The sequence below is a fragment of the Aegilops tauschii genome, chromosome 7 (assembly GCF_002575655.3).
Source record: "Aegilops tauschii subsp. strangulata cultivar AL8/78 chromosome 7, Aet v6.0, whole genome shotgun sequence".
Classification (NCBI taxonomy): domain Eukaryota; kingdom Viridiplantae; phylum Streptophyta; class Magnoliopsida; order Poales; family Poaceae; genus Aegilops; species Aegilops tauschii.
In genome coordinates this window covers 619,492,026-619,636,204 of record NC_053041.3, presented here as the reverse complement: position 1 = coordinate 619,636,204, position 144,179 = coordinate 619,492,026, and the positions used below count along the sequence as shown (strand labels likewise).

Sequence of the window (144,179 nt, the reverse complement as noted above, 5' to 3'; positions counted from 1 at the left end):
TGGATCTTCCTATCTCCTCTTCACAAAGACATGCAAACACATGCTTCTAAATCCAGGGAACTTTTGAGTATAGATATACCAGAGCGAACATGGTATTTAAACCACAAAGATCATGCGCGAACATGCAATTGGTCGTCTGTATGCGTGATTCAAACCCTACACACGGCATGGAGATGTTTGGCATGTCATGGCATGGTTCACAATATTTGTGTTGTGTCCTATTTAGATTAATAATTTTGTACGTACCTGGCTAATTAACCAATCTCCCTGAAGGTATCTTGATACTTCTGGTTGTGCTGTGCGGACACATCCATTACGAAACAATCAGTGATTCAAAAGAATGAGCGCATATGGAGGAGTTGTGAGCTGACCTGCTAGCCTTCACCTGTAGCAGAGCGCTAGCCGTCGCCATCGTCAGATAGAGGGTTGCTGAGACACTTGAGTAGCGCTAGCCTTAGTTGTGCTCCCTCCAACTCAATCTCCATCACTCCATGATATACCCAGCACACCAGGGAAGTTTTGGAATCAAATCTCTGGAGAACACTCTCAAAGGGCACGATAAAAACTGATTGGGAACACATTGACAAAGATATAGCCGATTAGCCCTAGTTGTGCTCCCTCTGATCTACATGGCATATCCAAAGAGCATACCAGAGAAGATTTAGAATCGAATCCCTGCAGAGCACTCTCAAAGGACACGATAAAAAACTGACAGTGAACACAATGAAAAAGATACGGCCAATTCAATTACAAACAACTAAAAAAAGAACAATTTTAAGAAAAGTAATGATCGTAGACGAACCTGAACTACATGATAAATCCAGTGAGTAGACCAGATCTATGCTCCAACTCACTTGTTCCAATTTCAGAGGCAGATGGATTGATTTCCATGGGGGAAACCACATAGTTGATGGTGTATCCACAGCATAGCCGAAGAGAAGCAGCGGCGTGTTGAATCCCTGCAGGTATTTGACACACTGAGAGACCGGCAAGACTGAGAATGAGACGGAAATGCACCGTATCAAGACGTTGTTTGCATGGAACTCTGCGTTGGCTTTGATGAAGTACGTGGATCAGCTTGGATAGGGATGGTGGCACAGGCTCTAGAGAAGATGAGATTGCACCTCGCCTAGGAAAAAAACCGTGCACTTCAGGGCCGACGTACTGCATCACGACGACGTTCGGCTGAATCTCGTTAGGTTGTTCATGTATGCAGGTGGATCGGCTTGAACAACTATGGAGATCGCAGCCTTTGCCTAGGGCAGATTTAGTTTTAGCTGAGCCTATGGCAGATAAGAATCATAAGATCGTACGCTGCAGGCTACGATTGTATAGGTTTCTAGAGATCGTTACATTGTTTTCTTTTTCTTTTTAGAATCGAGAGATAGAATTGAGGGCCGTTTAGCTAGTTTTTTTCTAAGTGGAGAAAAGTTCTATAGGTAGATCTAAAACGTAATAATATGGACCCATCAGATTAACAGAATCGAGAGATAGAATTGCGGGCCGTTTAGCCAGGTTTTTTTTTTCTAAGTTGAGAAAATACTATACGTAGATCTAGACCATAATAATACAGACCCACCGGATTAACGGCTCCTAATTACTAATTAACATGGTAATTTCTTGGGAGACTGTAATTAGTATAGGTATAGATTAGTCAACATATTATTCAATATAATTTCAGCTTGATCAACAGTTCTTTCCCTGAAAACACAACCAGCACAACTATGCAGGTGGTCTCTGGAAGCATCAGTTAGTCCATTATAAAAGATATCAAGTATTTCATTTTTCTTGAGAGGATGATCAGGCAAAGCATTAAGTAATTGGAGAAGCCTCTCCCAAGCTTGTGGGAGACTCTCTTCTTCAATTTGCACAAAATTATATATATCTCTTAAAGCAGCTTGTTTCTTATGACTAGGGAAATATTTAACAGACAAGTAATAAATCATATCCTCGGGACTACGCACACAACCAGGATGAAGAGAATTAAACCAGGTCTTAGCATCACCCTTTAATGAGAACAAAAATATTTTAAGGATATAATAGTAGCGAGTTTTCTCATCATTAGTGAACAGGGTGGCTATGTTGTTTAATTTGGTAAGATATGCCACAACAGTTTCAGATTCATAGCCATAGAAAGGATCAGATTCAACCAAAGTAATTATATCAGGATCAACAGAGAATTCATAATCCTTATCAGTAACAAAGATAGGTGAAGTAGCGTAAGCAGGATCATATTTCATTCTAGCATTCAGAGATTTTTGTTTCAGCTTAGCTAGTAATTTCTTAAGATCACTTCTATCATTGCAAGCAAGAAAGTCTCTAGAAGTTTCTTCATCCATAACATAACCCTCAGGCACAACAGACAATTCATATCTAGGGGGAGAATCTTCATCATCACTTTCATCAATATTATCAGTTTCAATTATTTCATTCTCTCTAGCCCTAGCAAGTTGTTCATCAAGAAATTCACCAAGTGGCATAGTAGTATCAAGCATAGAAGTAGTTTCATCATAAGTATCATGCATAGCAGAAGTGCAATCATCAATAACATGCGACATATCAGAATTAATAGCAGAAGCAGGTTTAGGTGTCACAAGCTTACTCAAAACAGAAGGTGAATCAAGTGCAGAGCTAGATGGCAGTTCCTTACCTCCCCTTGTAGTTGAGGGATAAATTTTGGTTTTCTCGTCTTTCAAGTTCCTCATAGTGATTAGCAGATATAAATCCAAAGTGACTCAAAGAATAGAGCTATGCTCCCCGGCAACGGCGCCAGAAAATAGCCTTGATAACCCACAAGTATAGGGGATCGCAACAGTTTTCGAGGGTAGAGTATTCAACCCAAATTTATTGATTCGACACAAGGGGAGCCAAAGAATATTCTCAAGTATTAGCAGTTGAGTTGTCAATTCAACCACACCTGGATAACTTAATATCTGCAACAAAGTATTTAGTAGCGAAGTAGTATGGAAGTAATGGTAACGGTAGCAAAAGTAATATTTTTGGGTTTTGTAGTGATTGTAACAGTAGCAACGGAAAAGTAAATAAGCAAAGAACAATATGTGAAAAGCTCATAGGCATTGGATCGGTGATGGAGAATTATGCCGGATGTGGTTCATCATGTAACAGTCATAACATAGGGTGACATAGAACTAGCTCCAATTCATCAATGTAATGTAGGCATGTATTCCGAATATAGTCATATGTGCTTATGGAAAAGAACTTGCATGACATCTTTTGTCCTACCCTCCCGTGGCAGCGGGGTCCTATTGAAAACTAAGGGATATTATGGCCTCCTTTTAATAGAGTACCGGACCAAAGCATTAACACATAATGAATACATGAACTCCTCAAACTACGGTCATCACCAGGAGTGGTCCCGATTATTGTCACTTCGGGGTTGCCGGATCATAACACATAGTAGGTGACTATAGACTTGCAAGATAGGATGAAGAACTCACATATATTCATGAAAACATAATAGGTTCAGATCTGAAATCATGGCACTCGGGCCCTAGTGACAAGCATTAAGCATAGCAAAGTCATAGCAACATCAATCTCAAAAAATAGTGGATACTAGGGATCAATAGAAAACAAATGATTTTGGTTAAAAGAATTAATATGATACCCATGTTTTTCCCATATACTACATGCTAGAGCACCAGATGTTTGCATGTGAGATTTGCCCAAGATTTTCGTATTTATAAATTGATATACTACTAATTCAAAAGGCAGAGTTCAAAAGTAATGAATATCTTCCTTGCCCCGTTATGCTATATAGCACATACACAATAAGAATGGATTAGCGTAGTAACACGCAGGATGACAAAACGCAGTTGTCAAATCAGAGTATAAATTTATGCAATATGGTCATAAATAAGTGCAAATATCTTGGTGATATGAAACACGGAATAGAAAAGACCAGAAATATATGAACAGGAAAGATGGGCAACACAATCTTATTCCAAACCATATTTTGTACCTTGGCCATCAACTACAGTAAGCAAAATCCAGTTCAGGGGAATACATGAGATCATTTATGCTCTATCATTTGTTCATGGTGTCACAATATTGCAGTTTTACCAATTACCATCTCAGTGAAAAATCACTATTCTACAAAATTTCAGGTGACATGCGTTATTATATTCATATACATGAATTGCATTCTTTAGGATTTCTTTGGCTTCAAGCAATAATTAGCCAGTAGTTCGTCCAAATAGACCGGATCATGAAGAGAGAAGAAAACAAGGACACGCATCAAATAAAAAAATTAAGTTTAACGAGCTCAGTTATAAAAATATCTTGAGATTACATATTAGGATCTGGCTTAAGAAAATTAATTGTGGACCGCCATATAAATGCTAGGGTTCATACCAGTCAATAAAATAAAATGACAAGAAAATAATATAATGGCAGAAAACAACAATATTTATGGGGATACTAAAGCCATTTATATAATTGTACTTGTATACAGAGTAAGCATGGACGGAAGAGAGGTCATATATGTACCTGGCTACCACTTTCAGCATATGAATCTTCTATCCATATCCTCATTGTCATCGTCATCGTCCTCACCTTGCTATACAAAGACAAATAATTACATCTCAGTGTCAACACTGTTGTTTGTGTTTCATGTTTTTTCAGCGTGTACAATACTTACATTGACACTGTAGGATTCATCCAAACTCATATAGTTCTCCGCGGAATGTCTGTCCTCATTGAATGACAATGAGCCATCCTCGCTATTGATACATCTTCAACGTATCTATAATTTTTTATTGTTCCATGCTATTATATTATCTGTTTTGGATGTTTTATATGCATTAATATGCTATTTTATATTATTTTTGGGACTAACCTATTAACCTAGGGCCCAGTGCCTGTTCCTGTTTTTTTCTTTACTTTTGAGTTTTGTAGAAAAGAAATACCAAATGGAGTCAACCTTCACGGTGATTTTTCTTGGACCACGAGACAACCAGGAGACTTGGAGATGAAGTCGGAGGAGTCACCGGGCAGCCACAAGGACGGAGGGCGCGCCCCCACCCTTGTGGCCCCCCCGTGCCTCTCCTGACCTAATTATTTTGCCTATATATTCGCAAATATCCCCAAACCACCTGAGGCATTGATAACCCACAAGTATAGGGGATCGCAACAGTTTTCGAGGGTAGAGTATTCAACCCAAATTTATTGATTCGACACAAGGGGAGCCAAAGAATAGTCTCAAGTATTAGCAGTTGAGTTGTCAATTCAACCACACCTGGAAAACTTAATATCTGCAGCAAAGTATTTAATAGCAAAGTAGTATGGAAGTAACGGTAACGGTGGCAAAAGTAACAGTAGCAGCTTTGTAGTAATTGTAACAGTGGCAACGGTAAGGTAACTAAGCAAAGATCAATATGTGAAAAGCTCGTAGGCATTGGATCAATGATGGATAATTATGTCGGATGCGATTCCTCATGCAACAGTTATAACATAGGGTGACACAGAACTAGCTCCAATTCATCAATGTAATGTAGGCATGTATTCCGAATATAGTCATACGTGCTTATGGAAAAGAACTTGCATGACATCTTTTGTCCTACCCTCCCGTGGCAGCGGGGTCCTATTGGAAACTAAGGGATAATAAGGCCTCCTTTTAATAGAGTACCGGACCAAAGCATTAACACTTAGTGAATACAGAACTCCTCAAACTACGATCATCACCGGGAGTGGTCCTGATTATTATCACTTCGGGGTTACCGGATCATAACACATAGTAGGTGACTATTGACTTGCAAGATAGGATCAAGAACTCACATATATTCATGAAAACATAATAGGTTCAGATCTGAAATCATGGCACTCGGGCCCTAGTGACAAGCATTAAGCATAGCAAAGTCATAGCAACATCAATCTCAGAACATAGTGGATACTAGGGATCAAACCCTAACAAATCTAACTCGATTACATGATAAATCTCATCCAACCCATCACCTTCCAGCAAGCCTACAATAGAATTACTCACGCACGACGGTGAGCATCATGAAATTGGTGATGGAGGATGGTTGATGATGACGATGGTGACGGATTCCCCTCTCCAGAGCCCCGAGCTGACTCCAGATCAGCCCTCCCGAGAGAGATTAGGGCTTGGCGGCAGCTCCGTATCGTAAAACGCGATGAATCCTTCTCTCTGATTTTTTTCTCCCCGAGTGTGAATATATAGAGTTGGAGTTGAGGTCGGTGGAGCACCAGGAGGCCCACGAGGCAGGGGGGCGCGCCTCCCACCCTCGTGGACAGGGTCTGGGCCCCCTGGCCTTGATTCTTTCGCCAGTATTTTTTATTATTTCCAAAAATAATCTCCGTGAAGTTTCAGGTCATTCCGAGAACTTTTGTTTCTGCACAAAGATAACACCATGGCAATTCTGGTGAAAACAGCGTCAGTCCGGGTTAGTTCCATTCAAATCATGCAAGTTAGAGTCCAAAACAAGGGAAAAAGTGTTTGGAAAAGTAGATACGACGGAGACGTATCATGATGCAGTAAAGTCGCGTAAGTATTTCCCTCAGTTTCTGAGAACCAAGGTATCAATCCAGTAGGAGACCACGCTCGAGTCCCACACACATACACAAACAAATAAGAACCTCGCAACCAACGCGATAAAGGGGTTGTCAATCCCTTCACGGTCACTTACGAGAGTGAGATCTGATAGATATGATAGATAATATTTTTGGTACTTTTATGATAAAGACTAAAAGTAAAGAAAGCAAAATAAACGGCGCCAGAAATAGCTTGTTGACGGGAGATTAATATGATGGAAAATATACCCGGGGGGCATAGGTTTCACTAGTGGCTTCTCTCAAGATAGCATAAGCATTACGGTGGGTAAACGAATTACTGTCGAGCAATTGCTAGAATTGAGCATAAGTATGAGAATATCTAGGTATGATCATGTATATAGGCATCACGCCCACGACAACTAGACCGAAACGATTCTGCATCTACTACTATTACTCCACACATCGACCGCTATCCAGCATGCATCTAGAGTATTAAGTTCATAAGAACAGAGTAATGCTTTAAGCAAGATGACATGATGTAGAGGGATAAACTCATGCAATATGATATAAACCCATCTTTTTATCCTCGATGGCAACAATACAATACGTGTCGTTTCCCCTACTTTCACTGGGATCGAGCACCGCATGATTGAACCCAAAGCTAAGCACTTTTCCCATTGCAAGAAAGATCAATCTAGTAGGCCAAACCAAACTGATAATTCGAAGAGACTTGCAAAGATAACCAATCATACATAAGAGAATTCAGAGGAGATTCAAATATTGTTCATAGATAAACTTGATCATAAACCCACAATTCATCGGATCTCGACAAACACACCACAAAAGAAGAGTTACATCAAATAGATCTCCAAGAAGATCGAGGAGAACTTTGTATTGAGATCCAAAGAGAGAGAAGAAGCCATATAGCTAATAACTATGGACCCGAAGGTCTGAGGTAAACTACTCACACATCATCGGAGAGGCTAGGGTGTTGATGTAGAAGCCCTCCGTGATCAATGCCCTCTCCAGCGGAGCGCCGGAAAAGGCCCCAAGAAGGGATCTCACAGGTACAGAAGGTTGCGGCGGTGGAAATAGGGTTTTGGCTCCATATATGATGTTTCCATGGCATATGGGTATATATAGGAGGAAGAAGTACGTTGGTGGAGCAACGAGGGGCCCATGAGGGTGGAGGGCGCGCCTGGGGGAGGTGGGCGCCCCCCTACCTCATGCTCTCCTCGTTGATTGCTTTACGTAGACTCCAAGTCCTCTGGATCACGTTTGTTCCGAAAATCACATTCCCGAAGGTTTCATTCCGTTTGGACTCCGTTTGATATTCTTTTTCTGCGAAACACTGAAATAGGCAAAAAACAGCAATTTGGGTTGGGCCTCCGGTTAATAGGTTAGTCCCAAAAATAATATAAAAGTGTATAATAAATCCCATTAAACATCCAAAACAGAATATAATATAGCATGGAACAATCAAAAATTATAGATACGTTGGAGACGTATCAAGCATCCCCAAGCTTAATTCCTGCTCGTCCTCAAGTAGGTAAATGATAAAAACAGAATGTTTGATGTGGAATGCTACTTAGCATAATTTTCAATGTAATTCTCTTATTTGTGGTATGAATATTCAGATCCGAAAGATTCAAGATAAAAGTTTAATATTGACATAAACGTAATAGTACTTCGAGCATACTAACTAAACAATCATGTCTTCTCAAAATAACATGGCAAAGAAAGTTATCCCTACAGAATCATATAGTCTGGCTATGCTCTATCTTCATCACACAAAGTATTTAATCATGCACAAGCCCGATGATAAGCCAAGCAATTGTTTCATACTTTTGATGTTCTCAAACTTTTTCAATCTTCACGCAATACATGAGCGTGAGCCATGGACATAGCACTATATGTGGAAGAGAATGGTGGTTGTGGAGAAGACAAAAAAGGAGAAGATAATCTCACATCAACTAGGCATATCAATGGGCTATGGAGATGCCCATCAATAGATATCAATGTGAGTTAGTAGGGATTGCCATGCAACGGATGCACTAGAGCCATAAGTGTATGAAAGCTCAACAAAAGAAACTAAGTGGGTGTGCATCCAACTCGCTTGCTCACGAAGACCTAGGGCATTTTGAGGAAGCCCATCATTGGAATATATAAGCCAAGTTCTATAATGTAAAATTCCCACTAGTATATGAAAGTGACAACATAGGAGACTCTCTATCATTGAAGATCATGGTGCTACTTTGAAGCACAAGTGTGGTAAAAGGATAGTAACATTGTCCCTTCTCTCTTTTTCGCTCATTTCTTTATTTGGGCCTTTTCTCTCTTTTTTTATGGCCTCCTTTTTTTTTCGTCCGGAGTCTCATCCCCACTTGTGGGGGAATCATAGTCTCCATCATCCTTTCCTCACTTGGGACAATGCTCTAATAATGATGATCATCACACTTTTATTTACTTACAACTCAAAAATTACAACTCAATACTTAGAACAAAAATATGACTCTATGTGAATGCCTCCGGCGGAGTACCGGGATATGCAATGAATTAAGAGTGACATGTATATAAATTATGAACGGTGGCTTTGCCACAAATACGATGTCAACTACATGATCATGCAAAGCAATATGGCAATGATGAACGTGTCATAGCAAACGGAACGGTGGTAAGTTGCATGGCAATATATCTCGGATTGGCTATGGAAATGCCATAATAGGTAGGTATGGTGGCTGTTTTGAGGAAGGTATATGGTGGGTGTATGATACCGGCGAAAAGTGTGCGGTATTAGAGAGGCTAGCAATGGTGGAAGGGTGAGAGCGCGTATAATCCATGGACTCAACATTAGTCAGAAAGAACTCATATACTTGTTGCAAAAATCTATTAGTTATCTAAACAAAGTATTACGTGCATGCTCCTAGGGGGGTAGATTGGTAGGAAAAGACCATCACTCGTCCCCGACCGCCACTCATAAGGAAGACAATCAATAAATAAATCATGCTCCGACTTCATCACATAACGGTTCACCATACGTGCATGCTACGGGAATCACAAACTTTAACACAAGTATTTCTCAAATTCACAACTACTCAACTAGCATGACTCTAATATCACCATCTTCACATATCAAAACAATTATCAAGCATCAAACTTCTCATAGTATTCAACGCACTTATAAGAAAGTTTTTACTAATCTTGAATGCCTATCACTTTAGGACTAATTTCTCAATTTAAGCAAATTACCATGCTGTTTTGTAGGACTCTTAAAATAATATAAGTGAAGCATGAGAGAACAATAGTTTCTATTAAACAAAACCACCGCCGTGCTCTAAAAGATATAAGTGAAGCACTAGAGCAAAAACTATATAGCTCAAAAGATATAAGTGAAGTACATAGAGTATTCTAATAAATTCCGAATCATGTGTATCTCTCTCATAAGGGTGTGTACAGCAAGGATGATTGTGGTAAACTAAAAAGAAAGACTCAAATCATACAAGACGCTCCAAGCAAAACACTTATCATGTGGTGAATAAAAATATAGCTCCAAGTAAAGTTACCGACGGACGAAGATGAAAGAGGGGATGCCTTCCGGGGCATCCCCAAGATTTGGATTTTTGGTGTCCTTAGATTACCTTGGGGTGCCATGGGCATCCCCAAGCTTAGGCTCTTACCACTCCTTGTTCCATAATCCATCAAATCTTTACCCAAATCTTGAAAACTTCACAACACAAAACTCAACAGAAAATCTCGTGAGCTCCGTTAGCGAAAGAAAACAAAACACCACTTCAAGGTACTGTAATGAACTCATTCTTTATTTATATTGGTGCCAAACCTACTTTATTCCAACTTCTCTATGGTTTATAAACTATTTTACTAGCCATAGATTTATCAAAATAAGCAAACAACACACGAAAAACAGAATCTGTCAAAAACAGAACAGTCTGTAGTAATCTGTAACTAACGCAAACTTCTGGAACTCAGAAACATCCACAAAAATAGGAAGACATATATAATTTGTTTTTTGATCTACTGCAATTGGAATCAGTATTTTATCACGTTCTGGTGAATTTTAACAATTGTTTTCGTGAACAGAAAGTTTTTGGAATTTTCAGCAAGATCAAATAACTATCATCCAAGAAGATCCTATAGGTTTAAATTGGAACAAACACTAATTAAAACATAAAAACAAATCTAATCAGAGGCTAGATCAAATGTTTATTCCTAAACATAAGCAACAAGCAAAAAACTAAAATAAAATTGGGTTGCCTCCCAACAAGCGCTATCGTTTAACGCCCTTAGCTAGGCATAAAAGCAAGGATAGATCTAGTTATTGCCATCTTTGGTAGGCAATCCATAAGTGGCTCTCATAATAGATTCATAAGGTAATTTAATCTTCTTCCTAGGGAAGTGTTCCATGCCTTTCCTTAACGGAAATTGGAATCTAATATTCCCTTCCTTCATATCAATAATTGCACCAATCGTTCTAAGGAAAGATCTACCAAGAATAATAGGACATGGAGGATTGCAATCTATATCAAGAACAATTAAATCTACGGGCACATAGTTCCTATTTGCAACAATAAGAACATCATTAATTCTTCCCATAGGTTTCTTAATGGTGGAATCCACAAGGTGTAAGTTTAACGAGCAATCATCAAAATCACGGAAACCTAACAAATCACACAAAGTTTTTGGAATCGTGGAAACACTAGCACCCAAATCACACAAAGCATAGCATTCATGATCTTTAATTTTAATTTTAATAATAGGTTCCCACTCATCATAAAGTTTTCTAGGGACAGAAACTTCCAACTCAAGTTTTTCTTCATAAGATTGCATTATAGCATCAATGATATGTTTAGCAAAGCTTTATTTTGACTATAAGCATGGGGAGAATTTAGCACAGATTGCAACAAGGAAATACAATCTAACAAAGAGCAATTATCATAATTAAATTCCTTGAAATCCAAGTTAGTGGGTTCATTGATATCTAAATTTTTGACCTCTTCAATCCCACTTTTACCAATTTTTGCATCAAGATCTAAAAACTCCGAATTTTTGGGACGCCTTCTAACTAAAGTTGACTCATCTCCAGTCCCATCATTAAAAAGATTCATATTGCAAAAAAAAGATTTAATAGGGGTCACATCAATAACCTTTAGATCTTCATCTTTATTCTCATAAAAACTAGAAGAACACGCTTTCACAAAGCAATCTTTCTTAGCACGCATCCTAGAGGTTCTTTCTTTGCAATCATCAATGGAAATTCTCATGGCTTTGAGAGACTCATTGATATCATGCTTAGGTGGAATATATCTAAGTTTCAAAGAATCAACATCAAGAGAAATTCTATCAACGTACTTTGCCAACTCATCAACCTTAAGCAATTTTTCTTCAAGCAAAGCGTTGAAATTCTTTTGCGAATACATAAACTCCTTAACACTAGTCTCAAATTCAGAGGGCATCTTATTAAAATTTCCATAAGAATTGTTGTAGGAATTACCATAATTATTAGAGGAATTACTAGGGAACGGCCTAGGATTAAACTTTCCTCTATACGCGCTGTTACCAAAATTATTCCTACCAACAAAATTCACATCCATAGATTCATTATTATTCTCAATCAAAGTATACAAAGGCATATCATTAGGATCAGAAGAAACACTTTTAGTAGCAAATAATTTCATAAGTTCATCCATCTTTCCACTCAAAACATTAATTTCCTCTATCGCATGCACTTTTTTATTAGTAGATCTTTCGGCGTGCCATTGAGAATAATTAACCATAATATTATCTAGGAGTTTAGTAGCTTCTCCTAAAGTGATTTCCATAAAAGTGCCTCCCGCGGCCGAATTTAAAAGATTTCTAGAAGCAAAATTCAATCCGGCATAAAATTTTTGTATAATCATCCAAAGATTCAAACCATGTGTAGGGCAATTACGTATCATTAATTTCATCCTCTCCCAAGCTTGTGCAACATGCTGATGATCAAGTTGCTTAAAATTCATGATATCGTTTCTAAGAGAGATGATCTTAGCGGGACGAAAATACTTAGAGATAATAGCATCTTTGCACTTATTCCATGAATCAATACTATTTTTAGGCAAAGAGGAAAACCAAGCTTTAGCACAATCTCTAAGCGAAAAAGGAAATAGCTTCAATTGAACAATATCATTGTCCACATCTTTCTTCTTTTGCTTATCACACAAATCAACAAAGCTATTTATATGGGTAGCGGCATCTTCACTAGGAAGGCCGGCGAATTGATCTTTCGTGACAAGATTCAACAAAGCAGCATTAATTTCACAAGATTCAGCATCGGTAAGAGGAGCAATCGGAGTGCTAAGAAAATCATTGTTGTTGGTATTGGTAAAGTCACACAATTTAGTATTACCTTGAGCCATCGTGGCAAGCAAGCAATCCAACACACAAGCAAACAAGAAGCAAGCGAAAAAGAGGCGAACGGAAAAGAGAGGGTGAATAAAACGACAAGGGTGAAGTGGGGGAGAGGAAAGCGAGAGGCAAATGGCAAATAATGTAATGCGAGGGATAAGAGTTTGTGATGGGTACTTGGTATGTCTTGACTTGTGCGTAGACTCCCCGGCAACGGCGCCAGAAATCCTTCTTGCTACCTCTTGAGCACTGCGTTAGTTTTACCTTGAAGAGGAAAGGGTGATGCAGTAAAGTAGCGTAAGTATTTCCCTCAGTTTTTGAGAACCAAGGTATCAATCTAGTAGGATACCACGCTCGAGTCCCACGCACCTACACAAACAAATAAGAACCTCGCAACCAACGCGATAAAGGGGTTGTCAATCCCTTCACGGTCACTTACGAGAGTGATATCTGATAGATATGATAGATAATATTTTTGGTATTTTTATGATAAAGACTAGAAGTAAAGAAAGCAAAATAAATGGCACCAGAAATAGCTTGTTGACGGGAGATTACTATGATGGAAAATAGACCCGGGGGCCATAGGTTTCACTAGTGGCTTCTCTCAAGATAGCATAAGTATTACGGTGGGTAAACGAATTACTGTCGAGCAATTGATAGAATTGAGCATAGTTATGAGAATATCTAGGTATGGTCATGTATATAGGCATCACGTCCGCGACAAGTAGACCGAAACGATTCTTCATCTACTACTATTACTCCACACATCGACCGCTATCCAACATGCATGTAGAGTATTAAGTTCATAAGAACAGAGTAATGCTTTAAGCAAGATGACATGATGTAGAGGGATAAACTCATGCAATATGATATAAACCCCATCTTTTTATCCTCGATGGCAACAATACAATACGTGGCGTATCCCTTACTGTCACTGGGATCGAGCACAGCATGATTGAACCCAAAGCTAAGCACTTCTCCCATTGCAAGAAAGATCAATCTAGTAGGCCAAACCAAACTGATAATTCGAAGAGACTTGCAAAGATAATCAATCATACATAAAAGAATTCAGAGAAGATTCAAATATTGTTCATAGATAAACTTGATCATAAACCCACAAATCATCGGTTCTCGACAACCACACCGCAAAAGAAGAGTTACATCAAATAGATCTCCAAGAAGATCGAGGAGAACTTTGTATTGAGATCCAAAGAGAGAGAAGAAGCCATCTAGCTAATAACTATGGACCTGAAGGTCTGAGCTAAACTACTCACACATCATCGGAGAGGCTATGGTGTTGATGTAGAAGCCCTTCGTGATCAATGCCCCCTCCGGCGGAGCGCCGAAAAAGGCCCCAAGATGGGATCTCACGGGTACAGAAGGTTGCGGCGGTGGAAATAGGGTTTTGGCTCCGTATATGATGTTTCCAGGGTATATGGGTATATATAGGAGGAAGAAGTACGTCGGTGGAGCAACGAGGGGCCCACGAGGGTGGAGGGCGCACCTGGGGGAGGTGGGCGCGCCCCCTACCTCGTGCTCTCCTCGTTGATTGCTTTACATAGACTCCAAGTCCTCTGGATCACGTTTGTTCCGAAAATCACGTTCCCGAAGGTTTCATTCCATTTGGACTCCATTTGAGATTCTTTTTCTGCGAAACACTGAAATAGGCAAAAAAAGAGCAATTTGGGCTGGGCCTCCGGTTAATAGGTTAGTCCCAAAAATAATGTAAATTTGTATAATAAAGCCCATTAAACATTCAAAACAGAATATAATATAGCATGGAACAATAAAAAATTATAGATACGTTGGAGACTTAGCAATAATACCACAGAAAAGAATATAGTGAGAATAATTACAGGTAATGATCGATCAATGAGCACTAAATCTAGCTTGAGACTTAAATTACATAAAGAAATCACTTACAGACAATAGCAACTGACGAGAGATTTGTCGAGTGCATCTTGATTGAATAACTGAAATAGTTCTGAATACTCAACGGACAGAGCTAGCTTATGGAAGTAATGCTCTTCCTTGACTTCCACCATGAGGGACTCTCGATTGGAACTCTTGGTAATGTTCATGTATGCTACCTCTTGAGCACTGCGTTGGTTTTCCCTTGAAGAGGAAAGGGTGATGCAGCAAAGTAGCGTAAGTATTTCCCTCAGTTTTGAGAACCAAGGTATCAATCTAGTAGGAGGCTACGCGCGAGTGCCTCGCACCTACACAAAACAAATAAATCCTCGCAACCAACGCGATAAGGGGTTGTCAATCCCTTCACGGTCACTTACGAGAGTGAGATCTGATAGATATGATAGGATAATATTTTCGGTATTTTTGTGATAAAGATGCAAAGTAAAATAAAAGCAAAGTAAAAAAGCAAAGGCAATAACAAAGTGTTGGAAGATTAATATGATGAAGATAGACCCGGGGGCCATAGGTTTCACTAGTGGATTCTCTCAAGAGCATAAGTATTTTACAGTGGGTGAACGAATTACTGTTGAGCAATTGACAGAATTGAGCATAGTTATGAGAATATCTAGGTATGATCATGTATATAGGCATCACGTCCGAGAGAAGTAGACCGACTCCTGCCTGCATCTACTACTATTACTCCACTCATCGACCGCTATCCAGCATGCATCTAGAGTATTAAGTTCATGAAAACAGAGTAACGCCTTAAGCAAGATGACATGATGTAGATGGATAAATTCATGCAATACGATAAAAATCCCATCTTGTTATCCTCGATGGCAACAATACAATACGTGCCTTGCTGCCCCTACTGTCACTGGGAAAGGACACCGCAAGATTGAACCCAAAGCTAAGCACTTCTCCCATTGCAAGAAAGATCAATCTAGTAGGCCAAACTAAACTGATAATTCGAAGAGACTTGCAAAGATAACCAATCATACATAAAAGAATTCAGAGAAGATTCAAATATTGTTCATACATAAACTTGATCATAAACCCACAATTCATCGGTCTCAACAAACACACCACAAAAAGAAGATTACATCGAATAGATCTCCATGAGAGAGGGGGAGACCATTGTATTGAGATCCAAAAAGAGAGAAGGAGCCACCTAGCTACTAACTATGGACCCGAAGGTCTGAGGTAAACTACTCACACTTCATCGGAGAGGCTATGGTGTTGATGTAGAAGCCCTACGTGATGGATGCCCCCTCCGGCGGAGCTCCGGAACAGGCCCCAAGATGGGATCTCGTGGGTACAGAAGGATGCGGCGGTGGAATTAGGTTTTTGGCTCCATATCTGATCGTTTGGGGGTATGTAGGTATATATAGGAGGAAGAAGTACGTCGGTAGAGCAACGTGGGGCCCACGAGGGTGGAGGGCGCGCCCTGGGGGTGGGCGCGCCCCCCTATCTCGTGGTCTCCTGGAAGCTTCTCTTACGTAGGGTCCAAGTCTCCTGGATCATGTTCGTTCCAAAAATCACGCTCCCGAAGGTTTCATTCCGTTTGGACTCCGTTTGATATTCTTTTTCTACGAAACTCTAAAATAGGCAAAAAACAGCAATTCTGGGCTGGGCCTCCGGTTAATAGGTTAGTCCCAAAAATAATATAAAAGTGGATAATAAAGCCCAATATTGTCCAAAATAGTAGATAATATAGCATGGAGCAATCAAAAATTATAGACACGTTGGAGACGTATCAACCATCCCCAAGCTTAATTCCTGCTCGTCCTCGAGTAGGTAAATGATAAAAACAAAATTTTTGATGCGGAGTGCTACTTGGCATAATTTCAATGTAATTCTTCTTAATTGTGGTATGAATATTCAGATCCGAAAGATTCAAGATAAAAGTTCATATTGACATAAAAATTATAATACTTCAAGCATACTAACTAAGCAATTATGTCCTCTCAAAATAACATGGCCAAAGAAAGTTCATCCCTACAAAATCATATAGTTTAGTCATGCTCCATTTTCGTTACACAAGAATGCTCTCATCATGCACAACCCCGATGACAAGCCAAGCAATTGTTTCATACTTTAGTAATCTCAAACCTATAAACTTTCACGCAATATATGAGCGCGAGCCATGGACATAGCACTATGGGTGGAATAGAATATGATGATGGGGGTTATGTGGAGAAGAAAAAAAAGGAGAAAGTCTCACATCAACGAGGCTAATCAATGAGCTATGGAGATTCCCATCGATTGATGTTAATGCAAGGAGTAGGGATTTCCATGCAACGGATGCACTAGAGCTATAAATGTATGAAATTTCAACAAAAGAAACTAAGTGGGTGTGCATCCAACTTGCTTGCTCACGAAGACCTAGGGCACTTGAGGAGGGCCATTGTTGGAATATACAAGCCAAGTTCTATAATGAAAATTTCCCACTAGTATATGAAAGTGATAAAACAAGAGACTCTCTATCATGAAGATTATGGTGCTACTTTGAAGCACAAGTGTGGCAAAGGATAGTAGCATTGTCCCTTCTCTCTTTTTCTCTCATTTTTTTGGGCCTTCTTTCTTTTATGGCCTTTCTCTCTTTTTTTTATTCCTCACTTGGGACAATGCTCTAGAAAACGATGATCATCACACTTCTATTTATTTACAACTCAATGATTACAACTCGATACTAGAACAAAGTATGACTGTATATGAATGCCTCCGGTGGTGTACCGGGATATGCAATGAATCAAGAGTGACATGTATGAAAGAATTATGAACGGTGGCTTTGCCACAAATACTATGTCAACTACATGATCATGCTAAGCAATATGACAATGATGAATGTGTCATGATAAACGAAATGGTGGAAAGTTGCATGGCAATATATCTCGGAATGGCTATGGAAATGCCATAATAGGTAGGTATGGTGGCTGTTTTGAGGAAGATATAAGGATGTTTATGTGTGAAAGAGTGTATCATATCACGGGGTTTGGATGCACCAGCGAAGTTTGCACCAACTCTCAATGTGAGAAAGGGCAATGCACGGTACCGAAGAGGCTAGCAATGATGGAAGGGTGAGAGTGCGTATAATCCATGGACTCAACATTAGTCATAAATAACTCACATACTTATTGCAAAAATCTACAAGTCATCAAACCAAGCACTACGCGCATGCTCCTAGGGGGATAGATTGGTAGGAAAATACCATCGCTCGTCCCCGACCGCCACTCATAAGGCGGACAATCAAAGAACACCTCATGTTTCAAATTTGTTACATAACGTTTACCATACGTGCATGCTACGGGACTTGCAAACTTCAACACAAGCATTTCTCAAATTCACAACTACTCAACTAGCACGACTTTGATATTATTACCTCCATATCTCAAAACAATCATCAAGCATCAAACTTCTCTTAGTATTCAACGCACTCATAAGAAAGTTTTTACTAATCTTGAATACCTAGCATATTAGGATTAATTAAGAAAATTACCATGCTATTTAAGACTCTCAAAATAATCTAAGTGAAGCATGAGAGATCAATAGTTTCTATAAAACAAATCCACCACCGTGCTCTAAAAGATATAAGTGAAGTACTAGAGCAAAACTATATAACTCAAAAGATATATGTGAAGCACATAGAGTATTCTAATAATTTCCAAATCATGTATGGATCTCTCAAAAGGTGTGTACAACAAGGATGATTGTGGTAAACTAAAAAGCAAAGACTCGAATCATACAAGACGCTCCAAAGAAAACACATATCATGTGGTGAATAAAAATATAGCTCCAAGTAAAGTTACCGATGGAAGTAGACGAAAGAGGGGATGCCTTCCGGGGCATCCCCAAGCTTTGGCTTTTTGGTGTCCTTAGATTATATTGGGGGTGCCATGGGCATCCCCAAGCTTAGGTTATTGCCACTCCTTGTTCCATAATCCATCAAAATCTTTCACCCAAAACTTGAAAACTTCACAACACAAAACTCAACAGAAATCTCGTGAGCTCCATTAGCGAAAGAAAACAAAAGACCACTTCAAGGTACTGTAATTAACTCATTATTTATTTATATTGGTGTTAAACCTACTGTATTACAACTTCTCTATGGTTTATAAACTATTTTACTAGCCATAGATTCATCAAAATAAGCAAACAACACACGAAAAACAGAATCTGTCAAAAACAGAACAGTCTGTAGTAATCTGTAACTAACGCAAACTTCTGGAACTCCAAAAAATCAGCAAAAATAGGAAGACCTAGTAAATTTGTTTATTGATCAGCAGAAATTAGAATCAGTATTTTATCACGTTCTGGTGATTTTTAACAATTATTTTCGTGAACAGAATGTTTCTGGAAATTTCTGCAAGATCAAATAACTATCATCCAAGAAGATCCTATAGGTTTAACTTGGCACAAACACTAATTAAAACATAAAAACACATCTAACCAGAGGCTAGATCAAAGATTTATTCCTAAACAGAAGCAAAAAGCCAAAAACAAAAAATAAAATTGGGTTGCCTCCCAACAAGCTCTATCGTTTAACGCCCCTAGCTAGGCATAGATAATTTCGATGATGCTCACAAGAAAGACAAAAATTGAAGCGCAAAGAGAGCATCGTGAAACACGTGACAAACACATCTAAGTCTAGCATACTTCCTATGCATAGGCACCTTATAGGCAAACAAATTATCATAGCAAGCAAAAACTAGCATATGCAAGGAAGCGGAAAGAAACAATAGCAATCTCAACATAACGAGAGGTAATTTATTATCATGAAAATTTCTATAACTATATTTTCCTCTCTCATAATAATTACATGCGGGATCATAAGAAAATTCAACAAAATAGCTATCACATAAAACATTTTCAACACGATCCACATGCATGCAAAGTTGACCCTCTTCCAAAATAGTGGGATTATCATTAACTAGAGTCATGACCTCTCCAAACCCACTTTTATCAAAAATACCATAAGATTGAAAATTCTCCAAATATGTGGGATCTAAAGTTGACACACTTCCAAACCCACTTTCAATATTATTGCAAAAATTATTATCGATCTCATATTCATCATGGGGCTTAAATAAATTTTCAAGATCATAAGAAGAATCACCCCAATCATGATCATTGCAACAAGTAGTAGACATAGCAAAACTAGCATCCCCAAGCTTAGGGTTTTGCATATTATTAGCACAATTGACATCAAGAGAATTTATTGTAAAATCATTGCAATCATGCTTTTTATCAAAGGAACTACCAAGTATGGGTGCAATAGCAACGATCTCATGTTTAACATAAGGAACTATAGCAAATTCATCTTTATAAATATTGGCATCATGGCCACAAGAATAGCAAGCATCATGTTCATCAAGGGATATTTCAATCAAATCATTGGAATCATCATTATCTATAGATTCATGCATATCATTATTTTCTTCCAAAGCAACAGACATTCTCTCAATAAATTCTTTGACATAAACATTATGAGCATTGTTTTCATAGCAATATTTAAGTATGTCAAAATTTTCAGATTCGTAGAGAGTAATATCATACTTTTCAATCAAAGAAGCAACTTCATAAGCACCCTTAAAAGCAACAAATTCTTCAATTTGTTCAATATCATAGTAACTATAAACACCCTTTGCATAAGAAGATAAGATTTCATTATCATTAAACTCACATAGGTAGGGAAGGTGTTTTTTAGGGTTCTTAGAGAAACAAGTAAAATCACAAATTTCACAAAGATTCCAAGCATAACATAGCAATCTGTTTATTTGATTCCATAAGAGTTTCCCTTTTTCAGACAAACGGTGATGCACAAAATGAGCATGCTCATCTAAAGATTTCCCATCAACTAGGCTAGTTGGGGTCTCGGCACGAGCGCATAAGGATCGAAGATGATCCAAGTAGAACACTTTAAATGGATCCATATCAATAGATTTTTAGCAAGCAAAGATGCAAGAAAATAGAAGGCACACGGAAACACAAACAAAAGGACATACAGGAAGAAGGCGAAGAAAAGGCGAATAAAACGGCAAGGGTGAAGTGGGGGAGAGGAAAACGAGAGGCAAATGGCAAGTAATGTAATGCGGGAGATAAGGGATTGTGATGGGTACTTGGTATGTTGACTTTTGCGTAGACCTCCCCGGGAACGGCACCAGAAATCCTTCTTGCTACCTCTTGAGCACTGCGTTGGTTTTCCCTTGAAGAGGAAAGGGTGATGCAGCAAAGTAGCGTAAGTATTTCCCTCAGTTTTTGAGAACCAAGGTATCAATCCAGTAGGAGGCTACGCGCGAGTCCCTCGCACCTACACAAAACAAATAAATCCTCGCAACCAACGCGATAAGGGGTTGTCAATCCCTTCACGGTCACTTACGAGAGTGAGATCTGATAGATATGATAGGCAAAGTAAAATAAAAGCAAAGTACAAAGCAAAGGCAATAACAAAGTGTTGGAAGATTAATATGATGAAGATAGACCCGGGGGCCATAGGTTTCACTAGTGGCTTCTCTCAAGAGCATACGTATTTTACGGTGGGTGAACGAATTACTGTTGAGCAATTGACAGAATTGAGCATAGTTATGAGAATATCTAGGTATGATCATGTATATAGGCATCACGTCTGAGACAAGTAGACCGACTCCTGCCTGCATCTACTACTATTACTCCACTCATCGACCGCTATCCAGCATGCATCTAGAGTATTAAGTTCATGAAAACAGAGTAACACCTTAAGCAAGATGACATGATGTAGAGGGATAAATTCATGCAATATGATAAAAACCCCATCTTGTTATCCTCGATGGCAACAATACAATACGTGCCTTGCTGCCCCTACTGTCACTGGGAAAGGACGCTGCAAGATTGAACCCAAAGCTAAGCACTTCTCCCATTGCAAGAAAGATCAATCTAGTAGGCCAAACCAAACTGATAATTCGAAGAGACTTGCGAAGATAACCAATCATACATAAAAGAATTCAGAGAAGATTCAAATATTGTTCATAGATAAACTTGATCATAAACCCACAATTCATCGATCTCAACAGACACACCGCAAAAAGAAGATTACATCAAATAGATCTCCACGAGAGAGGGGGAGAACATTGTATTGAGATCCAAAAAGAGAGAAGAAGCCATCTAGCTACTAACTATGGACCCGAAGGTCTAAGGTAAACTACTCACACTTCATCGGAGAGGCTATGGTGTTGATGTAGAAGCCCTCCGTGATGGATGCCCCCTCCGACGGAGCTCCGGAACAGGCCCCAAGATGGGATCTCGTGGGTACAGAAGGTTGCGGCGGTGGAATTAGGTTTTTTGCTCCGTATCTGATCGTTTGGGGGTACGTAGGTATATATAGGAGGAAGAAGTACGTCGGTGGAGCAACATGGGGCCCACGAGAGTGGAGGGCGCGCCCTGGGGGGTGGGCGCACCCCCTACCTCGTGGCCTCCTGGAAGCTTCTCTTACGTAGGGTCCAAGTCTCCTGGATCATGTTCGTTCCAAAAATCACGCTCCCGAAGGTTTCATTCCGTTTGGACTCCGTTTGATATTCTTTTTCTATGAAACTCTGAAATAGGCAAAAAAACATCAATTCTGGGCTGGGCCTCCGGTTAATAGGTTAGTCCCAAAAATAATATAAAAGTGGATAATAAAGCCCAATACTGTCCAAAACAGTAGATAATATAGCATGGAGCAATCAAAAATTATAGATACGTTGGAGACGTATCAATGTACCACTGATGCAATTCATACATTCTCGTTGGGAGGTTCTTGACCTGCTCGGGCTCGACCAAAGGTTGGCCCCGGACATATTTCCGTTTTATTTCCTCCTCTCTAAGCGGAGACATGGGCTCGATCTCGAGGAGTTATCCAACACTGATGTTGAGCATTTTAGCCTTGCTTATATGCTCCTCAGTTATTACCAGATTGTTCAGCTGGGGAACGGTTTGCCCACAATAATATAGGGCGCGCGTACCCTCACGTGTTGTTGGCACAACAAGAGGGGGGATCGATTGTGTCGCCTGTTCTCCCATCTGGGGAACGGTTTTCCCGCATTTTTTGCCAGCTGCTTGTTGGCTCGAGCTCGCGCTTGCTTCCTTCTGTAGTCGTGCTCGATGTGCCTTCCTGATTTGGCGCTCATAGTCTGAGTCAACAAGCTTGGGAGCTGGTGGTGTAGCCATACGAATTAAGTGGTCAATCTTTTCCTCAGGCACTTTCTCCCTTGGCGGTGGGGCCGGTTTCGGTCCAAAATGGGCGTCCAGGTGGGCCTGCACTATGGCTGCGTTTTACTCCATGGTCATGTCGTAAGGCCTCCGAGGAAGAGGAGTGAGGCTTGGACCATATTTATATCGCTTGCCTCGGCCTGTACCTCCTGTACTACCTCGACTCGTACCGCTACGCACCATAGCTGTGGCGGCTCTCTTCTGCGATTGCTGAGGCGCCGGAGACGGCTGACGTGGCTGAGTTGGAGCAGGAGTCTGCTCACGCATTGTTGGACTTGGAGGAGCGGGAGTCTGCTGACACGGTGGTGGACTTCGAGGAGGAGTCGGCTCACGCGTTCGTGGACTTGGAGGAGCGGGAGTCTGCTGACTCGGTGGTGGACTTCGAGGAGGAGTCGGCTGACGCGGTGTCGGTGGCCTTCGAAAGATGATGCAATCCTTTCTCCATAGGATGATACGATGTATGGCCTCTCCTAGTGTGTGCTCGTCGTCACCTCCAGGAATGTCAAGCTCTAGCCCTGAATATTGGTCCACCACCTCATCAACCAAGACACGAGCATAGCCCCTGGAATTGGGTTGCAATGGAAGGTTGCTTCGGGGGTATTAGTAAAAGCAACAGCGTCCGCAACCTTCATGGATATGTTCTTCATTTTGAATTGTAGCTCACAGTTAGTGTTCTCTACAATGTCATCCACAGGGTATCTATCCAGCAGTGCATCGCCCGGGGCGGAACCAACGCTGCTTCTCGGCATGGATGGGAGGGTGCTATCCAATGCTGGATCATCCGCTAGCTGCTGCCGCTGCTGAGACCCCCCTTTCCTGGGTAAGTGAGTCGATCTGCTGCTGCTGCCGCTGGAATTTGAGTGCCAAGTCCGCGTGCCTTGCTTCTAGGCCTTGAAGTCGTTCTGCTTCCTGCTTCCTCTGCTCCTCCTCCAGCTTCCTCTTCTTCTCCTCCTCCATCTTCTTTCTTGCACGGCACCTGTAGTCGTCGTTCCATTTCAAAAAGCCCTCATACCAGGGAATAACGCCCTTGCCTCGTGTTCTTCCCGGGTGTTCGGGATTTCCCAGGGCGCGTGTAAGCTCGTCGTTCTCTCTGTTGGGCGTGAACACCCCCTTTCGAGCATCTTCTATTGCTTCAAGTAACTTTTGTTCGGTTTCTTTTAGACTTGCCTTCTTCAAAACCAGGCTTGTCTTTGGGTCCAACCCCCGCCCCCATGCGCATAGAACCAAGTTCTGCACCTAGGGGGCCAGCTCCTAGTAACTGGAGTGACCCCTGCATCCACCATCTCTTGCTCAGACTTATCCCACTTAGGCATTGCCACCGCGTAGCCACCTGGCCCCAGCCTATGGAACTGCGTCTTTTTTGCGGCATTGGACTTGTTTTTTCTCGACCGTTCCTTAGATAATTCTGATTCCTTGAATTTCACGAAAGCGGGCCAGTGTTCTCTTTGCTTCTCCAGTGTTCCCTTGAATTCTGGAGTCTTCCTTTCTGCAGCGACGTAGTTGGCCCATACAGTTTTCTTGTGGGTGTTGAATGCAACTGCCATCTTCCTAAGAGCAGCGTCCTTGACTTTCTGCACATCTGCATTAGTGAAATGATCTGGTAGGGTGAAATGTTCCATCAGAGATTCCCAAAGCGTTTTTTGCTCTGTCGTCGACCCAAGTAACATCTGGACGTTTATTTTTTGGCTCTTTCCATTCTTGAATGGAGATCGGGAGTTGGTCCTTCACAAGAACTCCGCACTGACGAACGAACTTGTTCGCAATGTTCTTAGGCATGAGGGGTTCGCCATTAGATTTGATGGAGTCGATGTTGTACTTTACACCCTCCTTCAACTTTTTGCCCGGGCCTCGCTTTGTCCTGCTGTCTGTAGAAGCAGATTTGTTCGATGCGGAGGGCTGAAAGAAGAAAGATCGATTCGTTAATATATCTTCAAATAAAAAAACATGTGATGATCACCAGATGCCTGCTTATATAAATATACCTCGCCGGTAGTATTTGTTATTTCAAGATCAACATTTTCTGCATCATCATAATCATAGTTTATGACTTCATCAGCTCGGTCGTCGAGATCGAATATCTTATCATCACCCTCCCCGGTATTGTTTAGATATTGGGAGCCGTCATCTACTTCATTCAGATCATCTGGCCTGCGAGGGCTGCATATGATCTCAAATAGGGCCTCTTCTCCCTCTCTGCCGGTATTGTCCGCCATAGCTTTTATTTAACTAATCCAGAAGAAATATAAAACAATTTAGTATTCAAATTACAATGCATGGATGCAATCAATAAGGAAAAACTGAATCATATAGTACATAATATGAATCGTCTCGCATAATATATAATCTCGAATACATCGTCTCGAATAATATATAATCTCGAATACATCGTCTCTAATAATATATAATCTCGAATACATCGTCTCTAATAATATATATAATCTTGAATACATCGTCTCGAATATTATATATCGAATACATCACTGGCTAGGTAGCTAATAAAGATCGAATACTACAGAAGAATCTAGGCCACTCGAGGTTCCTGGGGCGCGGGCGGTGGACACCCAAAGAGAAGGAACCATCACAGGATCATATCTCCGGTCATCTGCCCAAAGAACCTGCCAGGTATTGGAGAACCTGACGTCCATAGCAGCCATGTAGCGATGGACATGCTCGTCCTCCTCCCTGACACGGCGACACACCACCTCCGGCGGGGCCGGCTCCCTCTGCACTGAATGGGGCCCACGTGAACGCCACCAAAGGAGATCACAGTCGACGACGGGACCCGAGGCTGGGTTCCTCACCAAGCGGCGTGCCCCTGCAGGTAGCACCTCCCAGTGCCAGCCCGGCGGAGCCCAGTCCCGGACATGGGTCAGCCGGACGTCGTCGCGAACGGGTCGACGGCGAGGATGCGGGCTGGGCATCGTCGAGAACAAATACTATATGCCCGCAAAAAGTAACATTTTTTAAATGATTGGATTCTGATAACTAAAATTCTATATGCAAATTCTAAATTTTTCTAACAATTTGACATTAATCTAATTCATCTAGCTAAAACTAATTCTAAAATTGCTAACATTTCTATAAATATTTCTATAACTAAAAAATAGAAAATTTTATAACATTTCTATATAACTAACATTTCTAATATTTCTATAAGTAAAAAACAGAAAAATTTCTAACATTTCTATAAATATTTCTATAACTAAAAAACAGAAAAATTTCTATAACTAAAAAACTAAAAAACAATGTGTGTGTGTGTGGACATGGCGGCCGGGGCAGGAGCTCACCGGCGAGGCGAGGCAACGGGGGCGGCGACGGGCGGCGATGACGGGGATGGCGACGACGGGGATGGGGACGGGGCGGCGACGACGGGGACGAGGACGGGCCGGGCGGGGACGATGGGACGACGGGGCGGGGCGCGACGACCACGGGGACGGGGACGGGGCGGCGACGGGGATGACGGGGACGGGGACGGCCTGGGCGGCGACGACGGGGATGGGGCGGCGACGGGGGCGTTGACGAGGGGTGGCGACGGGGGCGGCGATAGGGGGCGGCAGGCGGCGGGGCAGAGGAGAAGAAGCAGATGAGAAACTGAAATTTTTTTTGAAGTGTTTTCTTATATAGGATTGGCCTTTAGTACCGGTTGGAGCCACCAACCGGTACTAAAGGTAAATTTTGGCCAGGCCAAGCGGCGGGAAGCGCCCACCTTTAGTACCGGGTGGTGGCTCCAACCGGTACTAAAGACCCCCCTTTAGTATCAGTTGGAGCCATCACCCGGTACTAAAGGGGGTGCGCTGGCGCAGGTGCGGTGCGGCATGTTTAGTCCCACCTCGCTAGCCGAGGGGCGTCCGCACTGGTTTATAAGCCCCAGTGCGGTAGCTCTCTCGAGCTCCTCTCCAAAGCAGGCCTACTGGGCCTAAATGTTCTGTGCTGCCCTGTGAGCCTACTGGGCCTTTGCGGGCCTGCATCCTGGCCCAACAACAAGTGGGGTGTCTAGTCGTATGCAGGCCGATGTGGCGCAGTAGGCGGGCTTTATTATTTTCTTTTTTTTTTGCTTTATTTATTTGTGTTTTATTTATTTTTGAGTCGTTTTTTGCTGTATTTAGAGTTTCTTTGTGAATATTTTTGCTTTAGGTACAAAAATTTACAAACTTTCTGTTAGTGCCAGTAGTTTTCAAACTTGAATAGTTTAAATTTTGAATTATTTGAAATTTGTGTGAATCACTAGTTTGTGAATAACTTAACTTTGAAAATCGATTTTTCAGTGATTCTTTTTTCTTATGTTTAATATTAGTGTGCTTTATCATTATATTCAATTTGGTAATGCTTAGGTTATTTAAAAAATGAAATGCCTTTGTAAAAGATGAGTTTTCGTCTGAAACCCTGATACTTCGAAAGAGATTGTCCATTTTGTACACGAAGTGCATCCAGTTTTTGCAGTAACCCTCTCTACTTTTTTGCACATGCTATGTGGGTGAAATTATGATACCATGCCAACTTTCAACCTTTTCTGAGTTCATTTGAAGTGCTTTTCAATTTCAGGGTCATTTAGCTCAAAAAAAATCAGTAAATGCATGAAAGAATTTGTTTGCACATAAAATTTCTTCACGTTTCAAATGCCAAAGCACATAACTACCCTAACTATTACAGAGATTCCCTCCTGGGTGTGAAACACAGAAGAAAGTGATGATAGTGAAGCCGATCACATCCCAGATCTTTGGGTGTGAAACTTTTTCTTCGCGCGTGTCCCTCTTTGCGCCGTAACCATGGAAAATCTTCATCATTTAACTGGATGTTCGGGTCAATATTCACTGTGAATGGAGCAATTGCATCAAACTTTTCATAATCTTCTGACATGTCTGTCTTGTCATCCACTCCCACGATGTTTCTCTTCCCAGAAAGAACTATGTGGCGCTTTGGCTCATCGTATGATGCATTCGCTTCCTTATCTTTTCTTTTTCTCGGCTTGGTAGACATGTCCTTCACATAGAAAACTTGTGCCACATCATTGGCTAGGACAAATGGTTCGTCTGCATATGAAAGATTGTTGAGATCCACTGTTGTCATTCCGTACTGCGGGTCTTCCGTTACCCCGCCTCGTGTCATATTGACCCATTTGCACTGAAACAAAGGGACCTTCAAACCACGTCCTTAGTCAAGTTCCCATATGTCCTCTATGTAACCATAATATGTTTCCTTTCCCGTCTTGGTTGCTGCATCAAAGCGGACACCACTGTTTTGGTTGGTGCTCTTCTTATCTTGGGCGATCATGTAAAATGTATTCCCATTTATCTAGTATCCTTTGAAAGTCATTATATTCGAAAATGGTAACTGGGACAGCGAGTACAGGTCGTCTTCAATAGAGGCGTCATGCATGGTACATGTCTGCAACCAGCCGGCGAAAGTCCTCGTTTGTTCACGTGTAATCCAGTCATCAGACCGCTCCGGGTGTTTGGAGCGTAGAAAATTCATGTGTTCGTCCATATACGGAGCCACCAAGGAGGAATTCTGTAGAACTGTGTACTGTGCTTCAGTGAGAGAATGTCCGTCCATACATATTATTTGATCCCCTCCTAGCGTGCCTATTCCATCCAGTCTGCCCTTATGCCGCGATTCAGGAACACCAATCGGCTTAAGATCAGGAATAAAGTCAATACAAAACTCAATGACCTCCTCATTTTCATGGCCCTTGGAGATGCTTTCTTCTGGCCTAGCACGGTTATGAACATATTTCTTTAAGACTCCCATGAACCTCTCAAAGAGGAACATATTGTGTAGAAATACATGACCCAAAACGTTAATCTCTTCGCATAGGTGAACTAGGACGTGCGTCATGATGTTAAAGAAGGACGGTGGGAACACCAACTCGAAACTTACAAGACATTGCACCAAATCATTCTCTAACCTTGGTATGATTTCTGGATCGATTACCTTCTGAGAGATTTGATAACCCACAAGTATAGGGGATCAATTGTAGCCTCTTTCGATAAGTAAGAGTGTCGAACCCAACGAGGAGCTAAAGGTAGAACAAATATTCCCTCAAGTTCTATCGACCACCGATACAACTCTACGCACGCTTGACGTTCGCTTTACCTAGAACAAGTATGAAACTAGAAGTACTTTGTAGGTGTTGTTGGATAGGTTTACAAGATAATAAAGAGAACGTAAATAAAAACTAGGGGCTGTTTAGATAAAAACGCAATAAAGTAAATATAGCGAGTGTGGAAAATTGGTGGTAGGAGTTGAGAAATTGTCCCTAAGCAACTGACTACTTTACTAGACCGATAGCAAGTTTTATGTGGGAGAGGCCACTGCTAGCATGTCATCCCTGACTTGGAATTCTATGCACTTATGATTGGAACTATTAGCAAGCGTACGCAACTACTAACGTTCATTAAGGTAAAACCCAACCATAGCATTACGATATAATTGTCCCCCTTCAATCCCATATGCATTAATTTCTATGCTAGGTAGAAGCTTCTGTCACTCTTGCCCTCCAATACATAGTCCTATCAACATTCAACTAACCCTATGGTGTGATCCACGCGCGCGCTCATATGATGGGCACCAAAGGACATCAACATAATTACAAGCAAATTAAATCAATCATAGAAATTCATCAACCACCAATTGGACAATGAAAATCTACTCAGACATTATAGGATGGCAACACATCATTGGATAATAATATTAAGCGTAAAGCACCATGTTCAAGTAGAGGGTACAGCGGGTTGCGGGAGAGTGGACCGCTGTAGATAGAGAGGGAAAGGTGATGGAGATGTTGGTGAAGATGGCGGAGGTGTTGGTGAAGATCGCGGTGATGATGATGGTAGCCACGACAGCGTTCCGGCGCCATCGGAAGAGAGGGGGAGAGGGGGCCCCTCCTTCTTCTTCTTCCTTGACCTCCTCCCTAGATGCGAGAAGGGTTTCCCCTCTGGTCCTTGGCCTCCCTGGCATGGGAGGGGCGAGAGCCCCTCCGAGATTGGATATGTCTTTTTGTCTCTCTCTGTTTCTGCGTTCTCATTTTCTGCCCTTTCACCGTTTCGTATATATATGGAGATCCGTAACTTCGATTGGATTGAAACCTTTGCCCAGATTTTTCTCCAAAAATTTGCTTTCTTGCGGCAAAAGAATAGCAGCAACCGCCTTACGAGGGGCCCACGAGGGGGGCAGGCGTGCCCCCTGCCTCGTGCCCCCCTCGGGCACCGTCTCGCGTTGATTCTTCTTCCCATATTCTCCAAATATTCCAAAAATATTCTCCGCCCGTTTTTGTCCCGTTTGGATTCCGTTTGATATGGGGTTTCTGCGAAACATAAGACATGCAACAAACAGGAAATGGCACTGGGCACTGGATCAATATGTTAGTCCCAAAAATAGTATAAAAAGTTGCCAAAAAGTATGAAAGTTGTATAATATTTGCATGGAACAATAAAAAATTATAGATATGACGGAGACGTATCAGCATCCCCAAGCTTAATTCCTGCTCGTCCTCGAGTAGGTAAATGATAAAAAAGATAATTTTTGATGTGGAATGCTACCTAGCATAATCTTGATCACATATCTAATCATGGCATGAATATTAAGACACGAGAGATTCAAAGCAATAGTCTATCATTTGACATAAAAACAATAATACTTCAAGCATACTAATAAAGCAATCATGTCTTTTCAAAATAACATGGCCAAAGAAAGTTATCCCTACAAAATCATATAGTCTGGCTATGCTCCATCCTCACCACACAAAATATTCAAATCATGCACAACCCCGATGACAAGCCAAGCAATTGTTTCATACTTTTGACGTTCTCAAACCTTTTCAACTTTCACGCAATACATGAGCGTGAGCCATGGACATAGCAGTATAGGTGGAATAGAATATGATGGTGGAGGTTGTTTGGAGAAGACAAAAAGGAGAAAGTCTAACATCGACGCGGCTAATCAACGGGCTATGGAGATGCCCATCAATTTATGTCAATGTGGGGAGTAGGGATTGCCATGCAACGGATGCACTGGAGCTATAAGTGTATGAAAGCTCAAACTGAAAACTAAATGGGTGTGCATCCAACTTTCTTGCTCATGAAGACCTCGGGCATTTGAGGAAGCCCATCATCGGAATATACAAGCCAAGTTCTATAATGAAAATTCCCACTAATATATGAAAGTGATAGCTCAAGAGACTCTCTGTATGAAGAACACGGTGCTACTCTGAAGCACAAGTGTGGTAAAAGGATAGTAACATTGCCCCTTCTCTCTTTTTCTCTCATTTTTTATTTTATTTTTTGGTGGGCTTCTTTGGCCTCTTTTTTTTATGAAGTCCGGAATCTCATCCCGACTTGTGGGGGAATCATAGTCTCCATCATCCTTTCCTCACTGGGGAAATGCTCTAATAATGATGATCATCACACTTTTATTTACTTACAACTCAATATTACAACTCGATATCTAGAACAAAGATATGACTCTATATGAATGCCTCTGGCGGTGTACCAGGATGTGCAATGATCTAGCGTAGCAATGACATCAAAAACGGACAAGCCATGAAAACATCATGCTAGCTATCTTACGATCATGCAAAGCAATATGACAATGAATGCTCAAGTCATGCATATGATGATGATGAAAGTTGCATGGCAATATATCTCGGAATGGCTATGGAAATGCCATGATAGCTAGGTATGGTCGCTGTTTTGAGGAAGATATAAGGAGGCTTATGTGTGACAGAGCGTATCGTATCACGGGGTTTGGATGCACCGGCGAAGTTTGCACCAACTCTCAAGGTGAGAAAGGGCAATGCACAGTACCGAAGAGGCTAGCAATGATGGAAGGGCGAGAGTGCGTACAATCCATGGACTCAACATTAGTCATAAAGAACTCACATACTTATTGCAAAAGTCTATTAGCTATCGAAACAAAGTACAACACGCATGCTCCTAGGGGGATAGATTGGTAGGAAAAGACCATCGCTCGTCCCCGACCGCCACTCATAAGGAAGACAATCAATAAATAAATCATGCTCCGACTTCATCACATAACGGTTCACCATACGTGCATGCTACGGGAATCACAAACTTCAACACAAGTATTTCTACAATCCACAACTACCCACTAGCATGACTCTAATATCACCATCTTTATATGGCAAAACTATTGCAAGGAATCAAACATATCATATTCAGTGATCTACAAGTTTTATGTAGGATTTTATGACTAACCATGTGAATGACCAGTTCCTGTCATCTCTCTAAATAGATATAAGTGAAGCAAGAGAGTTTAATTCTTTCTACAAAAGATGTGCCCACACGCTCTAACAAGTATAAGTGAAGCAAAAGAGCATTCTGCAAATAGCGGTTTTCTATGTAAAGAGAAACAGGCAATCCAAACTTCAAATGATATAAGTGAAGCACATGAAGCATTCTATAAAGCCATACTCAAAAGATATAAGTGAAGTGCATAGAGCATTCTATAAATAAACCAAGGACTATCTCATACCAGCATGGTGCATAAAAGAAAAGTGAAAACTAAATGCATGAACGAAACGAATCCGAAAACATACCGATACTTGTTGAAGAAAGAGGGGATGCCTTCCGGGGCATCCCCAAGCTTAGACACTTGAGTCTCCTTGAATATTTACTTGGGGTGCCTTGGGCATCCCCAAGCTTGAGCTCTTGCCTCTCCTCCTTTTCCTCATATCGAGACCTTCTCGATCATCGAACACTTCATCCACACAAAACTTCAACAGAAAAGTCGGTAAGATCCGTTAGTATAATAAAGCAAATCACTACTCTAAGTACTGTTTCAAACCAATTCATATTTTGTTTTTGCATTGTGTCTACTGTAATATAACTTTTTCATGGCTTAATCCACTGATAGAAATTGATAGTTTCATCAAAACAAGCAAACTATGCATCAAAAACAGAATCTGTCTAAAAAAGAACAGTCTGTAATAATCTGAACATTCACCATATTTATGATACTTGAAAAATTCTATGAAAATTAGGAAAATAAACAATTTTAATAGAAAGACAGTGCAAAAAGTTTAAGAACCATTTGACGTTCCAGTAAAAAATGTAAAATCGCGCACTACAGCCAAAGTTTCTATCCTGCACCGCACAAACCAACAAGCATTGTAAACATCCTAAAGGCAAACCTTGGCACATTATTTTTAAAATACAATGGAATTGTACATGGGGATAATTATTTTTGTTGAAAAGTTTCTGTAATTAAGATTCACAAAGTTTCCATGGGCATGAACAAAGTTCAAGGACGTCCCCCACTTTCACAATGCTCGTCTATCTCACTTTCACTTTTCTTTTTGAAAAGTTTTGGGTTCCCCTCTTTATTTTTTTGTTTTAAACTATATAAAAGCACTCAACAGAAATAAATGACTCTCTAAAACTTCCGGGTTGTCTCCCTGGCAGCGCTTTCTTTAAAGCCATTAAGCTAGGCATATAGTGCTAAAGTAATGGATCCACCCGGATCCCAAGGTATATCAAAGCCAGTTTTAAATAACAATGATTTGTAATTTAGTAGTGAGCACAAAGTAACATATATCATGTAATGAAGAAGTCTAACTCTCTTCCTATGCATCGGCATGTCATAAAAGAACAATTCATGCACACCTAGTAAAGGCCAATGCATAGTATAAGTAGTTTCTTGCAATTTTGTCATGTGGGAAACATAGAGAGGTGGAGATATAGTTCCTCTCTCATAATAATTGCAAGTAGGAGCAGCAAGCACATGCATATTATATTCATCAAAATCATCATGTGCAACGGTAAAAGGCAACCCATCAATATAATCCTTAATAAGTGCAAACTTCTCCGATATAGTGTAATTTGGAGAATTCAAAAAGATAATAGGACTATCATGTGTGGGTGCAATAGCAACAATTTCATGTTTAACATAAGGAACTATAGCAAGTTCATCTCCATAAGCATAATTCATATTGGCATCTTGGCCACAAGCATAGCAAGCATCATCAAAAAGGGATATTTAAAAAGAATCAACGGGATCATAACAATCATCATAGCAATCATCCTTCGGTAAGCATGAAGGGAAATTTAACAATGTATGAGTTGAAGAGTTACTCTCATTAGATGGTGGGCACGGGTAGCTAATCCGTTCTTCCTCCTTTTGTTCTTCGCTCTCCTCATCATCTTTTTCATCCAATGAGCTCACAGTTTATCAATTTCTTCTTCCATAGACTCCTGCAAAATATTAGTCTCTTCTTGGACAGCGGAGACTTTCTCAATAAATGCATCAATATCGGCATTATATTCATAATTCTCATAACAATATATAAGTATAGCAAGATTTTCAGATCTGTAAACAGCATCATAAAGATTTTCACACTCTTTGAATACAGTTTCAATTTCATAAGCACCCATAAAAGCAACAAATTCTTCTATTTGTTCCACATCATAGTAATCATATATACCTTTAGCATAAGAAGCCAAGGTTTCATTATCATTAAATTTGCATGAAAAGGGAAGGTGTGGAGCCTTCATCCTAGAGCAACAAGTATAATCATATCTCAAGCATAGTTGCCTAGCATACCACTTCAACATATGAATTTGATCCCATAATAGTTTCCCTTTTTGAGTCAAGCGATAATCCCTAAAGTATTAACGTTGATCCAACGTGTCTCCCATTACATAATTGAATGGGGTTTTCTCGGGATTATCGAAGTAGTACATAATATCTTTCACATAATGAGCATCGAGGGTTTTAGGAGGTTCCCCATCTCCATGAGTAGCAAGTACATCTAATTTTTTTGGTACTTCGTGTTCCATATCCATAACTAAAGATAAAGAACAACTAAGAACAGCAAATAAAAATTACTTAGAGATAAAGCAAACAAGCACATGAAGGAAATATGCCCTAGAGGCAATAATAAAGTTATTATTTATTTCCTTATATCATGGTAAATGTTTATTATTCATGCTAGAATTGTATTAACCGGAAACATGATACATGTGTGAATACATAAACAAACAGAGTGTCACTAGTATGCCTCTACTTGACTAGCTCGTTGATCAAAGATGGTTATGTTTCCTAGCCATAGACATGAGTTGTCATTTGATTAACGGGATCACATCATTAGGAGAATGATGTGATTGACTTGACCCATTTCGTTAGCTTAGCACTCGATCGTTTAGTATGTTGCTATTGCTTTCTTCATGACTTATACATGTTCCCATGACTATGAGATTATGCAACTCCCGTTTATCGGAGGAACACTTTATGTGCTACCAAACGTCACAACGTAACTGGGTGATTATAAAGGTGCTCTACAGGTGTCTCCGAAGGTATTTGTTGGGTTGGCGTATTTCGAGATTAGGATTTGTCACCCCGATTGTCGGAGAGGTATCTCTGGGCCCACTCGGTAATGCACATCACTATAAGCCTTGCAAGCATTGCAACTAATGAGTTAGTTGCGGGATGATGTATTACGGAATGAGTAAAGAGACTTGCCGATAACGAGATTGAACTAGGTATTGAGCTACCGACGATAGAATCTCGGCCAAGTAACATACCGATGACAAAGGGAACAACGTATGTTGTTATGCGGTTTGACCGATAAAGATCTTCGTAGAATATGTGGGAGCCAATATGAGCATCCAGGTTCCTCTATTGGTTATTGACCGGAGACGTGTCTCGGTCATGTCTACATAGTTCTCGAACCCGTAGGGTCCGCACGCTTAAAGTTAGATGACGGTTATATTATGCGTTTATATGTTTTGATGTACCGAAGGAGTTCGGAGTCACGGATGAGATCAGGGACTTGACGAGGAGTCTCGAAATGGTCGAGACGTAAAGATCGATATATTGGACGACCATATTCGGACATCGGAAAGGTTCCGAGTGATTCGGGTATTTTTTGGAGTACCGGAGAGTTACGGGAATTCGTATTGAGCCTTAATGGGCCATACGGGAAAGGAGAGAAAGGCCCCAAAGGGTGGCCGCACCCCTCCCCATGGACTAGTCGGAATTGGACTAGGGAGGGGGGGCGCCCCTTCCTTCCTTCTCCTTCTCCCTTCCCTTCTCCTACTCCAACAAGGAAAGGAGGAGTCCTACTCCCGGTGGGAGTAGGACTCCCCCCCTTGGCGCGCCCTCCTCCTAGGCCGTCCGCCTCCCCCTTGCTCCTTTATATACGGGGGCAGGGGTCACCCCAAAGACACAACAATTGATCTCTTGATCTCTTAGCCGTGTGCGGTGCCCCCCTCCACCATAATCCACCTCGATAATATCGTAGCGGTGCTTAGGCGAAGCCCTGCGTCGGTAGAACATCATCATCGTCACCACTCCGTCGTGCTGACGGAACTCTCCCTCAAAGCTCGGCTGGATTGGAGTTCGAGGGACGTCATCGAGCTGAACGTGTGCTAAACTCAGAGGTGCCGTACGTTCGGTACTTGGATCGGTCGGATCGTGAATACGTACGACTACATCAACCACGTTGTGCTAACGCTTCCGCTTTCGGTCTACGAGGGTACGTGGACAACACTCTCCCCTCTCGTTGCTATGCATCACCATGATCCTGTGTGTGCGTAGGAATTTTTTTAAAATTACTACGTTCCCCAATAGTGGCATCCGAGCCTGGTTTTATGCGTTGATGTTATATGCACAAGTAGAACGCAAGTGAGTTGTGGGTAATATAAGTCATACTGCTTACTAGCATGTCATACTTTGGTTCGGCGGTATTGTTGGATGAAGCGGCCCGGACCGACATTACGCGTACGCTTACGCGAGACTGGTTCTACCGACGTGCTTTGCACATAGGTGGCTGGCGGGTGTCAGTTTCTCCAACTTTAGTTGAACCGAGTGTGGCTACGCCCGGTCCTTGCGAAGGTTAAAACAGCACCAACTTGACAAACTATCATTGTGGTTTTGATGCGTAGGTAAGAACGGTTCTTGCTAAGCCCGTAGCAGCCACGTAAAACTTGCAACAACAAAGTAGGACATCTAACTTGTTTTTGCAGGGCATGTTGTCATGTGATATGGTCAAGACATGATGCTAAATTTTATTGTATGAGATGATCATGTTTTGTAACCGAGTTATCGGCAACTGGCAGGAGCCATATGGTTGTCGCTTTATTGTATGCAATGCAAATCGCCCTGTAATGCTTTACTTTATCACTAAGCGGTAGCAATAGTCGTAGAAGCATAAGATTGGCGAGACAACAACGATGCTACGATGGAGATCAAGGTGTCGCGCCGGTGACGATGGTGATCATGACGGTGCTTCGGAGATGGAGACCACAAGCACAAGATGATGATGATGGCCATATCATATCACTTATATTGATTGCATGTGATGTTTATCTTTTATGCATCTTATCTTCTTTTGATTGACGGTAGCATTATAAGATGATCTTTCACTAAATTATCAAGGTATAAGTGTTCTCCCTGAGTATGCACCGTTGCGAAAGTTCTTCGTGCTGAGACACCATGTGATGATCGGGTGTGATAGGCTCTACGTTCAAATACAACGGGTGCAAAACAGTTGCACACGCGGAATACTCAGGTTAAACTTGACGAGCCTAGCATATAACAGATATGGCCTCGGAACACTGAGCCCGAAAGGTCGAGCATGAATCATATAGTAGACATGATCAATAAAGTGATGTTCACCATTGAAACTACTCCATCTCACGTGATGATCGGGCATGGTTTAGTTGATTTGGATCACGTGATCACTTAGAGGATTAGAGGGATTTCTATCTAAGTGGGAGTTCTTAAGTAATATGATTAAATTGAACTTAAATTTATCATGAACTTAGTCCTGGTAGTATTAGCATATCTATGTTGTAGATCAATAGCTCGCGTTGTTGCTTCCCTATGTTTATTTTGATATGTTCCTAGAGAAAAATTATGTTGAAAGATGTTAGGAGCAATGATGCAGATTGGATCCGTGATCTGAGGATTATCCTCATTGCTGCACAGAAGAATTATGTCCTTGATGCACCGCTAGGTGACAGACCTATTGCAGGAGCAGATGCAGACATTATGAACGTTTGGCTAGCTCAATATGATGACTACTTGATAGTTTAGTGCACCATGCTTAACGGCTTAGAATCGGGACTTCAAAGATGTTTTGAACGTCACGGACCATATGACATGTTCCAGGAGTTGAAGTTAATATTTCAAGCAAATACCCGAGTTCAGAGATATGAAGTCTCCAACAAGTTCTATAGCTAAAACATGGAGGAGAATAGCTCAAGCAGTGAGCATGTGCTCAGATTGTCTGGGTATTACAATCGCTTGAATCAAGTGGGAGTTAATCTTCCAGATAAAATAGTGATTGACAGAATTCCCTAGTCACCATCACCAAGTTAGTAGAACTTCGTGATGAACTATAGTATGCAAGGGATGACGAAAGTAATTCCCGAGCTCTTCGCGATGCTGAAATCGACGAAGGTAGAAATCAAGAAAGAGCATCAAGTGTTGATGGTTAACAAGACCACTAGTTTCAAGAAAAGGGCAAAGGGATAGAAGGGGAACTTCAAGAAGAACGGCAAGCAAGGTGCTGCTCAAGTGAAGAAGCCCAAGTCTGGACCTAAGCCTGAGACTAAGTGCTTCTACTACAAAGGGACTGGTCACTGGAAGCGGAACTGCCCCAAGTATTTGGTGGATAAGAAGGATGGCAAAGTGAACAAAGGTATATTTGATATACAGATTATTGATGTGTATTTTACTAGTGTTCGTAGCAACCCCTCGGTATTTGATACAGGTTCAGTTGCTAAAGAGTAGTAACTTGAAACGGGAGTTGCATAATGAACAGAAACTAGTTAAGGATGAAGTGACGATGTGTATTGGAAGTGGTTCCAAGATTGATATGATCATCATCGCACACTCCCTATACTTTCGGGATTAGTGTTGAACCTAAATAAGTGTTATTTGGTGTTTGCATTGAGCATGAATATGATATGATCATGTTTATTGCAATACGTTTATTCATTTAAAGTCAGAGAATAATTGTTGTTCTGTTTACATGAATAGAACCTTCAATGGTCATAGACCCAATGAAAATGGTTTGTTTGATCTCGATCGTAGTGATACACATATTCATAATATTGAAGCCAAAAGATGCAAAGTTAATAATGACAGTGCAACTGATTTGTGGCACTGCCGTTTAGGTCATATTGGTGTAATGCGCATGAAGAAACTCCATGCTGATGGGCTTTTGGAATCACTTGATTATGAATCACTTGATGCTTGCGAACCATGCCTTATGGGCAAGATGACTAAGACTCCGTTCTCCGGAACAATGGAGCAAGCAACTGACTTATTGGAAATAATACATACTGATGTATGCGATCCGATGAGTGTTGAGGCTCACGGCGGGTATCATTATTTTCTGACCTTCACAGATGATTTGAGCAGATATGGGTATATCTAATTGATGAAACATAAGTCTGAAACATTTGAAAAGTTCAAAGAATTTTAGAGTGAAGTGGAAAATCATCGTGACAAGAAAATAAGGTTTCTACGATCTGATCACGGAGACAAATATTTGAGTTACAAGTTTGGTCTTCAATTAAAACAATGTGGAATAGTTTCACAAATTCGTGCCACCTGGAAACACCACAGCATAATGGTGTGTCCGAACGTCATAACCGTACTTTATTGGATATAGTGCAATCTATGATGTTTCTTACCGATTTACCACTATAATTTTGGGGTTATGCATTAGAGACAGCTGCATGCACGTAAAAAAAGGGCACCATCTAAATCCTTTTGAGACGACACCGTATGAACTGTGGTTTGGCAAGAAACCAAAGTTGTCGTTTCTTAAAGTTTGGGGTTGCGATGCTTATAAGAAAAAGTTTCATCCTGATAAGCTCAAACCCAAATCGAAGAAATGTGTCTTCATAGGATACCCAAAGGAGACAATTGGGTACACCTTCTATCACAGATCCGAAGGCAAGATATTCGTTGCTAAGAATGGATCCTTTCTAGAGAAGGAGTTTCTCTCGAAAGAAGTGAGTGGGAGGAAAGTAGAACTTGATGAGGTAACTGTACCTGTTCCCTTATTGGAAAGTAGTTCATCACAGAAATTTGTTCCTGTGACTCCTACACCAATTAGTGAGGAAGCTAATGATGATGATCATGTAACTTCAGATCAAGTTACTACCGAACCTCGTAGGTCAACCAGAGTGAGATCCGCACCAGAGTGGTACAGTAATCCTGTTCTGGAGGTCATGTTACTTGACCATGACGAACCTACGAACTATGAGGAAGCGATGATGAGCCCAGATTCCGCGAAATGGCTTGAGGCCATGAAATTTGAGATGAGGATCCATGTATGAGAACAAAGTATGGACTTTGATTGACTTGCCCAATGATCGGCGAGCCATTGAGATTAAATGGATCTTCAAGAGGAAGACGGACGCTGATAGTAGTGTTACTATCTACAAAGCTAGAATTGTCGCAAAAAGGTTTTTCGACAAGTTCAAGGTGTTGACTACGATGAGAGTTTCTCACTCGTATCTATGCTTAAGTCTGTCCGAATCATGTTAGCAATTGCCGCATTTTATGAAATCTGGCAAATGGATAAACAAAACTGCATTCCTTAATGGATTTATTAAAGAAGAGTTGTATATGATGCAACCAGAAGGTTTTGTCAATCCTAAAGGTGCTAACAAAATATGCAAGCTCCAGCGATCCATCTATGGACTGGTGCAAGCATCTCGGAGTTGGAATATACGCTTTGATAAGTTGATCAAAGGATATAGTTTTATACAGACTTGCGGTGAAGCCTGTATTTACAAGAAAGTGAGTGGGAGCACTACAGTATTTCTGATAAGTATATGTGAATTACATATTGTTGATCGAAAATAATGTAGAGTTATTCTGCAAAGCATAAAGGAGTGTTTGAAAGGAGTTTTTCAAAGAAAGACCTCAGTGAAGCTGCTTGCATATTGAGCATCAAGATCTGTAGAGATAGATCAAAACGCTTGATAAGTTTTTTCAATGAATACATACCTTGACAAGATTTTGAAGTAGTTCAAAATGGAACAGTCAAAGAAAGAGTTCTTGCCTGTGTTACAAGGTGTGAAATTGAGTAAGACTCAAAGCCCGACCATGGCAGAAGATAGAAAGAGAATGAAATTCATTCCCTATGCCTCAGCCATAGGTTCTATAAAGTATGCCATGCTATGTACCAGATCTATTGTATACCCTACCACTGAGTTTGGCAAGGGAGTACAATAGTGATCTAGGAGTAGATCACTGGACAGCGGTCAAAATTATCCTTAGTGGAATAAGGATATGTTTCTTGATTATGGAGGTGAAAAAAAGGTTCTTCGTAAAGGGTTACGTCGATGCAAGTTTTTGACACTGATCCAGATGACTCTAAGTCTCAATGTGGATACATATTGAAAGTGGGAGCTATTAGCTAGAGTAGCTCCGTGCAGAGCATTGTAGACATAGAATTTGCAAAATACTTACGGATCTGAATGTGACAGACCCGTTGACTAAAATTATCTCACAACCAAAGCATGATCACACCTTAGTACTCTTTGGGTGTTAATCACATAGCGATGTGAACTAGATTACTGACACTAGTAAACCCTTTGGGTGTTGGTCACATATCGATGTGAACTATGGGTGTTAACCACATAAAGATGTGAACTATTGATGTTAAATCACATGGCGATGTGAACTAGATTATTGACTCTAGTGCAAGTGGGAGACTGAAGGAAATATGCCCTAGAGGCAATAATAAAGTTATTATTTATTTCCTTATATCATGATAAATGTTTATTATTCATGCTAGAATTGTATTAACCGGAAACATGATACATGTGTGAATACATAGACAAACAGAGTGTCACTAGTATGCCTCTATTTGACTAGCTCGTTGATCAAAGATGGTTATGTTTCCTAGCCATAGACATGAGTTGTCATTTGATTAACGGGATCACATCATTAGGAGAATGATGTGATTGACTTGACCCATTCCGTTAGCTTAGCACTCGATCGTTTAGTATATTGCTATTGCTTTCTTCATGACTTATACATGTTCCTATGACTATGAGATTATGCAACTCCCGTTTATCGGAGGAACACTTTATGTGCAACCAAACGTCACAACGTAACTGGGTGATTATAAAGGTGCTCTACAGGTATCTCCGAAGGTACTTGTTGGGTTGGCGTATTTCGAGATTAGGATTTGTCACCCCGATTGTCGGAGAGGTATCTCTGGGCCCACTCGGTAATGCACATCACTATAAGCCTTGCAAGCATTGCAACTAATGAGCTAGTTGCGGGATGATGTATTACGGAACGAGTAAAGAGACTTGTCGGTAACGAGATTGAACTAGGTATTGAGATACCGACGATCGAATCTCGGGCAAGTAACATACCGATGACAAAGGGAACAACGTATGTTGTTATGCAGTTTGACCGATAAAGATCTTCGTAGAATATGTGGGAGCCAATATGAGCATCCAGGTTCCGCTATTGGTTATTGACCGGAGACGTGTCTCGGTCATGTCTACATAGTTCTCGAACCCGTAGGGTCCGCACGCTTAAAGTTAGATGACGGTTATATTATGAGTTTATGTGTTTTGATGTACCGAAGGAGTTCGAAGTCCCGGATGAGATCAGGGACTTGACGAGGAGTCTTGAAATGGTCGAGACGTAAAGATCGATATATTGGACGACTATACTCGGACATCGGAAAGGTTCCGAGTGATTCGGGTATTTTTTGGAGTACCGGAGAGTTTCGGGAATTCGTATTGGGCCTTAATGGGCCATACGGGAAAGGAGAGAAAGGTCCCAAAGGGTGACCGCACCCCTCCCCATGGACTAGTCCGAATTGGACTAGGGAGGGGGGGCGCCCCCTTCCTTCCTTCTCCTTCTCCCTTCCCTTCTCCTACTACAACAAGGAAAGGAGGAGTCCTACTTCCGGTGGGAGTAGGACTCCCCCCTTGGCGCGCCCTCCTCCTAGGCCGGCGGCCTCCCCCCTTGCTCCTTTATATACGGGGGCAGGGGGGCACCCCAAAGACACAACAATTGATCTCTTGATCTCTTAGCCATGTGCGGTGCCCCCCTCCACCATAATCCACCTCGATAATATCGTAGCGGTGCTTAGGCGAAGCCCTGCGTTGGTAGAACATCATCATCGTCACCACGCCGTCGTGCTGACGGAACTCTCCCTCAAAGCTCGGCTGGATCGGAGTTCGAGGGACGTCATCGAGCTGAACGTGTGCTAAACTCGGAGGTGTCGTACGTTCGGTACTTGGATCGGTCAGATCGTGAAGACGTACGACTACATCAACCGCGTTGTGCTAACGCTTCCGCTTTCGGTCTACGAGGGTACGTGGACAACACTCTCCCCTCTCGTTGCTATGCATCACCATGATCCTGTGTGTGCGTAGGAAATGTTTTGAAATTACTACGTTCCCCAACAGCACACACAAGAATATTCACCCCACGCTATGACTCCCCGGCAACGGCGCCAGAAAAAGGTCTTGATAACCCACAAGTATAGGGGATCAATTGTAGCCTCTTTAGATAAGTAAGAGTGTCGAACCCAACGAGGAGCTAAAGGTAGAACAAATATTCCCTCAAGTTCTATCGACCATCGATACAACTCTATGCACGCTTGATGTTCGCTTTAACTAGAACAAGTATGAAACTAGAAGTACTTTGTAGGTGTTGTTGGATAGGTTTGCAAGATAATAAAGAGAACGTAAGTAAAAACTAGGGGCTGTTTAGATAAAAAAAACAATAAAGTAAATATAGCGAGTGTGGAAAAGTGGTGGTAGGAGTTGCGAAATTGTCCCTAAGCAATTGACTACTTTACTAGACCGATAGCAAGTTTTATGTGGGAGAGGCCACTGCTAGCATGTCATCCCTGACTTGGAATTCTATGCACTTATGGTTGGAACTATTAGCAAGCGTCCGCAACTACTAACATTCATTAAGGTAAAACCCAACCATAGCATTACGATATAATGGTCCCCCTTCAATCCCATATGCATCAATTTCTATGCTAGGTAGAAGCTTCTGTCACTCTTGCCCTCCAATACATAGTCCTATCAACATACAACTAACCCTATGGTGTGATCCACGCGTGCACTCATCTGATGGGCACCAAAGGACAGCAACATAATTACAAGCAAATTAAATCAATCATAGCAATTCATCAACCACCAATAGGACAACGAAAATCTACTCAGACATCATAGGATGGCAACACATCATTGGATAATAATATGAAGCATAAAGCACCATGTTCAAGTAGAGGGTACAGCGGGCTGCGGGAGAGTGGACCGCTGTAGATAGAGGGGGGAAGGTGATGGAGATGTTGGTGAAGATGGCGGGGGTGTTGGTGAAGATCGCGGTGATGATGATGGTGGCCACGACAGCGTTCCGGTGCCACCAGAAGAGAGGGGGAGAGGGGGCCCCTTCTTCTTCTTCTTCCTTGACCTCCTCCCTAGATGGGAGAAGGGTTTCCCCTTTGGTCCTTGGCCTCCATGGCATGGGAGGGGCGAGAGCCCCTCCGAGATTGGATCTGTCTTTCTGTCTCTCTCTGTTTCTGTGTTCTCGTCTTCTGCCCTTTCACCGTTTCGTATATATATATATATGGAGATCCGTAACTCCGATTGGATTGAAACCTTCGCCCAGATTTTTCTCCGAAAATTAGCTTTCTTGCGGCAAAAGAATAGCAGCAACCGCCTTACGAGGGGCCCACGAGGGGGGCAGGCGCGCCCCCCTGCCTCGTGCCCCCCTCGGGCACCGTCTCGCGTTGATTCTTCTTCCCATATTCTCCAAATATTCCAAAAATATTCTCCGTCCGTTTTTGTCCCGTTTGGATTCCGTTTGATATGGGGTTTCTACGAAACTTAAAACATGCAACAAACAGGAACTGGCACTGGGCACTGGATCAATATGTTAGTCCCAAAAATAGTATAAAAAGTTGCCAAAAAGTATATGAAAGTTGTATAATATTGGCATGGAACAATCAAAAACTATAGATACGACGGAGACGTATCAAGATTGCATTGAGGAATGCACATAGCTTCACAATGGCTAATCGAACGTTTTCCGGTAGAAGCCCCCTCAATGTAACCGGAAGCAGTTGTGTCATAATCACGTGCAGTCATGAGACTTTAGGTTCTGGAACTTTTTCTCTGCCATATTTATTACTCCCTTTATATTCGACGAGAAGCCAGACGGTACCTTAATACTGAGCAGGCATTCAAAGAAGATTTCCTTCTCTTCTTTGGTAAGAGCGTAGCTGGCATGATCCTGATGTATGCCGTCTTTTCCGTGCATACGTTGTTGGTCCTCCCATGCCTCAGGTGTATCTTTTGTCTTCCCATACACGCCCAAGAGCCAAGTAGGATCACGCAAAGATTCTTCGTCACGTGCATCACGTCGATTGCGGAGCGAACCTTTAGGTCTTTCCAATAGGGCAGGTCCCAAAATATAGATTTCTTCTTCCACATGGGTGCACGTCCGTCAGCGTCATTCGGAACAGGTTGTCCGCCAGGACCCTTTCCAAAGACTACCTTCAAATCCTTGACCATATCATGTACATCAACACCAGTACGGCGGCGAGGCTTCGTCCGGTGATCCGCCTCACCTTTGAAATGCTTGCCTTTCTTTCTTGTGGGATGCCTGCTCGGAAGAAATTGACGATGTCCTAGGTACACATTCTTCCTACAATTATCCAAATATATACTGTCGGTATCATCCAAACAGTGCGTGCATGCGCGGTATCCCTTGTTTGTCTGTCCTGAAAGGTTACTGAGAGCAGGCCAATCATTGATGGTCACGAACAGCAATGCCTTTAGGTCAAATTCTTCCTGTCCGTGGTCATCCCACGCACGTACACATGTTCCATTCCACAGCTGTAAGAGTTCTTCAACTAATGGCCTTAGGTACACATCAATGTCGTTGCCGGGTTGCTTAGGGCCTTGGATGAGCACTGGCATCATAATGAACTTCCGCTTCATGCACAACCAAGGAGGAAGGTTATACAAACATATAGTCACAGGCCAGGTGCTATGGTTGCTGCTCTGCTCCCCAAAAGGATTAATGCCATCTGCGCTTAGACCAAACATAATGTTGGAGGCGCCGCCATGTCTCCCTGCTTTTTTTATTAGTTTTCAATTGCGATGTGAAAAAGACGACGGGGAACGACGCCCATCGACAGCTGTGCGGGCCTCAATCGAACGGCTAGGGCGCGACCGGCCCAAATTGCCGGCTAGGGTGCGCCGGCGCCTAGCGTTGGCCTAACTATTATTGCCAGCTCATGTTAGTTTTTCTATGGAGAATCGTATATATTATTTCCTATGACCAATCCAAGATAGCTTTACCAATATTACTTGTGAAAGTTAAAAAAGAAAAAGGACTTCTTCTGCTCCCTAAAACGACATATTTATTTATGGAGAGAGTAGTTCACTAGACTAATGGTGGAGATAATGATTTCACTGTTAATTATGTAGGTAACAAGGTTCCTCTTTGAGCCCATTATCACGGCAGAAACAATAGATGAGCAACCTGTTTCTATGTTGCATGAACTATGCCAGAAACATGGGAAGGATCTAGAATTTAAGCCTCGGCAGAAGGGTGGAACGACGGTTGTAGATGTAATTGTTGGTGGGGCACTTGTTGGGATGGGCTCCTCAAAGCATATGGGAATCGCTAAGCTCAATGCCACACGGGATGCATTAAGCAAGCTTCTTGGTGGAGGCAGTCAGCAAGTGTTGACAACTGGAGTTGGCCATGGAGAGGGGCTTGAGGTTGGAGAGCTTAGGGAATGCAAGCAGAAGCTTAATGAACAGTGCAGCAGGAAGCATTGGCCAAAACCCATCTTTAAGTAAGATCCTTAACTACCCTGTCATTTTTTAGTTTTATATATCATGTTCATTAGTTGAACTTTTCCTGGAACGATCCTCAGATCAAGCATCTTTTTGCCACGTTTATTTTGGGCTGTCACTTTGCGCCAATCCCTTTGGGCGAGTTGGCACGTCTGTTGTTCACTTCCTCGGTTACCGACACGCACCAACAGGTTTCTAGCACAAATGTGCCACATCAATGATCCATCAACACCATCCCAACACTAGTAGGAAAAGGGGCTTTACCCCGGTTTGTAAGGGCCTTTTGTCCCGGTTTTCGAACCGGGACTAAAGGGTCGTTACTAAAGCCCTAACCCTTTAGTCCCGGTTCTTACACGAACCGGGACAGAAGGTCCTCCACGTGGCCGCTGCTGCCAGCCCAGGCAGGGGGGCCTTTGGTCCCGGTTGGTGCCACCAACCGGGACCAATAGGCATCCACGCGTCAGCATTTCAGGGGCTAGGGTTTTTGTTTTTTCTTGAAGGGGGGGGGGGGGGGGGGGTTGGAGGGTTTTGGAGGGTTAATTTAGGTGTTTCATATATTGTGTTAGCTAGCTAATTAATAGAGAGAAGTGTCCTCTCTTATCTCCATGCTTGGTCGACGCTACGTACTATATACGTATGGAGAGGACTAGACACGCTAGCTAGTAAGCAAATGAAGGAAACATAAGATCGTCATGAACATATGCATACAGAGAGAAGTGATATCGACCACCTCTCCTTCTCCGAGAGATTGGTCGAACAACAAGTTCTCGTATATCTATCCGACACTACCGGCTACATATATACAATAATTATCCCTTACAATATAATCTCCTAATTAAATTGTAAGAACACAGGGTCCACATAGTATTCTCCGTTTTCAGCGATCACGTGGTCAAGGAAGAATGCCGCCAATTCCTCTTGAATTGCTCGCATACGATCTTCTGCTAGGAGTTCATCCCGCATCCGAAACATCTAATTTGAAGAAGGGGGTCAATACATATATATATATATATATATATATATATATATATATATATATATATATATATATATATATATATATATATATATATATATATGAATAAATGAAACTCGACACAAATGATGGTAATAAAATAAAATTGTGAATATTATTGCTTACGCACTTCATATTGTTCGTCAGAGTAGCCCCGCTCACAGGTCGTGTGGCGGATAGACTCGCAAACGTAGTATCCATAGAAATCATTCCCTTGTTCCTGTCACAACCACTTTACAAGAAATAGAGGTCAATCTAACTGATAAGCAAGCATGCTAAATGGTATTGATGAAACTAGCGCTTGAATCACTAGGAGATGTGCGGAACATGCTACTATAGTACTTACTTTCGGATGTCTAAATTGCAGCTTCTTCGGCAGTCCCGGAGCTTTTGTGGTGAATTTTCTCCAAACCCTACCAGACAAAGAAAACAATTACTTGATATCAAGAAATGAACAAAGTTGCTGATATGGTGGATAATGATCGATTTAACTTACTTCTCGAGCATTTGAGTCATGTCCGCATAGTCCTGGGGATCTTTTCATCTCGAGTCTAAGACGGTTACTACTCCTTGCTCAAGCTTAATCTCTAGGAGAATATAGTGGAAGCTGCGCATGCATGCATAAGTCGTCAATTACATTACCGTACCTGGACTAATAAGGGAAACCGAATATGCACAAGACAGTAACACTCACTTGAAGTTGTAAGGAAAGAGTATTATATCTTTGTTTTGATTTAATACCAACGATCGTAGCAAGTTGGCCTCGGCTTCTTTGGCATGTTTTTCAACCGTATATGCATCTATGAGATTTGTGTTAATGAACCCAATATCACCGATTTGTCTTTTCTTCAATTCGGCGATCTTCAATCTGCATAATATAGTGAGGATAATTATAAATACATGCAATGAAAGAGCTGACCTATATAAAGAGACTTAATGACAGAAGTAGTACTACTTACAGACAGTAGCAAGTGATCGTTGATTTATCGAGGGCCTTTTGATTGAAAAACTTGAAGAACTCCTCAAATGGAACATTCAGCAGTTCAATTTCAACGAGGTCATGCTCCGGTTTAACTCTCAGCGTCAAAGTATTCATCCCATCAGACTCTCTGCAGGTTTTCATGTACCAATCATGTAACCTTCGCATCATCGTTGTTAGAGATCTTTCATCTTTGACGAGAGGCTTCCCGTAATGGTATTTGTGTTCGTCCACCTCCATGATTTCATAATGTACATCGTCGGGCAGGTAATCTCCAAGATTGCTATAACCGGCCACCATCCTCGGATCATTAGCGACGATGTCTTTAGACACCTTGAGCGGGGGGCACGATTGGTTCGCTTGTTCGCCGAGATGGGCAATTTTTTCCCAGCTCGTCGTTCTTTTAACCTTTGATCACTGACAGTACTTCCCGACCGCTCCGCTTCGACAAATGTCTTTGCAATAATGCGCTCATATTTGCCTTTCGGCGGAGACTTTGGTGGTTTTGTCAGGGCATCCAGAGTGCGCTTCGCTTTCACCGGATCTACCTTCTCCTCCGAAGGTGGATGTTTCTTTGCTTTCACCCCTTCAAAGAAGTTCTTCACTTCGGCTCGCACGATCTTCGCGTTCTCCTTCTCGGTCCTCTCGTATGGTAACTTCTCTGGAGTCTTCAGAGAAGGACCGAATCTGTATTTCCTCCCCCCTCTAGCAGCTGTACTGCTAGACGCCGGCAGAGCAGACGGAGCGGTTGCGGCTGTCTTCTTTCCTTGCTTACGAGGCGGAAGAGAAGGACTATGACACGCCGGAGCAGCCGGAGCGGCGGCGGGTCTCTTCCGCCCTTGCTGACGAGGCGGAGAAGGAGGAGCCTGGCTGCTCTGGCACGCAGGCGCGGGCGGAGAAGGAGGCGGAGTGCCGCCACGCGCTGGAGAAGGAGGCTGATGAGTGCCCTGATCACTCGCCGGAGGAGGAGGCGGAGTGCCGCCACGCGCCGGAGAAGGAGGCTGAGTGCCCTGATCACTCGCCGGAGGAGGAGGCGGCGGCGGAGTGCCCTTACTCGCCGGAGGCGTCCAGTTCGGAAGGTTAATGAGCTCCTTCCGCCATAGGCACGGAGTCTTCAGAGCTAAACCCAGCCGAGTCTCCCCTTCACCGGTAGGGTGGTCAAGCTGGAGGTCCTCAAATCCCTCCGTTATTTCATCCACCATCACCCTAGCATATCCTTCTGGAATCGGCCGGTAGTGGTAGGTTGCGCCGGGTTCAGGAGGTAAAACAGAGCCAACAGCCACCTTGACTTTGAAGTTCTGCCATTCCGCCATAAGGTGGCAATGTTGAGACTCCATGATAGCATCCACGGGGTAGCTAGCAGGAGCCGTCAAGACATGCTCCGGCTGAAGCAGCTCGGTGGAAGCCACGCTGCTTCTCCGCTAAGATGGCGGTGTAGCTTCGGGGGTAGTTTCGGCATGTCGATTGCCGTCTCGTTCCTCTAGCGCTTGAACCCTTTCGTGCAGCTTCTGAATTTGGGTCTGCTCCATTTTTTTCCTCCTCTCCTGGCTTTTGTAACCGCCTGCGTCCGGAAAACCAGCCTTCCACGGAACGGAGCCTGGCATGCCTCGTGTCCTTCGGTTGACCCGCCTGTGAATTTAGGTCAAATTCCCTGTATAAGGGCATCTATTTTCACTTTGAGTGGAGCTCAACAAGGCAGAGAGGGACGGGCTTATAAACTGGTGTGAGCGCCCTTCGGTTGGCGAGGTGGGACTAAACACTGACCGCAACTAGGACCAGCCCTTTAGTCCCGGTTTGTGGTATGAACCGGGACTAAAGGGTGAGCCTCTGGTCCCGGTTCAAGCCACCAACCGGGACCAATGGTGGTGGGCTAGGAGCGAGGCCCATTGGTCCCGGTTTGTCCCACCAACCGGGACCAAAGGGGCCGGACGAACCGGGACTAATGCCCCCACGAGGCCCGGCAGGCCCCTAGCCGCACGAACCGGGACCAATGCTCACATTAGTCCCGGTTCATGACTGAACCGGGACTAATGTAAATATTGCCCTGTGACCAAAGCCCAGTTTTCTACTAGTGCAATAACGGTTTCGGTGCATTGCAGGGCTAGCCAATGGTCTTCACATCAACGTGGAGCTTCAACGGCCATCTGACCTCCACACCACCATCTCCTTCGCCAAGGCATATGAGCAGCGGCATTTCCCTCCAACAACATCACCACTCTAGCCTTTTGGGCCTACCTTCCCCGCCAACACCACTAGCACTTGTTTTTCTGTCGACCACTTTAGAGACAACCCCGCCAAGGCAGGTTCGCCTCCTCACTCCAGCTGAGTTAGCAGAGCGTCGTCGAGGCTGATGACTACGACCAAGATAGCTCCACAATTGGTAGCACCCAAGGTTCCCTGGGAGGCTACTGACAACCCACAACTTGTCAACAAGCTGATTTTCTTGGAAGGGAGAGATGTTATGTGGGCCAGCCCATCAAATGTGGAGTCTTGTCTCTTAATTGGAGTCCCTAGTTGATTAAGTGACTTTGTTAAGAAAGAGTTCAGTCAGTTCAGATATCGTATTAGAGTATGAATAGATTTACCAGCTTGTTGGTCAAGTCTTGTCTGCTATATAAAGGGGCGGCTCTCTCTCAATAAACCAGAGAAGAATGTTGTCGTTTACTTTTATGTACTTTATAGTACTTATGGTTATGTCACTAGAAGATTCTTCCATTGTATTATGGGTGGGGGCTGTGGTGGTCATCGTCCATGTTCTGCTTCTATCCAAACATATTTTGCCTTTTTTAGATGTCTGATGTTGCTTTTATTTTGAGCTGAGTTCTCTTAAGGTTTGATTTGAATGACATCACTGCTCTTGTAGTTATATGAAGCTGCTGATTAACCTCTAGCTTGTTATATTCACTTGACGATTTGTTAGGTTTCTTCATTTGAAAGTTGGAAACTAAGGTGCAATCTGTGGGAGTAAAAGTATCTCTTACTTTGGATTGTAATGCCATTACGTTTGGCTGGCGGGTTGAGAGTTATTTTAATGTAACTGATGGTTTCGGCACATTGGGAATTTGAATGCTTACCACTTGTTGCATTATCTAACTTGACATTTTGCCTAGATCAGCTCTAAACAGTTACTTCATATTTTTTTTCAGGTTAGAGAAGGAAGATGGCCCGGCACATGATAGGATATTTGTTTACTCCGTTCAGGTAGAAACCCCAGGTGGTAGTTGTGTGACTATAGGTGATCCGATGTCAAGAGTAAAGGACGCGGAGAATTCTGGCGCGCAGAAGATGTTGGAATATCTATCGAAATTGTGAGATCCCTATAATCATTTGGAAAGAACATATTTCTATCCCTTTGTGAACCATAGGCTGAGGTTGTGTCTAGCAAAAATAATAACAATACAGAAAGTATTACATCTCTTCACAAAAATGACGATTCAAACTTATATATGAAAGTGCCTTTGCAGGAGTTAGGGATGGATGATCTTGAATTCTGACGCTACATCCTGGTGGTGACTACTAGGAAGGAGGTCCTAGAAGCCCATATCATGGTGGTGACGCTTAGCTTGTAGGCGGGAGGTGAGCTCAAGAGAGAATAGAGGGAAACCGTCGTGAAGAGAGAGCCAGAGAGGTGAAGGAGGATGAAGATGATGCACTGGGATTTTCTGATGCAGGTTCATCCTGTCCACACCGAGGAAACCATATAGTTTTAAAAGCACTACTATGAGTTTTTCATCGCAAAAAAAAAAGCGGTGGGACAGAAGTTAGCTTTCCTATTTATCTATGCACTTCGATGGTCGAGATGCGTTCACAATGTTAATCTCATAATTTTTAGCCGAACATATACTTTCTAAAGCCTATATGTATCATCTTAGAAATCAGTGTTAGACCTGAAAAAAAAAATTATATCACATAGAAAATTGAAAGGATGAGAAATAAATTTCCACACGTACATATAATAAAATCAGAAAGTAACTATGAATAAATAAGATGAATTAACAGATTATACATATACTATGATTAGGAGATACTTTATTTTATATAATATTTCTACAACCATGGGATTGATAGTTATAAAATTTAAATATTTTTTTGAGAGCTTAGATCAAAAGAACCTCACCTAACTCATGTTTTTTTGTGGTATAGATTTGCTTATCTTTTCCGGTTCAAGAAATTGTCTGGTTTGTGGTATGGATTTGCTTATCTTTTCCGGTTCAATATAGCAGGTGACTTATACAATATGCGATCAGGGTGGTCTTTCTGATGAATCTGTTTCGTGGCGTGGCAATTCATGTTGTCTTTGTAGGTGCATCTCAAATATTACCTGCGGCAGGATAGAAAGGCGTAGACCAATTTGTGGGTAAAACAAACTCATAAAGATCTAACCTTTTCATATTCTATTATGTCTGAAAATCATGAAGCAAAGCACGGTTGAAATCAAAATTACCAATCCCCACTTTCCTTGTTCAACATTCAACATGTCTGATATGTGTTATACTGCCGCCCTCTACCGTGGTGTAGATGCTCACTTCACATATTGCCGGCAATCAAACCTCTTACCTCTATAAAGTGATTGTAATCGGGTAGCCACAATCACGCGTGTGCACGCCATGTGTCCTATTGTGCCTCACACACATGCCCCTTTCCCACTCCTTTTACGCTTATCTCTTTGCACACCGGCCCGTGGTGGCATCCCCAATTCGCCACTCTCCTCTTCTTCCTTCCATCGCTGGCTACTTCCTACTCCCAAACCACTATGAATTCCCGTGCGCGACTAATGTTGTGAGAGGCTCCCAACACACACACACACACACACACACACACACAAGACACGAGGACTACCGCGGTGTTGCGTAGGTGGGCATCGACGCTTTGAGGAGAAGCCTCCATTATTGCAGGAAACCATTGTCCTACAAAGCATTGCCTCCCAGCGCCCTACGACAAAGACTATGGAGTGAATGGGCTGTCGGTGGCTACAACCACTGATGCTGCAACCGGCAAGGCGCGAGTACGAATGGCTGCGCGAGATGCTGTGACCAGCGGTCGCTGATGCTGCAAGCGACCACAACCAGTTGGCGATGGTGCAACCGGCGAGGCGCGGTGACTGGGACTGGGGGATGTGCATTGTTGATGCTGCCGCGGCGACGATACAAGGGAACCCAGGGGCCAGCGACAGCGAGAGGCAAATGGAAACAATAAGTCGGCAAGCTGTAATAGTGACCATGACGAGCTGTGACCGGCAAGTCAGAGAGCTGCAATCGGCAAAGCGGCAAGCTACAAGAGTGACCGTAGGATGCTGGGATGGTAGGATCTGTGGCGACTAGCAAGTCGCCGCCGCCGGATGCGAGGAGCCGGCGGAGAGTTGGCGTTGTGGGGGCGGGGAGGGGGCGGTGCCCGTTCCTGCTGGCTCTATACCCTACAATTTTGGTGTGAGCGAAACAACGACAAGGGAGGCGAGATCTAATAACCAAGAGGGTTGCGACTCTACAACTCACGAGGAGACCTATCTATTATTCAGTACGGTTACTAGCTATGTAAAATCTACCCAAATGGCAAACGTGCCATATTTTGAAGTAATTGGGTAAGAAAAGGTTAAATGTGCCGAACTACCCATTAGGGGATAAATGTGCCATAGGCGTCACGTTTACTTAAGGTGTCACATTTAAGCGTGGGTCGGGCCATGCCGACTCAAATGGCCAGGTATGGATCCGATGCCATAGGAGGGTGGAGCTAGCCGTATTGCTATGAATGCTCTGCCCCGGTCACTCGGGAACGTCACCTAGGCGCTAGCACAGGCGCAACAAATGTTTGCTCTGCCCGGTCGCTCGGAATGGGTCACCTTCGTCGTGCTAGCCGTTTGATTGTGAATCTGGTCGTTTTGCTGTCAACAAAGTGCCCTCACCACTTCATCGACATGCTCACACTGAACTAGTACGCCAAAAAAGAATACGCCTGGAGGGGAAATACCATCATGTCTCTTCCTAGTTCCTATACATTGTCACACCGCCGTCTTGCTAATCGCTATCATGCGTGCCATAGCAGCGCCCAGCAACCGTCAAGGCTAGATGTGCCGGCTAGGCCCGGCGGCAGTGAGGGAGAAGAGGGACATGCCTTGCACAACCTCCCAACGAGCCTGAACCAACCCTCGGTGTGACGTGCCTCAGATCCTCTTGATCCAGCAATTAACCTCACTGCTCCTCATCCATGTCTTCCCCTCTCCATCGCTCTTCTCCCTCCAGGCTTCGGGAAGGAGGAGTAGATGAAAATGGACCAACAAAATGAGAAAAGACTGGAGAAAACGGGCACGGAATCCGAACAAGTTACCAAACAAACGCGACAAAGGACATGAGACACTTGTGCCAACACGAATCAAGGAGACATATCATGTGATAAAAACTTCGACCGAGCACAAATTAGAAATCAGTTGACTGAAAATTAATAAAAATGTTTTCTTAACGTTTTGATTACTGCAATTGCTTTGCAGCTCCCATGGAGCTCGCTGTGAGAGCCGCGGCGGCTTCCTGCTCCTCCTCCTCCACGTCGCTCCATCCCCCACGCGTCCCCTGCCGCCTTGGCCGCAACCTAGTCCTGCCGCTGCTGGCTCGCCGGGTGGCCGTAGCCGCGGCGGCCATCGCCCTCGACCCGGTATGTACCTACGCCACTAGCTGATTCTCATCTCAGGGAAGGCAAGGGAACGCGTTGTGTGTGTGCGCCTGCTAACAAAGGGGGGAACGATTGTCGCACACCAAGTGTTTGTTGTTATGCCTAGGCGGGGCTTTGGCAGGAACCAGGCTTGTATTTAGTAGAGTAATCGATCGAGAGCTAGGCGAAAGTTTAGCAGATATTTTCAGTTTGGGGAGATGATGTGTGAGTCATGGCCTGCACTGCTGATATTTGGCTATCAGATGCAAAGATTGAACCTCGCATGGTAGATTAGTGACTGAGCTAAATGGTTATATTGCTGCTGGTATCGTATTTATGCTGCCTTACATGCATAGGTTAATCTGGTTTCCACTATTTAACTCTGATGAGCTAATCTTGCTAGCAAGCGATTGTGTATGCTTCGGAAAAGAAGTAGCCTGTTTAAGTAGCATAGTTTACAGTCGCGTTAAGTGCTAGCCTTTGATGTTATGCCAAGGTTGGACATTATTCATACTGTGTGAAACTGACGCTCACTAAGCGAACAGTTTCAGGAGGTCAAAACCAAGCTGAATGATGTCTCAAAAACTGAGGTGTTCGCACGCCCTGTTTGCTATGAACCTCTGATAAGGAAAGGGCCGTCAGGCATGAATCTGTATGTCCAAAGTCCATGAGTTACGTTCATCTCATGCAATTCTGTTGGCTGGGTTAGGATTTCTGTTGTTTTGGCTTCTACATGTGTCCCAGGCCATTGATTTATATAGGTCAGTATTTAAATGTTCAAAATGCAGCAAGTCATTCACCAGCAAAGATATCTTCTTGGATCTCACTGTCACCTCAGCCATGAAAGAATACAATGAACTGAAGCCTGCTAGAACTGAGCTGTTCAGGAGCCCGCTCTTCTCCTTTCTTTACGAGAGGGGGTGGTGTCAGAACTTCAATCGAAGTGGCTTCCCTGGCCACGATGAAGTGGTACATTTCTTGGCTGCCTCATTCTTCAATTCCATGGCCTTAAGCTGTTACTGCCCAGTGAGAAACTATTTATATAAGTCGTAAATCTGTGATTGCTTTGGACTTCTCTGAGAATATCCTCCACCAATGCTATGACTACATCAAACAAGAAGAAACCCCTATGAACACATGAGCTTTCCTTCGTGCTTATTTTGAGCTTTTCCTGTGAGGATTGAAAAATGGTTTTGTAACATCCAACATCCAACTCTAACAAACCATCAAATAGACAACTTGGGCCATATAATTTTTGTGTGGGAACTAGTGCTTTATTTTTCTTTAATACGAAAGAAGACTAGGATCTATGTGGTCAGCATCTAATTGAACGGCATGTGAATATGCGATAATGTGCTCCCTTAGTTCAATCTATTACTACCTATTACTACCTCAGAATGTCTTTTTTATCCAAGTACACTACAGTAATCGTGAACATTCATTAGCAGTATTTGATGATGCTTCTAGCAAATACTTACTGTTGTATTCTTTTGGTTCTGCAGGAACCTTGCTCTCGTAAGGGCCGATATTTCGAGGCTCCCTTTTGCTTCATGTTCAATTGATGCCATTCATGCTGGAGCTGCTATCCACTTCTGTCCATCCCCTTCAAATGCGGTATAGTACCTGTCTCATTTGCACTTTTGATTCCATATTGTACATGGTTCGTAACTTAACATAGTAAAACTGGTGTCTTCGGAATTGCGATCCTGTTTGTCAGAGTCCAATGAACAATTAGTCATACAGAAAGTTTACACCACTTTGGGCATTACATGAGAAATAATGTTCTGTATTTTTGTTAGTTATTAACTTCTTAATGCGTGTATAAAGTCAACCTCAATAGTTTAGTGCTTAGTTAGTTTGGGTTGAACAGCTTTGTGCAGGAACAGGGCATCATGCGATGACCTGTGTACCTTATCTAGAGACCTCCTCCCCATTACAATAATGGATCAGGAGACCTCCTCCCCGTTACATTAATACAGAGTGCTTCACTAGTCTGTCTAGATGAACAGAGATAATATCTATAGATGCATGTGCTTTAGGGTGAAATAAATCACCAATTGACTATACCTTAAGATGCTCCGCCGTTCGAACTGATATCGGAAACCTTTCATTCTTCAATTTAGTCCAATGTCCAACCCCATATACAGATACACCATCCACTAGCTCTTTCACCTCTTCAGATGTCCAATGGTCGTTGTTTCTTCTGCCCCCATGTTTGTGGCCTTCACTTGCAGAGCAGAAGTCCTGGGAGCATGGTTCCATGTTTATCGACCACGTTCCTCTCTTGCGTGCACTTCTCACGTGACTCCCGTTCTTCCAACCACTTTTTGGCATGTAATCTGAAGCTCACAGCATATGTATTTAACTACTTGAGACAATGACAAGTCGTATATTGCAACGAATGGATCCTATATAATTCATACCTAGTAGATGGCAGGCCCCCTCCTCCAGCAGTGTGGCGGTGGGTGCAAGCCTCCTGCTTCTTCGATGACAAGGCGGTGGGTACCTGTACACTCCTCCCTCTCTCATCTCCTCCTCCTCCTACTACTCCTCTGCCGCCGCCAAGGGCCATGGTGGCAAGGGCCTCCTCTTTCTCAGGCAGCACCTCCGGTGGAACAGGTCCAAGTGTTTGTATTGTCATGCCATGATCACTGGTTGGTGAATAAAATCTGCATTCAATCTGCAATGATGATACATATTTTCAGTACCATTTGCCAAGTTCATTTATTGGCAAGTTTGTACTTTTGCATGTGCAAAAATCTTGCCTCATGAGTTAAATTTGCCTCCTTTATATAAGTAGGATTGAATGCACATGCAAGGAAAGCTTCATATGTTAATTGGTTTCAAAGTCGGACCATGGATAAAATTCTTGCTTGTGTAACACTACTAGAAAAAGGCCTGTTAGTGGCGCACCTATTTTTGCCATTAATGGCGCACTATAGGTGCGCCATTATTATCATGCCATTAGTAACACGCTTAACTTCAGCCCGAGCATGCTTAACTTCACAGTTCTATCCAACCCCAGCACCAGCTCACTTCACAGGCACTTGTTGATATATCTATCATATCAATCCTATTAAACCCTGTTGATGTCTAGGACTTTGTTCATGTCCATGAGTGTGATGAAATTTTGAAAAAATATTTCAAACTTTCCAGTCATATTATGTATCATATTTTGAACATTTTTTCCAAAAAAAATTCGAAACAATTTTTTTTCTGTTACTAGTGGCGCACCTAGCAAATGGTGCGCCACTACTAAGTTTGAATTTTTTTTCCATTTTCCCCCTCTAGATCTTAAAAGCCCCGTATCTTTTATTCTGTTAGGTTTTTGGGGATTCTGAAAATCTTCAACGGGTTCTCCCCGTTGAATTCGGATGTAACTTTTCGAGTAGATGATTTTTCATATAAAAAACTTTTTAATCCGAGTTCGTATGCAAAAGTTATGCCCATTTTACTAAATTCCAGAGAGATTTTGCAAATAAAGTCAAAATTCATATTTGTAAATTTTCCCAACAACTAGACCACATATCACATGGGAAACTTAATTTTTTTTTTGACATTTTCATCATTTTCTTTTATTTTTTTCTGAACTGAAAAGGCGGTCGGGGGGGGTGCAAAGAAAGTTAGTAATGACGCACCCTCACAAAGTGCGCCATTACTATGTGTATGACTTGGTCAAACCTTGGTCAAAGTTAGTAATGGCGCACTTTGTGTAGATGCGCCATTACTAAGTTTGACATAGTAATGGCGCACCTATGCAAAGTGCGTCATTACTAAATTTGACCAAGGTTTGACCAAGTCATACACATAGTAATGGCGCACTTTGTGAAGGTGCGCCATTACTATGTCAACTAGTAATGGCGCACTATCCCCTGGTGCGCCACTGCTAACAAAAATTTTTATTTTTTTTTCTAAACTAGTAATGGCGCACCACACATCAGGTGTGCCATTAGTAATATGTCAATAATGGCGCACCACATACATGATGCGTCATTAATGTTCATATTAGCTATATCCCTTTTCCTAGTAGTGTAATGAAGTTTGGAATGGACGCAACAATTAAACATCATACATTTCAGCAATCTGTCCAAATCATGTTCATCTTGGGGTCCTTCTAAGAGTGCTTGGTAGTCCATGGTGTCATAATCCAGGGATATTGAGTAAACTTCAATCTCCGCCTGTCATCAGAGCAATGAAAAATATGTAAATTTTGTTCTAGGATTTCGATGAGCCCCTTGTGAATTCTATATCCAAGATTTAATAAGAGCTAAAGAACGTGGGCTATATATGAACTATGCTAGCCGACATTAATATATTACATCCAGTTAAAATGAAAGTTGGCTAAACCAGGGGATATGCTTGTACTTTTTACTGATTATTTTGGTTGTGCTTATACTCTTCTTTCAGATAATGTATGGGTTTTTATTTTAGAAATGCAGGCCAGCTCCATTTTGATTGAAATGAAACCAAGCATCCAACTAGTCATGCATGGTGTCTAGCATAAATATGTGAGTTGATCGATCAACAAAGTAAATATATATACCTAGCTTGGAAGAGGATCAGTGAAGATGGGTGCCCAAATCTCTACTTGTTCCATTGTGTCAAGCTACCACACTTGCCCAATGTAGGAAACTGAAATCATGGCAAAAGTCAATGTGTTTAATTAATAGTCCCTCCGTTCACACATTTAAGATGACGTGGATATTTCAATATGGACTGAAATGAGTGAACAAACACACCAAAACATCTTTATATAAATCCAATTCAGAAAAAAGGTTAGAACATCTTGTATTTGTGAACGGAAGGAACACTACATACTGTAAATTACTTGTTACATCCAATAAATACATACTGTACATGGATGCATGGTAAAGCCATCTCGCAAAAAAAAAAAGGTAAAGCCAGATATATACTCCATGTGCTTATTTAATTGTTTTCTTCTTCTTTAAAACACAAGGTAAAGCCAGGCAGATACTTATTTGTTTGTCTTTCTGTATCGATCGATGACCAAAAATAGTAGTAATATTTGCCCCTATTAGTTGCTCGTCACGCTCCGTCACTGCACAAATGTGTGCGTGCAACAAATTAACTGCCCGAGCTAATTAAGCGACACTACATAAAAGCCAGTACAGTAGGTGCTAATCAACTCTGGACAGAGACCCGTTGAATAACGTACCTGCACTCCTGCAGGCAGCAACCGCGCTCAGCGCCGTGCCGATGGCTGGCTCTCCGCGATGGATGTCGGACCAGTACCGTCCAAGATCCTAGTTGCAGCTTCCAGACGACCGGCCTCTGCGTGGTGACACCCTGGCTACGCGCCATTCATTTGGGTTTGGGTCTGGGTTACTCTCCACCACCGAAAGTCAGGCTGCAGATGGACCGCTGGAACGTGACATTTTCCCCTAGTTTGTGCAAACGAGTCAGGCAGACTCGTGGCTGTGCCTTTGGCTTAAAATGGTAACTAGGAAACTTCGCTGAGGGTAATGCATTACTCGAGGAACCGATGGATCACTCTCAACCGGTCGTTTTTTTGCCCGAGCAAGGGCGCAGACCCATGGCTAGGCCTTTATCCTAAAACGCCCATCCATTTATGGTTCTATTTGCTATCACAAGGACTCTAGCTAGCCTAACCCATGTGAAGTGTCCACTTTGCACAACAGTGCTCGTTGTAGATTGTTTTTCAACTTTATTTGTGTGTTGATCTAGAGATCTTCTGCAAGTGTAGAAAGCCCTCAACACACGGGAGCCAGCTCAGTCAATGGAAACGACGGAGAATCTATATGATGAAAACTGATATTCACTGGAAACCTGGAAACTCCAATATGTGTCGTTGGATCGAAAATGTGGGGGCCAGATCATCCTCCAATCTGTACCAAACAAGGCCCTGGAATGTGTGGTGCAGCAGCCGTTCAGGGATAGCGCATTCTTTTTAAGTCAATATAAGGTAATTGCTCGTGCGTTGTAACGGGGCATACATATTATAGGTTTGACATCGATCGTGTTTAACTACCCTAGGGTTCTTATGTATGCTTATTCTTTCATCATTAAAGCTCTCCCTTCTCCCTATGGTGCATTTTTCCAGTAAGCCCTCTCGGCATAACCAACTTTTGTCCCCAATTCACACTTGAACATCTACACATGCCCTAGTGGAGGGCGTCGGCCATAGACAATATACAACCTGGACTCGTGGCTACGGGTAGCCATGGGACGGCACCATTGCTCTTCGCTGGAGGTCCACCTAGTGCAGCCGTCGCCGTTGCAGGCAGGGCCATTGATGCGGAGCATCCTACGGACATCACCATGTCAAGAGTCCATTTGGCAAGTGACACGTGCGACATCTACTTCACATACACAAAGGTGAATCATCTCCTTTACACATGTTCACTTGACCCTCTCGAGGATGGTATACTACTTGACTCTCCTCCCGTGTGCATGCATAGGTATTGTTGGAGCTTCACGGATGTCGAGGAGGAGTGCAAGCGCCAAGGAATGACTACACCGTCCGCGAGGGAAGCGTGGAAGAGAAGACGGAAGAAAGGAGAAGAAGAAGATGGGAGCGGCTGCTGGAGCCAGGGCGGACGTCCGGACCGCCGTCCGGATCATCCGGGTCCCCTTCTGGATCATTCGGATAAGTGCGCTGAAGACACCCGAAGGCTTCCACCGAAGCCGGATCATCCGGGACTCCGTCCGGATCATCCGGACCCCCGACGCCCGGATCATCCGGGACCCCGTCCGGATCATCCGGCCTTGCCTGCGCGCATGACTTGGGCCGAGGCCCGTGTACCCTTTCGCCCCCTCACTTACCCCTTCGTCCCTTGGACTATAAATAGACCTCCTCCACCTCCTTTCTAGGGTTAGCAAAGTAGTAGCTCATTAGAGATAGAGCTTTTCTCATCCATTACGGATCTACTCCACGAGAGAGACCGCGCGCCTCTACGGAGAAGATCCACCTTGGATTCAAGACCCCCTCTTGGGTGGCCCCCTTCAAGACCTCCTCATGGAGATGAACTTTACCTTCTATCTTTCCCTTTGTTGTTCATGTACCTTGTGGATCTTGTGTGTTTGATTGTCTAGTGGATGTGTGATTGGACTTGTTCTTGAGTGTTTCCCCTTGTGATTTCTCTCCGTTCTTCCCCGTGTTCTTCATGTTCTCGGACGGGAATCGCTCCTTTCATGAAAGATCGGCCGTACGGAGTTCCACTCCACATCATCTTGGTATCATGAGCCACGTTGATCACGATTTCGGAGCCTCCCCTCTTTGTTTTCTAACTTGATTTTGTTGTCATTTGTCCTAATCCGAAAATCCCCACCAAAAATAGCCCCAATTTTTTTTGTGATTTGTTGGTTTTGATGATGTTTTGTTGATTTTGATCCATGGATTTGCTTGGTTTCGAGTGGATCTAGCATCTCCCCAAGTTTCTCCACCTTCCATCCACAAAATCTCCTCAATTTTGCCCCGAAAATCCCCCATTTCCGCCCAAAAATTCGTCCCCGAGAGGAAATCCCGAGCAGTTTGACTTGCCCGGAGCATCCGGACGTTCTCCCAGATCATCCGGACTCCACCCGGATCAGCTGGACCCCCCCCCCACCCCGACGTCCGGACACTCCCAAAACAGAACCGGAGCTAACGAACCCGGATCATCCGGAAGTACACCCGGATCATCCAGACCTAGCCCGGATCATCCGAACCTCCTCCCGGATGTCCGGTTAACCCTGAAACTGACTCGGACAGATTTTTGTTTTGTTCGTAACTAATTCATCCGGAGTCCGATTTTGACGTTCTTTAGCTCGTTTTGAAGCTATTGACATCCCCCATCCCACAAAAATACCACCAACATCATTTGACTCCATCAAATTATCTGCATTTTGGCATCTTTGCCTAGGGCCACCACCATATCATCCGCATTACCACCACCGACTTCCGCAACCTAACCCATTTTGTTCCCCATTGTATATGTGGTTGCTTGAGTTGTGATTTGAGTCTCCTAAGGTGTTTCGGCTACTTAGGGACGGTTGCTTCTTCATCAACCACCACCACCACTTCCGCATAGGCTTGCCCACCATACACTTCCCCCACCCCAACTTAACCCAATTTTGTTTGAGTTGTGAGTTGTGTCTCCTAAGGTATTTCGGCTACTTAGGGACGGTGACCTTCAACTCCGACTTACATATCCCAATAACCCTCCACCCCCGCATTTCCTACTCGCATAACCCATCATTGCAGTTTCGCTACCACAATTTGACATTTGCCTTTGGAGATTTTGAGTTCGCGGTTTTTCCGTTTCCTAAGGTGTTTCGGCTAATTAGGGACGGGTCGACATCGACAACACCGCCTCTCATCATCGACAAGGACGGTAACCTCGACGACACCATTGTATATTCCCCATGCAATTGCATTGTTAACCCCCTAGCCCATTTCGCATTACTTGCCTATCGAGACTAGCCATTTGAGTATTGCCGGCAATGTTACTTGTGCACATTAGTGATCCACCCTTCCATTGCATACATACCATATCATATTGGTATCATCATATCATCCCTTGTGTCACAAGATTATTCCCACGTATACACAATTGCTATCTTGGTTTGTGCATTTCGCATTATGGCCATATCAAAAAAAAACAAGCTTTTAAGAAAAAGAGGAAGAGCAAAGAAGCTTGTAAGCAATAGCCATAGCATCATACCACATTGCACATAAGATTGTCATATCCGATCATCTTGAGAGAAACACCGGGGACACCATACATACATAGCATACTTGGGATAGAAGTTGATATATCTTTGCATCTTATAGGTTGTGCACAAGTGTCGTATCCGCCTATTGAGCAATCGTGCTAGCGTCTCTCTTGAGTTGTGCAACACGAGCGTTTTCCGTGGATTCCACATTTTGTGCTCATTCCTTGGTTGCACGACCCCATTTATCTATCCGTGTGTGCGTTTCTGTGTGTCATTCTTTGCTATTGGTCTACCTGTTTCACTTGCGAATTTGTGAATCTCTTTCAACATTATTGACTCTTGCTAACATTTTGCAATAAATTTTTATGCCACTATCCTCACCAAGCTACTCCATAAATTTTACTTGATAGGTGTGAGTGAACAAGTCCGGTACCAATTCCACTATTCTTTCATTTCACATTGAGTGAAACGGGATACATCCTCAACTTTGGGAAAAGGTAACTTGGTATTGTTTATCTCATTTCCTACTCACCTCTACTCGAGTCTTGTGATGGATAGGCAAGGCATTTCACCTTCGGTCTACAACAACAACGACGAGTTCGATGCCACGAACAACAACTTCGACGCCAAGATGCAAGCTCAAATGGAGGACATCAAAGCCCTCATCAAGTCCTACAAGCAATCTTCCTCATCTTCAAGAAGACACTCAAGAGCACATGCTTCCGAGCTACCATCTCCGGCAAGATCACATCGGCATCGACACCATCACCAACAAGAACGTGAAGGTCAAGAGCTCAACACCAACAACCGCTCAACGACTTCACCATCTCCCTTGGCATCTTCGCCAAGCGACTTCAAGGCATCTTCGCCTATGGACATACGGCATCTTCGCCAACTAGCACCCCAAGACTACGCTCAAGAGAAGCTCCCCAAGTTCAAGTACGCGACTTCCACGAGCTACTACGACCTCGACATCGACCACGAGATTCCTTTCTATGGGACTCAAGAACCCGAGGAGTATCTCGAGTGGGAGCGCCTAATGGATGACTACCTCAAGCTACATCAAGTTCCTCCCGAAGATCAAGTGAAGTGCGCTACAACGAACTTCCACGACTACGCATCGGCATGGTGGCTTCACACACCTTCGGAGACCTACGACATGAGTTGGCCCAAGACTAAGCGAGCTATGAGGCAAGAGTTCGTGCCTCCAACCTACACGAAACACCTTCTACGCCAATTGGAGAACACCATCCAAGGATCCAAGTCCATCGACAAGTACTTCAAGGAGATGAAGATTGCCTTGCGACGAGCCGGCGTGGACGACCCCATTTCGATGAAGTTCCACTTCATGATGGGATTGAACAGCGACATCTCCAAGACTATCTTCCTCGAGAACTACAAGTCCCTCGACGACAACTACATTGGTGCTCTCAAGGCGGAACAAGAACTCATGAAGGCCAAGGCTTCTCCACTCCAAGCACACTTCGCGATGACCAAGCTCCACGGCGACAAGCATGAGGCTAGTACCACCACAATGTCCAAGCCTGACGAGCTCCAAGACAATGCTCCCAAGTTCGACTTCACCGACATCCCTCTTTGTGGCATTGATGATGCCGAGTCCCCCACGACTCTTTTTCAAGATGGTGCGGCGACGAGTACGACTACGGAGACCCTCAAGGACCAAGCTTTGGAGGCGAACGACAAGGTGGCGAGCAAGGATGATGCTTCCATCTTAGGAGGCGAGAGTGATGTTGTGCCATCTTCGGCCTTCATCCATGACGACGACGATGACATGGTTGAGCATGGGATTTTCCCTTCGACCACGGCGACGTATGATGACTTGAGTGACTTTTGCCACCACATTAAGAGTGAGAGTGACTTCACCACTAGCCCCACATATGATGTGTTGCCCCAATTCCCATGTGAGTAGAGACACAACCCCCACCACTTGAGTGAGATGAGTGACTCCACCATACATGAGATTGAGTGCAACTACATTGAGGGAGGGAGTGAACCACCACATAGAGAGAGTGAGATAGTTGATAGGTCTCATGAGGCCATTTGCATTTCTAACAACTTGAGCTCTACCTCTGTTGTGTCTTCTCATTTGGTGCTAGGTCCCATATATGATAACGCGCCGATTCGCGATGACTACGTCCTTCCTTTGGACAAGATGATGGCCATGGTGGAATATGATGCACCCCCCACATGGTTTCATCAAGATGAAGATGACCACCATTTGGTCTTTCCCACCTCACCTACACTACATGAGTGGAATGACATAGGTAACAAAGGTGAAGGTGATGCTCTAGTCCCACTAGTGGACATTCTTGACATTGATTGCATGCATGATGTTGATCAACCTATTTCCATGCTTCATGCTAGTGTGACTTCCTCATGTCTTGACTTACCAATTTATGATGAATATGATGATGAGCATGTTGAGTTGCCTAGTAGTGATGCCATGTTACATAGGATTTCTTGTGACAATTCTCTTGGTCACATCATGTTTGACAATCCGCTTGACTTGTCATATGCTATGCATGAAATCAATCATATGTTATATTTGCAATCTCTACGTAGTGACTATGCATATGCCATTAAAATAAACTCAATTTGCACATATGGCATAGATGACAAGCCCATGGTTATTGGCATTTGTTTTTCTTGTGATGATATTGATATGCTTTCTTTGCATCATTTATCTCATATGCCATGCCATGACCAACTAGCTTCGGATATGCATTGTTTTGGATGTTGTCAATTTTCTCCATATGATGTTTCCAATATTGCTCATGAGGAGACCCCCATAGTTTCCTCATTCATGTTAAGAGAATTTGATCAATCCCATCCATTGCATGATCCCAATACTTGTATGCACAATATGCTCCCCATGAATAAACATGCTATTGATGTGCCATATACTTGAATTTTCAATTTGTGTCCCCATCGTGTTATACATAACAACTATTCTTTCATGATGGATGACATGTTCTTATACCATGCATCAAATTTCTTTGAGCGATGCTTATCTTGTGCTAACACTCACGTGCACATACACATCATGATGGATGATGTGTACATTTACCACACGCACAATTTCTTTGGTATGTGTCTCTTTTGTGTAGGTACCCATGAATACTTGTCAACCTCGCAATCCCACGAGTTGACAAAACGAGCTCTAGAGGGCAACGATGACTTGGGATCCCATGGATTATCTTTCCCACCGCTCTCTTCGCACAAAGACTTCGCGCATTTCTTCTACATGGCCCTCACTTGGCTATGGGTTATTGTCCATTACATATTATATGCCCATCTTGCCATGTTCACTTTGCATGATATGCTCATTCCTATGCGTTTGACATGCATTTGTGACCCATGCTTTGCATTACACATGATGATTGATTCTAGTACTTGTATGTGTATTTGCAAGCTTGGTGGAGATATTGCTTGCTATTGCTATGTTTGCTTTGTGCCCCATGCCTATGATGATACTATGATCTTGCTTTGTGTTCATGCTTGCGATATGTCATGTGCATTGCCCATGCCTATTATTTGCTCACATGACATGATTGCCATGAGTTCCTCTAGTATGTTGCATCTTCGCACTACTAGCTTGCACGACTTGATTACTATGATTGCTTGGCTTGTTGCATCGCCGATGATTCATACTTGCTCCTTTCATGCGGTTGATGACAACTATCTACATGCTTTACACAAGATTTTTATTGCTTCTTGTCATATATCTCCATATGTTGACTCTCTCATGCTAGATGATTTGCCATGTATTGAGTGCAACTATGCCTTTAGTCTTGATAATGAGATTGCCCCCATAGCATTCTCACATATGTTTGGAGATTTTGACATATTTCTTGTGAAACATGCTTGTCTTACCTCTTTGCACCATATACCTAGTGCAATGAATTGTTGCCTCATATTATTCATGCACTTATGCTTCTAATGGTTATGTGTAAAAGATGAGAACCATCATGATGGATGATATGTTTATCTACATTGCGCATACGTTCTTTGTTTTGTTGTGTGCATGTGTAGGATACTTGGATTTTTTGTCGACTTCCACTTCACGTGAGTTGACCATTCGAGCTCTTGAGAGCGAACCACCTTCTACCGCGATGTTTCTACATCATACTTGCTTGTGCTTCGGCATTATGAAGGACGCACAAGGACATGCTTTCAAGGTGATATCCTTCTCTTTTGAGAACCCCCAAACCATGACCATGGAAATTATGGATCATACTACTTGTGTTGCTTGCACCATGAGACTTATTGTTCATCTTGGACCACTTGATTGCAGACATGTTAGAGATCTTGCTTCGACTTGTCATTTTCACCTTTCCATGCATCATGATATAAGTGCCTTGTGTGTTGCATCCAATTCTTGGATTACTTGTTCCTCTCCAATGTTTGGTTGCAACAATGTCATCACTTCACATATGCCATGTCCCATTGATTGCTACATGCTTATCTTGATTGCCTCACACATGATGAATAATTGCTCTTTCCATTGTGTTGAGTGCCACATGATATTCACTACATCACATGCACATTATGCTTGGATTGTCTTGCACTTGACCCATGTGTTTAGACATCTCATTTCCTTTGGTGTTGTGAATGATTCATATGCCTACCATAGACCTTTCATTGAGCAATTTGTGAATGCTTGCTATGAACTTGAGGTAGATGCTTGTTATTTTGACACACATATTTGCATCACTACCTCAAAATTGCATACTTGTCCCCATGATTTCCTTGCTTGTGCTCGATTGATATACTTACATGCTATGTCACAATCCTTTGTCACACCATATGCTTTGCATGATGACGACACTTGTTTGGTGAATCACCTCTTGAATGCTTGGTTTTGCACTAATGCTAACCACATTTGTTTTTCCAAGTGTTTGTTGTCCTTACTCCTTTTGAAGGAATCACAAGACGGTGCGACATTGGAGAGTGCCCATTTCGAGCTTCAAGATGACAAGTACTTGGTGACCGTCCACTTCTACACGGCGACGCCATCGCTTTCCCATGGTGATTTGGATTTCGATCCGAGGTCGGATCTTTCCCAAGGGGGAGGGGATGATGCGGAGCATCCTACGGACATCACCATGTCAAGAGTCCATTTGGCAAGTGACACATGCGACATCTACTTCACATACACAAAGGTGAATCATCTCCTTCACACGTGTTCACTTGACCCTCTCGAGGATGGTATACTGCTTGACACTCCTCCTGTGTGCATGCATAGGTATTGTCGGAGCTTCACGGATGTCGAGGAGGAGTGCAAGCGCCAAGGAACGACTACACCGTCCGTGAGGGAAGCGTGGAAGAGAAGACGGAAGAAAGGAGAAGAAGAAGATGGAGCGGCTGCTGGAGCCAGGCCGGACGTCCGGACCGCCGTCCCGATCATCCGGGTCCTGCCGGATCATCCGGGTCCCCTTCCGGATCATCCGGATAGGTGCGCTGAAGACACCCGAAGGCTTCCACCGAAGCTGGATCATCCGGGACTCCGTCCGGATCATCCGGACCCCCGACGCCCGGATCATCCGGGACCCCGTCCGGATCATCCGGCCTTGCCTGCGCGCATGACTTGGGTCGAGGCCCGTGTACCCTTTCGCCCCCTCACTTACCCCTTCGTCCCTTGGACTATAAATAGACCTCCTCCACCTCCTTTCTAGGGTTAGCAAAGTAGTAGCTCATTAGAGATAGAGCTTTTCTCATCCATTACGGATCTACTCCACGAGAGGGACCGCGCGCTTCTACGGAGAAGATCCACCTTGGATTCAAGACCCCCTCTTGGGCGGCCCCCTTCAAGACCTCCTCATGGAGATGAACTTTACCTTGTATCTTTCCCTTTGTTATTCATGTACTTTATGGATCTTGTGTGTTTGATTGTCTAGTGAATGTGTGATTGGACTTGTTCTTGAGTGTTTCCCCTTGTGATTTCTCTCCGTTCTTCCCCGTGTTCTTCGTGTTCTCGGACGGGAATCGCTCCTTTCGTGAAAGATCGGCCGTACGGAGTTCCACTCCACATCAGCCGTACTGGAGGGTGTCGTCGCGCCGCTTGCGCCCGGGCCCGGAGCAGCCGGAGATGGGGAGCCATTGCAGTTGGTCGCAAGGACCCGTGCACTGCCTGCGCCATTGGCGGCTACGCTGTAGGAGGGCCTCACCAGGGAAGAAGGAAGTTGTCACGGATCGCTTCGGGCAGAGAAGCCAAGCTGTGTCGTTCGCCACCTCTGTTATTGGTGGCCGATGCGCTGGCCGGGGCTGTGCAGGAGAAAGAAACCTTGTCGGGGTCGCGGGCCACACATCATAGCATCACCGCACGCTTCTGTTCTGTAGCTGCACTGAGCGCTGGTCGTTCGAGAGCTTGATGGTGGAAGGCGTCCATGAGTCCAGGGCGGCGGATTGTATGCCACCCTTCCTCCAAGTTCGTAGATGCAGACAACTGGAGCAGAGACGGCAGACTCCTCGATCTCTCCTGGATGCCCCGCGCGCGTGTGTAGATTAACTTGCACACAAAAGCTCGGGCTACTGCGTTCCATGATAAATGACATGATGCGATGTGAGCTTGAGGCTGCAGCTTCCACCAAGTTTCCTCCTCTCCAAATATGAACCAGGTCATGCAGAAGGGCTGGAATTCGAGCCGAGTCGAGCCAGCTCGGCTCGACTCGGTAAAGCTCGTTTCGTTAACGAACTAGCTTGACTCGACTCGTTATGATAACAAGCTCAAATCCAAGATTTGCTCGACTTGGATAACTCGCGAGCTGGCTCGTTTAGCTTGTTAAACTCGTTAAGGATATGAACACAAAACCTTACATTTAAGATAAAAATGAACATTGTTTGTGAACATTGTACATGTTAAATATGTACACTTTACATTCGCAAGTAATAATTTTTTTTTATATTCGTAAGGTGCCTTACGCGGCTGGGCCTTGTGTTGTGCGCCTAGGATGCAGAGTGCTTGGCTGATCTCTTCTAACGAGCCTAACGAGTTACACGAGTACTCGTAAGATTGGCTCGTTTAACTTGGTCTATAAACGATCTTAGACTAAAGCTCGGCTCGACTCGTTATTCTTCGAGTTCGAGTCGATTCGAGCCGAGTCACGAGTTACTCATTTAGCTCACGAGCTTCTAGCTTTTTTTCCAGCCCTATGAGGAACGGACTAGCAGTGGGTGCCGAGTTATACCGAAGGAAAATCAAGAACGGTGTTTTCTGTGTGGCGTGCGGAAGAGAAGAAACACTTCATCACCGTTTCTGGTCATGCCCACACTCGATCCTAGGAAACATACGTACGAGATATTTACAGCCCTTCTTCGGCAAAGGTATCCGGTAAAAGGAGGACGGTTCCTAATCTTTTGATCGGGGGCTATTCTGGAACATAATGCGGTTGGAGAAAGGAGTTGCGGTGGCGATCCCACCGTGTTCAGCTGACTCCTCGAGCACACTATCATCATGGGTGCGGGTGGTTCGCGGAGGACTCGGACGGCGAGAGAGAAACAATGGTGCAGGCCACGTATGGGCTATGGCTAGCTAGAAATGAAACGAAGGAAGGAAAGGTAATAGCACAGCCCCAGGTGGTAGCTGCATCTGTTCTGGCCTACATGACCGAATGGTCAGTAGTACATGTGAGGAAAGCTTCAGCTACGAACACAAGAGAAATGCATCGCTGGGCTGCTCCGGAGCCGGGATGGGTCAAAGCCAACGCCGGCGGAGCTGTCTCTAGAAACGGGGACAACGGTGGTGGAGGCGTCGTACTCCGGGGCGACCAAGGCGATTTCCGTGCGGCTGCATGCAACTTTTTCGCCGGTGTTGCGGACGCCGAGACAACAGAACTTATATCGTGCCGACGGGCGGTCGAGCTAGCTAGTGAGATCAACATTGAGAAGCTACATCTTGAGACGGACAGCAAAGTGGTCGCGAGCATGCTGGGAGACACGAACAAGAACCTGCCGGCATCGGGGCCGCTAGTAGAGGAGATCAAGCAGATGCTTAGTTGGTTCAACGATATGAAAGTGTCATGGGTACGACGGACTGCTAATAACGCCGCACACAAGTTAGCTAAGGTAGGGGTAGGGGAAGAGTTATGTAAGCTTTGGCTAATGGTGCCTCCAAACTTTGTGTTAGATGTGGTCTCTGATGAGATCCCAGACTTTACTTAAATAAAGCGGTTTGTGTTACCCTAAAAAGAAAGCAATAGATATGCCGGGCGCTCCATCACTTCTCGCGCCAGCCATTTGGGTTTGGGTTTGGGTTTGGTACCGATCAATCGTATAGCTAGCCTCCACTCTCCACCACCCAAAGTAACTAGTCTGGTTGGTGGACCGATGGAACGTGACACTTTCCCCTACTTTGTGCAAATGAGTCAGGCATGGCTGGCAGGCAGGCTCGTGGATGTGCCTTTGGCGTAAAATGGTTTCTGGGAAGCTTCGTAGAACGTAATGCATTACTCCAGGAACCAATGGTTCACACTCACCCGATGGTTCTATTTCTTATCTGAAGGACTGTAGCTAGCTAGCCTAACCCATGTGAATGTGATGTGTCCACTTTGCACAACAGTGTTTGCTGTAGAATTCGTTTCAACTTTTGGGTGTTGATCTAGAGATATTAGGGCATGTCTAGAAAACCCTCAGCACACGGCAGCTCTCGGGAGCTCCGATCTAGTGCTCACGGGAGCCATTTCATTCAACGGAAACGATCAACACCATTTCACACTCACCTTGACTTATGCTTGTGCTTGGTGGTTGCTTTATAATATAAAGCGGGGTGAAACGATTATTCGTCGAATGAAAATGACCGAGAAAGTATCCTATGATAATTGGTTTCCATCCAGGTATTCATTTCACAAAGCATGCATCCTTTTCCTGACTAGTACGTGCAACACACGTGTACCCATAGGACAAAGGAATGAATTTTTATCATGATCTTTGCTTCATATTCTATATGCTCTTGAGTTGTGATTAAGTCATTGGCTAGCAAAGGATGGCATACATCTAGTCTACGTAACATCCACTTTGTATGCCATCCATGACAATTGTTCCGAACTCGGAGAATCAGAAAAAAAGACTGCTTCATGGGTAAGGATTTACCTTTTGCCGATGTGTTTGTGACATCTTTAAAGGGCACACGATCAACGGCCCCAAAGGATGGTGCAGATGACGTGGCGGCAACCTTCTTTGCTTGGCAGACTTTCCATTGTTTTTTCAGGTATTGTGGTTTCTTCTCTCCGGTCAAACGAGTGTACCACCCTTAGCCACCGCTCCTCTTTGTAAGATAACCATGGTTACATATGGAAAGCTGGGAACTAGGGCATCAAAATACTAATAATTCTGATGTTCAAAATTGATAGCTAATTCTCGATGGTCGAGTTGAGAGCGGCATGCGATGGGAGAGAGTCGGGAGGCGCGGCGGGGCGCCAGCGCAGGTTCATAGGCAGCGCGAGCATGAGGGCACGGTGTACATGAATTGTTAGTTTTACCTGAGTGGAGGCAGACAAGCAGTTTTGGAGAGGAGGTATGGTAGTGGGCGGTGGCGGCACGTGATTTTAGCTAATGTGTTTTTTTCAATTACGTGATATAGTGTGAAATTTTATTTTCTAATGAAGGTGTAATTAACATCCAATGATTGCTAATTAAGGTGCTGTAAAAATGATTAGAATTAATTAGTAAATATGTGAATTTGATGTGATACAATATTGAGGCAATCTGATCCATTGGTAAATGGTGGATATGTGACCGAGAACTAATGTTTCTGCCTCAACTCGCTCGTTTAATACTAGTGAAGATTATTACTTATGAGATGCAATAAATTTAAATATTTTTTCATGATGGATTTCTAATGTGGTGAATACACCAATGGTACTTGAACTTGCCATGAATATTCAGTTCAGTGTCTGAACTTGAAAAATACGGCGAACTGGTTCTAAAACTTGGCACGAATGTGCAGATGCGGTACTAATCTCATTTGTTAGGTAAAATGCGCCGACGTGGCATAGCATATAGATGACGTGGCATGGGGCCCACTTATAAATACGAAACTAGATTACTAGAATAATATATGTTTATGACTAATGGGTCCCGCCTGTCAGCATGGGAGGCAAATGAAAATGAAAAACAGCGCTTAAACTGTACTATAAACGGCACCCTGAAGATAAAACGCACCATGTACTATAACCGCCAACTAGCTCTTGTTGTCAGTAGGCGCTCCTTAAGCTAAATGTAGTGCAAATGGAATCGGTAGTCGTTCTTAAATTGGCTGCTGTGTGGCCCATTTAGCACCTGATAATTTTTCTCATAAAATGAAAATTGTTTGTAAATTTTATTGACAGTAATACAAGTAAAGTTCAACTATTCATTGTATTATAAAGGCTCTGCCTAAAGCTAAAATAACTAACTTTTAAAAAATGTTCATGTACTTTTAACAATATTGATTTATTATTTTAAAAACATTTATATTATTGAAATAATATATACGAAATATAACCATGTTTATATAATATAAAATAATAAACACATATTAAAATTACTTGTAAATATTATTTTCATTATTCAAACATTTGCATAATTATAGGCATATTTTTATAATTCATAATTATCTTTTTAAATAATTTTTTGTTTAACTAAATCTGTAATTTTAAATTTATATATGAATATTCACTCGTGGAAAATAATAATATAAGCCTCATGAGAAATTATACACCGATGAATATCCATGGTGTTTAGTAAATGTTATTCTCCATAATTTTGTATTATTTAAATATAGGTCATGCGTTTATAAAAGTATTTGTATTCACTATACTTTTTTTATGCCTAAAAACTAATATTTTTATTTAATAAACATTTCTAATATAATATATGACTGTATATTTTAAATGTTCCTATTAAGTAAACATTTTTGAACACTCATGGATATATAATAGGTAAATATTTCAAAATATTACATGAACTTTTTTAGCAAGATATATTTTTTGCAATCCTCTATATATTTATTTTGTGTGCACAAAAATATTTCGGTATCATGTGGTTATTATTTATGTACCACAAATATTCCTAACCGACAACGTGGCATGAAGCCCTGTTTATGATATTTTTAAAATAATATGTGGCACGGATATGTGTTGACCACGAGGTAATTATTAATAACACATGAATATTTGAATCTAAATTTTATTATTTTGATTATTATTTACATAGCTTTTTTTTAAAGGAAATAACATGTGCTAAATGGGTTCCACTAAGTTTTCATATACACTACATTAAGAGTCGGGAGCTACATTAGACAATACGACCAAGTTGGCGTGGTGGCCAGCACGTGGTTCTCTTTTGTCTGCAGCATTTTTCATTTTAATTCCCCTGAAAGGTGGGGCCAACTAGTCATATAGACATACAATATTTAAATAATTCTGTTTTGTTGCTACAAGTGGGCCCCATGCCATATCATTGCTGTTGGAAATATGCCCTAGAGGCAATAATAATTGTTTTATTATATTTTCATATTCATAATTATAGAGTTTATACACTATGCTATAAATGCTACGATCCTGCGGAAAACTCGTATGCACGTGTGGAATGATAAACGATTAAATAAAAGGTTCCTAGTCTTGCCTCTAGCACTAGCTCAGGTGTTGTTGATGATCACGTTTTCCGGATCTTAGGATATCGTTTAGTGTAATGATAGTCCTAAAACAATATTTAGATTATGACGTTGGAAGAACGATCGAATTGAATCGCCCAATCTTGTCTGTTATGAATTGAGTGTGAATTTGCTCCTTAGACCATGAGAGTATCATAGTCACTTCTTACCGTACGATGGGCTTTGCGGTTGCTCAAACGTCACCTATAACATGGTGATCATAACGACCACTTACAGGTTCATTGGAAAGTTTAACAAGGCACTAGATAGCTCGAGAGTGGGATTTGCTCCTCTGACGATGGAGAGATATTTTTAGGACCCTCACGGTGTGACAACATACATCATTGTCTGACTAGACACAGGTGACTCCATCACGGGGATGCCGGAACACAATAACGAGAAAGAATAACAAAACAGGTAACGAGGATAACAATATATTGAGCATGCGATGACTCAAGAGGATACCGCTACATCCCGGGTTTTGTGAAGTATCACAAAGCAAAGGGAACATCACATGATAACCAAAGGTTCACTTGAACATCATTCATGTGCTCATAGGGATCGATATGGACGTTCACGGTTCTGCTGGCGGTCATTGAACGAAGGGGTTTCGTTCATGTCTATGAGTTACCAAACCTACGGGGTCACAAGCTTAAGGCAATCATGATCTGCTAATTCTTAGTAGGAATGGGAGTGATAAGAAGTGGAATTGTTTCATTAATATTTGGAATAGTTCCGAGAGGATCCGGAAGCGTTTCAGGGTCACCAGAAGGGTTTTGGTGAATATCGGGTGATACCGGGTATTACTGATAAATAATATATTGGTGGAAAATATTTCCGGGATGTTAAATTATACATAAAATGGTCTGAAAGTATTTACAATAATTTTATATTTAATTTAATATCAACAGGTCCTAAAAGACCAAGAGGTGGAAGGCAACTTGGGCCACAAGGGCCCAAGTGGGAGGCACCTCGGTTCCCTCAGGAAGGAGGCTGAATTGGGTTGGGGGAACGACTCCCCCTTCATTGAGTGATGCACACAACCTTTTATTTCAAGTCTCAAAGTTCATCATATTGAATTACAAAATAATTCACTGAAAATACCCACACATGGCAGCCCGTAAGGGAAAATTCGAAATGACGTAGGAAGATGAGCCTCATGTATCACAAATCCTACTAATAGGCTCCCAACTATATTAGTTGAATAAATTCCAAGCTACCATCTTCAATTGGTTGCACCCAAAGACCATGCGCGCCCACTCATCCTCCTTGTGAAGTAAGGACCACGTATTGATCCAGCTGATGGCCTTGAAGACAACCTGCAGATTTTTTGGCACCTTCATTCGGTCAAAAATAATAATAATTACAAGTGTTCCAAATGACCCAAAGTAAAGCAGAAATTCTAACACGGATCTACTTGGTGGAAGGTAGATTAAAAGCTATATGAACTAAGCGCCACAACGGCTTGACAAGTGGACATTGAAGGAATAGATACTGAATCGATTCCTCACCATCGTAGAAGCAACACTCAGTGCAATTCTGCCAACTTCTTTTCTTCATATTATGTTTTGTCAGGATGAACTTTCGGTCTAAATACTACATGAAGATCTTAATTTTCAATTGGAACCCTCATTTTCCAAATATATTGGTGGTGGAAAAATTGATCATCATTAATGAGGGCCATGCACATGGATTTGACTGTGAAGACCCCGGTTGTAGTCATCTTCCGACTGGAAATATCAGCCTCAAGGTTTAACCGGCTTGTCCATGCAAAGGAAAATATTTGACGCATGAAAAACTCGGTAAGTCATGAACTTGCTAGGATCGGTCGAGTTGATGTGAAGACTGTGGTCTGGTTAGGGTCTTGTCCAGATAGGGTTGTAAACCTTTGTGAAGTTAATAGAAATCCCTTCTCCCCCGCAAAATAAAATCGAAATGCATAGCCATTAGCTTTTTTTAGTTGAGCGTACCCATTAGCCGAACGTTGCGTGCCATTGCAGATAAATATTTATCGAGTATCTAGAAAATATTGATTGTGTCTTACAAAATCTTCGTCATATATAAAAATTGGTGGTGGCGTTTAAAAAAATGTTTATTGCACATTTAAAAATGCTAAGTAAGACTTAAAAATGTTTGTCATGTATTAAAAACTAGCGATGTCACCCGCGCAAAATGCGCGGCTAGATTTCATTCAATTTGTTGGACATGTGTTTAGATTGATTGAGTGCATGCCTCCAATCAAAGTGAATTATTGTGTTATAACAAATCTATACAAATAAAATACTATTTTTTGAAGCTGATGCCTAAACTGGAATCCCTTTGGTATCTTTTTTTCTCTTGGACTACGTTTGTATCTTATTTAATGTTTAATATAAATACGCCACAGGTCCTTGTGTTTCCCTCCATTTAAAAAAATCATGATAGCCAGTTGGTGCAATCCCATAGATTCGAATGTGTCCACCTACATGTTGAACTTACTCTAATTTCCTCTAACGTTGCCCATCTAATACATCGTAATCTATGGTACTTGCACACAAATAGTTGCAAAAAAATCTTTATGCATCACTCTCATTAATTTTTGATGTAATACATGGTCTCTCTTGAATATATTGATGTCTATTTTTATATTATAAATAGAGTTATATTCTATAGAACTTACTACTAAATTTTCTGTATAAGATATTGCAAAACGTCATTACTTTCTGGACACTACAATGGATCGTACTAAAGAATTCACAATTAATTATCTTTCATTTCTTTCTTCATTCAACTTCAAGGTGGCCAACATGTTCGTAGTAGTATCTTTCCACATAAATTTAATGATTTTTCATACAAATATGCTTCTGTGAAATCAGGAAGGCATTGTGGTGTCGTCGACAGTCTTGCAGTACTGCAGAGCCGCGTACTACTTTTTTTTTCTCGTCGCCATTTGGCAAATGCCCCTCAAAAGACTTGTGGCTTGCATTTTATCCTTTTGTTATCATCCTATTCTCTCCCCAGGACGTGTTTTAAGTATACAATAGATAGATAGATGTTTGAACTTCTTACAAAGGTCCATCTAAGGACGTGTTTTTCATCCCTCGGCTATTGTAGTTAGAGCTTGTTTGTTAGTACTATGTAAATATTGTTGTACAAAACTAATTTTTACACTTGATACATTTTGTTGCTTTCAACCTTAACTTTTGAACCGCCAACATTGTTTTGCCCCCTTCATGTCTTCAAGCTTCTTGCAGATATAACACATAGGCTTCGGACATCTAATTTATTTATTTTGGCCCAATTGGGTCGATGCGATGTAGGCATTCCTGATATGTTTTGTTTCATATAAATCACCAATTTCCGTGCTACTTCCATCCCCGGTAATAATACATGTCGAGAAAGATATGTGCACTTTGTTTGTGGGTTCAGAATTGAATTATGTTGTAATTTATTAATTGCATTGGAAAATTAGCCAACCCAAACACATAAACACTATTATCTGCAATTATATATTTTTTTCTGAATATTCTCCTGCTTTCATAAGTAAGGTGCATGCGTGTGATGCATCACGGCGGAAACCTTGTGAAAATTATGTATTCTAAAAGATTTTATTTTAAATCCTAATGTGCAGCCGTTCAGTTCACCTTTGTTTCTTCTCAGCCTTGACCGTCTCACATAACAATGGGTATTAAACATGTTGCATGTGTATATTGTACATAAAGTGATTCAAAGGACATGCGTGCATGCAATCCAAGCACTGTACGGCTGTGTTGTCTTGGCATCCATCTTCTAAGAATTAATGCGCTCTGGCCGGAAAGAAGAGAAAACGTTTGATAATAAAAAAAGTTTGCTTTGCCAGTAGTGCTAGAATCGGAATTGAGACTGGAGTAATTAGCAGATACATTAACTGATGCATGGAACGTGTTTCTCCTGGACTCGTCCGCTGAGTCGACCAATCGTAGTAGTTTATTTTTTTCTAGGTGAATCGTAGTAGTATATGAATCAAGTATAGGTTGGAACATACTACGTGTTTTTTGGCCTATATGTTATTAAGTCTTGGCCGTCATAATATTCTCCGAATAGGACTCTCAATGTGTAGGCTGCCGTACAGTGCCATACTAAAACTATAGGTACACGTTCAAAAAAAAACTATTGCTACGTGACATGTGACGTGTCAAATTATTTTCATGTGATCATATTTGTATGTAATGCTGCATCTATAAATCTTAACCGTTATTTTCTAATATCGACGATCGAGATAATTCAATCTATGTGGATGAACGTGACGGCTTATTTGTCTCTTGTTTTAAGTATATAATAGATAGATGTTCATCAAGTGTTTTAAAAATGTTCATTCTGTTTCTAAAAAATATTCATCATGTATTAGAAAAATACCGCCCATCAAAAGTGTTCATAGTGTATTAAGATAAGTTCATCATGTATTTAGAAAATATTTCTTTTCTCTTAAAAAGTCGTGTATTAAGAATGTTCACGCGTACTTTAAAAATATTTAATATTTTTTAGAAAATATTCATCACGTATTAAGAATGTTCACGCGTACTAAAAAATGATAATTATGTCTTAAAAATGCCCGTCGTTTATTAACAATGTCTATTCCATGATTTAAAAATCTCATCATGTTTTTGAAAAAAGTTTGCCATGTATTAAAAAAATACTGCACTGTTCAAAATTGTTCATAATGTATTTAAAGAAATGGCCATCCTGTATTTTAAAGATAGCATGCATGTGTTTTTCTTAACAAATATTCATCGTGTATTAAAAAGAAGTCTTCATTGTGTCTTAGAAAAAGGTTTGTTGTACTTTAAGAATGTTCATCACATTTTCCAAAAAATGTTCTGGTCTATAAAAAATACTCGTCATGTATTGAAATTGTTTATCGTGTGTTTTGAACATGGTTATTGTGCTTTTTGAAAACCGTCATTGTGTAATAAAAAAAGACCATGAATTAAAATTATTCATGGCATATTTATAAAATGTTCATAGTGTAGTTCTTTTTCATCATGTACTCCTTCAAAACATCTTACATTATGGGACGGAGGGAGTACTAAAAAATTGCTCATCATGTAATTAGCAAAGTGATCACGCATTTCAGAAAAATATTCATGTATTTTTAAGAAAGTGTTTGCGTATTTTAATAAAATGCTTCCTCGATCCGGACGGGTTCCACCCAGCCCTGCCGCCTAACCCCTCCGGGCCCGCCGCCTGCACGCTCACTCTCGCCGCTGACTTCTCCTTCGCCTTCCTCCCCTCCCATTGCCGCTGGACCATCCAGGACGTCCGCGACTGCCGCGTCCTCCTCAACCGCGACCCCAGAGAAGATGAGCGGTCTCCGGTCTTCCGCGAGCTCGCGCTGTACTCTTGAAAATATTCATCACGTATTACAAAAATACCGCCCATCAAAAGTGTTCGTAGTGTATTAAGATAAGTTCATCATGTATTTAAAAATATTCATTTCCTCTTAAAAAGTCATGTATTAAGAATCTTCACGTCTACTTTAAAAATATTTACTATTTTTTAAGAAAATATTCATCAGATATTTAAAAAATGATCATCATGTCTTAAAAATGCCCATCGTTTATGAAAAATGTCTATCCTGTGATTGAAAAATCTCATCATGTTTTTGAAAAAAAGTTTGTCAAGTATTAAAAAATACTGCACGTCAAAGTTGCTCATAGTGTATTTAAAGAAATGGCCATCCTGTATTTTGAAGATAACCTGCATGTGTTCTGTACCAAATATTCATCGTGTATTAAAAAGAAGTCTTCATTGTGTCTTAAAAGAAGGTTTGTTGTACTTTAAGAATGTTCATCACATTTTCCAAAAATGTTCACGTCTGTAAAAACATACACTTCATGCATTGAAATTTTTTGTCATGTGTTTTGAACATGGTCATTTTGTTTTTCGAAAACCTTCATTGTGTAATAAAAAAAGACCATGAACTAAAATTATTCATGGCATATTTATAAAATGTTCATAGTGTAATTTTTTTATCATGTAATAAAAAACTGCTCATCATGTAATTAGTAAAGTGATCATACATTTCAGCAAAATATTCATTTATTTTTAAGAAAGTGTTTGCGTATTTTAATAATTTTTTTCTGTATTTCTAAAAGTTGTTCATGTACTTTGAAAAATCCGGCCACCACACCCATCTAACAAGTTCATTATTCCCTTGCAGAATTTTTTTTATTATTCCCATTGGCCTAGCCCCAGTAGCATGTGTGCAAATTCGAATCCGCTCACCACACATATCACGTTCGGGCAAATACCCAACTCACCGGAGGCCTATGTATTATGCAAGCACGCATGCCCCCACGGCACCTCTGTATATCACGAAAAACTATCGGGTTTGTACAGCTAAAGTTTGAATGGTGTTTAACTTTTTTTTGAGACAAACTCTTTTTTGTTGAGATGGATGGTTTTCAACTTTCAAGTTTGAACTTTCTGTTGGGCATTTGCTGGGCCCGGAAACTGAGCCTGTTATTGCCGCCGAGGGCCGTTTCGGCATCCATCCAGCAGCCCAGCAGAGAGAAAATCACTCGACTAACGCACACAGCCGACGGCTCGTCCCCATTCCCAATCTGTCGAGGGTTTCCCGGCGGCTGGCTGTGGCTCCCTCGCCGGCGGACAACCCAGCGACTCTCCCCACACCAAGCCCATGGCGACCAGCAGGAAGAAAATCGCGCCGGCACACAAAGTTTCTGTTTTTGTACTGCACAAAGTAAACTAGCAATCTAATCATCCTAAAACCAAAGCTTGCCACATTATTTTTATAATACAATGAATATATACAAGGGGGTAATTATTTTTAAAGAAACTTCCATGAATTTTTTTACATTGTTTCCATGAGCATGAACACAAGTGTTTAAGGTCGACCCTCCCTTTTCCAATGCATAACCTTCCAATCACTTCTCTCATTGAAAAACTTTTTAGACATGAGAGGCAATTTTTTTTTTTTGTATTTTCATTCTTTTAATTTTTTTGTATGTTTCACCCACAACTAAACAGAAACAAAAAGGAAAAACAAAATCTACTTAGTGAAGAAAGCAAACAAGCACACACGAGAATATCAACCCCACGCTATTGCTCCCCGGCAACGGCGTCAGAAAAAAGCTTGGTAATCCCCAAGTGCAGGGAATCATCGTAGCAATTCGCAATGATGGAAGTGATAAGTATGGAGTGTCAAACCCACAAGGAGCTAAAGGTAAGATCAATATTCTCTCAAGTCCTATCTGCCACTAATACGACTCTACGTTCACCGAACGTTTGCTTCCAACTAGAAACGAGAAATAAAACTATGTTGTGGGTATGAAGAGGATAATTTTGCATGGTATCGGAGAGCTAAAACATAAAAGTAGGTGTTGTTATCGTAAAGTTAGAATATATTACTAAATATTATAAATAACGAGTGTGGAATAATGATGGGTCGGTCTGCGGAATTATCCTAGGCAATTGTTAACAAGACCGGTAGTCGTCATTGCAATTTCATATGAGGGAGAGGCATAAGCTAACATACTTTCTCTTCTTGGATCATATGCACTTATGATTGGAACTCTAGTAAGCATCCGCAACTACTAAAGATCATTAAGGTAAAACCCAACCATAGCATTAAAGCATCAAGTCCCCTTTATCCCATACGCAACAACCCCCTTACTCGGGTTTATGCTTCTGTCACTCAAGCAACCCACTATAAGCGAATCATGAACGTATTGCAACACCCTACAGCGAGAATCCCTCATGCTTGCGCGTCACGGAGGGCACAATAGGACAGCACCAAAATAAAACATACAACTCATACCACTCTAGATCATCAATCAACCCAAAGACAAAGGATATCTACTCAAAACATCATCGGATGGCAACACATCATGGGATCATAATATGTGGCATGAAGCACCATGTTCAAGTAGGGATTACAGCGGGGTGCGGGAGAGTGGACCGCGTAAAATAGATGAGGATGGTGATGATGATGGTGATGTTGATGAAGACGATCACCGCGACGATGATTCCCCTCCCGATGGCACACCGACGCCACCGAGAGAGAGAGAGAGAGGAGGAGAGGTTCTCCCCCTTTTGCTTCCTCCTCCATGGCCTCCCCCCTAGATGGGGAGAGGTTCTCCCTCTGGTCCTTGGCCTTCATGGCGATGATGGCTCCTCCGGGATCCTCCTCCATGGCCTCCGCTGATGATGGCCCCCTCCGGCAAGGTGCCAGAGAGGGTCTAGATTGATTTCTCGTGGCTACAGAGGCTTGCGTCGGCAGAACTTCTGATCTAGATTATTTTCTGGAGGTTTGGGCATTTATAGGAGAGGTTGGCGTCGAGAACAAGTCAGGGGGCCCCACGGGATGTCCACGAGGCATAGGGGCTCGCCCTAGGGGGTGGGAGCTCCCTCCACCCTCATGGGGCCCATGGGCCTCCTCTCCGGTAACTCTTTGTTCCAGTATTTTTTTATATTTTCCAGAAAAATTCTCCGTTGATTTCATCGCATTCCGAGAACCTTTATTTCTGCACAAAAACAACACCACGGTAGTTCTGCTGAAAACAACGCAAGTCCGGGTTAGTTCTAATCAAATCATACCAAAATCATATAAAACTATTGTAAACATGGCATGAATACTTCATAAATTATAGATACGTTAGAGACGTATCACCCCTCTGACCATCCTGCCTCGCCACCTCACGCGCTTTGTGGCTGTTTGTGTACTTCGTGTTGTTTGGTGTGCTAGTTGTGCCCGATTGGCTCGGAACAGAGGAACGATGAACGAGCAGGGAGGGTGAAGGCACGGATTGATTATCATTTATTAAAAAAGATATTGTTCCGAAAGATATTGTACTGATTGGGTCTTTTGGTGGGAAGGTGATCTCATCTCAAAGAAAATAAATGGGGAGATATGGAAACTTGCATGAGAAAATTACGATTACCAGCCAAAGCTGGCATGCGAAAATCACGGCCTATTAAAAAACCGATGCCGGTGGGATTTCCTCACGAGTACATAACTGGAGCAGGGGGACAACTTGATAAGGCATCAATATTTAGATAGTGGAGATTTGGGGTTTTAATGAGAGGAGAAAATTCTAGTTGGCGGGGTGGGGGGAGGGGATGAAAAAAAACGAGAGAAATAAAATAGTTGAAAGTGGTGGGACGAAAATAAACCGTGGTACTATTCAACCAACTCATACATTAAAAGTAGATATGAAAGTGGTGGGATGAAAATAAACCGTGCCTCGCCACCTCACGCGCTTTTGTGGCTGTTTGTGTACCTCGTGTTGTTTGGTGTGCTAGTTGTGCCCGATTGGCTCGGAAGATAGGAATGATGAACGAGCAGGGAGGGTGAAGGCACGGATTGATTATCATTATTAAAAAAGATATTGTTAGGAAAGATATTGTACTGATTGGGTCTTTTGGTGGGAAGGTGATCTCATATCAAAGAAAATAAAGGAGGAGATATGAAAACTTGCATGAGAAAATTACGATTACCAGCCAAAGCTGGCATGCGAAAATCATGGTCCATTAAACAACCGATGCCGGTGGGATTTCCTCACGTACATAACTGGAGCAGGGGGACAACTTGATAAGCCATCAATATTTAGATATTGGAGATTTGGGGTTTTAATGAGAGGAGAAAAATCTAGTTGGAGGGATGGGGGGAGGGGACGAAAAAAAACCAGCGAAATAAAACGGTTGAAAGTGGTGGGACGAAAATAAACCATGGTACTATTCAACCAACTCAGACATTAGGAGTAGAGATGAAAGTGGTGGGATGAAAATAAACCGTGCCTCGCCACCTCACGTGCTTTGTGGCTGTTTGTGTACCTCGTGTTGTTTGGTGTGCTAGTTGTGCCCGATTGGCTCGGAAGAGAGGAACAATGAACGAGCAGGGAGGGTGAAGGCACGGATTGATTATCATTTATTAGAAAAGATATTGTTACGAAAGATATACTGATTGGGTCTTTTGGTGGCAAGGTGATTTCATGTCAAAGAAAATAAAGGAGGAGATATGGAAATTTGCATGAGAAAATTATGATTACCAGCCAAAGCTGGCATGCGAAAATCACGGCCTATTAACAAACCGATGCCGGTGGGATTTCCTCACGAGTACATAACTGGAGTAGGGGGACAACTTGATAAGCCATCAATATTTAGATAGTGGAGATTTGGGATTTTAATGAGAGGGGGGATTTCCTTCCGTGTTAATCTCTAGAGCTGCTTGGTTTCCTTCGATATAAATACCAGCACCCAGGGGACGAACATGACTTCCGCAGCAACCAACAACACAAAAAAGAAAAGGAATAGCTAACTATCTCCCGTGCCACATATGAGGAACTACACATGGGCCCTATGCTTTGTAGCTCTTGTAGCCATGGCCACCACTTTTGTCTCAAGCCATGCAACAAGGAGTTACATAGGTATGGTTTTCTTCGTTCTTTCATGATCTCTCACTCGTATTTGGATACACAAACATTTATTTTCCTGGTGGGATATATTTTTTATTGAGGTATCTCTATTGTGCTTTGTGGATAGGTACAACTGACATGTGTGCAGCTGGAGCTGACGACCACTGTTCGCCACCAGAACGAGCTACTGGTAACATTATGTGCAAGGCTTGCTGCGCTGCCCAAGGTTATGACAAGGATAAGAGCAGTTGTTGTCAAGGCAGTAGTAGCTCCTGCTGCTGTGTAAAGGACTGAGAAGTGCCACGAAATGAGTTTATATATTTGCTAGAAATATTGCCTGAAGGATAATGAATAAATAGTCTGGGTGAACCTTTATTTAGTTCATGCAAAACAATCAATAAACCATTGAGAATTGTTGATTTATTATAGTTTTTCGTTTTGTCCCAAAATCATTTGATCATCATGGACACCAAAATAAATCATGATTATCACGTAAAACAACGAAAAATTAATCAACAAGGTTGGAAATATCGCACCATCACGAAACAAGCAATAGAATATCCCTTATCGTAGTCCTTCACTGGTACCGTTACGTGTTATACAAACGGGTTTTAACCCCTTTCCATGACGGATTTTTAAACCGTCGCCTAATGAGTGTGGGCGATAGGGGTTTCTTCCCACACGGCCCAAAATCCGTCGGGGATAGGCAAGCGGCTACTGACGATCGCCATAGAATAAACATATGAGAAGTCGCGCCAGTCCCACATGTTACGTCTCGACATTACGTTTCTGATCCGAGAGACATCCGAAACAATTATGCCGCTATAGTCATATGAAAAAGGTGGATATCATGAACATTTAATCTACCGATATGTTTGCGATAGGTACATTATCACACACAGTTAAAAAATGTAAAATGTGTGCGGTGCCTCTACTATCACCAACATACCATTTTCATAAATGTTTGCCATAGGTGTTCCTATCACACACGCATACAGGTTTGAAACGTTTGTCGTATTACCATGAATCACACACGCATATGAGACGAAATCATGTGTGCGTCCGTCGGGCATCGCAAATGTTTCATGTCAAAGAACCGTCTGTTCTCTATTTTTTCATCGCACACGCTGTTTTCTTTCTAACCGTGTGTACATTATTTTATTTGCTCATGTTTAATTTATTTTCCCCTGTAATCTATATTTGAATTAGCAATTTTGAAATATGAAACGTGGAATTCAAATTCTTAGCACAATGGTTCAACAACCAATCCATAAATAAAGTTCTCAACACAATATGTTCAGTAATTACAGATTAGGCAGCAATCTATACCCATACTAATTAGAGACTCCCAAAAAATCATCACGTTAATTAGAAAATAATAACCGTTCATCCGGTGGGACCGAATTATTACGGTGTAGATTAACTCATATAATACTCGACAAAAAAACTAATAGAGCCCATAATCCTTTAATGGTCTTTTAGAGATAAAAACCACGCTGAGAAAATCCTTTTACATGGGCGTATAATATGCCTAAGCAAACTAGCACATAATCATGGGGTCTCACGCTCTTAAATTTGCCTTACACTCTGTAAAAGGAAAAAGAACTACTATAGCCCTAACCCTAGGAAAATAAAACGTCTAAAAAAACCTAGGAATATAAACAACTTCTTAATAACCTGCCCTGTCCGCACGACCCTCTCCTACTACACGCTCAATTCCACCCACGCCGCCGTCCGTCCCCTGATGTTACTGCCGATGAGTTCCGGGCGACAGACACGAGTACCTGATTGATCTTTCCTCGGGATGTGCAAGTTGATCCGATCGCATCACATCCCCTCTCTCTCTCTCCACGTCGTGTTCAAACTCCCAAGCTCCACTAAACGGCAAGGAGGAGTCCTGGGGAGAACGATGATGGGTAGCAAGACGGAAGGAAGAATCTGGTACGATCACTCATGTACTGATCATGTCCTCAACTATCTAAGCGCCATGGTCAGGGATCACCTTCACATGCATCTCTTAGTATCAAAAACAGATCTATTAACGTCAGTTCCTCAGTACGTTCCAGTAAGAAGTGGCTAGATTTCATTTTTTCTCTCTACTTGGACGATCACATCAACGGTGATTCTGGTGGTATTATGCAAGAAATCGAGATTGTGAAAGGTGACTCTTAGATTGAATCATATATTGGTGAAATCGACAGAAGAGAATCAGTAATTACTGGGCAGCAAGCGTAGAGAGGCGACGGTCACATCAATGATGATTCTGGTGGTATTATCGTTCCAAGAAAAAGCAAAGGCTCTACTCAATTTGTTTTTTTGCAAATGTGACATGATTAATTCAGTTAGTGGTGATCCTGTGGTGCAGCTAAGCATAAAACGGCTGAAACTCCTTTCTATTCCAACATACTATTGCCTTAATCCCGAAGAATTGAATCTAATTTCATGTATTTCAGAAAGTTCGGGTATTCGTTCTTCTCAGTAACATACGAAGATGTCGATTTTCGTCCTGATATGCACCTTCAGTGCATGCAAGGTGCAGCGCGAAGCGCCATGGTCCAGAGCCTAAAGGGCCGGGTATGATGCCACCTAGCTTCTGAGCTGCAATTCATTACCAAAGTTTTCATTGCCTATACAGGTTAAGTAAGATACCTATTGGGCTCATCCTGATCAAATATGAAAATAGTTTGATCAGGACTAAAGTTCAAAACCACAAGTAAATGTCAATGTTAGGAATAAATGGTTTATCCAACTGAAACAATACGCTATGTTGCTTCTTATTTACGAAAATAATAAAGAAGATCCAAAGGTGTAAAGGATAGTGAGAGCTTATTATAACTTAGCAAACATGTTAAATCATATTAAGAACCATGTATATGTTTAGGAAAACTGGGATGGTGGGTCAAGGGTAAGATGGTCTGCCGATTGTTTTCCTATCAAAGAAGCAATTCTAACTATCATTAGCTAAGTTAACAAAAATATGACCCAATAGAAAATTCAAAACATTATTCTTATATCTCAATCCGATGATACAATAACTTATTCTGCATTACACCATATTGTATTAGTAAAAAATATGCTTAGCGCATTATACATCCAATGAGGGTGAACTCATATTTGAAATTAAATTTATGTTTTCCATTCTCAAAGTAAGGGGTTGCCCCCATGTCATTTCTCAATGAAACTGATAAGAAAAATAGGTAGGATCATATCCACCTCGGTATAGTTCTGAGAATTATTACTGAACCAATAAGCGACTACATCAAGCCAAAACTTAACAACAACCTCTAACCATAGTACCATACACGTCATGTACTTGGATGCAGGAATGAGAGAGAACATTTAAACCGACATATGATGTGGCCTGCCTATTGGTGTGCCTTTTTCATCCTATATTATTATTGGTATATCTTGTTTTTTCTTAAATTGTTGGCTATGACTTACTCAAATACTCATATTAGGTATGCTGGTCTTCTATTACACAGTAGCTATTTCAGCTAATTTTGTGTTCTTTCATTTATATAGGAATTGTCTACTGATATTTAGTTCTCTCAAATAATATTAATGGTGTATTAATTTTTTTTGATAAAATAAAATGTTTGATTAAAATTCCTAATCTATGATCTGTCTGGCCTTTCTTAACTGCGAAAACAGTTTTTAGTGCAGTCTTCATCCAACCGTTGTATTATACTATTGCTTCTTTTTCCATCAACTTCACATTTTGCCATGCTATTTAATTATTGCTCCATTCATGGGAATGGAGTTGTCTTAGCACTGCACTAATTCTTTCCTACCAGTTTTAATTTAGAATCGCTGCGAGTTAGATTTGTAGGTGATATTTCAGAGAGTTATTTTTCCAAGAGAAGCGCTTCGGTATGACCCCCCCCCCCCCCAAAAAAAACGTATAAAGGGCAGGGGGGTCATTTCACAGCGCGTATGCATACCGCCTGACGTACGCCCCCGCCTGCGTCGACGTACTTGGCGGTCGTGTACGGCCGCCCGCTGCCGTAGCCTGTCCGCGTGCGCCGGCCCGCTGCTGTTTGGGAAAAAACTCATACGGGTCGGCCCGCCGCCGCCAGCAGTTGAAACCCTAGGGTAGGTGACCGTCTACCGCCGCCGTTTTCTTGCCGAGGGGGAGCCCTAAATGCCCCGCCGCCGGCAACGACGACTGTTGACGCCCGTTCCGCGGCGACAAGAACGCATGTTCATCTTCCTCTACACTTCTTCTTGAGTACAACCGTCGCCGGTGCCTCTGATGGCGGCACTTGTCCTTCCTCTAATCGATCTGGTCACGGACACACGTTGGTCATTGTCGCGCTGGGTTTCTCGAGCCTCCCGCCATGGTTTGCTGTGTAAACTAATTGCACATTGAGGATCGATCGATCCATCGGCCGCGTGGTGTATGTGCGTCTACAACGCTGTTGGCCATCGCCTCCCCAGACTAGGAGATATATTCATATTATGATTATATTTTCAGTTATGTTACGTGGTTTTGAATTGATAAAAGATTATATTTGCACATGTACAAATGGATCGGGATAACGATTACGATGGAGATGATGGCGCTAGCTGCTACATCTTGAGCTTGCGTTGGTTTTTTTCCCTTGAAGAGGAAAGGGTGATGCAGCAAAGTAGAGATCAGTATTTCCCTCAGTTTGAGAACCAAGGTATCAATCCAGTAGGAGACAACGCACAAATCACCGAATACCTGCACAAACAATCAAACAACTTGCACCCAACGCGATAAAGGGGTTGTCAATCCCTTCATATTTACTCGCAAAAGTGAGATCTGATAGAGATAGATAAATGATAAAGTAAATATTTTTGGTATTTTAGGTTTATAGATCAGAAAGTAAAAGATTGCAAAATAGTAGATCGAAAACTTATATGATGGAAAATAGACCCGGGGGCCATAGGTTTCACTAGATCCTTCTCTTAACATAGAAAATAATACGGTGGTTGAACAAATTACTGCTGAGCAATTGATAGAAAAGTGCAAAGTTATGACGATATCTAAGGCAATGATCATGAATATAGGCATCACGTCCGTGTCAAGTAGACCGAAACGATTCTGCATCTACTACTATTACTCCACACATCGACCGCAGCATGCATCTAGAGTATTAAGCTCATAAAGAACGAAGTAACGCATTAGGCAAGATGACATGATGTAGAGGAATTAACTCAAGCAATATGATGAAAACCCCATCTTTTTATTCACGATGGCAACAATACAATACCTGCCTTGCTGTCCCTGCTATCACTAGGAAAGGACACCGCAAGATTGAACCCAAAGCTAAGCACTTTTCCCATTGCAAGAAAAACCAATCTAGTTGGCCAAACCAAACAGATAGTTCGAAGAGAATTGCAAAGATATCAAATCACGCATAAAAGAATTCAGAGAAGATTCAAATAATATTCATAGATAAGCAGATCATAAATCCACAATTCATCGGATCTCGGCAAACACACCGCAAAAAAGTATTACATCGAATAGATCTCCAAGAACATCGAGGAGAACATGGTATTGAGAATCAAAGAGATAGAAGAAGCCATCTAGCTACTAGCTATGGACCCGTAGGTCTGCGGTAAACTACTCATGCTTCATCGGAAGGGCAATAGAGTTGAGGTAGAAGCCCTCCGTGATCAAATTCCCCTCCGGCAGGGTGCCGAAAAAGGTCCCTAGATGGGATCTCACGGGTACAGAAGGTTGCGGCAGTGGAAAAGTGTTTTCGTGGATGCCTGATACGTCTCCAACATATCTACTTTTCCAAACACTTTTGCCCTTGTTTTGGACTCCAACTTGCATGATTTGGATGGAACTAACCCGGACTGACGATGTTTTCAGCAGAATTGCCATGGTGTTATTTTTGTGCAGAAATAAAAGTTCTCGGAATGACCCGAAACTTCACGGAGAATATTTTTGGAATTAATAAAAAATACTGGCGAAAGAATCCACACCAGGGAGCCCACACCCTGTCCACGAGGGTGGGGGGCACGCCTACCCCCTGGGCGCGCCCCCTATCTCGTGGGCCCCCTGAGGCTCCACTGACCTCAACTCCAACTCTATATATTCACGTTCGGGGAGGAACAAATCAGAGAGAAGGATTCATCGGGTTTTACGACGGAGCCGCCGCCAAGCCCTAAACTCTCTCGGGAGGGCTGATCTAGAGTCCGTTCGGGGCTCCGGAGAGGGAAATCCGTCGCCGTCGTCATTATCAACCTTCCTCCATCACCAATTTCATGATGCTCACCACCGCGCGTGAGTAATTCCATCGTAGGCTTGCCGGACGGTGATGGGTTGGATGAGATTTACCATGTAATTGAGTTAGTTTTGTTAGAGTTTGATCCCTAGTATCCATTATGTTCTAAGATTGATGTTGCTATAACTTTGCTATGCTTAATGCTTGTCACTAGGGCCCGAGTGCCATGAATTCAGATCTGAACCTATTATGTTTTCATGAATATATGTGCTTTCTTGATCCTATCTTGCAAGTCAATAGTCACCTACTATGTGTTATGATCCGGTAACCCCGAAGTGACAATAATCGGGACCACTCCCGGTGATGACCGTAGTTTGAGGAGTTCATGTATTCACTAAGTGTTAATGCTTTGGTCCGGTACTCTATTAAAAGGAGGCCTTAATATCCCTTAGTTTCCAATAGGACCCCGCTGCCACGGGAGGGTAGGACAAAAGATGTCCTGCAAGTTCTTTTCCATAAGCACGAATGACTATATTCGGAATACATGCCTACATTACATTGATGAATTGGAGCTAGTTCTGTGTCACCCTATGTTATAACTGTTGCATGAGGAATCGCATCCGACATAATTATCCATCATTGATCCAATGCCTACGAGCTTTTCACATATTGATCTTTGCTTAGTTACTTTACCGTTGCCACTGTTACAATTACTACAAAGCTGCTACTGTTACTTTTGCCACCGTTACCGTTACTTCCATACTACTTTGCTACTAAATACTTTGCTGCAGATATTAAGTTTTCCAGGTGTGGTTAAATTACCAACTCAACTGCTAATACTTGAGACTATTCCTTGGTTCCCCTTGTGTCGAATCAATAAATTTGGGTTGGATACTCTACCCTCGAAAACTGTTGCGATCCCCTATACTTGTGGGTTATCAATGCCTCTGGTGGTTTGGGGATATTTGCGAATATATAGGCGAAATAATTAGGTCAGGAGAGGCACGGGGAGCCCACAAGGGTGGGGGCGCGCCCTACCCACTGGGCGCGCCCTCCGTCCTTGTGGCTGCCTCATGGCTCCTCCGACTTCATCTCCAAGTCTCCTGGTTGTCTCCTGGTCCAAGAAAAATCATGGTGAAGGTTGACTCCATTTGGTATTTCTTTTCTACGAAACTCAAAAGCAAAGAAAAAACAGGAACATGCACTGGGCCCTAGGTTAATAGGTTAGTCCCAAAAAAAATATAAAATAGCATATTAATGCATATAAAACATCCAAAACAGATAATATAATAGCATGGAACAATCAAAAATTATAGATATGTTGAAGATGTATTAATAGCGAGGATGGCTCATTGTCATTCAATTAGGACAAACATGCCGGGGAGAACTATATGAGTTTGGATGAATCCTACAGTGTCAATGTAAGTATTGTACACGTTGAAAAAACATGAAACACAAACAACCGTGTTGACACTGAAATGTAATTATTTGTCTTTGTATAGCAAGGTGAGGACGATGAAAATGAGGATATGGATAGAAGATTCATATGCTGAAAGTGGTAGCCAGGTACTAGGGCTAGAGAGAATGAAATTATTGAAACTGATAATATTGATGAAAGTGATGATGAAGATTCTCCCCTAGATATGAATTGGCTGTTGTGCCTGAGGGTTATGTTATGGATGAAGAAACTGCTAGAGATTTTCTTGCTTGCAATGATAGATATGATCTTAAGAAATTATCAGCTAAGCTGAAAGAAAAGTCTCTGAATGCTAGAATGAAATATGACCCTGCTTTTGCTACTTCACCTATCTGTATTGCTGATAAGGATTACGATTTCTCTGTCGATCCCGAGGTTAATTACTTTGGTTGAATCTGATCCTTTTTATGGTTATGAATCTGAAACTGTTGTGGCACATCTTACTAAATTAAATGATATAGCCACCCTGTTCACTAATGAGGTAAAAATTCGTTACTACTATATCCTTAAGTTATTTCCGTTCTCATTAAAGTGTGATGCTAAAACATGGTTTAATTCTCTTGATCTTGGTTGTGTGCGTAGTCCCCAGGATATGATTTATTACTTCTCTACTAAATATTTCCCCGCTCATATGAAACAAGCTGCGTTAAGGGAAATATATAATTTTGTGCACATTGAAGAAGAGAGTCTCCCACAAGCTTGGGGGAGGCTTCTCCAATTACTTAATGCTTTTCCTGATCATCCTCTCAAGAAAAATGAAATAATTGATATCTTTTATAATGGACTAACCAATGGTTCCAGAGAACACCTGGATAGTTGTGCTGGTTTTGTTTTCAGGAAAAGAACTATTGATCAAGCTGAATTGCTATTGAATAATAAGTTGAGTAATGAAAATAATTGGACACTTCCTGAACCAACTCCTAAGCCAACTCCGAAGAAAAGGGGTATTCTATTTCTCAGTCCTAAAGATATGCAAGAGGCAAAGAAATCTATAAAAGAAAAAAGGTATTAAAGCTGAAGATGTGAAGAATTTACCCCCTATTGAAGAAACACATGGTCTTGATAACCCGACAAAGGTAGTAAAGGTAAATTCTCTTTATAGATTTGATGAAGGTGATATTCCTAGTTATAAGTCTGCTAGCCAATGCTTAGATGAGTTTGATAATTTTATTGTTAAACAAGAAAACTTCAATGCTTATGTTGGTAGACAATTGAAACGTAATGCTTATATGATTGAACACTTGAGTGATTATATGTCTAGAGTTAAAGGTGAACTTAAACTTATTAGTAAACATGCTTCTATGGTTACCACTCAAGTAGAACAAGTGCTTAAAGCTCAAAATGATTTGCTCAATGAATTAAATAGTAAGAAAAATGATAATGCTGTTAGAGTTGTGACTAGAGGGGGTAGAATGACTCAGGAACCTTTGTATCCTGAGGGCCACCCTAAGAGAGTTGAGAAAGATTCTTAGAGAACTAATGTCGATACACCTAGTCCTTCTAAAAAGAAGAAAAAGAAAAATGATAGGACTTAGCATGCTTCTAGTGAACCTATTGTTGACACACCTGAGAATCCAAATGATATTTCTATTTCTGATGCTGAAACACAATCTCGTGATGAACATGAACCTAGTGATAATGTTAATGATTTTGTCATGTTGATGCTCAACCTAGCAATAACAATGATGTAGAGATTGAACCTGCTGTTGATCTTTAACCCACAATCAAAAAATCAGCGTTATGATAAGAGAGACTTTGTTGCTAGGAAGCACCACTACTAGGAAAATGCTTATACACAGTAGCATAATAGTAGCGCTATAAAATAGTAAGCGCTGCTGCTACTTAGCAGTAGCGCTTGGGAACTACAAGCGATGCTAATATGAGCATAGCAGTAGCGCTGGACATAGAAAATGCGCTACTACTAAAACTGACAGACCGTTCCAAGTATGCTAGGAATACTAGTAGCGCTCATTGGTAGAGAGCGCTACTACTATTGATCTTAGCAACATCGCTTTTTCCCTTACCAGCGCTACTGATATATTCAGTCCCCTCCTAATAAGACCAAAGTTTAGTCCCACCTCGCTCCGCGAACAGAATTTTTACCACCTTAAATATGGTGCTTCTGAAACCATCACAACCACTTGGTCTTCATTGAACTCTATGTGTAGGATCTGTGGCCGCAATAGGAATCTTCACCGGTTTTTAAACCGGAGAAGATTCCTATTGACAATTTAGATTCTACACAAAAAGATCATTGATGACCAATGTATTATCGATTTTTTTACATGCTTAGCGTTAGCAGTAGCGCGTTTTTACAGAGAGCGCTACTGCTATTGGTTTTAGCAGTAGCGCTTTTCCACAGAAAGCGCTACTGCTATAAACTTTAGCAGTAGCGCTTTTTACGGACAAGCGCTACCACTAAGGGCCCTTATCCAAACCGGTCGGCCCGCGTGCGTCACTCTCCCCCTCACACTCTCTCATCTCCTCTGTCGCATCCGTCGCCCTCGCCGCCGTCACCGCCACCGTCGTCGTCGCCGTCCTCCTGCTCCACCCCAAGGTCGATCCCTCCATCCTCTTCCTCCCCCTCCTACTCCTCCCTCTCCGCTGGCGGTCCCCTCCTCCTCCTCCCTCTCGAGCGGCCCCCTCCTCCTCCCTCCTCCCTCTCCTGCTCTTTCCTCCTCCCTCCCTCCTCCTCCCTCCTCTCTCATCCTCCCCCTCCTGCTCTCTCCTCCTCCTCCTTCCCCTCCTCCTCCCTCCTCCTCCTCCTCCTCCTTCCTCCTCCTCCTGGCCTCCTCCCACCTCCTCCTCCCCCTTACTATAAATAGGTTTTAGTTTTAGTTTTTGTTAAATGTAGGTTTTTGTTTTTAGTAAATGTAGGTTTTTAGTATATTTTGTTTCTAGAAAATTTGAATAAGTAATTTGAAAAGAATAAGTAAATGTAGGTCTTTTGAATAGAATAGGAAATTTTTAGAAATTTTGAATAAGTAAATTTGAATAGAATATAATATGAAATTGAAAAAATAAGTAAATGTAGGTCTTTTGAATAGAATAGGAATTTTTTAGAAAATTTGAATAGAATAAGAAATTATAAGTAAATTTGAATAGAATAGTTAAATGTAGCTTATGGAGTTTCACTAAGTACTAAGATGACGATAATAATGTTTTTGTTTATATTTTGTTTTTGCAGAACTCAAGGAGCCCCTGCATCATCCCCACCGCCGTCCGTCGTCACCGACCCCCTCCGACCTCGATCAAGGTGAGACCAGCCACCCCATGTTGTTAATTTAATTTAGGTATTTTAGGTGTTTAATCTTAGAATAATGTAGTATGAACCCTAGTTATGATCGAATCATGTCAAAATTTAGGTTTTTAATTAGGTGTAGTTAATAGAATTTAGGTGTTTTAGGTGTTACATTTGTTGTTATTTTTTAGTTAAAGCAATTATTCCCACATCGACGTCGACGATGCCTATCCCGCATCCTCATCGTCGACTCGGCGGAGGAGGCCTGGGCTTGGTGAGGAGCCATGTCCGGGACTGGGCTCCGCCGGGCTGGTACTAGGAGGTGCTACCTTCCGGGGGGCGCAGCTTGGTGAGGAGTGATGTCTACTACACAACCTTCTTCTTGTAGACGTTGTTGGGCCTCCAAGTGCAGAGGTTTGTAGGACAGTAGCAAATTTCCCTCAAGTGGATGACCTAAGGTTTATCAATCTATGGCAGGCGTAGGATGAAGATGGTCTCTCTTAAGCAACCCTGCAACCAAATAACAAAGAGTCTCTTGTGTCCCCAACACACCCAATACAATGGTAAATTGTATAGGTGCACTAGTTCGGCGAAGAGATGGTGATACAAGTGCAATATGGATGGTAGATATAGGTTTTTGTAATCTGAAATTATAAAAACAGCAAGGTAACTAATGATAAAAGTGAGCGTAAATGGTATGGCAATGCTAGGAAACAAGGCCTAGGGTTCATACTTTCACTAGTGCAAGTTCTCTCAACAATAATAACATAACTGGATCATATAACTATCCCTCAACATGCAACAAAGAGTCACTCCAAAGTCACTAATAGCGGAGAACAAATGAAGAGATTATTGTAGGGTACGAAACCACCTCAAAGTTATTCTTTCGGATCGATCTATTCAAGAGTTCGTACTAGAATATTGCACTTGAGGCATTAGTACCGGTTCATGGCACCAACCGGTACTAATGGGCTTTGAGGCATTAGTACCGGTTCATGGCACGAACCGGTACTAAAGGTCCCATTTTCAAACTCTACCCCCCCTGGTGGGCCGCCTTTTCAGTTTTAGAAAAAACAAAAGAAAATGATGGAAATGTCAAAAAAATAAAATAAAATAAGTTTCCCATGTGATATGTGGTCTAGTTGTTGGGAAATTAACAAATATGAATTTCGACCTTATTTGCAAAATCTCTCTGGAATTTGTAAAATGGGCATAACTTTTGCATATGAACTCGGATGAAAAAGTTTTTTATATGGGCATAACTTTTGCATGGGAACCCCGTTAAACATTTTCAAAATCCTCAAAAACCTAACAGAAAAAAAGTTACGGGGCTTTTAAGATCTAGAGTGGAAAAAATCGAAAAAATTCAAACTGTGGTCAAACTATGGTTAAAGTAATTATTCTAGAATATTAGTGTTACTAAATAATTATTTCAGTTATTTTGAATTTTGGTCAAATCTGGTCAAACAATGGTCAAACTGTGGTCAAACAATGGTCAAACTAATTATTCAAGAAATATTAGTGTTACTAAATAATTATTGTTTTTTAAAACAATAGTTTCAAACTCAAACAGTGAAATGTGTCACTTCATGCTCAAGCAAAATTCCTGAGGGTTAATAGGATTGACATCTTACTATTGTCAGGAAAACAACAAGTGCAGACTTGGAAACGAGGGAGAATAGAACCCGGAAGTTAAGCATGCTCAGGCTGGGGGAGTGGGAGGATGGGTGACCGTTCGGGAAGTTAGATGATTTGGAATGATGAGGGGTGATTAGAGATTAGAGGATAAATTGAGCAGTGATGAGGGGTGATGATTAGAGATTAGAGGTTAAAATAATTCAGAAATTTGAAAATAAAAAAAAATTCAAAAAAAAATTCAACCGGGACTAAAGGTGGAGCTCCACATGGCCGCGGCCTTTAGTCCCGGTTCATGTAAGAACCGGGACTAAAGGGGAGAGGCATTAGTAACGACCCTTTAGTCCCGGTTCAAAAACCGGGACTAAAGGGCCATACCAACCGGGACAAAAGCCCCTTTTTCTACTAGTGTGGAGAGTCAAGACAAAAACGTGTGCCAGCCCCTATGCATAGGTTCATGGGCGGAACCCGCAAGTTGATCACCAAAACATACATCAATTGAATCAATAGAATACCCCATTGTCACCACAGGTATACCACGCAAGACATACATCAAGTGATCTCAAATCCTTAAATAGACAATCCGATAAGATAACTTCAAAGGGAAAACTCAATCCATTACAAGAGACTAGAGGGGGAGAAACATCATAAGATCCAACTATAATAGCAAAGCTTGCGATACATCAAGATCGTACCACCTCAAAAACAGGAGAGAGAGAGATCAAACACATAGCTACTGGTACATACCCTCTGCCCCGAGGGTGAACTACTCCCTCCTCGTCATGGAGAGCGCCGGGATGATGAAGATGGCCGCCGGTGAGGGATCCCCCTCCGGCAGGGTGCCGGAACAGGGTCCCGATTGGTTTTTGGTGGCTACAGAGGCTTGCGGTGGCGGAACTCCCGATCTATTCTATTCCCCAATGTTTTTAGGGTATGTGGACATATATAGGCGAAAGAAGTCGGTAAGGGGAGGCACGCGGGGCCCACGAGGGTGGAGGGCGCGCCCAGGGGGGTGGGAGCGCCCCCCTGCCTCGTGCCTTCCTCGTTGCTTTCCTTACATACACTCCAAGTCTTCTGGATTGCTTCCGTTCCAAAAATAACTCTCCCGAAAGTTTCATTCCGTTTGGACTCCATTTGATATTCCTTTTCTGCGAAACATTGAAACAAGGAGAAAAATAGAAACTGGCACTGGGCTCTGGGTTAATAGGTTAGTCCCAAAAATGATATAAAAGTGGTTAGTAAAGCCCATAAACATCCAAAATAGATAATATAATAGCATGAATACTTCATAAATTATAGATACGTTGGAGGCGTATCAGCATCCCCAAGCTTAATTCCTGCTCGTCCTTGAGTAGGTAAATGATAAAAGAAATAATTTATGAAGTGTGAATGCTAGCAGGTGCACAAGTTTGATCAATGATAATTTCAATCACCTTTTCTAGCATCATTATATATCATAACAATAGCTCATCTCATAAAGCTTCTCATGATCAAGTAACAAGCTATTCACATGTTAAAGTATAGATCATAAACTTTCTTGAAAATTAACAAACCGTGTTATTAGTCATCAAACAATTACAATTCATCTTATTTTCAGGAAGAGTCTATGTCAGAGCTTTGATTTAGCAAATCCCACATACTTAACATCATATAGTCTTCCATGATTGCTACCACTCAAAGCATATTTTTAGAACAAATAGCATCCATCGAGCACAGAGAAAGATAGGAGCTTAATGTTTCGCCTCCCAACTTATTTATCATATAGATAATTGTCAACAATAATAATTCATGATCAAATATATTTGAATGGCCATATATGCTCAGATCTTTCCATCACATGATGCTTGCCAACTAAAGAGTAGGTTGGAATGAGGAGGAATACTACTGACTCTTGCATAAAAGTAAAGGATAGGCCCATCGTAGAGGGAAGCAGGGTTTTGCAGAGGTGCCAGAGCTCGAAGCAAAAACAGAGATGAAAATAATTTTGAGAGGTATGCTTTCATTGTCAACATAACGACCAAGAGTTTCCAATATCGTCCATACTAGATACATCATAGGCGGTTCCCACGCAGAAAGGTAAAGATTTTACTCCCCCTCCACCAACAATCACACTCCACGGCTTATACGAAACAACGGGTGCCGTCCAACTTCCGACAACCCTGGGGGAGTTTGGTTTAAATTATTTGCGAATTTGTTTTTGATCTTTTGATCACAGGACTGGGCATCCCAGTTACCAGCCATTTTCTCGTGAATGATGAGCGGAGTCCACTCATCGTGAGAATAACCCACCTAGCATGGAAGATACTGCTAACCCCTAGTCACTACATGAGCGATTCGGGCACACAAAACAGATTATTATTTGAAGGTTTAGAGTGTGGCACATGCAAATTTACTTGGAACGGCAGGTAAATACCGCATATAGGTAGATATGGTGGACACGTATGGAAGAAACTTGGTTCAAGGAATTTGGATGCACAAGCAGTATTCTCGCTTAGTACAGATATTTTGGCTAGCAAAGGATTCTAAATAGCAAGCACCACATGTTAGAGGATCCATAACAATATAACTTCTATACAAATATACCCAAGCATAACTCATTATGTTGTCTTCCTTGTCCAACTTCAACTAATTTGCTCAGGTTTGAAAATAATTAATGGGGCTCACAATCATAGAAGATGTCCAAGATAGTATATTTATATGTGAAATCTCTCTTCCTTCAATATTCTTTCAGGAATTGTTCAAGTGACCAATACAATGTTTGCTAACCTTCAAAAAATTTACCACCTCTACTTCTTATATGTGAAGGCATTACTCCCCATGGGAAAGGCATATGAAACATATATAATTTCATATTTATGACATTCAAATCATTCAACCATTTACTCATAGGATATAAGTGAAGCACACGAGTAAATGACAAACTACTCCAAAAAGATATAAGTGAAGATCAATGAGTAGTTAAATAATTATGTAGCTATGTGAAGACTCTCTCTCATTTAAGAATTTCAGATCTTGGTATTTTATTCAAACAGCAAGCAAAGCTAAAGAAAATAAAATGACGCTCCAATGAAAACACATATCATGTGGTGAATAAAAATATAGCTCCAAGTAAAGTTACTGACGAACGAAGACGAAAGAGGGGATGCCATCCGGGGCATCCCCAAGCTTAGGCTCTTGGTTGTACTTGAATATTACCTTGGGGTGCCTTGGGCATCCCCAAGCTTAGGATCTTGCCACTCCTTATTCCATAGTCCATCGAATCTTTACCCAAAACTTGAAAACTTCACAACACAAAACTTAACAGAAAACTCATAAGCTCCGTTAGCGAAAGAAAACAAAACACCACTTCAAGGTACTGTAATGAACTCATTCTTTATTTATATTGGTGTTAAACCTACTGTATTCCAACTTATCTATGGTTTATAAACTCTTTTACTAGCCATAGATTCACCAAAATAAGCAAACAACACACGAAAAACAGAATCTGTCAAAAACAGAACAGTCTGTAGTAATCTGTAACTAACGCAAACTTCTGGAACTCAAAAAATTCTAAAATAACTTGGTGGACCTGAGGACTTTGTCTAGTAATCATCTGAAAAAAGAATCAACTAAATATCTCTCTCCAGTAAAATGTTTTAGCTAATCTCGTGAGCACTAAAGTTTCTGTTTTTTACAGCATGATCATAAAGACTTCACCCAAGTCTTCCCAAACGTTCTACTTGGCACAAACACTAATTAAAACATAAAACCACATCTAACCAGAGGCTAGATGGATTATTTAATACTAAACAGAACCAAAAAGCAAAGAACTAAAATAAAATTGGGTTGCCTCCCAACAAGCGCTAACGTTTAACGCCCCTAGCTAGGCATGATGATTTCAATGATGCTCACATAAAAGATAAGGATTGAAACATAAAAAGAGCATCATGAAGAATATGACTAGCACATTTATGTCTAACCCACTTCCTATGGATAGGAATTTTTTGAGCAAACAACTTATGGGAACAATAATCAACTAGCATAGGAAGGCAAAACAAGCAAATCTTCAAGATTTTCAACACATAGAGACTAAACTTGATATTATTGCAATCCCTACAAGCATATATTCCTCCCTCATAATAATTTTCAGTAGCATCATGAATTAATTCAACAATATAACCAGCACCTAAAGCATTCTTTTCACGATCTACAAGCATAGAAAATTTACTACTCTCCACATAAGCAAAATTCTTCTCATTCGGGATAGTGGGAGTATCATAAGAGACTCGAATACTATAAATTGTTTCCACATTAAAAGAGTAATATTCAGAAAAAGGGTAATCATAATCATGACAAATTTCATAAATATAATCATCACTACTTTTTATAGCTTAAGTTTCATCACAATAATCATCATAAGTAGCAACTTTGTTCTTATCATAATCAATTGAAACCTCTTCCGAAATAGTGGATACATCACTAAATAAAGTCATGACCTCTCCAAATCCACTTTCATAAATATTATAAGATTCAACATCCTCCAAAATAGTGGGATCATTACTTCCTAAAGTTGACACTCTTCCAAACCCACTTTCATCAATATAATCATCATAAGTAGGAGGATGCTATCATCATTATAAATTTGCATATCAACACTTGGGAGACTAAAAATATCATCTTCATTAAACGTAGAATCCCCAAGCTTGGGACAAACATTAATTGCAGCAAATACATTCTCAAAAACATCATCTTCATCAAACATAGCATCCCAAAGCTTGGGCCTTTTCATATCATAAGCATAATCACTCTCATCGTTAATAGTATGGATAGCACCAATAGTATAGCAATTATCATATTCTTCCAAGCAAGTGCCAAAAAGATTTTCAAGATCATAAGAAGTATCATTATCTTCCCAATGATAATCATCACAACAAGCAATAGGCATAACGAGATCATCATCAAGTGCATCACCTTCCACAATTATTTTTGATTCATTTTCATGAGGCACAACAATAATAGGAGCAACATTATTTGGGAGAGATATCTTTTTACCTCTCTTCCTTTTTCTTTTCTTCTTCTTCACCACATCATGTGTGGGTTCAATCCTCTTTTTGGAGCTCCTTATTAATGAAATTGGTCGAATAGAAGGCTCCTCCTCGTTACCTGATTTATCATAAGAAATAATAGGAGGATATTGGGAAGTCTCTTCCCTTTCATTAGTATTCTCTTCATCCTCTACTTGTTTTCTTTTCTTTGTGTAATTGGCAATATAAGGATTTTCAGTGCAATTCACCGCACAATACATATAAATTTCTTCTAGATCAATATCGAGGAATTTCTCGAGGTTATATTCTGGAATAATCTTAGTTTGGCGTTTCATTTCTTCATAACCCAAAAGAAAACTAAGTTCACTATAATGTGCAAGGGAAATCAAGTCATCACAATTTTTGGACACGATTCGATCATGAAACAATTTGCATTTGATATTTAAATGACCATGTTCATTGCAAAGTTCACAAGTATGGCTAAGAAATTTTAACTTTTCAGCACTAACATTTAGCCTTTCTTGCAACCATTTAGTTTCTAAATGCTTATGCCTCTTGCAATATCTATCTTCCCTATTTGGTGTGTACTTGCAAACCCAATGCACTCCACAAAAATTGACATGTTTATAGGAGACATTTTCATCATAACTAGTGCAATCATCATTAGTACTATGGATATTCAAAGAGTTCATACTAACAACATTGCAATCATGCTCATCATTCACATATTTTATGCCAAGCATTCTATGTAATTCTTATTCTAGTACTTGAGCACAATTTTCCTTCCCATCGTTTTCACGAAAGATATTAAAAATATGAATCATATGAGGTACCCTCAATTCCATTTTTTGTAGTTTTCTTTTATAAACTAAACTAGTGATAAAACAAGAAACTAAAAGATTCGATTGCAAGATCTAAATATATACCTTCAAGCACTCACCTCCCCGGCAACGGCGCCAGAAAAGAGCTTGATGTCTACTACACAATCTTCTTGTTGTAGACGTTGTTGGGCCTCCAAGTGTAGAGGTTTGTAGGACAGTAGCAAATTTCCCTCAAGTGGATGACCTAAGGTTTATCAGTCCGTGGGAGGTGTAGGATGAAGATGGTCTCTCTCAAGCAACCCTGCAACCAAATAACAAAGAGTCTCTTGTGTCCCCAACACACCCAATACAATGGTAAATTGTATAGGTGCACTAGTTCGGCAAAGAGATGGTGATATAAGTGCAATATGGATGGTAGATATAGGTTTTTGTAATCTGAAATTATAAAAACAGCAAGGTAACTAGTGATAAAAGTGAGCGTAAATGGTATGGCAATGCTAGGAAACAAGGCCTAGGGTTCATACTTTCACTAGTGCAAGTTCTCTCAACAATAATAACATAACTGGATCATATAACTATCCCTCAACATGCAACAAAGAGTCACTCGAAAGTCACTAATAGCGGATAACAAACAAAGAGATTATGGTAGGGTACGAAACCACCTCAAAGTTATCCTTTCCGATCTATCTATTCAAGAGTCCGTAGTAAAATAACACGAAGCTATTCTTTCCGTTCGATCTATCATAGAGTTCGTACTAGAATAACACCTTAAGACACAAATAAACCAAAACCCTAATGTCACCTAGATACTCCTATGTCACCTCAAGTATCCGTGGGTATGATTATACGATATGCATCACACTATCTCAGATTCATCTATTCAACCAACACAAAGAACTTCAAAGAGTGCCCCAAAGTTTCTACCGGAGAGTCAAGACGAAAATGTGTGCCAACCCCTATGCATAGGTTGATGGGCGGAACCCGCAAGTTGATCACCGAAACATACATCAAGTGAATCAATAGAATACCCCATTTTCACCACGGGTATCCCACGCAAGACATACATCAAGTGTTCACAAATCCTTAAAGACTCAATCCGATAAGATAACTTTAAAGGGAAAACTCAATCCATTACAAGAGAGTAGAGGGGGAGAAACATCATAAGATCCAACTATAATAGCAAAGCTCGCGATACATCAAGATCGTACCACCTCAAGAACACGAGAGAGAGAGATCAAACACATAGCTACTGGTACATACCCTAAGGCCCGAGGGTGAACTACTCCTTCCTCGTCATGGAGAGCGCCGGGATGATCAGGATGGCCGCCGGTGAGGGATCCCCCCTCCGGCAGGGTGCCGGAACAGGGCCCCGATTGGTTTTTGGTGGATACAGAGGCTTGCGATGGTGGAACTCCCGACCTATTCTGTTCCCCGGTGTTTTTAGGGTATATGGACATATATAGGCGAAAGAAGTCGGTAAGGGGAGCCACGAGGGGCCCACGAGGGTGGAGGGCGCGCCCAGGGGGGTGGGCGCGCCCCTTGCCTCGTGCCTTCCTCGTTGCTTCCCTTACGTACACTCCAAGTCTTCTGGATTGCTTCCGTTCCAAAAATAACTCTCCCGAAAGTTTCATCCGTTTGGACTCCGTTTGATATTACTTTTCTGCGAAACACTGAAACAAGGAGAAAAACAGAAACTGGCACTGGGCTCTGGGTTAATAGGTTAGTCCCAAAAATGATATAAAAGTGTTTAGTAAAGCCCATAAACATCCAAAACAGATAATATAATAGCATGAATACTTCATAAATTATAGATATGTTGGAGACGTATCAAGGAGCCAGCCCGTCGTTGACCCGAACCTTCTATGGTGGCGGTCGCGTGGGCCAGTGACGATGCGGAGGCTTGAGGACCCCGCGGAGGTGGTATGTCACCGTGTCAGCGAGGAGGATGAGCACGTCCGTCGCTACATGGTTGCGTTGGAGGGAAGGTTCTCCAATACCTGGGAGGTTCTTCAGGGATCTCACTGGAGCTATGATCCTGTGATGGTTCCTTCTCTTTGGGTGTCCACCGCCCGCGCCGATACCCGTCGTTCGCTGCGGTTTTAGCTGTATTAGTGATGTTATATGTATGATACTATTCGAGATCTGTTAGTGATAATATTCGACGATGTACGGACGAAAGAGATGGTTTAGCTTTGCTTATTGAATGAATGCTAATTTGAATACTAATTTATTTTACGATTTGGTTTTGCTTATTGGATGCTCAAATTGGAAAACTACTCCATCAAGTTTGAATGATCATATGATGTAGATATAAACATGTATATCTTGTGTTGCTCAAATAGGATATGTGCTTGCCCAAGTGGCCGGCCATGTTTGCAGGTTACACCTCCTATAGTGGCCTATGTTTTGCCAGAGTGTTGATTAATTTCCATTCCGGCAAATTTCAGGCGCTCGATATGTCCTTTTTTAGCAAAGGTCACGCCGGATTTTTCCGTGAATTCTGGCATGACTTGTGCTAGAATATGTAGGAAATATCGAGTGGCCTGGATTTTCTCGAAAAATAATTAAACGACATTTCGGGTTGACTTTAAGTCTGTCGAGGCTCCATCACCGAAGGTCGAAAAATCAGTGAGGGAGTGTATCCACCATATGTGAGAGATGACGAAGAAGCCCGACTGTTGTCGTGGGGGTCATTTTTCCTTCTTCTCCTTGTGCTAGACCTTTGTTATGCACTAGGGGAAGGAGGAATAACGACCATCACCGACGGTCGAAAAATCTATGAGGGAGTGTATCCACCATATATGAGAGAGGATGAAGAATCCCGACTATTGTCGTGGGGGTCGTTTCTCCTTCTTCTCCTTGTGCTAGACCTTTGTTATGCACTAGGGGAAGGAGGAGTAACGACCATCACCGACGGTCGCAAATGTCAGAGAGGAACCAGTGAGGGAGAGTCTCCACCATATAGACTCGGCAGACCGATAGTCATCCCGTGATGAATAATAATGATCTAATTTAATTTTTATAGTACATATATTGAATTGTACAAGTTTAATCTTTAAATTATGAATGTAGGAAATGTCGTCATCAGACGATGAAAGTCTCCCGGGGGAGTGCAGCTGGTGCAACGACGACCGAGTTCTGTGCGACAGGCCTCACCTGGACGAAGATCGTCGCTTCAGCAATGAGCTCTAGGAGACCTTCGATGTTGAAACGGTACGCAACGACGACAAGTGTTTTTTTTGTAATTAATTAAGCACGACTTCAACTATTTCAACATGTAATTTTCATCTTTTACAATTTGACTAGCTTATCCCATGCCATGCAAGACGCTATGTCTTGGAGAGGATGGGTTTTGAAGACCATGAAAGTTTCGAAACAAAGAAAATTCACCTCCGGACCCATCATGGTATGGATTTTGAAGTAAATCTGTACAATTCTCAGAGCGTAACCCATTTTGGTTGCCCAAATTGGGAAGCACTTTGCAAGATGTATGGTTTTTATGAGGATATGCTTGTCACCATGGATCTTGCTGATCCTGACATCAAGCAAGATAATATGGACATTTGGGTCCTTGTTGATACACTTCCAATTCTACCGCTATGTGAGTTTCTCAAACATAGTTATTAACTAATTTATATTGTTTATTTCAAAATATTTGACAACTTATTTCCATTGACAGCTTATTTTCATTCTTCAAACAATGTGCGGAAGATGGTAGACAAAACCCACTACACCGATGGCTCTGAGTTAACTTATCAGGAAAAAAATCATCTGGTCGCATTTTGTACTGACCTTGAGAATTACAATACCTATCATCATACTCCTCCAAATTATGGTCAATACGTGCCACTAGTGCACGTGTTGAACAACACTAACTTCCATGGAGATGCCCTGGTAAGATTTTTTACTATTATGACATCCGTGCATCTTTTGCATACTTCTAAAACTAAACTACATTGCTAGCTACGAAGTTATTACTATGTTTTTCAACAGAAAATCCCGATGGATTGTGTGCCTCATTTGATGTATCAGAATGGTCGCCTTGATGTTTTGAACATACAGCGAGGTCATCCTACGAGTCTCACCTGTCCATATCAGATTTCCAAAACCGGTGAACACATGGTAATCAAAGAATGAAAAAAATGTATGGACAGTCATAAGGAGGTTCTTGGAAGCAAGATTGTGCGAAAGACAAGAATTGGAGACAGGATAATCTCCATTCTCCATAATGGAGAGTCAGGGGCTATCTTGTTTTATGCTATTTTACCTAGGAGAAGGTAGTAGGTCCTAGTTAATAATACTCATGATCATGTGCTAAGAACAACTAAGTAGGATTGGTTAGATGACTATGATGATGATGTGGTATCGAGTAGAAGTTGTATGATCAATGATGATGAGTATGACCATTTATTATGATACCAATGATGAGTTATTTATTATTATGATCGATGATGCATGATGCTATGTTGTTATATGAGCATGATTACTTATTATATATAACAGTGGGTGAAATGAACCTGGATTAGATTCAAGTGGAGGCAACATGTAGCGCACATCGAAAGTACTACTAATCCAAACTAGATCAAGTTTGGATTAGAGTAGTACTTTCGACATGCTCCACATGTTGCCTCCACTTGAATCTACTCCACGTTCATTTCACCCACTGTTATATATAATAACTAATCATGGTCACAAAATCATGCGATGAAAGTACTGTATATAAAACCACACAATGAAAATAAGCTGTATTTTTTAAAATACAGGAAAATTTAGCAGCAACACTTTTTAGAACAAGCGCTACTCTACTTACAAGTAGCAGTAGCGCTGTCCAAAGGAAAGCGCTACTGCTAGCTAGGTATAGCAGTAGCGCTCCCTTTCCAGCGCTGCAGCTACTAGTTAGCTGTAGCGCCTTAGTGGTAGCGCTTGACCCAGCGCTACTACTATGCATATTTCAAGCGCTACTACTAGGGTTTTCCCTAGTAGTGCATGGTAAGGAAAGAGAACCATGGGTTCAGAAACCCATGCCTTTTCCTCCTAAACCATCCAAGAAAAAGGATGATGAGGATTTTGAGCGCTTTGCTGAAATGATTAGACCTATGTTTTTGCCTATGCGTTTGACTGATATGCTTATAATGAATCCTTATGCTAAATACATGAAAGATATTGTTACAAATAAAAGAAAGATATCGGAAGCTGAAATTTCCACCATGCTTGCTAATTATACTTTTAAAGGTGGAATACCAAAGAAATTAGGAGATCCAGGAGTACCAACTATACCATGCTCCATTAAAAGAAACTATGTTAAAACTGCTTTATGTGATCTTGGAGCCAGTGTTAGTGTTATCCCTCTCTCTTTATATCATAGACTTGATTTAAATAAGTTGACACCAACTGAAATATCTTTGCAAATGGCCGATAAATATACTGCTATACCTGTCCGTATTTATGAGGATGTGCCTGTTGTGGTTGTAAACGTTACTATTTTAACGGACTTTGTTATTCTTGATATTCCCGAGGACGATAGTATGTCTATTATTCTTGGTAGACCCTTTTTGAACACTGCAGGGGCTGTTATTGATTGCAACAAAGGCAATGTCACTTTTCATGTTAATGGTAACGGGCATACGGTACACTTTCTGGGGAAACAACCTCAAGTCCACAGTATCAATTCTATTGGAAAAATTCCATCGATTATTATTGGAGGTTTTGAATTTCCTCTTCCTACTGTCAAGAAGAAATATGATATTCTTATTGTTGGGCACGTGCATATCCCCGTTGAGGTAACCTAGCTAGTGCTATTCGAAAATTCTCCGGTTTCATGCGATTCGGAATGAGTTTGTTAACAAGACCTGATCAACCTTGTTAGTGGATTCCTTTTGATGAGCATGAGATGCATGAGGTTAGAAAGCACAACTCTCTGTACCCTCCCTTTACTTTCTGTTATTTAGATTAAACAAAGAAAAAATAGTATTTTTTGTCTGTTTTCTGAATTATCCTTGCAATAAAAAATACCCCAAAAATAAAATTTCTCCAAATGCCCTGAAATTGAAATATGATTTTTTGTAGAATATTTGAGAATATCTGGCACTGAGAACACACCAGAGGGGGCAACCACCTGGCCACGAGGGTGCAGGGCGCGCCCACCCCATGGGCGCGCCCCCTGCCTCGTGGGCCCCACATGGCCCCCCTCCACTTATTCCAACACCCACACACTTCGTCTTCCTCTAGAAAAAGTCCACACACAGCTCAAACCCGTGTTCTAGCTCATCTTGCTGCCATTTTCGATCTCGTTGCTCAAAGCTCCATTCACAAAACTGCTTTGGGGGATTGTTCTTCGGTATGTGACTCCTCCAATGGTCCAATTAGTTTTTGTTCTAGTGCTTTATTTATTGCAAAGTTTTGCTGTTAAGGTGACCATGTTCTTGAGCTTGCATGTCAAATTTATATGGTCCCAAGTAGTTCTAATGCATGATATAGTCTCTAGGCACTTGTGGGAGTAGTTGCTATCAATTTTGTTGAGTTTGGTTCACTTTTATTTTGAGTCACTAAAAATTCCAGAAATTTTTCAGAGGAAGAAATATGTTCAGGAAAATGTACCAAGGTGGTTCCTCAAAGAAGCAAGGACCCAGGCTCGCGATACGTGAGCCGTACTATGAACTACCAAGAGAAGCTCAAGTGCGGCCTTGTTAATGGCCGTCAGAAGATTTTATGGTCCAAGCGGGCATTAAGGAGGAATTTGACGCGTATGTGCGTAATGCTGAACTTGAGGGTTTCGTGTCAGATAAGTGCCCCCAATATTACTACCTAACTGATTCCTTTGTGAGAAGGTTTAAATTTACATCATCACGCAATTCTCACACTGTCCTATTTGATCTTTATGATAAATCTTAAACCATGGACTTAGAAGATTTTAATACTGCTTGTAAACTCTCGCAGTAGGGTAATGCTAGTGAACCTCGCAAATCTGAATATAAAGACTTTCTTGCTAGTATAACTGTGGGGGAATCTAGAGAAATCACGCAAGCTACCATAGGGAGCATCCATTTTCCTGCCATACATTATTTTGCTCTCTTTATAGGTAGATGTATTAATGGTAAAGATGAAGCATGTCACATGTGTGTTCCAGATCTTAGTGTCCTCAAGAGTGCAGTATTAGGAGATAAACAATATAACTTGGGGGCTATCGTTGCACGAAGGTTGCATCATAACAATATAAGTGGAGATTTCTTTGGTGGCATTTATGCAACTCGGTCTGGCTAATTTTCTTGAGGTACCCATACATGAAAATGATATGGAGTTGCCTCCTGCTTATCTAGATTATAATGCTATGGTTCGCCATCAGTTTATTGAGAGGAATGAACAGCCTCTCCAGTACCGACTAATCTTTGACAAACGCCGCGCTGTCCATATTGCTCTCCCTGCTCCTACTTTCTTTGACTTTCAGGCAAAGGGGAGATATGTCATAACCAGGGAGGAGGCAAACGAGTACGAGAGGAGGGCGGAAGCAGCTCGCCTCCAAGCTGCAGCTCTTAAGGCAGTAGCTGCTGCATCTCAGTACGACCCCAGTTACAACTTTGGATATCCGCCAGGCCAGCCGTGGCCATAGACCAACTCAGGCCAAAAGCCTAAGCTTGGGGGAGTACGTATTATTCACCAACATTACATTCATGTTCACACACTCATTCTAGTCGTTGGTGCTCATACTTTTTCATTGTACTATCCATGCTAGTTTATTTTCTTTTTTAAGCTTCTTCTTGTGTGTTTGAAAACCTTAAGAAAAACCAAAAAAATTAGTTGTAGTTTTTAGCTAGTTTACTTTCCATGCTTGTAGTAGTAATAATTAAAAAAAACCCAAAAAGATTTCTCGTTCTTATTTTGCTTGTTGGGAGCTTTCCCGTGTAAATAGTTTTATTTCTTTTCTTTGGGGGTCGATAGGAGAAGACCATGACGAAAATGTTGAAGTGGCTCTTATATGCATTATTGTTGATTTAACCAAGAGCCCATATTACCTTGTCTTCTCCCTTGAATTGAATGCTTGCAGATTCCAGCTTAGTCCAATGCACGTGCACTATTATTATTATCCACACCGTTCGGTCGTGCGAGTGAAAGGCAATAATGATGATATATGATGGACTGATTGAGATGAGAGAAGCTGGTATGAACTCGACCTATCTTGTTTTTGTAAATATGATTAGTTCATCGTTCCTGATTCAACCTATTATGAATGAAACATGTTTGCAATGACAATTAGAGATTATAGTTGCTTATGTCATGCTTAATTAGCTAGGAGTTTATAATGGTTTACCTTGCGTGCCAACATGCTATTAATATGGTTATGATGTGGTATGATAGGGTGGTATCCTCCTTTGAATGATTCGAGTGGCTTGACTTGGCACATGTTCACGCATGTAGTTGAAACAAAATCAACATAGCCTCCACGATAGTTATGTTCATGGTGGATTATATCCTACTCATGCTTGCACTCAATGTTTATTAATTTTAATGCATGTTCATGATTGTTGTCGCTCTCTAGCTGGTCGCTTCCCAGTCTTTTTCTATCGTTCACTTGTACTAAGCGGGAATACTGCTTGTGCATCCACTTCCATAAACCCCAAAGTTATTCCATTTGAGTCCACCATACCTTCCTATATGTGGTATCTACCTGCCATTCCAAGTAAATGTGTATGTGCCAAACTCTAAACCTTCAAATGAAATTCTGTTTTGTATGCTCGAATTGCTCATGTATCAACTAGGGCTGTTTGTATCTTCCATGCTAGGTTGGTTATTCTAAAGAGGAGTGGACTCCGCTCCTCACTCACGAGAAAATGGCTGGTCACCGGGATGACCAGTCCCATGCTCAAACCAAATCAAAATAATTGCAAACAAAACTCCCCCAGGACTGTTGTTAGTTGGAGGCACCCGTTGTTTCGGGCGAGCCATGGATTGATGCTTGTTGGTGGTGGGGGAGTATAAACTTTACCATTCTTCTTGGGAACCGCCTATAATGTGTGTAGCATGGAAGATATCAAGATCTCTTGGTTGTTATGTTGACAATGAAAGTATACCGCCAAAAATATTATTTATCTCTATTTCAAAACTCGAGCTCTGACACCTCTACAAATCCCTGCTTCCCTTTATGAAATGCATATCTATTTACTTTTATGTTGAGTCATCACCCTCTTATTAAGAAGCACCAGTTGGAGAGCACCGTTGTCATTTGCATCCATTACTATTAATTTACATTGAGTATGACTATGACTGGATCTCTTTTACCATGAATTACAATGTCTAGTTAGTCCTTGATCTTCAGAGGTGCTCTGCATTTATGTTTTGCGGTCTCAGAAAGGGCTAGCGAGATACCATCTTGTTATATCATATTATGATTGTTTGGAGAAAGTGTTGTCATCCGAGATTTATTATTATTGCTCGCTAGTTGATTATGCCATTGATATGAGTAAACATGAGACCTAAATGTTATTGTGAATATGGTTAGTTCATAATCTTTGCTGAAAACTTGAATGCTGGCTTTACATATTTGCAACAACAAGAGTAAACAGAGTTTGTAAAAGTTTTTCTTTATCACTTTCAGTTTGTCAACTGAATTGCTTGAGGACAAGCAAAGGTTTAAGCTTGGGGAGTTGATACGTCTCCAACGTATCTACTTTTCCAAACACTTTTGCCCTTGTTTTGGACTCTAACTTGCATGATTTGGATGGAACTAACCCGGACTGACGCTGTTTTCAGCATAATTGCCATGGTGTTATTTTTGTGCAGAAATAAAAGTTCTCGGAATGACCTGAAACTTCACGGAGAATATTTTTGGAATTAATAAAAAATAATGGCGAAATAATCAACACCAGGGGCCCACACCCTGTCCATGAGGGTGGGGGGCGCGCCTACCCCCTGGGCATGCCCCCCTGTCTTGTGGGCCCCCTGAGGCTCCACCGACCTCAACTCCAACTCTATATATTCATGTTCAGGGAGGAACAAATCAGAGAGAAGGATTCATCGCGTTTTACGATACAGAGCCACCGCCAAGCCCTAAACTCTCTCGGGGGGCTGATCTAGAGTCCGTTCGGGGCTCCGGAGAGGGGAATCCGTCGCCGTCGTCATCATCAACCTTCCTCCATCACCAATTTCATGATGCTCACTGCCGCGCGTGAGTAATTCCATCGTAGGCTTGCTGGACGGTGATGGGTTGGATGAGATTTACCATGTAATTGAGTTAGTTTTGTTAGGGTTTGATCCCTATTATCCATTATGTTCTGAGGTTGATGTTGCTATGACTTTGCTATGCTTAATGCTTGTCACTAGGGCCCGAGTGCCATGAATTCAGATCTGAACCTATTATGTTTTCATGAATATATGTGAGTTCTTGATCCTATCTTGCAAGTCAATAGTCACCTACTATGTGTTATGATCCGGTAACCCCGAAGTGACAATAATCAGGACCACTCCCGGTGATGATCGTAGTTTGAGGAGTTCATGTATTCACTAAGTGTTAATGCTTTGGTCCGGTACTCTATTAAAAGAGGCCTTATTATCCCTTAGTTTCCAATAGGACCCCGCTGCCACGGGAGGGTAGGACAAAAGATGTCATGCAAGTTCTTTTCCATAAGCACGTATGACTATATTCGGAATACATGCCTACATTACATTGATGAATTGGAGCTAGTTCTGTGTCACCCTATGTTATAACTGTTGCATGAGGAATCGCATCCGACATAATTATCCATCATTGATCCAATGCCTACGAGCTTTTCACATATTGATCTTTGCTTAGTTACTTTACCGTTGCCACTGTTACAATTACTACAAAGCTGCTACTGTTACTTTTGCCACCGTTACCGTTACTTCCATACTACTTTGATACTAAATACTTTGCTGCAGATATTAAGTTTTCCAGGTGTGGTTGAATTGACAACTCAACTGCTAATACTTGAGACTATTCTTTGGCTCCCCTTGTGTCGAATCAATAAATTTGGGTTGAATACTCTACCCTCGAAAACTGTTGCGATCCCCTATACTTGTGGGTTATCAATGCCTCAGGTGGTTTGGGGATATTTGCGAATATATAGGCGAAATAATTAGGTCAGGAGAGGCACGGGGGGACCACAAGGGTGGGGTCGCGCCCTCCGTCCTTGTGGCTGCCCGGTGGCTCCTCCGACTTCATCTCCAAGTCTCCTGGTTCTCTCCTGGTCCAAGAAAAATCACCGTGAAGGTTGACTCCATTTGGTATTTCTTTTCTACAAAACTCAAAAATAAAGAAAAAACAGGAACAGGCACTGGGCCCTAGGTTAATAGGTTAGTCCCAAAAATAATATAAAATAGCATATTAATGCATATAAAACATCCAAAACAGATAATATAATAGCATGGAACAATCAAAAATTATAGATACGTTGAAGACGTATCAATAGCGAGGATGGCTCATTGTCATTCAATGAGGACAGACATTCCGCGAAGAACTATATGAGTTTGGATGAATCCTACAGTCTCAATGTAAGTATTGTACACGCTGAAAAAACATGAAACACAAACAACAGTGTTGACACTGAAATGTAATTATTTGTCTTTGCATAGCAAGGTGAGGACGATGACAATGAGGATACAGATAGAAGATTCATATGCTGAAAGTGGTAGCCAGGTACATATATGACCTCTCTTCCGTCCATGCTTACTCTGTATACAAGTACAATTATATAAACGGCTTTAGTATCCCCATAAATATTGTTGTTTTCTGCCATTATGTTATTTTCTTGTCATTTTATTTTATTGACTGGTATGAACCCTAGCATTTATATGGCGGTCCACAATTAATTTTCTTAAGCCAGATCCTAATATGTAATCTCAAGATATTTTTATAACTGAGCTCGTTAAACTTAATTTTTTTATTTGATGCTTGTCCTTGTTTTCTTCTCTCTTCATGATCCGGTCTATTTGGACGAACTACTGGCTAATTATTGCTTGAAGCCAAAGAAATCCTAAAGAATGCAATTCATGTATATGAATATAATAACGCATGTCTCCTGAAATTTTGTAGAATAGTGATTTTTCACTGAGATGGTAATTGGTAAAACTGCAATATTTTGACACCATGAACAAATGATAGAGCATAAATGATCTCTTGTATTCCCCTGAACTGGATTTTGCTTACTGTAGTTGATGGCCAAGGTACAAAATATGGTTTGGAATAAGATTGTGCTGCCCATCTTTCCTGTTCATATATTTCTGGTCTTTTCTATTCCGTGTTTCATATCACCAAGATATTTGCACTTATTTATGACCATATCGCATAAATTCATACTCTGATTTGACAACTGCATTTTGTCATCCTGCGTGTTACTACGCTAATCCATTCTTATTGTGTATGTACTATATAGCATAACGGGGCAAGGAAGATATTCATTACTTTTGAACTCTGCCTTTTGAATTAGTAGTATATCAATTTATAAATAAGAAAATCTTGGGCAAATCTCACATGCAAACATCTGGCGCTCTAGCATGTAGTATATGGGAAAAACACGGGTATCATATTAATTCTTTTAACCAAAATCATTTGTTTTCTGTTGATCCATTTACCAAAAAATGGAAGAATCTGATGGAAGAGAATCTTCGTGCAATTACTTCTTCAGAAATTGTACCGGCTGAATATGCATCTTGGCACTCTGTGCTGCAGGGCTGGAGCTCAGTACAGACTCTGACGTTTGTTCTACGACGCAATTGCCGCCAAGAAGAAAAAGGCTTCTGAATACAGCGCAGGCGGCTTGTTCTTGTTCTCTGAAGGCGCGTCATGTGGTGCTATTGCACCCGAAGAAGGCGAGCTGGCATTTGCTCCAGGTTCTTGAGCCCCAGATGAATCGAAGCAGATGAAGGCTGCCTTTCTAGATGGTGTCTGCTGCAACTGAAACTCTCAGGGCAAGGAAAGTGTTATATCATGAATGCTCATTATATAGCAGGTGACTTGATACAATATGCGACCACTGCTGTGGTCTTTCTGCTGAATCTGTTTTGTTGCCAGGCAATGTCAGGCGGCGACCGCGCTCGCGCTCTCTCTCTCTCTCTGAACACACAGGAGATAGTGGATTTGCGCAGCGCACAACTGATGCCGCTTTTCTGTTTTTCCTTCCTCTTATTCTGTTCTTCCTAACAGGCCCAGCCGATGCGCACGCCTCTGTCCTATTCGTGTTGAACGTGCCATCCCACGTTTGCGGAGTGGGCGTGCTCACCGCGGCCATCATTGATAAGTCTCTAACGTATCTATAATTTTTGATTGTTCCATGCTATTATATTATCTGTTTTGGATGTTTAATGGGCTTTATTATACACTTTATATTATTTTTGGGACTAACCTATTAACCGGAGGCCCAGCCCAAATTGTTGTTTTTTTTGCCTATTTCAGTGTTTCGAAGGAAAGGAATATCAAAGGGAATCCAAACGGAATGAAACCTTCGGGAACGTGATTTTCGGAACAAACGTGATCCAGAGGACTTGGAGTGGACGTCAAGCAATCAACGAGGAGGCCACGAGGCAGGGAGGTGCGCCTGCCCCCCTGGGCGCGCCCCCACCCTCGTGGGCCCCTCGTAGCTCTCCCGACCGACCTCTTTCACCTATATATACTCATATACCCTGGAAACATCAGAAGAGGAGCAAAAACCCTATTTACACCGCCGCAACCTTCTGTACCCGTGAGATCCCATCTTGGGGCCTTTTCCGGCGCTCCGCCAGAGGGGGCATTGATTACGGAGGGCTTCTACATCAACACCATAGCCTCTCCGATGATGTGTGAGTAGTTAACCTCAGACCTTCGGGTCCATAGTTATTAGCTAGATGGCTTCTTCTCTATCTTTGGATCTCAATACAAAGTTCTCCTCGATCTTCTTGGAGATCTATTCGATGTAATCTTCTTTTGCGGTGTGTTTGTCGAGATCCGATGAATTGTGGGTTTATGATCAAGATTATCTATGAACAATATTTGAATCTCCTCTGAATTCTTTTATGTATGATCAAGATTATGTTTGCAAGTCTCTTCGAATTATCAGTCTGGTTTGGCCCACTAGATTGATCTTTCTTGCAATGGGAGAAGTGCTTAGCTTTGGGTTCAATCTTGCGGTGCTCGATCCCAGTGACAGTAGGGGAAACGACACGTATTGTATTGTTGCCATCAAGGATAAAAAGATGGGGTTTACATTATATTGCATGAGTTTATCCCTGTACATCATGTCATCTTGTTTAAAGCGTTACTCTGTTCTTCTGAACTTAATACTCTAGATGCATGCTGGATAGTGGTATATGTGTGGAGTAATAGTAGTAGATGCAGGCAGGAGTCGGTCTACTTGTCACGAACGTGATGCCTATATACATGATCATACCTAGATATTACTATCCTCAATTCTATCAATTGGTCGACAGTAGTTCGTTCACCCACCGTAAATACTTATGCTCTTGAGAGACGCCACTAGTGAAACCTATGGCCCCCCAGATCCATTCTCTATCATATTAATCTACCGTTATTTCTATTACCGTTTATTTTGCTTTCTTTACTTTTAGTCTTTATCATAAAAATACCAAAAATATTATCTTATCATCTCTATCAGATCTCACTTTTGCAAGTGGCCGTGAAGGGATTGACAACCCCTTTATCGCGTTGGTTGCAAGGTTCTTATTTGTTTGTGTAGGTACGAGGGACTTGAGCGTGGTCTCCTACTGGATTGATACCTTGGTTCTCAAAACTGAGGGAAATACTTATGCTACTTTACTGCATCACCCTTTCCTCTTCAAGGGAAAACCAACGCAGTGCTCAAGAGGTAGCAATCATCTACACCTAGTCACGCTCGACGCGCATAGATCACGCGCTCGGCGTCTTATGCATGCAGGAAACAAAACCCGGACCGAGGAAGCCTGGCCAGCTACGGGACGGATTAGGGTTTAACTAACAAATGCCTCCCTAAACCCTGAACCCCTAATGTTGGGGACATTACCACTGGGCGTAAACCGGCTAGGAGAGGCCGGGTTAACCCCATGAGTAGTTCATCTGTATCGGAAGTCCATGAAGACAGACGGTGACGCTTCAAGTAGGCCCAGGGCCCAAAGCCGGTTTAAGGCCTGTAGACATAAACCGGCATTGATATGTAAACTTGTGTTGTAAGATACAAGTAGCAGAGACCGAGCCGGACACGATTATGAGCCGGCCTCGGGATTCTGTAAACCGGCGGGCGTCAACCCATGTATATAAGGGGACAACCCGACGGCGGTTCAAGGACAACAGACAACAACTCGAGACTCAGGCAAAGCGTATTCGCTCCCTGCTCATCGAAACCCCATCAATTCCATCACAACTAGACGTAGGCTTTTACCTTCATCGTAAGGGGCCGAACTAGTATAAAACTCTCTTGCATCCCTTGTCCGCTTTAACCCCTTTAAGCTAACCCGTAGCGATGGCTCCACGACTTAGTCCTTTCTCTAGGACATCTGCCGTGACAAAACCACGACAGTTGGCGCCCACTGTGGGGCTATCGCATGATGGTTTCAAGTTCTTGGAGGGAAACTTCGAAGGACTCAAGGGTTACGCTGTGGGTCGGATGACCAAGAGTCATCGCGGCGAGCTCTACATCGACGATGCAGGCTGGGGCCCCGAGGCCGGCTCAATCGAGTACGGGTACCGGGTCCCCTTCGGTGGCATACACGTTTTCATTGGCAAGATCGGCGGGCCGGGCCCTGAACCGGACATCTGCACCGACCTCGTCGAAATGGCTCAGCGTGCGAGATCTGCCCGGGTAAAGCCTGTCATGAAGCGTGCCTTCGTGGGAGTTATCCATGGAGGGGAATCTGAGGATAGATCGGAATCTGGTGGTGAGACCGTCGTTTATTCCGGCGACGAGTCATCGACCGGAGAGATCGAGTCGTTATATCAATTACAAGATGGACGGATTGGGGGCTGTTCCGATGGTGACAGTATTCCGGACCCCTTTGATCTGCCAAACCGGGTTGCGATCTTCATGGCCGGCACGCAACCGGCGCTCTACTCTTCGACCGCAGCGGCGATGATTTCCGGATCGGCAGCGGCGGCAGCGGCCGGGGCAGGAGGCCCTGTGCGACCGCCAGCTCAGGTTCTATCTGATTTGTTTGATGTGTTGGCAACGTTGATGGAGGAGGTTAACCCGGCGGATCAGGATGCACACAATGCGGAAATCGCGAAAGTGAAAGATCAGATCACCCAGGCCAAAACCGACTTACTCAGCTGAGGATACCAGGATAGCCGCGGAGCGGGCCGCTTTGGATGCACAAGCTTACCGGATTATGCTGGATCAGAGTGCGTCGAACGAAGTCCTGAAGAGGAGGCACCGATCTCGCTTGCCGCCGGTTTATGACGCTAGAAATCTCTTTAACACCCCAGGAGCAGGAACCAGTAATCCGCCGGTGGTAAACCGGGCGGAGGCACCGGGGGCAGGGGCGCCGGTTCAGCCACGTTTGGTGGATCCGCCTCGTTAGAACAACATTGTGGCACCGCATGTTCCCACGCCACTGTAGCGACCAGACCTCAAACAGTCTGTGCTATGTGCTTTAGTGTCATCCCTGGATCAGTAATGCTGACACGCACAGTACAAATGGAGGATTTATAACAGAGTAGCAATCACACACTTATTACATCGAGTATCTCAATAGATAAATAAGTATGATAAATATGGCTTAAGGCCATCTAATATGATAACAGCGGAAGACTTGGAAGATAAGTGAGTCCATCAACTCCAACGGCATCACTGAGTATAAGACCACGACCTAAGGCACCTTACTCGTCGTCTGAAAAGTCTGCAACATAAAACGTTGCAGCCCGAAAACGGGTCAGCACATGAAATATGCTGGCAATGTAACACATAGAGAGTAATGAACATAATAATGCTATACTACATGCATATATGGCTGGTAGAAGGCTCTATGGTTACAGTTTTGCGAAAGCCAATTTTTCCCTACTGCAAAAGAATAAATTTTATTTAACTATCATGGTGGTTGTTAAACATTGAGATGGTTGACAGCATCTCAATCCCAATTAAGTATCATCATTAACCCAACAATATTAATGAAAGTAACAGGACGATGAGATTCACATGATAATCCAAGTACTAGATACTCAAGATGTCCATAACCGGGGACACGGCTAACCATGATTAGTTTGTACACTCTGCAGAGGTTTGTGCACTTTTCCCCACAAGACTCGATCGCCTCCGCTTGATTCTCGCACTACATGATGTTTGAGAAACGGATGACCGAGACACAGTCTTTCAGAAACAATAACTCTTTACTCCGGGTGGACAGTTACACCTACTTTCCCCTACATCTGCTAGCCCACCTCTTCAAGAGATCATGTAACCTACTCAACTATGCTAGAGCCCATAATAGCTTGTGGCTGCACACGGAAGTTTCTAGCATGAATAATCTTATGATCCCTTTGAGCCTGGGTGGCAGTCTTTAGAAAACAGGCAACACTGGGTTCTCCAGGTGCCTCAATCCACCCAGATGTGAGTTTTAGTTGCCACCTTAAGTAAACCATTAATTAACAATCTCACATCTGTCGTGAATATCTCTCAAACCCAATCCACGTCTACTAGCATAGCATAGCGATATAAGCAAACGTAGAAGTAACTCCCAAGGGTTTGATAATAAACAGGTAATAGGTACTACCTCAACTACATCCCAATACCCACAATTTAATTAGATCCTAACCATGCAATGTTTGAGGGTTGGTGTAATGCAATAAAACTGGGTAGTAAAAGAAGTATGATCAACGTGTTACTTGCCTTGCTGATGATCCGTGAAACTTAGCGATTCGAAGTAGCAAGTGGCGCACTCCGGGTACTCTATCGCAAACAAACAAGCATACAATAAGCACTCATAAAATGCACAGGTAAAACTCAAATAACGATCTAACCAGAAATTTCAACTTAAGAACTCCGGTTTGCAAAAAGAATCAAATCGAACCAAGCAACGAAAGTCAAACGGCGAAAGAAACAAACTTCGTTTACTAATCTGGATCAGGGTCAAATTTTACAGTAGGAAAAACTTGTTTGAGTGGGTTAAACGGAAAGAGAATTTCGAGACGAAACTCTAGGCGCTTGAATCGCCTGATTATGATAAACGAGCGAAAAGATAAACGAAATTGAAAATCTGATCAGAAATCGCGATCTGGAATAATAGCGGAAAATTCGACGAAAAAGAAAACTGACGAACAGTTAAACAAACGGATGTTGGTTAACAGCGACTAACCGACGAACACGTTCGTTAAAACGAACGGGTCTGTGAATGTTCACTAATTAAATAAACCGAAAAGAAATAAACCGATCTATATACAAAAAAAACTAGGGTTTTGAAAAAAATAAACCGGGGTGGTTTTTAAAAAAAACCGGACGGTGAACGGCGGCGGCTCCGGCTAACCTCCGGCGAGGCCCGGGACGGGCTCCGGCGGGTCGGGCGAGGTGCGGGGAGGGGCGGCGGGGCTGCGGGCGTCGAAGGGCGACGAGGGCGGCGGCGTACGGCGTCTGGGCGGCGAGCTCCTCAGGCGGCGGCGTCGGCTCCGGCGGCGGCATCTCCTCGGGCGGCGGCGGCTTCGGGTCGGGGCGGGGACGGGGTGAGGAAGAGGGGGCGAGGTCGGGGGTACTTATAGGAGGGGAGGGGTGGCGTGGGGAAGGGGCAAGGCGGCGGCAGCCATGCTCGAGCAGGACTCGGGCGGCGGCGGCGTCCGACTCCAGGAGGGAAACGAGGCGCGGGGCTGGCTGTGCCGTCGGCTGGGCTTCGGCCCAGTCGGCGCGCTCGGCGTTTTTTTTAAATAATATCGCCAAATCTAAAAAAATCATAGAAAAATAAATAAAATTCAAAAATGCTAAAACAAATTTTCACCGTCTAGTTAAAATAATTAGAACAAGATGAACATTTTTCTTGGCCCAAAATGTCGTTTTGAAAACGTGCAATTTTTCTAATGCATTTAAAATTGCAAATAAAACCCGAATAAAATCCAATATTTGATTTTAATATTTTACCTCCAATATTTCAATTATTTTGGAGAAGTCATATTTTCTCCTCTCATTTATTTTAATATGAAATATTTTTCGGAGAGAAAAATAATTAAAACCAAAAATCCTCGTTTTATTATTTGATAAAAATCAAATATGAAAACCGAGAAAAATCCCCAACTCTCTCCGAGGGTCCTTGAGTTGCTTAGGATTTTTCGAGGATTTGCCAGAATGCACTAAAATGTGCTTATGCAATGATGATCTAATGTATAACATTCCAAATTGAAAATTTGGGATGTTACAGCCACCTGGTCATTATTCTAACCCGATGGACAACATTGTCGCTGCTGCTTCACGGCTGGCGGCCATCCCAATCGAAGGCGATTCTCTAGTAGCGGTCGAGACACGTCGGGTTAAGGAGCTTCTTCAGACAGCCTTGGTTCAACAGGAGGCTTATTCATATAGTCGCGATCGGATTCATTCCACTCCCCGTCCAAGCCGGAGTTACAGCAGGCGTATGGATGAACCGGCTGTGTCAAGCAATGCACGGAACCGTGATCTGCCCCATGGCAATAACCCGGCAGATGGTGCTGGTGATGCTCAGGAGGTGGTGAACCGGGCTCGGGCACGCAGAGAGGCCGAGTTAGCGGCGCAGCATGAAGCCCGTCAGCTTACTCCGGTTCGTCCAACCACATCGGTGGAACCAGGAGTTACCTCTAGTTCCTTCGGAGTGCCATGTCCTGTCCCAGCATTGTGCAATGTGCGCCTGCCCAAGGATTTCAAGGGCCCGCGCAAGGTGCCGAATTACACTGCCGATTTATCCCCTGAAACATGGGTCGAAAGCTATGAGATGTCCATGGAGATGCTGGACGTGGATGATGCGGCATGTGCGAAGTACTTCACCATGATGCTAGAGGGGACGACCCGCACTTGGCTAAAGAGCTTACCGGCTAATTCTATCAGGTCATGGGCCGAGTTGAGAGCCCAGTTTATTCAGAATTTCAAGATACATGCAAGCAGCCCATGTCAATTGTGGACTTACCTGCCTGTGTCCAGGAGGAAGGAGAGTCAACGACCCATTGGTTGCGCCGGGTTTCGGAGATTTTGCATTCATCAGACCGCATCAACGCTGACACTGCAGTTTTAACATTGGAAGGCAATTGTTGGTTTGAACCCCTGAAGTTGAAGATGGGACGGCTCAAACGTCATTGTAATGACATGGGAACCCTCATGGCTGCACTGGTGAAGTATGCCGACTCTGATAGTACCAAGGATCCCGAGTCTGACGATCATAAGACAGGGAAGGGAAAGAAGAGCGGCAACACCAAGGGGCAGCACCACAACCCGGCGGGTCATGGAAACGGCAGCAAGCGTAAAGCGGACCACGGTTTAGACTTTGTGGCTAACACTAATACACATGACAAGAGCCAGCGGCGTAAGGGTAAACCGCCCCAGCGCGATGGAAGGCCAAGTCCTAATCCAGATTGTTTGTCTTATCTGTTGAACCAGCCCTGTCCAAAGCATGGGACGAAGGAGGACCCATCAAGCACCTCTGGAAAGATTGTTACATCATGCAAGAGTTCAAAAATTTTGATTCTTTCCGGTACGATCAGGGATCAGGAGGCGGTTCGGGCCCCGGGTCTCATGGGCCAGGTTATGGCGGAGGAAATTCCGTTTCAGGCTTCCACGGTAATCAGGGTGGACATAACAATCAAAGTAATCAGGGCAATCAAGGTGGCTATAATCATCAGGGCAATCAGCAGCAGCAGTCGGGTTACCAGAGCAACCCGAAGCAGTTGAATAGCGGACAGTATCATGTCTTCACCACTAGCTTGGACAAGCGTGATCAGAAGCTTCATAAAAGGGTGGTGAATGCCATTGAGCCAGCGGTGCCCCGTTATTTGCGTTGGTCCGAGCAGCCGATTGTGTGGAGTAGAGAAGATCATCCACCCCGGGTTGACAGTCCGGGTCATCTGGCTCTGGTGGTGGCACCACAGGTGGGAGGTTATAAGTTCACTAAGGTACTCATGGATGGAGGGAGTAGTATCAATATCCTTTATTATGAAACTTTCCGTCGCATGGGGTTAACAGATAAAAATCTTAAACCGTCCAATACGGTGTTCCATGGTGTGGTGCCTGGTAAGTCGGCATATCCTGTTGGTAAGATAGCTCTGGAGGTGGCTTTTGGAGATGAGCATGACTCGAGATCAGAAACCTTGACCTTTGAAGTGGTGAAAATCAGCAGCCCGTATCATGCCCTATTTGCATGGCCAGCTTATGCTAGGTTTATGGCACGGCCTTGCTATGTCTATCTGCAGCTCAAGAAGCCAGGTCACAAGGGAAGTATAACCGTGCATGGGAGCCGTAAGATTGCTCTGGAGTATGAAGAAGGTGATGCGGCTTATGCTGAGTCGGTTTGTGCAACAGAAGAGTTGAAGTTCTATAAGGACAATGTTGATCCGGCAGATATGACTTCGTTGAAGAAACCAACTACAGAGCATGATCCGGCCCTGATGTTTAAATCGGCTGATGAGACTAAGCTTGTTGACTTCGTGCCTGGCGATTCGTCCAAGCAGTTTAGCATCAGCGCTAACTTGGATCCGAAATAGGAAAGCGCGCTCATCGAGTTCATCCGTGAGAATTAGGACATCTTTGCATGAAAGCCTTCTGACATGCCAGGTGTACCGAGAGAACTCATTGAGGACACTCTCAATGTTGATCCTAAGTATAAACCGGTCAAGCAGTTTCTCCGCCGGTTCAATGAAGAAAGACGCAAGGCTATTGGAGAAGAAGTAGCCAGGCTCTTGGCAGCTGGATTTATCATTGAAGTATTCCATCCTGAGTGGTTAGCTAATCCGGTGCTGGTCCTTAAGAAGAATGGCACTTGGCGTATGTGTGTGGACTACACGGATCTCAACAAAGCTTGTCCAGCAGATCCTTTTGCCCTTCCCCGTATTGATCAAGTTATTGATGCTACAGTGGGTTGCGAGCGTTTAAGCTTTTTGGATGCATATTCTGGTTATCATCAGATCAAAATGGCAGTTAAGGACCAGGAGAAGACAGCCTTCATAATTCCCTTTGGAGCCTTCTGCTATGTGGCCATGCCCTTTGGGCTCAAGAGTGCCTAGGCGACTTATCAACAGTGTGTGCAGAATTGTGTGCATAAACAGATCGGCCACAATGTTCACGCCTATGTGGATGATATTGTGGTAAAATCAAGGAAGAAGGAGACATTGATTGATGACTTGAAGGAAACCTTTGATAACCTGCAGGTTTATAAAATGATGCTTAATCCGGCCAAGTGTGTCTTTGGTGTACCAACAGGCAAGCTCTTGGGTTTTTTGGTGTCTAACAGAGGCATTGAAGCTAATCTGGAAAAGATCAAAGCCATCACCTCCTTGGCTAAACCGAAGTGTATCAATGATGTTCAACGCCTCGCAGGCCGGATTGCCGCGTTGAGCCGGTTTGTCAGTCGCCTTGGCGAGAAGGCCATACCTTTATATCAGATGCTGAAGAAAACGGATAACTTCGTTTGGAGTGACGCCGCTAATGAAGCATTTGAGGACTTAAAGCGGCAGCTGGCTAATCCGCCGATTCTCGCTGCTCTAGTGGACAAAGAACCATTGTCGCTATATGTGACAGCTAATGCTCGGGCTGTTAGTGTGGCTATTGTGGTGGAGCGCAAGGAGGCAGGAAAGGAATATCCGGTTCAGCGGCCGGTTTACTATATCAGTGAGGTACTTATTGAGTCCAAGCAGAGGTACCCGCATTGGCAAAAATTGGTGTGTGGGGTTTTCATGGCAAGCCGGAAGCTTAAGCAGTATTTCCAAGGTCATCCTATCACGGTGGTGAGCTCCGCTCCTTTGGGGGATATAATCCAGAACAGGGAAGCAACTGGCCGGATTGCTAAGTGGGCTATAGAGCTTGGGCCTCACGCGAACGGCGATCAAATCTCAGGCACTTGTGGATTTCATCAATGATTGGACAGAACTACAAGCGCCAGAAGAGAAGCCGGATCATAATTATTGGACTATTCATTTTGATGGGTCTAGGCAATTGGAGGGCTCGGGGGCTGGAGTCGTATTAACTTCCCCACGAGGTGATAAGTTTTGTTATGTTCTCCGTTTAATGTTCCCTTGCACTAACAATGCAGCTGAATATGAGGCTTTACTCCATGGTCTTCGGATGGCTAAGGAGATGAACCTAAGCCGAGTTAAGTGCTTCGGTGACTCGGATCTGGTGGCTCAACAAGTGTCCGGCACTTGGGATTCCAAGGACCACTAATGGCAACATATCATCGTGAGGTGGATATTGTTGCAGGTCACTTTAAAGGTTATCAGGTGGATCATGTGGACCGGTGGAAGAATGAAGCGGCGGACGCTTTAAGCCGCCTGGGTTCCCAACGTAAACCGGTTCCACCTAATGTCTTCCTGGATGTTTTGCATAATCCGTCCGTCAAGCTCCCTGGTGAAGAGGATTTGGCTGTTCCTGATCCGGAGGGCTAGTTGGTGGCGGCTCTTCATGTTATCCCGGATTGGACGGTTCCATATCTGGCGTATATAAACCGGGGCGAGTTACCAGAGGATGAAACTTTGGCCAGGCAGATAACCCGGTGGTCCAAGTCCATGACTATTATCAATGGAGAGTTACATCATTGCAGTGTGACAGGGGCGTTTCAACGTTGTGTGTCTCCTGAGGAAGGCCGTGAAATTTTGCGTGAGATCCACGAAGGAGATTGTGGTCACCACGCCGGTTCAAAATCTTTGGTGGCCAAGGCGTTTCGTCACGGTTTCTATTGGTTGACCGCTCATGCTGATGCTGAGGACTTGGTCAAAAGATGTGATGGCTGTCAGAAATTCTCAAGGCGCGCTCATGTACCAGCTCAAGAACTGAGGATGATTCCAATCACCTGGCCGTTTGCAACTTGGGGGCTGGATATGGTTGGGCCTTTCAAGAGGTCCAAGGACAAGAAGACCCATCCTTTGGTGGCGGTTGATAAATTTACGAAGTGGGTGGAGGTAGAGCCAGTTAGTAAGTGTGACGCAGCCACGGCGGTTTAATTCATCAAAAAGGTGATCTTCCGGTTTGGCTTTCCACACAACATTATTACAGACAATGGTACCAATCTGTCAAAGGGTGCCATGAAGGAGTTCTGTCAACATGAGCACATCCGGCTTGACGTGTCATCAGTGGCTCACCCCAGTCCAATGGTCAAGCAGAGAGGGCCAATCAAGAGATCTTGAGAGGCATCAAACCCCGGCTTATGGTTCCTTTGCAACGGACGCCGGGTTGTTGGGTTGAGGAGCTACCTTCAGTGTTATGGAGCATCAATACCACACCCAACAGATCGACAGGATACACACCATTCTTCATGGTTTATGGAGCAGAAGCGGTTCTACCTAGTGACATCCGTCATGACTCACCTCGTGTAGAGGCATACGTTGAAGCTGACAACGAGAAGGCACGGCAGGAAGCTCTTGATCTGTTAGATGAGGAGCGTGACATGGCGGCAGCCCGTTCAGCGATTTATCAGCAAGATCTGCGTCGTTATCATAGCCGCCCGGTTAGAACTAGAACCTTTCAAGAAGGAGATTTAGTGCTTCGACTCATCTAGGATCAGACGGATATGCACAAGCTATCCCCCCCTTGGGAAGGACCTTATGTGGTCAGCAAGAATCTGCACAACGGGTCATACTACCTAATCGATGTTCGAGAGCGCAAAGACTCACGTAAATCGGAGGAGGAGACCAACCGGCCGTGGAATATTGCTCATCTTCGGCCCTACTATACTTGAGCTACAGGCTCTGCTTATGTACATATTATGAAATTGTATATATTATGATCAATATAATAAACCGGAACCTCAGCTAAAGCGGGGTATCTGTTGTTTTCTTAGATCATGTGTGGTTACATGGAGCTTACAAAGCGGCGTCCGGTTTACCCCTTGATTAAGCTTCTCAAAGCTTGATATTAGATCACTTGGGGGCTTGGTCGTATCCGAACCATAGCTACACCTCTTGATCGGCGTAATGCCACAGCATCACTTGGGGGCTTGGTCGTATCCGAACCATAGTTACACCTCTTGATCGGCGTAATGCCACAACATCACTTGGGGGCTTGGTCGAACCCGAACCATAGCTACACCTCTTGATCGGCGCAATGCCACAGCATCACTTGGGGGCTTGGTCGAACCCGAACCATAGCTACACCTCTTGATCGAATTTGGGGCCTAGCAGCCCGTGAAAAGCCTCGACTAAAATGGTTTTTATTTGCCTTTTACTGAGTTTTCTTTGTTTTCGTAAGATTTGTGACCTTTTTAAACCGGTGTTTATCAACCCGGTTAGGCTGTCAACTACAAGTTGTCAGTACATGGTCAAGTCATAATCCGGAGACTATCAGCCCGGTCTGGTTTTGACTCATAGTCACCAGCATGGAATAAACCGGTGTTTATCACAACCCGGAACGGTTTTATTGTAAACCGGCATCATATAACAGGAGTTACTTTTACTCCGGATTAGGGTTATTACCCTCATTACAAGGTTGGTCAGTCAACGCTATGCGTAAAGGTCACAGGTATCATATATTTCCATATTTGGTTATCTTTTACAACCTTGGTTATAAACCTTGGTCATATATATATTTGGGTATCATGACCCGCCCGGTGGTAAATCGCCAGGGCGCTTTAAGCTTCTTATCTGCAGGAACAACTTGAATAAATAGCTATGGATGATGAACATCATATCTTAAGCAGGGCGGATTAACACGCATCAGTTGCAGATAAATATGCACGAAGGCACAGACCAAGTGTTTTAACTAGCCTATTACAAGGCGTTTCAGTGCCAAAGGGATAATTGTTTCTCAATAAGCATTGCAGCGTGGAAGATTAAACTGGCCCCCGGATTATGATCGCTAAACAGCTTGACCTGACGGCTGCGGATCATCTTGCACTAGTTCATCTTCTTCGTCTCTACCCAGCGGCTGGAAGTCAACAGTTGTCCAGTCGATCCCAATTAAAGCTTGGAACACATGTTCGTCGCTTATAAGGGTGGACGGTTCAATGTTAGGGGCATAAGTGTGCTTACGGATTGGAGGGATCAGGTTTTGAGCCTCAGGAGTTGGTGCAGCAACCCGCTTGTTATTGGTATCATAGCTCGCCTGGTAAAATGAAAGATCAGCCTCTTCAGCAAGTTGACAAGCCAGTGGACGTACTTCCTGGTTTATGGCACGGAGATCTTCAGTGCCAAACTCTGATCCGTCTTCTTTTAAGCTTGGGTAGCCTTTAGCCACGTCCGTCGGATCAAGATCAGGCACCCATGCTTTTGCCCGGGTTAGTGCGGTCAGAGCGCCAGCCCTTGCAGCAGACCTCTTCAGCTCTTCTATCCGGCCAGGCAGCATAGATAGCCTGTCTAAGGTATCCTTGATCAACGTCGGGGGCGGCTTATTATGAGAAGCAGTGTAGATAATTCGTTGTGCGCCGGTATACAGTTGTTCTATCAGCGTGTAGGCAGCCTTCAGCTTCTTCTGAACATCAGAGCCCAGATGACTAATGCGAGTTCCTGCATCATTGCAAACATCAGTAAACCGGTAACGCATGGGAAGACATGTTGAAAGTATAAAGCACGAATGCTTACCGAACACAGCAGCAGTCATGGCATGTATCTGCCGCTTTACACCAGTCAGCTCGTCCACCACCGGTTTGAGAGCTGCTTCTGCGTCTTCAGCTCTTTTCCGCAAAGTGGATTTCTCTGTGTTCCAATCCGCCCACTCCTTGGCAAAGCTCTCCTTTAGCTTTTCCATAGCGGCTAAGGCTCTCGTCAGCTCATCTTTTGCTTTGGAAGTTTCGGCCTGTTGGGACTTGATGTTCTCTTGCAAATCAGCGGTTTGGCTTTCCTTCTTGCTCAGTTCAGCCTATAAAGAGATAGATACATAATGAGTTGACAGTACACATTTGAAGTACCAAGCACATAACAAGTTATGCCCTTGATACTTGGGGGCTAATGCATATTTGCTCCTTATCAGAAATTTCTACAAGCCCGAAGCGCAATACAAGTATTAATCTTGGCACTTGGGGGCTAATGTGTGTTTGCTCAACAACTGTTGGTATGGGAATTCTTACACAGTCCCGGTTCATCTTTCTAAAGTTAAACCGGCCCTTGGGGGCTATACCGGTGAAAGAGCAGTATGGCAAATTTTAAGGAACCGGTTCTTCATAAAGAAGTAATCCGGTCCCTGGAGGCTGAATATGCAAAGTTAAGTTATAACAAAAGTCCCGGTTTAGATTGGTATCATAAACTGTCACTTGGGGGCTACTAGGAGTTGATAAACTGCAATTGGACAAAAGAGGAAAATAGTAGTTACCTCATATCGCCCCTTCATCAAGTTTACCAAGCTAGCTTCATAGTCACGGCTGGTATACAGACGGTTCAAGATGCCAGAGTGAATGTCTTGAGCATTGAGATGGGCGTAGCTTGATAAATCGGCATTCCATTTGCCTTTGCCGATAGCAGAGAGATCGTCCTTGGCAGTATGCTTTGACAAAGCGACAGGATTGCTAGGAGTGGTGTGGCCAGTGCTAGTAATCATAATCTCATCATCTTGGTCATCAGCAGCCTTCGCTGGAGTTGGCGGTTTGTCAGTATCCTTAACTGGACTGACCGGTTTGTCATCAGTTCGGACAGGGCTGGTTGGCCGGTCTACATGGCTTGTAGTATCAACTTGCACTTGTTCGGCAAGGAAGTCATGGTCTTGAGGCGGCGGATCGTTAAGCATGTCATTAGCGTCGGTTTCTTCGGGATCTGGCGTTTTTTCCAGTTCAACAGCTACATTATCATCGACCGGTTTGCTTAACCGAGCCTAGTTGCTGGGTCTCGGTTTGGCGCTGAGAAAAGATAGACATGAGGATCAGTACAGTATGTAAAGATAACACATCAAGAATAAAGACACGTGCATAGCTCACCCAGGAACTGTCTTGAGGGGTGGAAGCTGTGTGGCCGAAGACTCGCCAGAAGACGAGTGAGAAGTACCCTGATAATTTGAATCAGACGGGTTAAGAGGCTGGCGGAAACAACCTACTTTGGGGTATGAAGTATCAATAGGATAAGAGACCTCTGATCGGCATTTCCGTACCGGACTGTTCGGTAAACCGGTGGAGGTAACTACCTAACTGCTGTGCCGGGTTGTACGGCGAGCCTCGTGCTGCTGTGTCTTCAAAAGAAAGTTTGGGTCCAAGTAAGCAAGAGGGTGAGAAAATTTTACTTTCCGGTTTGCTTGACGGATTTTTGATGTTGGCAGAGGATCTGAATCGGAGGAAAGAATGGTTACCTCTACGTCCTCAGCATGACTGCCTTCAGCGTCGTCCTGATAATAATCATTGTTAATGAGATGTACGAAAAATGAACCAAGAGAGTCAAGTTCTACCTCTGGTTCCGGATTACCCACATCGTCATCAGCTGGTAGATCGGAGGATGCAGTGTTCCTTCTCTTGGCAGGTTTCTTAATAACCTTGGTCTTTGGACGAACTGGCTTGACCGGTTTTTCTTGCGGCTTCGCCGGTTTGTCTTGTAATGGTTTCTTGTTCCAGAACGGATCATCACCCTGTCAGAAAATAATCACACTTTCAGAGAATATTTGGACAGAAGCAAATTCAGATACAGAAGATTATATGATTCTTACAGCTGGTGGTTTGTTGAAGCTGCAGAAAGGGAGTAGTCCGGTTTGGGCACAGACGGCCTCCGGTTCGTTCAGTATTTTCTTTACAGCCTCAATGACTTCTGCGTCTGTAAGCTGAATGTCAATGTGCCGCTGAGCATCCTTCAAACTCCCCGTGTACTCACACATCAAACCGGAGCGCCGGCTTAAGGGCAGAATACTCCAGCTTATCCAGCAACGAGCAAGATCAACTCCTGTCAAACCGTTCGCCATGAAGGCTCTAAGCTTTGATAATTGGGGAGCATAGTTGGCCCTTTGTCTTGCCGTCAACCTTTGAGGAAAAGGATGTGTGTTGCTAAGGCGTTCAGGGCGGTAACCCGGCAGGGGGTTTTCATCAGATGGAGATGTATCCATGCAGTAAAACCAAGTCTGGTTCCACTCTTTGGGGTGACTGTGGAGTTTGGGATGAGGGAAGGTGACTTCCTTCCTTTTCTGAACCGCCATTCCGCCCAATTCCGTATTGGGTCCATCTGAGAACTCTGTGCGACGGTTTAAGTGAAAGAAATCCCTAAACAGTTCGACTGAAGGTTCCTCTTGCAGATAAACCTCACAAAAGACTTGGAAGTGGCAGATGTTGGTTACAAAATTGGGACCGATGTCTTGAGGGCGCAGTTGAAAGCTAGCCAGTACATTCCGGAAATTTTTTGAACCGGGAGGGCTAAAACCTCGTCCGAGATGATCAGCGAACACGACTACCTCTCCATCCTTGGGTGTAGGAGGATTTTCTGGACCAGGGACCCTCCAGTGGATAACATCTTTCTTGGCTAAAGCGCCCGTTTTTACAAGATTGTTTAACTATTCCTCGGTTACTCGAGAAGGAGCCCAATTGCATTCATAAACTAGCTTGGCCATGGAAATGAAGGATCTGAAACATGATTATTACCGATTTATGATTTATAGTGGACAACTATACAGCGGTATAAGGATACAAGCATATTGATAAACCGGATTTGGTTATTGATAAACCGGAATCTGACAATGGAAACGGCGTAATGCATTGACGGTTCAACAGGGGACTAATGGTATCTACCGGGTCATCATTTTTTTCCTGTGAAGTTAAACCACCCAATCTGGTATTCAAAGTGTGTAAGTGAAGGAAGAAGCAAGTTTCACATCTTGCTATGGTAATTTCAGATCTACCACGCGTTGGAAAAATAAAATATATTCTGACCTAATTTCCAGCGTACTAAAAGTTCACCAAGTTGAGATGAGTTGGATATCAAACAGGTGCTAAAACAACTACCGCGCGAGATCTATGTGGTTTTGGATCTAATTCATGGATATAAATAAGGAAAAAGAAGGGCGGCGACGAACACTGATGAACGACAGAAACCCTAAGTGCAGATCTATGGTAAGAGAAAGGGGAGACTTACGAAGGCTGTTGAGCAGCGGCGGCGCGCGGAGGAGCTCTGGTACGTTCAGGTCGATGCAGCGGCCAAGGTTGGTGCAGCAGTCGAAGGTTGACGGCGGCGGCCGAGGTCGAAGGTTCGGCCGTCGCGAGGATGACGATGACGCGAAGAGGCACGAGGGGGAAAATGGAAAGACCCCCTGGCCCTATTTATAAGGGAGATAAACGACAGGCGCGAAAAGCGAGGAGCCGAATTTTTGGATATGAGGCGGAGCTGTCACCTCGATTGTCGGAGGCTCATTAATGAAGGTGGGTTATACACAGTTTTAAATAGCAGGTGACGTCACGGCGATTTACCATGATCCTAGAAGATGATGTCACGACGGCTTATAAGATTATGTGAAGATGTTGAAGAAGAGATTTTCTTAAGTATTGAGGATTGACATGAACCAGTTCAAATCAATCTGGGGCCTAACGTTTGGGATATTACCACTGGGCGTAAACCGGCTAGGAGAGGCCGGGTTAACCCCATGAGTAGTTCATCTGTATCGGAAGTCCATGAAGACAGACGGTGACGCTTCAAGTAGGCCGAGGGCCCAAAGCCGGTTTAAGGCCTGTAGACATAAACCGGCATTGATATGTAAACTTGTGTTGTAAGATAGAAGTAGCAGAGACCGAGCCGGACACGATTATGAGCCGGCCTCGGGATTCTGTAAACCAGCGGGCGTCAACCCATGTATATAAGGGGACGACCCGGCGGCGGTTCAAGGACAACAGACAACAACTCGAGACTCAGGCAAAGCGTATTCGCTCCCTTGTCATCGAAACCCCATCAATTCCATCACAACTAGACGTAGGATTTTACCTTCATCGTAAGGGGTCGAACTAGTATAAAACTCGCTTGCGTCCCTTGTCCGCTTTAACCCCTTTAAGCTAACCCGTAGCGATGGCTCCACGACTAAGTCCTTTCTCTAGGACATCTGCCATGACAAAACCACGACACCTAATGAATTAAAACGACACCAATTTCTTCTCGAAGCTCCTGGAACTTGGCGCGGCCAAGCGCCGTCGTCAGAATGTCAGCGAGCTGCCCATTGGTGCCGATGAACTCGACCTCAACGCGCTCATCTTCGACGCACTCGCACAAGAAATGAAACCTTGTGTTAATGTGTTTATTGCGGTCACGGAAGGCGGGGTTCTTGCTGAGGGAGATCGCTTCTTTGTTGTCGATCTTTAGTTTGACTTGCTCGACCTCTACATTCTTCATGTCGCCAAGTAGCCGAGTGAGCCACACGCCCTGGCAGGCCGCTGTTGCGGCGGTGATGTACTCTGCTTCGCAGGTGGAGAAGGCCACCACTCACTGCTTGTGTGATTGCCAGCTAATCAAACTCCGGCCAAGGAAGAAGAGGATGCCAGTCATGCTCTTGCGGGTGTCGACATCGCCCGCCATGTCGCTGTCGCTGAAGCTCACCAGAGTTGCCTCGGCGGCTCCCATGGCAAAGAAGCAGCCGTAGTGCTGTGTCCCGGCAACATACCTGATGATCTGCTTGACTGCAGCGAGATGCTCTGTCGTCGGGGCCTCCATGAACCGGCTCACATAGCCGACAGAGTATGCTATGTCTGGGCGCGTGTGCACCAGATAGCGCAACGCGCCGACGACGCTTCGATACGCCGTCTCGTCCCTGGCCAGTGCAAAGCTCACCCTGCTGAGCTTGAAGCACAGTTCCATGGGGGTGTGGGTTGGATTGCACCCCACCAGGTCGGCCTTTTCGACGATCTTGCCGGCATACGCCGCTTGGTTGAGGGAGATGTCGTTCGCCGTATGCTTCACCTCGATGCCAAGGTAGAAGCTCAGCAAGCCCAAATCGCTCATGCGAAATTGCTTCTACATCTCCTCCTTGAACCCGCTGATCTCGCCGTCATCGTTCCCCGTGATGATGAGGTCATCCACATACACGCCGACGAGCAGGCGTGCATTCCCGTTTCCATGTTCGTAGACTGCGTGCTCCGACGGGCTCCTGGTGAAGCCAAGTCCAAGGAGGCAGCGGTCCAGCTTGGTGTTCCATGCCCGTGGAGCTTGCCGCAGCCCGTCCAGAGCCTTGTCCAGATGGAGTACCTTCTGTTCTTCCCCGTCAACGGCGTAGCCTGGTGGCTGCTTCATGTACACCTCCTCCTTCAGATCGCCGTTAAGGAAGGCGCTCTTCACGTCCATGTGGTGGACACGCCAGCCCTTGTGCACGGCGAGAGCGACCAGCAGGAGGACGGACTCGAGGCGCGCCACGGGAGCGAACACATCCTCAAAGTCGACGCCCTACTTCTGGATGAACCCCTTGGCCACCAAGTGCGCCTTGTGCTTCTGAACATTGTTGTTGGCGTCGCTCTTGAGCTTGTACACCCATTTGAGCCCGATGGCCTTGTCACTCGCAGGCAGTTCGGTGAGCCGCCAGGTCTTGTTGGTGACGATCGATGACATCTCCTCGTCCATGGCGCGGCGCCATGCTCCCTCCTCCACTGCTTCTACAAAGGTCTTGGGTTCATCAATCTCCCCAAGGTAGAGCTCGTCCTCGTGAGCCAGCATGATGTAATCCTCATACTGCAGGTTCGGCTGCACGATCCTGTCGTGAGCGCGTGTCGTCATGCGGTGTTGCTGGTGTTGTCGCTCGTCGTAGCGCTCGTCAGTGTCGCCGGCGGGCTCTGCCGTGACGACTGGACTTGTCGATGAAGCGTGCTGGTCTGGGTGAGCCCGCGCTGCGTGTGCTCCCCTCTTGTGGCGCCGGAGCTCCTGTCGCAGGTTCTCTTCGGTGGTGTTGCAGCTGCGTCTGGCTCTATGCTCGTCGGTGGGTACGTCGTCGTTCGTGTCACCGTGTAGGATAAGGTGTCGACGGTGAACTCCACGCCCGTTGGCGCTGCCTCATTTGCCTCCCAGTCCCACTGTGCACACTCATTGAAGACCATGTCGCGGGAGACGTGCACACGGTTGCGGCTGGGTCGTAGACGCGGTATGCCGACGTCCCTGGATCGTATCCGAGGAAGATCATGGGGGTACTCCGGTCGTCCAGCTTCGCCGCATGTGGTTTCACCACCTTGACATGAGCGACACAGCCGAAGACGCGTAAGTGGCTCACATCAGGTTTGTGACCGTGCCATACCTCGTAGGGTGTTCTGCCGTCGACGCTCTTCGTCGGCGACCTGTTGAGGAGATAGACGGCCGTGGTGACTGCCTCCCCCAGGAAGCGTCCTGGAACTCCCTTTGCCTTCATCAGGCTCCTTGCGGTGGCGACGATCGTCTGATTGCGCTGCTCCAACACCCCACTCTGCTGTGGTGAGTAGGGCGTCGTCAGCTGGCGCCCCATGCCCTCCTCGGCGGAGAAGGTGGTGAACGTGGTGGACGTGAACACCCTCCACGGTCCCTGTAGAGCAGGCGCAGTTTCCGCCCTATTTCCACCTCCACTCCGGCCTTGAAGTGCTTGATCGCCGTCGCAGCTTCGTCCTTCGTGGTGAGCAGCGCGAGTCACATGTAGTGGCTCAAGTCGTCGATGAGGAGGAGGAAGTAGCATTTGCCCCCCGACCGTGGCCGGCGCTATTGGGCCGCACAAGTCGTCGTGGACAAGGTCTAGCAGGTCATCTGCTCACCCCTTCGCTGAGTGCGGGAACATAGCTATCCTTTGCTTCCCCGCCAAGCAGGTGTTGCAGAGCTGCTGGGCGTGCTCGATCAACGGTAGGCCCGGTTGAAGGAAATATGCCCTAGAGGCAATAATAAAGTTATTATTTATTTCCTTATTTCAAGATAAATGTTTATTATTCATGCTAGAATTGTATTAACCGGAAACATAATACATGTGTGAATACATAGACAAAACAGGGTTTAACTAGTATGCCTCTACTTGACTAGCTCGTGTATCAAAGATGGTTAAGTTTCCTAGCCATAGACATGAGTTGTCATTTGATTAACGGGATCACATCATTAGAGAATGATGTGATTGACTAGACCCATTCCGTTAGCTTAGCACTCGATCGTTTAGTATATTGCTATTGCTTTCTTCATGACTTATACATGTTCCTATGACTATGAGATCATGCAACTCCCGAATACCGGAGGAACACTTTGTGTGCTACCAAACGTCACAACGTAACTGGGTGATTATAAAGGTGCTCTAAAGGTGTCTCCAAAGGTACTTGTTGGGTTGGCATAGATCGAGATTAGGATTTGTCACTCCGATTGTCGGAGAGGTATGTCTGGGCCCTCTCGGTAATGCACATCACTGTAAGCCTTGCAAGCAGTGCAACTAATGAGTTAGTTGCGGGCTAATGTATTACGGAACGAGTAAAGAGACTTCCCGGTAACGAGATTGAACTATATATTGAGATACCGACGATCGAATCTCGGGCAAGTAACATACCGATGACAAAGGGAACAATGTATGTTGTTATGCGGTTTGACCGATAAAGATCTTCGTAGAATATGTAGGAGCCAATATGGGCATCCAGGTTCCGCTATTGGTTATTGACTGGAGACGTGTCTCAGTCATGTCTACATAGTTCTCGAACCCGTAGGGTCCGCACACATAACGTTCGGTGACGATCTGTATTATGAGTTTGTGTGTTCTGATGTACCGAAGGTAGTTCGGCATCCCGGATATGACCACGAACATGACGAGGAGTCCCGAAATGGTCGAGACATAAAGATCGATATATTGGACGACTATGTTTGGACTTCGGAAAGGTTCCGGGCAAGTTCGGACAAATACCGGAGTATCGGGGGGTTACCGGAACCCCCCGGGGAGTCTAATGGGCCTATTGGGCCTTGGTGGAGAAGAGGAGGGGCGGCTAGGGCAGGAGTCCTACTCCCGGTTGGAGTAGGACTCCCCTTGGCGCGCGCCTAGGAGGGCCGGCCTCTCCCCTCCTCCACTCCTTTATATACGGGGGAGAGGGGCACCCCATAGACACACAAGTTGATCATTGATCTTTTAGCCGTGTGAGGTGCCCCACTCCACCATAATCGACATCGGTCAAATCGACGCGGTGCTTAGGCGAAGCCCTGCGTCGGTAGCAACATCATCACCATCATCACACTGTCGTGCTGACGGAACTCTCCCGCAAAGCTCTGCTGGATCGGAGTTCGTGGGGCGTCACCGAGCTGAACGTGTGTTGAGCTCGGAGGTGTCGTGCGTTCGGTACTTGGATTAGTCGGATCGTGAAGACATACGACTACATCAACCGCATTCTCATTATGCTTCCGCTTACGGTCTACGAGGGTACGTGGACGACACTCTCCCCTCTCGTTGCTATGCATCACCATGATCTTACATGTGCGTAGGAATTTTTTTGAAATTACTACGTTCCCCAACTGTGGCATTCGATGCAGGTTTATGCGTAGATGTTATATGCACGAGTAGAACACAAGTGAGTTGTGGGCGATACAAGTCATACTGCTTACCAGCATGTCATACTTTGATTCGGCGGTATTGTTGGATGAAGCGGCCCGGACCGACATTACGCATACACTTACGCGAGACTGGTTCTACCGACGTGCTTCGCACACAGGTGGCTGGCGGGTGTCAGTTTCTCCAACTTTAGTTGAATCGAGTGTGGCTACGCCCGGTCCTTGTGAAGGTTAAAACAGCACTAACTTGATGAAATATCGTTGTGGTTTTGATGCGTAGGTAAGAACGGTTCTTGCTCAGCCCGTAGCAGCCATGTAAAACTTGCAACAACAAAGTAGAGGACGTCTAACTTGTTTTTTGTAGGGCATGTTGTGATGTGATATGGTCAAGACATGATGCTCAATTTTATTGTATGAGATGATCATGTTTTGTAACCGAGTTATCGGCAACTGGCAGGAGCCATATGGTTGTCGCTTTATTTTATGAAATGCAATCGCCATGTAATTGCTTTACTTTATCACTAAGCGGTAGCGATAGTCGTAGAAGCAATAGTTGGCGAGACGACAACGATGCTACGATGGAGAACAAGGTGTCGCGCCGGTGACGATGGTGATCATGACGGTGCTTTGGAGATGGAGATCAAAGGCACAAGATGATGATGGCCATATCATATCACTTATATTGATTGCATGTGATGTTTATCTTTTATGCATCTTATTTTGCTTTGATTGACGGTAGCATTATAAGATGATCTCTCACTAAATTTCAAGGTACAAGTGTTCTCCCTGAGTATGCACCGTTGCCAAAGTTCGTCGTGCCGAGACACCACGTGATGATCGGGTGTGATAAGCTCTACATTCATATACAACGGGTGCAAGCCAGTTTTGCACACGCGGAAATACTCGGGTTAAACTTGACGAGCCTAGCATATGCAGATATGGCCACGGAACACTGAGACCCAAAGGTCGAGCGTGAATCATATAGTAGATATGATCAACATAGTGATGTTCACCATTGAAAACTACTCCATCTCAGGTGATGATCGGACATGGTTTAGTTGATATGGATCACGTGATCACTTAGATGATTAGAGGGATGTCTGTCTAAGTGGGAGTTCTTAAGTAATTTGATTAATGGAACTTTAATTTATCACGAACTTAGTACCTGATAGTATTTTGCATGTCTATGTTGTTGTAGATAGATGGCTCGTGCCGTTGTTCCGTTGAATTTTAATGCGTTCCTTGAGAAAGCAAAGTTGAAAGATGATGGTAGTAATTACACGGACTGGGTCCGTAACTTGAGGATTATCCTCCTTGCTGCACAGAAGAATTACGTCCTAGAAGCACCGCTAGGTGCCAAACCCGATGCAGGAGCAACACCAGATGTTATGAACGTCTGGCAGAGCAAAGCTGATGACTACTCGATAGTTCAGTGTGCCATGCTTTACGGCTTAGAACCGGGACTTCAACGACGTTTTGAACGTCATGGAGCATATGAGATGTTCTAGGAGTTGAAGTTAATATTTCAAGCAAATGCCCGGATTGAGAGATATGAAGTCTCCAATAAGTTCTACAGCTGCAAGATGGAGGAGAATAGTTATGTCAGTGAGAATATACTCAAAATGTCTGGGTATAACAATCACTTGATTCAACTGGGAGTTAATCTTCCGGATGATAGTGTGATTGACAGAGTTCTTCAATCACTGCCACCAAGCTAAAAAAGCTTCGTGATGAACTATAACATGCAAGGGATGTATAAGACAATTCCCGAGCTCTTCGCAATGCTAAAGGCTGCGGAGGTAGAAATCAAGAAGGAGCAGCAAGTATTGTTGGTCAACAAGACCACCAGTTTCAAGAAAAAGGGTAAAGGAAAGAAGAAGGGGAACTTCAAGAAGAACCGCAAACAAGTTGCTGCTCAGGAGAAGAAACCCAAGTCTGGACCTAAGCCTGAGACTGAGTGTTTCCATAGCAAAGGGACTGGCCACTGGAAGCAGAACTGCACCATGTATTTGGCGGATAAGAAGGATGGCAAGATGAGCAAAGGTATATGTGATATACATGTTATTGATGTGTACCTTACTAAAGCTCGTAGTAGCACCTCGGTATTTGATACTGGATTTGTTGCTAATATTTGCAACTCGAAACAGGGACTACGGATTAAGCGAAGATTCGCTAAGGACGAGGTGACGATGCGCGTGGGAAATGGTTCCAAAGTCGATGTGATCGCCGTCGGCACGCTACCTCTACATCTACCTTCGGGATTAGTTTTAGACCTGAATAACTGTTATTTGGTGCCAGTGTTGAGCATGAACATTATATTTGGATCTTGTTTGATGCGAGATGGCTATTCATTTAAATATGAGAATAATGGTTGTTCTATTTATATGAGTAATATCTTTTATGGTCATGCACCCTTAAAGAGTGGTCTATTTTTGATGAATCTCGATAGTAGTGATACACATATTCATAATGTTGAAGCCAAAAGATGTAGAGTTGATAATGATAGTGCAACTTATTTGTGGCACTGCCGTTTGGGTCATATTGGTGTAAAGCGCATGAAGAAACTCCATTCTGATGGACTTTTGGAATCACTTAGTACTTGCGAACCATGCCTCATGGGCAAGATGACTAAAACGCCGTTCTCCGGAACAATGGAGCGAGCAACAGATTTGTTGGAAATCATACATACTGATGTATGTGGTCCGATGAATATTGAGGCTCGTGGCGGGTATCGTTATTTTCTCACCTTCATAGATGATTTGAGCAGATATGGGTATATCTACTTAATGAAACATAAGTCTGAAACATTTGAAGAGTTCAACGAATTTCAGAGTGAAGTTGAAAATCATCGTAACAAGAAAATAAAGTTTCTACGATTCGATCGTGGAGGAGAATATTTGAGTTACGAGTTTGGTCTTCATTTGAAACAATGTGGAATAGTTTCGCAACTCACGCACCCGAAACACCACAGCGTAATGGTGTGTCCGAACGTCGTAATCATACTTTACTAGATATGGTGCGATCTATGATGTCTCTTACTGATTTACCGCTATCGTTTTGGGGCTATGCTTTAGAGACGACTGCATTCACGTTAAATAGGGCACCATCTAAATCCGCTGAGACGACGCCTTATGAACTATGGTTTGGCAAGAAACCAAAATTGTCATTTCTTAAAGTTTGGGGCTGCGATGCTTATGTGAAAAAGCTTCAACCTGATAAGCTCGAACCCAAATCGGAGAAATGTTTCTTCATAGGATATCCAAAGGAGACTGTTGGTTACACCTTCTATCACAGATCCAAAGGCAAGACATTCGTTGCTAAGAATGGATCCTTTCTAGAGAAGGAGTGTCTCCCGAAAGAAGTGAGTGGGAGGAAAGTAGAACTTGATGAGGTAACTGTACCTACTCCCTTATTGGAAAGTAGTTCATCATATAAATTTGTTCCTCTGACTTCTACACCAATTAGAGAGGAAGCTAATGATGATGATCAAGTAACTTCAGATCAAGTTACTACTGAACCTCGTAGGTCAACCAGAGTAAGATCCGCACCATAGTGGTACGGTAATACTATTCTGGAGGTTAAGTTACTTGACCATAACGAACCTGCGAACTATGAGGAAGCGATGATGAGCCCAGATTCCGCAAAATTGCTTGAGCCATGAAATCTGAGATGGGATCCATGTATGAGAACAAAGTGTGGACTTTGGTTGACTTGCCTGATGATCGGCAAGCCATGGAGAATAAATGGATCTTCAAGAAGAAGACTGACGCTGATGGTAATATTACTGTCTACAAAGCTCGACTTGTTGCAAAAGGTTTTCGACAAGTTCAAGGAGTTGACTACGATGAGACCTTCTCACCCGTAGTGATGCTTAATTAAGTCCATCTGAATCATGTTAGCAATTGCCGCATTTTATGATTATGAAATTTGGCAAATGGATGTAAAGACTGCATTCCTGAATGGATTTCTGGAAGAAGAGTTGTATATGATCCCACCTGAAGGTTTTATCGATCCAAAGGATGCTAACAAAGTGTGCAAGCTCCAGCGATCCATCTATGGACTGGTGCAAGCATCTCGGAGTTGG

General features: G+C 42.9%; 1 pseudogene; it reads left to right on the top strand.

Annotated features, from left to right (window-relative positions):
• Positions 1–55,381: 55,381 nt before the first annotated feature.
• On the top strand, positions 55,382–57,329 carry LOC109761637 (uncharacterized methyltransferase At2g41040, chloroplastic-like; annotated as a pseudogene).
• Positions 57,330–144,179: the final 86,850 nt, after the last annotated feature.